The 143,664-nt window shown below is 35.6% G+C and overlaps 13 protein-coding genes and 1 long non-coding RNA gene across 21 annotated transcripts; 8 read left to right on the forward strand and 6 right to left on the reverse strand.

The window, feature by feature from the left end:
• Nucleotides 1–5,465: 5,465 nt before the first annotated feature.
• On the reverse strand, nt 5,466–20,909 carry LOC113494834 (wolframin). Of its 4 annotated transcripts, none has more exons than XM_026873321.1 (9): nt 20,389–20,909; nt 19,199–19,300; nt 16,094–16,193; nt 14,840–14,959; nt 14,126–14,247; nt 13,612–13,722; nt 8,301–9,490; nt 7,721–8,229; nt 5,466–6,614 (listed from the first exon to the last, which is right to left on the reverse strand). In XM_026873321.1, the coding sequence occupies exons 1-9, from the start codon at nt 20,420–20,422 to the stop codon at nt 6,245–6,247; spliced, it is 2,658 nt and encodes an 885-aa protein (XP_026729122.1). In that variant the 5' UTR covers nt 20,423–20,909; the 3' UTR covers nt 5,466–6,244. The 4 variants fall into 4 exon arrangements, with proteins under 4 accessions (XP_026729122.1, XP_026729121.1, XP_026729125.1 ...); XM_026873320.1 differs by having other exon boundaries at nt 19,199–19,303; nt 20,389–20,908; XM_026873324.1 differs by lacking the exons at nt 16,094–16,193; nt 19,199–19,300; nt 20,389–20,909 and adding an exon at nt 15,701–15,880.
• Nucleotides 20,910–21,471: 562 nt separating this feature from the next.
• LOC113495037 (protein SHQ1 homolog) lies at nt 21,472–24,323 on the forward strand. Its single transcript, XM_026873605.1, has one exon. It carries the CDS (start codon nt 21,770–21,772, stop codon nt 23,177–23,179), a length of 1,410 nt encoding a protein of 469 aa, XP_026729406.1. The 5' UTR covers nt 21,472–21,769; the 3' UTR covers nt 23,180–24,323.
• Nucleotides 24,324–26,558: 2,235 nt separating this feature from the next.
• Nucleotides 26,559–29,394, reverse strand: LOC113495449. Its single transcript, XM_026874173.1, has 4 exons — nt 28,290–29,394; nt 27,878–28,020; nt 27,642–27,786; nt 26,559–27,494 (listed from the first exon to the last, which is right to left on the reverse strand). The coding sequence occupies exons 1-4, from the start codon at nt 28,566–28,568 to the stop codon at nt 27,129–27,131; spliced, it is 933 nt and encodes a 310-aa protein (XP_026729974.1). The 5' UTR covers nt 28,569–29,394; the 3' UTR covers nt 26,559–27,128.
• Nucleotides 29,395–33,728: 4,334 nt separating this feature from the next.
• On the forward strand, nt 33,729–36,080 carry LOC113495456 (cytochrome P450 4g15-like). The gene is made up of 3 exons (XM_026874181.1): nt 33,729–34,588; nt 35,152–35,262; nt 35,721–36,080. Exons 1-3 carry the CDS (start codon nt 34,555–34,557, stop codon nt 35,951–35,953), a joined length of 378 nt encoding a protein of 125 aa, XP_026729982.1. The 5' UTR covers nt 33,729–34,554; the 3' UTR covers nt 35,954–36,080.
• Nucleotides 36,081–36,180: 100 nt separating this feature from the next.
• On the forward strand, nt 36,181–39,037 carry LOC113495457 (cytochrome P450 4C1-like). Its single transcript, XM_026874182.1, has 3 exons — nt 36,181–36,698; nt 37,427–37,478; nt 38,381–39,037. The coding sequence occupies exons 1-3, from the start codon at nt 36,585–36,587 to the stop codon at nt 38,572–38,574; spliced, it is 360 nt and encodes a 119-aa protein (XP_026729983.1). The 5' UTR covers nt 36,181–36,584; the 3' UTR covers nt 38,575–39,037.
• A 50-nt stretch (nt 39,038–39,087) lies between these two features.
• On the forward strand, nt 39,088–41,808 carry LOC113495104 (cytochrome P450 4V2-like). Its single transcript, XM_026873700.1, has 5 exons — nt 39,088–39,098; nt 39,234–39,385; nt 40,270–40,540; nt 40,664–40,683; nt 41,475–41,808. The coding sequence occupies exons 1-5, from the start codon at nt 39,088–39,090 to the stop codon at nt 41,627–41,629; spliced, it is 609 nt and encodes a 202-aa protein (XP_026729501.1). The 3' UTR covers nt 41,630–41,808.
• A 4,386-nt stretch (nt 41,809–46,194) lies between these two features.
• LOC113495413 lies at nt 46,195–53,546 on the forward strand. Of its 2 annotated transcripts, XM_026874118.1 has the most exons (7): nt 46,195–46,231; nt 47,327–47,493; nt 48,570–48,729; nt 49,208–49,316; nt 50,139–50,270; nt 51,469–51,691; nt 53,238–53,546. In XM_026874118.1, the coding sequence occupies exons 2-7, from the start codon at nt 47,337–47,339 to the stop codon at nt 53,384–53,386; spliced, it is 930 nt and encodes a 309-aa protein (XP_026729919.1). In that variant the 5' UTR covers nt 46,195–46,231; nt 47,327–47,336; the 3' UTR covers nt 53,387–53,546. The 2 variants fall into 2 exon arrangements, with proteins under 2 accessions (XP_026729919.1, XP_026729918.1); XM_026874117.1 differs by lacking the exon at nt 46,195–46,231 and having other exon boundaries at nt 46,566–47,493.
• A 711-nt stretch (nt 53,547–54,257) lies between these two features.
• On the reverse strand, nt 54,258–68,987 carry LOC113494707 (MICOS complex subunit Mic60-like). The gene is made up of 18 exons (XM_026873138.1): nt 68,014–68,987; nt 67,051–67,247; nt 64,754–64,956; nt 64,400–64,447; nt 63,751–63,893; nt 63,344–63,470; nt 62,754–62,917; nt 62,266–62,391; nt 61,775–61,847; nt 61,210–61,310; nt 60,356–60,466; nt 57,987–58,104; nt 57,595–57,732; nt 57,142–57,245; nt 56,838–56,939; nt 55,711–55,799; nt 55,198–55,376; nt 54,258–54,389 (listed from the first exon to the last, which is right to left on the reverse strand). The coding sequence occupies exons 1-17, from the start codon at nt 68,056–68,058 to the stop codon at nt 55,199–55,201; spliced, it is 2,067 nt and encodes a 688-aa protein (XP_026728939.1). The 5' UTR covers nt 68,059–68,987; the 3' UTR covers nt 54,258–54,389; nt 55,198.
• Nucleotides 65,713–66,517, reverse strand: LOC113494709. The gene is made up of 2 exons (XR_003400675.1): nt 66,194–66,517; nt 65,713–66,029 (listed from the first exon to the last, which is right to left on the reverse strand). It is a non-coding gene; the product is annotated as an uncharacterized LOC113494709 (long non-coding RNA).
• A 465-nt stretch (nt 68,988–69,452) lies between the features above and the next one.
• LOC113494706 (MICOS complex subunit Mic60-like) lies at nt 69,453–83,474 on the reverse strand. Of its 3 annotated transcripts, none has more exons than XM_026873135.1 (19): nt 83,404–83,474; nt 83,006–83,195; nt 82,176–82,369; nt 81,622–81,778; nt 81,010–81,100; nt 80,512–80,583; nt 79,651–79,820; nt 78,815–78,941; nt 78,191–78,354; nt 77,324–77,449; nt 76,626–76,698; nt 75,483–75,571; nt 75,063–75,173; nt 74,278–74,395; nt 73,200–73,334; nt 72,328–72,431; nt 71,552–71,653; nt 71,195–71,280; nt 69,453–70,665 (listed from the first exon to the last, which is right to left on the reverse strand). In XM_026873135.1, the coding sequence occupies exons 2-19, from the start codon at nt 83,048–83,050 to the stop codon at nt 70,488–70,490; spliced, it is 2,142 nt and encodes a 713-aa protein (XP_026728936.1). In that variant the 5' UTR covers nt 83,051–83,195; nt 83,404–83,474; the 3' UTR covers nt 69,453–70,487. The 3 variants fall into 3 exon arrangements, with proteins under 3 accessions (XP_026728936.1, XP_026728937.1, XP_026728938.1); XM_026873136.1 differs by lacking the exon at nt 83,404–83,474 and adding an exon at nt 83,258–83,328; XM_026873137.1 differs by lacking the exon at nt 80,512–80,583.
• Nucleotides 83,372–84,192, forward strand: LOC113494708 (39S ribosomal protein L35, mitochondrial). The gene is made up of 2 exons (XM_026873139.1): nt 83,372–83,464; nt 83,624–84,192. Exons 1-2 carry the CDS (start codon nt 83,443–83,445, stop codon nt 84,127–84,129), a joined length of 528 nt encoding a protein of 175 aa, XP_026728940.1. The 5' UTR covers nt 83,372–83,442; the 3' UTR covers nt 84,130–84,192.
• A 6,067-nt stretch (nt 84,193–90,259) lies between these two features.
• On the forward strand, nt 90,260–94,619 carry LOC113494896 (myrosinase 1-like). The gene is made up of 7 exons (XM_026873412.1): nt 90,260–90,363; nt 91,068–91,222; nt 91,638–92,210; nt 92,492–92,734; nt 93,125–93,282; nt 93,697–93,938; nt 94,415–94,619. Exons 1-7 carry the CDS (start codon nt 90,359–90,361, stop codon nt 94,560–94,562), a joined length of 1,524 nt encoding a protein of 507 aa, XP_026729213.1. The 5' UTR covers nt 90,260–90,358; the 3' UTR covers nt 94,563–94,619.
• A 2,073-nt stretch (nt 94,620–96,692) lies between these two features.
• LOC113494817 (myrosinase 1-like) lies at nt 96,693–100,852 on the forward strand. 2 transcript variants are annotated; one of them, XM_026873302.1, is made up of 7 exons: nt 96,693–96,984; nt 97,418–97,574; nt 97,765–98,337; nt 98,416–98,658; nt 98,984–99,141; nt 99,687–99,928; nt 100,229–100,852. In XM_026873302.1, the coding sequence occupies exons 1-7, from the start codon at nt 96,973–96,975 to the stop codon at nt 100,374–100,376; spliced, it is 1,533 nt and encodes a 510-aa protein (XP_026729103.1). In that variant the 5' UTR covers nt 96,693–96,972; the 3' UTR covers nt 100,377–100,852. The 2 variants fall into 2 exon arrangements, with proteins under 2 accessions (XP_026729103.1, XP_026729102.1); XM_026873301.1 differs by lacking the exon at nt 96,693–96,984 and adding an exon at nt 97,231–97,314.
• A 570-nt stretch (nt 100,853–101,422) lies between these two features.
• Nucleotides 101,423–113,932, reverse strand: LOC113494818 (serine/threonine-protein kinase pelle). The gene is made up of 10 exons (XM_026873303.1): nt 113,724–113,932; nt 113,024–113,255; nt 112,601–112,680; nt 106,494–106,577; nt 105,024–105,183; nt 104,238–104,375; nt 103,706–103,832; nt 103,032–103,196; nt 102,356–102,549; nt 101,423–101,806 (listed from the first exon to the last, which is right to left on the reverse strand). The coding sequence occupies exons 1-10, from the start codon at nt 113,841–113,843 to the stop codon at nt 101,628–101,630; spliced, it is 1,479 nt and encodes a 492-aa protein (XP_026729104.1). The 5' UTR covers nt 113,844–113,932; the 3' UTR covers nt 101,423–101,627.
• Nucleotides 113,933–143,664: the final 29,732 nt, after the last annotated feature.

The raw sequence follows: 143,664 nt of genomic DNA on the forward strand, positions 1-143,664 counted from the left end.
TTATTCTTAACTCTTGCACATGGCTTCCGCCGCTCAAAACCTGGTTCACTTAGTCCGTTTTGTGATTTTCGCGGCTCCAACAGCGGTGTCTGGCAAGTATGGCAAACTTAAAACCTGGGATGCACAACGGAACGTAGTTCTAAAGCAGTATTGACATTTTGTCAGGAATCTTACCATCGCCACAAGCCAAACTGTTTGATTCTAAAGCTGGTACACCAGCAGCGACGTGAGCACAGATTAATTTAATAAATATACATTCATCAAAATAGTCTTAGTCTAAATAGTCTAAGCAACACATACTATTTCAGATTGTTGATTCATTTGAAAATTTCTTACCAACTAGGTTATACCTTTTAGGATTCAATAAAGAATTGAATTGTACATATTGGTTGATTGTAAAAAACATATCGAAAATCTTTGGTTAGTAACATTTAGTATCCCGTTTCAATTTTATGATTAAAAATTATTTGATAAAAAGGCGTCAAAATTGTAATAAAACATTCCTCACCTTCCTGTTGATTCGTCCAAATTCGTCCAATATCGAAATATGGTGCCTTTACCTTAGTAAATTAAATTTATTATTTTTTGCCTTTTCCGCATTTTTTTCGAATTTTCTCACCGTTGAAACCTTCCCTGGACTTCTACGAATATTTCAAGACTAAAAAAAGCCAAATCGGTTGAGCCGTTTTCGTGTTTTAGTGAGACTAACGACCAGCATTTCATTTTTATACATATAGATTAAGATTATGAAAAGAACCGAAAAAAAAATGTCAAGATAAGCATTATGTTAAAATAATAAAAAAAAAACATTAAGGATTTAATATGAAAACGCATTGTAAAATTGTATAGGTATGTGTTGCTTCGACTTTTTTGATCACAACACATCATATAAAATAGACATTATAGCATGAGATATAGAATATTTTTATAATCTTTTTTTTTGTAGTTCGAAAACCTGTACATTTACTATCATACACCAGAGGACGCTATAACATACTATAGCATATCCAGTAATAAAACTCTTAAAGATAGTAGAAGAAGGATCGGTCCTGGACCGTGTCAGGTAATAAACCTTTACTTTGTTTGTTCGATATTTGCGTAAAGAATTGGTGAACTTAAATCGAACAAAACGGCTAAAGGAACTGTAAATAATTTAGGAATATGCCGTGAATATATTTTTTTTAGAATTTACGTGCGTATCGCAGAGTCGATATCGATTTTTTAAGTGTGCGAAGCTTCGTCTAAGTTGTTAGTTGTACAATAACCACATGAAATGTAGAATGATGATAACGGCGAGATTAGTTAGCGAGCCCTCGAGTTGGTCGTGGTTTCATGGATAAACAGGGTGCTCCCCAAATGCGACATGACTAATCTAATTGGACATCATTAACTCATGAAGTGGTACTATTTGAGTGTTGATTAAAGAGAGTTGTAGATGAAAGACATTTCTCTACACCTTTATATTTATCCAAACCAGTTCTCTTCTCGATAATTCGCTCACGTAGCTTCAGCAGTCAGCACACCCGTGGGCTGTGGGCCTACCACCATCATCAACATTAAGCCTATTGGGCAGACCACATGTGCCTTGCGAATAGTATAAAACTATTTTTAGGGTGATCACGGCGGGCCACTTTTAGTGTGGTATGGAGGACGAGAGTATCTTGCGGGAGTCGCGTCGGCCTTCTTGGTGAACGACAAGATGGAGTGTATGGGACCTTATCTCTACACAAGCCTTAGATGTTCAGCTTTCCTTCTCAACTGTACTTTGTCACAAGACTTGTAAGTTACCTTGTATAATTTGTCATAGCCGAATTTGATATTTTAGTTAATAGAACATTTGCAAAGCCTGTCAATAAACTTCTTGAGTCACACATTATTGACTTGTTGATTAAGTTGAATGCGGAGAGTATCAAGGCTAACGCAAAATCCAACGGCGTCGGTTTTCAGTGCCTTGTATACCGCCTAAATCTAACAATATAATTTTGGTTAATAATTCAGTCTCCTTCTCACTTAATTCGTTGATCATTATTAAAATGTGATCTGGATATGAATTAACGTAAAAGATTGACCTTCATCATTGGCCCAGCCTTTTCCCAACTATTTTGGGAGCAGTTTCTACGAGTGACCTTGTGTTAGTTTTATTAAATAAATTTCTTTAAAGTCATGTGACAGTAATGAAAAATGTATATTTAGCCGGAGACAATATAATTCTGACTGCAGTTCTAAATTAGAAGATCTCTCGAATTTGGACGAATCAACAGGAAGGTGAGGAATGTTTTATTACAATTTTGACGCCATTTAAACCTTTCTTTTCAAAGTTTCATATATGTAAATCTGTGCAAATTCCATATCCTACCACTACTGTTTTGTATGTATAAAAGAGAACTGTGTGTATCTGTCAAAGTGTATTTTAATTTTTTTTCAGAAAATTGGATAGAAATTCCAAATATGAATTTAAGCGACCTAGGTGCCCTTTGAATACATAGGAATGCCTATGTAACGCGGTTAATGTATACAACAAACCAAATTTATAGCGTATAAATAAGCGGACCGTTACTGAGTTACATTGCGGTAGCGAGGGATTATTATGCCTGTCCTTATCACTGGTACGCGCGTATATGGCGTGAGTTGGTCGATGACAGCTGTCGTTATGTGTTTCGTGTTACAAGAAAGCAGTCAGTACGGCAGACGACATTTGATCCGCCATATTGTGAACAAGTTCATTCCTTCATTTTTTGTCAAAATTCGAACTTTATAATAGTTTTTTCGAATAAAAATGTCATGAACCACACGTAACCTCATTTCTTGAGAATTAATGATTTGAATTTGCACTAGGCACTGGTTTTGTTCTTATGGTCCCATTTATGAGTACCTAGTAGTCTTATTGACTTGATTCATTGTATTACTTTCCACTGTAGTTACTTAGAGATCTATGAAAACGCGTCTCGAAGACGATAAACAGAAAAATACGGTTTTTTTTTAAATTTCTATTGCTCTTTGATTTTTAATTTGGAACCTATTCCTTGCAGAAGGATAAGAAAAATATTAATCACATTGGTAATTTATCACGACGCGCGGAGACAAATTTCAATAGCTTCTTATTGAGAGACCGATCGTTTCGCTAGTTGAGTACCTGTATTTCATGTTAATCTTGATGGTCTTCGGTAGCAGATTCAGTGTGGCTTTTTAACGGCAAAGAAACATATTAGTTTTGCCACAAAAAACCATAAATACGGTACTTGACAAAAAAAAACTTTGTTTAGTCCATCAGACAGAAGTCAAAAGAATATTGTATGCCTATTTTTTTTTTCTCGTTACACGTCACTCACCAGTAATCATTTCAATCGTAACTGCGAGAAGGTAAGACTGATCTCATAAACTTTGGTAATTATTTGATTGCAGACCAAATCAAACGCAGGACTATTTTTTGTACAGCGACTAGAAGGCGTCGCAAGTGGCTTATGACGTAATGTGCGTCAAAGAACCTGAAAGTTATCTGAAGAATATTTGTTAAACAATGTATTTCAATTAAATATAGAATCTGCAGTTTTATTTATCTAGTTTGTTTGTTTGCATTGGACATGGCAACAAAACTGCCTGTAGCATCGGATAAGAAAAGTTCACATTTTTTAAGATTTAGGTCAAATTCAATTCCCTATACATTCATTCATAATTTAGCTGCCGAATCATTGGGTGAAACCAAAACTTAATATCACCGGCCCAAGAGGATCACCTTGCTGACAGCCAATAGCGGATTCCATTAAGTTGTCCCAATACAATAATTTTGAAGTATGTCTGAGACATTACCGCAAGAAACTTTAAGTTTAAATTAATTACTTTTTAAAATAAAATAAAATATTTGCCTGCCAGAATTTAGGAAGTTCGACAACGCGTGTTTTCAATTTAAACATTTTTAACTCTACTTTTTGTGTTATTGTATATTTTGTTTTATATATATTTTGGTTTCCTTTTTAAGTGTAATGCCTAATGTAAGCAGTGGTGTGGAAAATGGTGCCAGTCGGCTAAGATTTACTGGTTGTAACCTCTACCCATTTTATCCTAATATGATATGGAATAAAACAAGCGTGTACAATACAGAAGTTTATTTAGGACGCAGATAGCTCAAAAGGCTTGCAAGTGTGTTGGTCTTGGGTTCACGGCTGGTTCGTTGTCACACCTGCAATGTTAAGCGCTTCCGAAATTCTCGCAGAAGATACCCATAATTAGATCGTTCGGTAAAAAAGAAACTAAGAAAATACATTGATTCATGCCGATAGGTAGGCAAAATTGAGTGCAAAATGTAAATTAACTACAACAAGAATAACAAAGTGAGTAGAAGAGAACACATTAGGGGGAATTTGCGTCACACCCACGTGACACAGCCCTCGCTTAACGTAATGCTGAGGATCTATGAGGGTCAGAGCATCAGCGCTGTTCTTCGAAACCCGAAGCTGACGTGATGACCTCCGTCGGAGTATTCAATAAATGTAAAGTAAACAAGTAATTTTGATAAAAAAAAAATACTGTTTAAACTAAAATCGACTGCAAATAAATATAATATTTTGGCCCCACCTGGCATAGCCGTTCGCGCAGTTCGGACGCGGGGTAAATACGGACTAGCCAGTATCTAGTAATTCTTTGTACCACGGGGGCGTGGTAGTTCGGTGCTGTCATATATTTCTTTCCGCTTATTTTAGTCCCACGCAAAAACTTACGACAGCCAGCTGCTCACTGTTTGAAAGGTATATAAAATTAAAAAAAAGTGTCAGATGATCCAATTTTTTGTGTTTTTTTAATTTGAAGGACAGGTCTGTATACTAAGTAATGGTAAAAACTGATATTTTCTATGGATAGCTTTGTATATGAAGTTTGAATCGCCAACGTTTGTTTTTATGGGATTTAGAAATACCCAGTTGGGTTAATTGCGGACAAGCTTTGTGGGGTAAATACGGACATCCGTAACCACCTAATTCGATAAACTATTATGAAATTAATCAATAACTACTCATTTTTAAGTGCCTCGGGAATATATAAGAGAAAAAGAACATACAGTCATTCACCATTGATACATTACAAAAAGCTATGCCATAAATAAAAGACCAGAATATAACTTTTCGGCATACCGAAAAAAAAAAATTAGAGAAAAAGAAAACGACGCACGACTGCTTGGATGGCCGTGTGGTTAAAAAAAACGAAAGAAATTAGAAAAGAAAAGCTCAAGAAAAAGAAAATGAAACTACATCTAATTTTTACAGAAAAATGATCAAGAGAATTGAAAATGACGGAAAAGTTTATAACTTTTGCATTTATTGTCCTCTCCAAGTGCCGGACAATGCGATCAGCAATGACGCACTCAAGGAGCTTGCCCGCCTCGTAAAGCAGGACGATCGGCCTGTAATCCGAAGGCAAGTCTGCCTGCCTGGATGCTTCTAAGGGATAAAGTGAACGATAAATTAATAAAGGCAGAAAATTCATACTTTTTTTATTAACAACATACATTCCAAATATAGGTTCTATGATCAAACAAAACATCCTGTACCTACCTACCACTAAACATATATGTAGTCAATACAACTTTCTTGGAGCGGTGCCTTGTGAGGATAACCTGTGCATATACAGTGACGTTGTTTACTGATAGTTTTTGTGAGTAACTGTGAAATAAATTAAACTTCCATAGCAATCGCACAGATGGCGCCGCACACAAGAATGAGTCGTACTATTTTTTTTCCTTATAAACTTTTATTTTCCATACCTATTTCACATATCCAATTCAATGCAGTTAGTTAGTCGTTAAAACCTTTTGAAATGCAAAATATGTAAGCAAACTCAAGATTACTATAACGTAGTCTTACAACAATTAGTATTAATAATTAAAACCGAAATTATTGTCATCAAAATATTTAATGACAAACCCGCAACTGTTGACAGACCAATAAGTGTTAATTAATTTTAAGGACTTGCCTACTTCATTTTAACTAATGGAAAATAATTATATTCAAAAAGCGAGTTAGATGATTTTTGAACCCGTCTTAAGAGATTCTTAGTTCAAATATTGTTAAAAGCTAAAGGGGACAGACAACGACATTAAATGAGTTTTATAAATTACATTATTACTTACACAGCTATTTCAAAAAATATATGACACTAAAATCACTGAAAAACATCACGTATGGATAAGATTTTTTTATACAGACAAACACACAAACGACAAACGCAAAAATCTTTTAAAACATACATAAACCATTTATTTAAAAACAACCACTGGATTTAACAAGAAATTCAAAATATATTTTGTAGACACAACACAATCATTTATAAGCGTTTTACATAGTTCTGAAAATTTTGAAACGGATGGCGGTTTTGACCTCACTATGCCCCTGGCCTCCTTGCATTCCAAGCAGTTGATTTCGTATCCTTTTACATTTAGATCCTTAGTTCCGATATTATAAGGTACGTTTTCATTTGACAGCACCCCCTTGAAGCGTATCTTGTCGTCAGAGCGTAGCAAGCGAGTAAAATTACTGAAGTGATTTTCGAAAATTATTGCAATTTCTGCATGACGTTTTAGCAGACCGCCGCTCGCTTCCATTATGAGTTTTATTTCATACGTGTATCTGAAAATAATACATGAGTGCGATTACAATTGGCGCGACATTTTTTGCATGTCGTAATAATCCTTACATCCAGATAACAGAAAAAAATATGAAAAGGCTTGAAAATTACTAGTCAAGCTTTTTACAAAGCTAAATTTAAACATTGTATTAATTTGAACCGTTCAAACACCACAATTTTATGCGCGTTTATGATGACGTCATTGGTTATGTCCTGTTTGTTTTAAAGGTAAATACGTAAAGAAAATTGTTCATATACCTAAAATTAAATCAGAATACATCTACCATTTATCTAATATTCACAAAACGTATATATTTCAGTACGTATAATACTTGAGCGAGTTTTGGTAATATAAATTTTATTAAATATATTTATATTAAAACAGGTATAATGATAAAGACGTAAATTGAGATTTTACGAACAATTTAAAAGACAATCTATGTTTATAAAAAAAAACTATAATTAATCTATAATTTTGTATTTTTCACATTTTGTAGTACTAGCTGTTGCCCGCGACTCCATCCGCGTGGGCTTCAGCAGCTCGCTTGCAGCAAGTAGTTCATGTACCTTGTCCATGATTGGATATTGAAGTGACCGTCAGTAAAACGGAGCAACGGTATTTCAGCACTCAGGGTTGGAATTTCATTGCTGAACCGATGATAAGAAATAAGAAAATACCTTTTAAATTAATGTAAAGATAATAAAGAATCCAGAAAAAAACATTGTCTTGCGGCTTGCGTTTCAGCCCTAGACGAGCTTGATTGCAGGTCATATTTTTTACATAAAAATAAGCAGAAAATAATTTATATGGCAAAGCATCGGTTGCCAGGAAGTCTAATAAAAGCGAAGATGTATAACATGAAATAATATTTTCGGTGACTCACGTGTCATTGCCTTGCTATTTCAATACATTTTGAAGTATCTACCTACCAGGCACCTGTCTAGGTGGACTGTCGTCGCTATGGAAGAAACACTCTTCATGCTCGCATTAGTCTCTACATTTACTTGCGAGTGCCAGAAACAACATAACAATTAACCCAGCGACTGTGGTTGGCTAATTAACAGGCTTCTATCATGTGTATAAAACATATCGATACGTATTACTTACTCATTCAAATTATTTAAATGGCAGCTTTTCCCAGTTTGGCGCGCGACGCTTCTAACATATTCACACTCTTTAACCGACTGTAGACTCTCTTCTCTTTGGCATAAGGTTGAATATTCTTGTCCATAGTAGCACCTAAAGTATTCTTGAAGGAAAGCCGGTAGCCATGCCGCAAAATCCCTCCATCTATTTTGAACATTCCTCAACTGGACATCTTTGACGTAACCCTCCCAATTTACGTTGGCCCCATCAAGTACCGAACATTTAATTTGTGTAGCGGCTGTATTATAATCCGACCAAGACGGGGAGTTACATTGATTGTAGTAATCATCCCAGCTGATATGATAGGTGTTGTCATCGTAGTCCGAGATGAACTCGTTTTTAAGAAGGTTCTTTATACTGGACTTTTCGTCGCCTATCAGCTCTATCAGGCCGGAGGGCAAGCCGTCGTCTTGCAAGTTCACCACGAACTGGTTGCCAAAGTAAACCAGAGTTATTAGGCCAACCACTAACTGCAAACAAGTAAATAAATGTTAATATTTCATCATCTATTAGAAAAATAAAAATATGTTTAATTTATTACCTGGAACGGAGTAACAAATTTCTTAGTGGCTTCAGACTTTGCCAGGAAACATGTTATACCTAAACTCAGCCCAAAACCGACCACTACAGAGACTGTGTAAAATACACGAGACATCGTAATGTATTGAAGAAATGCGAAAATAGGCAATGTCACTGTTACTACGCCTATTAAAGGCAAGAACAGGAAAGAGCAGACTAGAGCCAGAGTACCTCTAATTAAACCGTACGTAGTACAACCATGGGAACATGTTATGAACATCTGTAGCCAACTCAGGGTCACGCAGTGCGGCAACGCAAACCTGAACACACCTTGCCAGCCACTCCGCCGCGCCATCGCCATTAATATAACAGGGATCAGTAACGAAAAGAACACTCGAGCGTTCAAGCAAAATTCGATGCTATTCCCTAATATATAAGATGGATAGTTCGATACATGCAAGTCTAAGAACCTCCAACCTTGATGAACGACTGTGTCTTTCTCATATGGATATTTGGCTAACACATTTATACCAAACGATACAAGAGCTAGGATATCGGGGTAGGGATTTCCATTCGTACCAAAGGATAGCAACGTCAAGAACATGAGAAAGAAAGACAGCACGCAAAACTCTGAAAACGGAACCCATTGAGTAGCTATAAACGGGTACAAAAACAAATTTATAAAGAGAGCGGAGAAGAATTGTATGAAGGGCCCAAGGTTGTTGCGAACAAAGAGATTTTCTGATTCATCAGGCTGCAGATTCCCATCGCTATACCTCAGAAACAAACCAGACCACTTCCTAAAATCTATAAACTGTCGTTTCGCATGCAACATTTTGAACGTACAAATGACCATCGCGACAAAACTCGCGTAATACATTGCTAGAGGGACTAAATGATACAAACTGTCAGCGCTGACCGAGAGATACGCTAATAGTAGCCATGATAGTTCCACATTGGACAACCTAAACGTAAAAGTGCCAAAATAATAGAGTAGTTTTAAGTATAGCACTTGGAGGAAAACGATTGGGTGTAAAAACGCTTGGTGTAATAACGGTATATGATCTAGGGCCTTAAGACTAGGGTCTGTGAGCGTCAGTTCGTGGCTAACTAGAGGCAGTTCTCCTTGGCAGTAGTCGACCGCAGCCGAAACCAGATTATCGACCGTTAGATTCCTTATCTCTTCGCTTGGACCACATCTTTCTGGGCATTCTGTAAAAAATATATGATATAATATATTAAGCTCAACACTTAAAATTTGCTTTTTACCTATTTTCAACACTTTTTAAAGTATTATATACCCAATATTGTAATGTTTTCCATTAAAAGTAAAAAAAGTGATTATCTTGTTTCTTTGACTAAGGACCACGTCTATCTCTAATAAAAGGGAAACATTAGCTAACCCATAAAATATTGTTTGTAATAAAAGAATTCAAGTATATACAATTATACGTATTCACGCAGAATCAATAAGAACTTTGAACATATAATATATGTTATGGACCAGGTGATTAATGCCCGCGCATTATAAATAATGCCCGCAATTGACGACCTCCGTGGTCGAGTGGCGTACGCACCGGTTTCAAGGTGTCGCTAGCTCTGAGGTCCCGGGTTCGATCCCCGGTCGGGTCAATGTAAAAATTCACATTTCTACATTGTCTCGGGTCTGGGTGTTTGTGGTACCTTCGTTGTATCTGAATTCCATAACACAAGTGCTTTAGCAACTTACTTTGGGTTCAGAACAATGTATGTGATGTTGTTGTGTTGATTTATTATTTATTATGAATAATGTCTAGCTTTATCGGGCTAAGTGATGAATTACTCTATCTTAACTTCATTATTTATCATACTGCACGGTCATTATTATATTGCTACATGACAGTTGGGAAATTTGATACTAGTGTTTTACTTATATTTTTATTTGTTTTAAAAGATGATTAGGAACTTTAAGAGAAGATGTTTATTATACGTTGGTAGTAATGACGTAATGAGTCTGAATGCTTAAACTGCAGTTCATTTCATGTTTTATAATAATAAGTTACTTCCATAAAACAAAGATATATTGTGAATTTTTTGCTTTAATTTTAATTATATTTTATGTTATATTTTTAATATGACTTTAAGTGGTTCAACATTTAGTTAACAATAAAAAAAGAGAATTATAAAAAGAGCGATTAAAAAAAGCTTCATGACTGATGATGACATACTGTTTTAATAATTTGAGCAGTATGAATTTGATTAAGGGGCAAATTAAATAAACTAATGACGAATATTAATCTATACTTATAATAAATCTGTAGAGGGACCAATTCTGTACATGACATTTATATCAAAAATAACTTTTGAGGGGTGATAAGTGATCGATACTGATGATAAAAATACAATCAGTAAAATTTTTGTCTGCATGTCTGTCTGTATGTTCGTTATAGAAACAAAAACTACTCGACGGCATTTCTGGGCAGATTGAATTTGATTTGTTTCATAGGCTGTCTTTACCTTTCTTAACACTTTCCGGGACACTTGACTATTTGCAAAATATCCTAATATGACACTTAAAAATCCCATACATTTCATCATACCGCCTAAAGCCGTAGTTCTGCAATACACATATTTTTAATATTTAGATACGACGAATACGGTCACAGCCGTTGACGCCTATAGACGGAAGCTAATTTCTTAAGTTTAGAAGCCATCTATAAAACAATATTGATAAATTCCATAAATACCACATAAATATACAAATATATCTACAAACCCAAAACAATAATACCTATAGTAAAAAAGTTTGCAAGGAGCGAAAACAGTAAGCAAATAGCATTTCAATTATTCATTTAATGTTTTGTATTATCCAACCTTTTTACACCTACAAGTAAAAAAAAAAGCGTGTAAAAACGGCACTTCTGTATAGTATAAGACTCATAATAATCAAATTAAATTAGTTTATACGTATAAATAACCTTTATTCATCTTGTTTTTCACACGCCGTGACACTAAATATCAACATGATAGTACTTGTATGGCGTAGTTTACGCCCGTCGGCGGTGCGTAAGTGTTAGTTCGGTGCATAGAGACTGCGTATGTGTGCTTTGAAAAATGGCTCGAAAAGATTTTACTGTGACAGCTACGAACGAATAATGTCGCGTGTTATGACACCAAATCATATGCTTCCTAATAATGTTATGGGTAAGTAACGGCTATCGGCGGTTCGCCAAATTACATTAAACAAATTTCACCGACCATAGCCGTACTGTCACGTAAAGGTATATCAAAATAACGGCGAGAGGCGGTTTGTCCCGGAAAGTGTTAATATAGTGTTACAGTAATTTCTATAGCGAGTATAACTAATTTTTAAGCATTCGTTTCCCGGTGAAGATTTACACTTTTTATGCAATTTATCTCTGTTTCTCATGCATCTAATTAGCCCCTGTGTGCTCCAAGGTTTTATATTTTTTTTTCGTTTGGAGAGTTATCGTTTTGGTATTTTTGTTAATAACGTTTTGTAGGCAATTTATGAAATTATTGAGCGCGACATTTGGATATTCACATTGACTTATTGTTTTAAAATCAATTTCCTGGAGATCTTTTACTAATTCTCTTTGTTTACCTTATTTATAGTAGTAGTTGCAAACTGGCGTATTTTTTTTAAACTTAAGCTTATTAAGACCGGGTAATGGTCAGTTAGTGTTGTACAAGGGACAATAGCATGTATAGGATAACAAAGTACATAGTAATTATATAACTCTAATTTACAAATTATGACACTTGAACTTGTAATTTACAGCTACTCGTTTTATTGCTATGATAAAAAATAGTAATTAAATATGTATGTATTACTTAGCCCAAAAGGTGATGTGCAATATATACAGTGCCCGGTCAATTTGATTATTTGAATAATTATTATCATATTGCACTCTCATATTGGGAATTTTTCATATGACCTATGACCGGGCAGTATGTATACTGCTCATCTGCTCAATTAATCACTTGGTCCATAACATATCCATTGATGAGCAAAATGACGCAGTTAAAGTAATTTTCAAAAAGCGAAAAAAAGATAGGTAGTTACCCGACATGTCACAGAGTTCTTGAATTTGTGTCTATTCTTTATATTCAAATATTATAAATATCATCACTACATTATTATAAAATGAAGTCGCCCGCGCTGTCTATCTTGTCTATCCCTTGTATATCCCAATATTTAAACCTTCAAACCTATGCAGCTGATTTTCATGCGGTTTTTAATAGATGAAGTGATTCAAGAGTAAGGTTTAAAAGCTATAGTCAATTCCACAAACAGAAAAATCATTTAAAAGTCACAGAAGTCGTTGTATCAGAGCTACGTTTGGGTTAAAAGTTACAGACAGCTGCAAACCGTTTTTCATTGAACACAAAATATTGACTCTGCCATCTCTTTTTATATTCGAAGTAGCAAATTTTGTTCGGAATAATCCACACATTTTTAAAACACAAGCTGACACTTTAATCCCTAACCGTAAGAAAAACGACTGCCTCAGTATAGCAAGTTCAAAAACTACCTTAAAGAATAAAAGTGTTTTCTGTTTGGCGCCGAAAATATATAACAAATTACCCAAAGCAGTAAAACAAATGCCATATGCCTTATTTAAAGCCCATTTTAAAAGGTATTTAATAGATAAATGCTACTATAGCATACATGAATTTTTAAGTGAGTATTGCACATGTAGTTTACATTCGCTTTTATTGGTGGCATTGATCTTGTTCTATTGTAACTACTGAACGTTATTAATATTTTTTCTTTTCTTTTATATAGTCAGTGTATTATATCTTAAGCTAGCTTAAGTATTTAGATTTACCATTTAAATTTTGTACGCCATAATGTGGCAGAACATGAGTTGATAATACCTATTCTAAGACCTATGCTTGTACCATGTTATTACAAAATATCTTTATCTTATCTTGATCATTCCCCTTTCGTTTGAGTATTATATATTAATAATCACTTGCCAAAAACCAGCCGGTGAGGAAAACTCTGTCATCATTGGCCCAGCCTTTTCCCAACTATGTTGGGGTCGGCTTCCAGTCTAACCGGATTCGGCTAAGTACCAGTGTTTTAAAAGGAGCTACTGTCTATCTGCCCTCCACAACCCGGTTACCTGGGCAACACGATACCCCTCGGTTAGGCTGGTTGTCAGATCTTCAAGCTTCTGACTTCCTACAACGACTGTCAATGATGTAGGTATAACAGCCTTCTTGTTTTCCAGAGGAAAACTCTGACAATAGGTTATACATTGACCCCAAGAACAAGACAGACTCAGTCAAAGCAGTCAGTCTAATTCCTTTTTGTTGTTATTTACCTTCATCAGTCGTGTCTGCGGTTCGTATGGTACCATTGCTGTGAACTTGGTCGCCTGCTTGTAGCTGTGACGGCTCTAACGCTTGGTTCTCGTCAAGCGCACACGCCTCTTCTGTAAATCATAAAAAAACGAATAGTAATATTATTAAGCTTTTTTCATTACGTAAAAAATAAATATAATTAGGTATTAAATAATATTAAGTAAGAATACGCTGTAAATGTTATGTGCTTTCGACATGTAAAAATCATTTTAAGCTTTTTTAACACGCTTTTATTAGCTCACTTGAAACTATGTAAGAAAATCTGTGCCTGACAGCAACCTTCTCAAATCGCGAAATTATGTCGTAAAATGACCTGTCGTGTCGTATGCCGTGAAATTTACTTACCTACATAACTATGTTTAACAAATGCTTATTAAGATCCAACAGACAAACTATGTCGACAGTTTGTTGGACATTGCACCAGATTTAATGTTTTTACCTTTTTAATAAATGAATAAATAAGATTTCACTTACCCGGGGAGTCATCGTCGGGTGAATCACTATCTTCCGTCTCTTTCCTGAGCGTCGTGTTGCATATCTCACGAATACGTCGCTCCAGCTGCGCCGTAGTAATGTATTGCTCACCGTTTGACAGGCTACAGAATAACAAGGCATATCGTAAGATCTCCTAATCTATTGATGGCCGACCAGCGCTTCTTGCAGTCTTGCAGATTAGAAAATGGAATCGATATACGGCATATAGAAGTCATAAGCGATGGTAGCCTTTCCGTACTTCACAGCCATTACAATTAGAACCTTTTGTACCATCCAGAGTTATATTGTACAATAGCCATTATATGGCTGAATTTTATAGCATTGCAATCTGCACGGATAGCTGAGTGGTAGGTCACCTCACTAAACCCACTTAACTAGGCATGTCTTAGGTGCGATTCCAGAGACAAGCGTTTGTGTGATCCAAGAAATCCGTCATTCCAATTTTTATATCAAAATCACTCATAATATAAGCAATGACTCAATACAAATTGCTAAGCTGTACAATCTATTTCACTTATAGCTTTCTGAATGGCCAGTAAATTAAAACTATAAAAGCCTCTTTTAGTGACACTTTCAAAAAACTAATTTTACTAATCTAGCTGTACCATTTCATTGGTCATTCATACGGAAACGAACCGGCAAGGGAATCCAGACTAAGAACGACTGACGACCTGAACGATGTATACGATTTACCTGGCAAATAAGTCTCTGGCAGCTTTCCTGGCAACTGTCTCCTGGCGACTGGCAGCAAGGCACGACTTGGCACGAACTATTGCTGCACTATCTTCGTCAATGACGCCACTTCGAATACACCTAAAAAAATAACCAGGAGATACTCATTGACTGCACATATAGTTGAGTGGATGAGTTTACTACGTCAAACCCCATGAGCGTAACGAGTGGCGGGTTCGATCCCCACTTGGGCCAAGCATTTGTGTGAGCCAAAAATGCTTGTCCTGAATCTGTGTTGCATTGTGCAAGTGACTTCAATGTTTGTGAAACTTCAACTGTCACAATTTTTTTTGTATGCTTCTTTATTATACTTATGATCATTTTAATAAAGACACAGAAAGTTAAACTAATTAAACTTTCATAAAAGCCTTAGCACATTTCGAGCTAGAAAATAAAGTAAAAAAATTGTTAACTGAGTCATTAAGTTCTGAGGGTCTTCCATTACTGACAAAAAAAATATGTTGTATCCAACTTTAATATTAATCTAACATTCACTTTGCTGGATACTTAGGCAATTGGCGAACACAATCACTGGCCAGGTAAAAATGAACAACATTGAAATTTTCGGCGCGAAATAATGAAAACACTTTACATCGTAAGCCGCAACTCATCGCGCACTCTATCCCATTTGATCTTCCAAAGCGCGAAATCATTTAAATTTCCATTCATTGATAAACATTTATAATTTAAATTTTGGAAAGAAACGTCGAAACGCAAAGGGCTGTCGCGATGGGCGTCCCCCGACATAATGCGGGTCAGTCTGAACGCATGTTTATGTTTACGTTGTTACGGAATGCCGGTAATGCATCACAATACTATTACCTCATATCATTATCAGGAATGCGTTGCTTTTGCTTCATGGAATATTGTGTGAATGGCACAATTGAAGCTATTGGGACCGGGACGATTTTCATTAGACACGATTGGTTTTGTTATTGTTCCATGTCAGAGTGACGTTTATCACCTATGACATATCGCTGTTTTAAAAAGATGTGTGATTTTAATTGAATGATGAATGGAGGTTTATTATTAATTGAAAAACTTTTTTATGCCGATTTCCGCAATTTTTTTAAATAGTCCTGTCCTTGACCCTGTCCTTGGTGAACCCACGATCGCCGGTTTGGCAGTCAGCGACATTTCTGTATGAAGAACCGGCTTCTTTCCTTAAAGCTATCTCGTAAACGAAAAGTGAATAATAAAATAAGTTTTAAATACCGTCGCAACATTCTTCTAGCCTCAGGATGGGCCTGTTCAGTAGCACATATTAACCATTCCAAAGCTTGCTTGAAATTTGATATTTTGTCAGCTTCTAACTCTGTAACAAAGAAAAAAAAATAAGTTCATTGTAAACAATTTCGTCGTTTTGACATACCCGTTACTCGAACGTTTTCACGCGAAACTTAGACAAATGACAATGAATGAATGTTTGATAGCACATAATAAAAAACTGAAAATCCACTGTCAAATATAATTATGTGTGTTCACTCCCATACCGGAGTGATTCACCGTTTTCTTGTACCAGGGACCGGTATAAATTAAGTTTTATTTCTCTGTTTAGAGAATCGCGAAGCTCTGCGGGTGCCGTCTTTGACCTTAGGTTTAAGGCAGTAGTCTTCTACACGTTTGCCTCCGAAGGAGATTGACGTCCGCCGATTTACGCTATTATCAGCTGTCCTTCCCTTATGCATAGAGTATGAATTGAAAGGTCAGTTGCAGTGAGCTCACGTTCCCTGTCTGTGCCATATTTGAGTAAAATCACTGACAAGAACTTCCGAGTGTTATATCAACATTAAATTTTAAAATTCGTAACGTAGTAAAGTCTTAAAATAGTTTTCGAGGATAAATTTAAGTGTGTTTTGAAAATCATTGTTCAAAAATGATTGAAAAATATATAAAATATCTGTATATTTTTATTTTTTTTAATCTATTGTGGACGAGGCTTCAGTACACTCAAGGTGACTATGCCAGCCCCATGGGTGCTTGCATTTTAATTACTTCACTTATGCATAGTTCCCCGTTCTTTCACTCCTCTCTCTCAGGCAAATGTTCATAAAGCCATACATAACCTTACATTCTTCAGATACTGTTTGCTTCAAAAGTACATTGACACCCCCATTAAATAATCGAATGCTTGGAATCAACATACTCCTCAGGCGGCGGTATTGTGCACATTCCATCAACACATGTATCCTCCGTGTAGCCATCCTTGGGCTTACTACAATTGTCACATAAAGGTGATGGTTTCACGCCCACCATATGATAAAATGTGTTCAATGGAACGTGTCCTGAAAGGCTGGCACCCTAAAACCATGGCACTAATGCCGGTGAGACCTGGATGGTGTAGTACCAAGCCCCTTTAGTTTTAGACTGCTCTTGAAATTCCTCCTTCCACAACTCCCAGCACAACTTTCGAACCCAAGGAACCACTTCACATCCATAAAGCCTAGTTTGCATCTCCACACCACCAATCACCGCATTCCGAGCCAATTGGTCCACTATTTCGTTCTCCCGAATCCCAACATGTGAAGGAATCCATTGAAACTGGACATTAATATTTCTGGCTTGCAATTTCTGAATGATACCTAAGGCTACATAGGCTATCGGAGTACCTCGGAAAGCCGAGACACACCGAGCCAAATGTTGTAAAGCAGTTCTGGAGTCTGTTAATAAGACTATGTTTTTTTCTCCCAACGTCAATGCGTGTGATAATGCCTCTGTAATCGCCACCATTTCGGCTCTCATTATAGAGGCATCACCATGTAACACAAACTGCATATTAATGTTGCTTTGTGGATCAACTGCTCCCACACCCCATTGCCCCTTTGAACCATCAGTGAAAATTTTATAGAAATTATTATACTTCGTATTAATCTTAGAGATAACCTCCTGTTGGAGATTCGGAACACTAAAATGACGCTTAGTCCCAACCACACTCTCACATGACTCTACATGAGTCATGTGAGAGTGTGGTTGGGGGGTTAAAGGTTTGATATTTATGTTAGTTACCCAGGTATCTAACACAAACATATCCAATAACTGGCTTTGATATATATCCTTGCTTTTCAAGACCTCATGAACCTGTATCAGAACAGGCAAATAAAAATATTGTAAAAAGGGTTGATGACGACCGTCGTCATCATATCCTATTAAACTGACGAAAGAATCTCGAAGTACCCAGTAACAGGCTATGTTTCATAGATGGGATGGGGTCCTAATACATATCCCAGTGCAACCCCGTGAAAAATTTGGGTTGACACAAGTCCAATACATGTTGCTTAGAACACAACTGAAAATCTCCTTGATAGGCCACTAATATTTATTTAAAACTTAAAAGCTTGGTTGAGATAGTAAAATTTCGTTATGTATTTTTAAGTATTGACGATTTCATCTTTTAGGGGTAAATTTACGAAAAATACTCAATACTCTGTCACTGATTTATCAGTGCCCAACCTACACGCTGGATGTAAAAGAATGTTGTATGGAAATCCCACACTAGCTTCTGACCCCCAGTGTCACGTACCTTCCGAAACATGGACGAACTCGTTATGTCATAGACGGTCACTCATCCAAGGACATATTAACATCTACCCTGTGATCGATCAACTTGTGTAGTAGTAGATTAGCCACGAGCACCTCAATATATTAATAATCCTAAACTGGTGTATTAGTTTTAATTTCATCTTGTATCACTTTCGATAAAAAGATAACTTTCATAATTAAATACAATTCAGGTATGTACACGGAACTGGCTCACTGTGACGCTAACATACATTGCATAAATGACATAAATATATCTTTAGCTACATATGTGGTACATCACACTCTCTTTTATTACATAAACAAGGCCACACATGTGCAAACAATCTTTAGATTTAAATTTGGTACTTAACAAATATGTATTTATACTTTTTAATTAAATGCGTAACTGGGACAGTTCTGACCTATTACACTAATATTATAAAAGCGAAATCATATGAGTGTGTGCTTGTTACCTCTTCACACCCAAACAGATGAAACGTTTTGATGAAATTTACTATGGAGGTACAGCTAGTATCACATTATTTTAACATGAAATGCCCCAGTAGTTCAATTTAGTAGCTGAGAACCGGCCCAGCACGGGAGGTCTTGCGACCGGATTAATGGGCTTAATGAAAAAAAATGTTGCATAACCTTAGTTTCTATTTCTATTATTTATAATTATAGCAACAGCATAAATACACTGTCTGTTATAATTTCAATGGTTCATGAGACATAACCCTATGATAGATGGTTAGTCAGTTATGTTTATATTATAGGGACAACAGCTATAATGATAATTACCACACTTTTCTTCCAGGAGTTGTTTTGCAAGGACCACCTGTGATTCAGCACAGCCATCCTCCGCCAACTGGTTGCGTAATCGCCTTAACGAGCCTTGTGGTCCATCTGAAGAAAGAAGAACCTTCGAAAGTATACTATAGCTATACCATACTGTGACATAGTATGATATATACAGGACTATATAAATATACCACATTTTTAAGAAACTGTGATGTTTAAAAAGTTCCTTTATTTAAAGTACAGGTTTTAAATGCTGTACCAGACTTTATGAGCTGAAGTTAGTTTACTAACATTAAAAGACAGTTAATTCTAATTATCTACAGCATTATCAATGTAGGCTTTTATGTAGAGGTTTATATAATGATGGTTAATAAATGAAACTCTAAAGTAAAAGTTTGATTTTTGGTCTAAATATTTTTTTTAAGTTGATCTGAAAAAGAGTCAGGTCTTTCTGCCAGTGTTTTTAAATAAAGGCCTCGGCCTACTGACGCAACAGTATTATTTAGTCATGATGCTGATGCAGACTGCTGGTTATATGTTAAGTGATAGTTTCTTGATACACCATCCATAATCCAAACTTAGTTCTAACTTTTTTTAATCTATTACCCAGCTATTGACAATATAATAACAATTATTCATCTTCTCTATTTCAGAAAACTAATAAATATTTAAAGTTCTAAATATATCATGATGCAATTTTGAATTTCAAAATTGAATCACATTAACAAGATTTACTTTATTCTAAAATAGAAATTTGCTTTTTACTATTGTGAGTTTATATCCTACTTTAATTAGTGTTAGTTTTAAGAAAAATAATTTAAGCCCGTTCATCATTCTTTAATTTTGGATCGCTTAACATAGCAAGGTAGATATATCTTTACACACTATTAGATTAAACCCTAAATTACATTAAACCAGTTTGACATCCTGGTTTTTAAGAATTAATTAATATTTATTTGACAAATATTCCTTATTTTTCTATTAGAAACTGACCGGGAAATAGCAATTCAAGTTAAAGAACCAAAAGTTGCACAGGCTCAAGCAATCTCCAAACTGCTAAGTTCATCGGACGTTACGTCAAAATAATTAATATAAAAAAAACGGTACTAACTTAATTAGGAAAAAGTACGTCAGTACACTAGAGTTCTGACAAAAATAAATAAAACTTGACGATTTATTTTTATGCTTACCATGTAAATTCCAACGTTTTCGACCGATTGGCATCACTTACAAAATTTAAAACCAGTATACATAAAATATATTTTTGGATTATCGTAAAACGTTATGAAAATATCTTTGTTATGTAGGAACCACTTTTTTTTTGTTTTATTTATTTACAATAATAGCGATACGCGACCTTTTCCCTTTAGGTTTGTCAATATGTCAAAGTCAATATGTGACAGCGAGTTTAGTGCATAAATTTGCAATTTTGCACACAAACAACATTGGAAAATACTGATCGCTATTATTTAAAACAAAATGAATTCTTCACAAAAATAATTAGAAACACCACAAGGCACACAGTGAATATTTTACAACAGCACAAACAATTAGATCAACGTAGGGAGTGCTAGAGTATATATCCGCCTACACAAGCCACCCACTACAAAAATCAAGCTTGTTTCAAACTTGTAAATAGACATCTACTATTTAAAGGATATCCGGTGCTTGCTTAAAATACAAGAAGTTATATATAGTGAATCTCGGCCCTAATCTAAAAATAAAGTCGGACGTTTCCTTAAAAAAGTATTTACATTCGGATGACTTACATTCACAAAAGATGCTTTCATTCAAATAGCTTGAACAAAACGCATACGTCAAACTGATTGAATATGAAGACTAAAACAATGTGACCCGATGAGGCACAAGAGTGTACACACGTCACAACATATAAGAAGTGGAACTTTTATGACCTTATTTTCCTTTGGTTAATAAAGTTAAATTGGATGAAGTTTAACAAAAGGCTTTTACTATCTTAGATATGAATACAAATAATTTTACTGAATTTTATCTTAAACTACTGAGATTTGATTGATTTCAAATATTTTAGAAAAATAAATACAACAATCACACCCAAGTAGAAAAAGAAAGAATTTTAATTGTTAGTAAAAAATATTTTAGCCTTAAACTATATAAGAATCTGACATTTTAAAACATTATAATTTCAAAAATAAACAAATAATGTTTCATTTTAAACGATGCAAAATGAAGTTTTCTTAAATTTACTTGGTACTGAGGTGTGTAGTTAAGGGTCGCCATATTCATTTACCCAATAGGAAATAAAGTCCAAAATGAATAAGCGCGAATCAGCGCGATCAACCCACTTTTGGTCGTATAGTTGTTTAAAAATTAGTCGATTTACAAAAGTTGAAAAATATAGGCACTGCACTATGGCTATTGATCAGGGGAAGGTGAAGTTTACCAGTACAGTACAAGCATGCAAACTGCACGATAAAAAAATGTGCTTATGTGACAGCGCGAGAAGCCGCTTGTTTGGTTGTTGATTTGGTTCAATTCAAAATAACTTTTTAATTATAACACAATCTGCCTTAGTGTAGATGCTTTATCAAAATGTTAACTCCACGTTTTAAGTTAACTCAAGATAGTAATCACATCTACATAAATGTGCATGCACCATACACCAATATTGGTGACACTGAAATAGATGTCGATGGTGAAAATTTTCTATTTGTGTCTAGTCCGTACTTCTTGCGACTGCGCCTGCCTGGTAGAATTGTCGATAATGACAGTTCAAAAGGTTCATACATTTGCGATTCGGGAGATTTTAATTTAACTTTCGACAAGGAGACCCCTGGAGAACATTTTGAGAATCTTGACATGATAACGAGTTTACTGGCTCCAAGAGATATTCCTGATCTAAATCCAAATCTTGTGGAAATGCTCGAGGAAGACGGAATAACATTAGAAAACGAAAAGGAAGCAGATGATGATTACAGTAACAATTTCTCTTATGGTTTCGCGAACAAGATAACGACGGAGTTTTCAAATATTGGCGTCGAATTTCCTCAAATTTTCGAGTTAAAGGTACCAGAAAATGTATCTATTGATGACCGTCATATTAAAAGAATGCAGCATGAGGATGACAAATTCTCTTCTGACCACTACCTAGCAGATTTCTATGATGAAGAGCTTCTAGCCCCATACCTTACTGCAGTAGCCTCTTGGGATAATCAAAGCTTTAACAAAGAAATAGACTTCTCAGAAGATGAAGTTGGGGTCCTCAAGGAATTGCCCAACAAGCACTACTTGCTTAGCAAAAGTGAATACAAGCAAGTGCTTTATGGACTTGTTGACATCCTGTATGCATATTGCTATGATAAGAGGACAACATTAAATGAAAGCACTGTGGAGTCTAGTTGGACTATAAACAAACTATCATCAACATTGAGTTGGTTCTGTACATTTCATGATATGCAACAGGTTTTGATTGCAAGCTATAGGAGGGCTTTAATTCATCCTATATTCAGAAATTTCGATCTCTGCAATAAAGTAAAGAACGATCTTATAAGTTTATTTAAGAAGGGGAAAAAGTTTGTTATAAAATGCATGATTGAAATACATCAAATGTTCAACACTAGCAATGATGCACGATACATTCTAAACCAATTGTACATCAAGGATTATTTAGTTTTTCTACAGAAATGCAGGAATGAGGAATTGGTTGAACTGTATAACAATATAGCCAATATTGAAATAGCCAAGAAAGACCTTGAACTAGATATAGTTGAGTTAGAGGAAGCCGCAGAACTAGTTAAACAGGAAGAAGTCGATAGTGTTATGGAGAATGAGATGGCTGTTAAAATGGCTTCAATGTCGCTACTGACGGGTCTAAGGAAACCTAATCCAGCTTTAATTAATGATGAATCAGACTCATCATTTGATAGCAGCGACTCATCATCTGATAGCAGTGACTCATCCGACTCCTCAGATGATCTGGACTCTGATGATGACCCATCCTGACAGGCGGGTGATTTCTAGGAGTCAACCAAAGGCTTGTAAATAATCTGTCGTGCCTGACAGTGAGAACTACTGAAAAGGAAGTGGGTTCATCCCTGATAATTCAAGTCTAGAATGGATGTGTCTATTTAAGACAGTGAATTAACAGAACAAAGCCCCTAGGTAAAGGACGAGTATAAAAAAGTGAAGTGTTTTGCAAGCCTTTAAGACATAAAAAGACAATTAAAATAAACAGACATTAAACAAAAAGAAATTATTTAGTAATTGTGATTTTAAGATGTAATCTGTAATCTCTGTTAGCTTAGACATTTATTGAAGTCAATGTAGGATCAGATTTTGTTAGTTTCACACTACATAGAAATTTTTAACATAATATTAGGACACATATAAAGTATATATGTATGGTAAATAAAAAAAAACTATATACTGCACTACTATTTCATCTGCATAAATGTATATTATTAATGTTAGAAATAGTATCATGGGGTTAGAAATATGGCAGTTGCCATGGTTTAAAAGAGGCTTGATGAACATAACTATTCAATCAAGTCAAAACACATACTTGCGAAAGTGACAGTTCCTAACAGAGGCTATAAATAGTCACCCCTCTATTTAAAAAAAAAACCTTACCAGAAACATTTTCAATCAGGAGCTCTCTATAGGCATTCTCTTGCAATCAGTTTTATAAACTTCTTAATGTTCCAATATATGAACAAAACCATTCATTTGATATTAGGAGATAATAATTACTAGACCTCGGTTTATTTATTTTTATCAAGTCCTGTATTCTGTTGTGCAAACCCATAATACTGTTGGTGGAGCAAAAAATGAACACTCAATATTAAGATTTCTATTAACTTTCGTGAAGATAATTTATTCTTAAAGTTTAGTGATCCTGAGAGAATATGCATGAGTAAACTGTTGAATCATTAAAATACATAATATTTTTGTATTTTATAGGATAGGCGTCACAATATTATTGCCCTGGATGTCAGCGACACTAATCAAGGCACGACTCAGCCAGATTAATTTTAGAAAGTGGATTTAGTGTACATTACTTAATAGATACGTAAAATTTATGCATATACATTAAAAAATTGTAAAAATGTTGTAATTATTAATCGAATAAAGTGATTATGTAGTTTAATTTTTGCTTTTTATTTACTATTTGTCACTGGCTACGCCGCTTTAGCATACGACTGAGTATTCAAAAAAAGTAGTTTTTTACACTTTAGAAACAGTTGTCAAAAAGAGTAACAGCTTTGCCGTGAAAGTGTATCAGGCGACTTTAATTTTAAACTTTTGGTCTTACTGTTCTATGACCTAGTTAATGTGAGTTCGAATTTAAACTACAACTATTTGAAGAAACGATTAGTTAACCTAAATAAAATGTTTAAACATCGAAGCCATATACAGACAATATTTGCCCTTTTGTTTTATTGATCGTCAGCGATTGCCAATCTTATTGGCAATAGAGCGTGTTTGAATTAAATCGGCTTGCTCGCAAGCTTGAATGGCAACGAGTTTCATTATTTTTTAATGTCTAATCGTGTGCCATTAAATAGCCGTGGGGGGGGTTTCAGTTACAAAGCAGAATAATTCAGCAGAACCATCAGTTACAAATGATGTGGTGACATGGCTGGCAATTTCAATGAATTCAAAAACTCAATCAAGGCTCGTTGTATCCCCAGGCAGTAGATTCCGATGTTGACTGTTGTTAGTCACCTACATCCTTTAATTTAACCCATTGATGTCACACTTAAACTGCCAAGATCGCTCTTACAGCTTATGATTATGCACTAAGAACTTATGATTAGCATATTGTGTGGCTACGACGTGAAATATGTGATCGATAAGAGTATTATGCGAGCCGAAATTGTGCAGAGGCCCGTCTGTAATTAGATGAATCCAGTATTTTCATGTATACAAATATGTGGCAGTTGTTTTGAGCTCTGTGGCTAGCTATTGACCTATTATATTGTTGTTTTTTTACGTTGCAGACTGCATCTGGATTTTATTTTGAATGTTCAAAAATTTTTGTTCACCATTTTATAGTGGAACGTTGTGACTAACAATGCTTGCCATTTTTACAGTATCGTACTCTGTTTACTATTTGAGTTAAGTAAGTCAAATGCATTACGATTCGGTGAGCTCCTACTTTTATCATTTCAAAGTAAATGGTAGTTATGTAGTAAGTAGCTTCATTACTGTGGGTTTTACAAAGATTCTATATTTCTAACCGTAGGTACTTAATAAACTATAGCATCAAAATTGGTTTCAGGCGTCCAGGAGAATAATACAGCAGTAAAAATTTGATATTTTCATTTATTTTTGTTTTGGTTACAATATATCCCGTGCCTTTATATCACACATTTAGTGGTGTTGCTATACACCACTACGGTACAAAATTCATAGGCCACTAGGAGTCTGGGAGGAGAGCTCATTTGTTTCTGTTTTCATAGTAATAAGCAAAAATGTAGGCTGATAGATAACATTAAGAGGCTGATAGAGGCAAATAGTCACATTAAGTAGATACTTCCACGTGTTACCATTTATCATATATCTACAATTATAAGACACATATTTATTTAATAACGGTTTACTTACGCCTATTCATCGGAATAGCCCGACTAGTTTCGAACCTAACTAGAGTCCTCAATAAGGTATTTGACAAAAAAATCTGTTTAGTCGTTTAGTTGATTAGTATTTTTATCTCGTAAACAAAAAAATATCAGTAGTTATACAATGTTTTAAAAACTGTGACGTCACTTACAAGCACGCCTTTTACAAGCAACTGAAAGCACAATACAAGCAAAATGAAAATGATAAATACGTTTTTAATATATTTGATATCTGTCTGACGGACTAAATAGATTTATGTAATTATATTTAGTCAAATACTGTACGAATCGAACTGAATTCAATAATATTGGATAGTCTTAGTATAAAAAACACACTTGATTCAATTTGCAAGTTGTACCTAAGTATTAACTCCACGTATTTTTAAGGTTACATTTAAAATTAAATTTGGTTCTTAGCCTACACACTACCACCATAGCTACCTCTTGAACATACAAATATTATTTTTTGTAAACAACCAGGGCCGGATTTAGGGGCCCAGAGGCCTCGGGACAACAAAGGAGTGGAGGCCCCTTTCTTGCCAAATGATTTAATTAATTGACTTTTTATTAGATGCCTGCTTTGGGCACAGTTATTAAGACAGACACTGTCACTCTTATAGTGTCAATAATATGGGCTTTTACCTTGGTTTCATATAACCACACAATCCCGTTTTTTTATCTTGAGTGCTGGGCCTCTGGGCCTCTGGGCACTGGCCTAAAGTGCCTTATGGATAATACGGCACTGTACACAACTTTTACCAAGTTTCCTTATTGTTTGAAGAGCGGGGCCTCCTAACACAGTTATATGCTTAATTAAAAGGAGGTCTCTACGTAAGATTGAATGTAAAAGATAATTGTTAAAGAATAACCATTTATTTTATTCTTTATTTGATACAATAATTTTGTCCTTATAATAATATCCTGGACCATTCTAACAGTCAGGTAGGCAGGTTCATTAACTACTCATTTTGAGGTCCCTCGGAAAAATATAAGGAAATTAACTCAGGGCCAGTCCAAATTTACCCCAAGCGGGTAATAACGGACAGACGAGGTTTTTCTTTTACTAAAAATGTTGATTGATTTTGTTTAATAAGTATTTATTATTCATTATCAGTTGTTTTTGTAGACAAATAATTAATAAAGACGGACTTATTATTTCTGACACATTTTGTGCGTTATTTCCCTTCAGCGTCCGCAATTACCCCACTCTCCCCTACGTATTATGTTATATGGTTAATATTAGCTATAAATAGTTGCTACTTGCAAGTAGCACAAAACAATGACCCACTAGTCATTACACTTATATGCAGGAAAAAGTTTCCGTATAAAGCCTACCAGTATGGTAGAGGATTTTGGTAATATTCCCAACCGAAATAGTAATTATGTGGAATATGTTCCCCCCACCACGCTATAGGGGAAGCCCATTTGGTGTCTTGGTACCTATAATCAAGCCACCTGTATTTCTGAAGTCCCAAATACGCGTCATAAAAGAAATCCAATACAGGATGAGTATCTACTACTGTAAAATAATGCGTAGTTTGTTTCGATCTGAGTTTTAGTGAAAAGGCGCACATCCCGACGAATCCGTCTACACGGTTGGATTTTCCTTCCATCATCAGATGTAAAGAGCCACCGGAATCAAAACCAAACCTTCCCCAATATTCCCCCATCACGCAGTGAAACCAGTGCCAGTCGCTCTGAAACAGATGAAGGTGGTTTTAGTAGAACTATGTTGTTAAGAATGAGTAGTAGTGACTACTTTCCTGAGGCGGGTCTATAATTATTTGTTTTAAATTGTAAATAATTATTGGATAAACTCATTTTTAAGAGTAGACATCAGGTACCTTAGGACATGGCCAAACGTATGACTTTGTCTTCACTCCATATTTGTACCACGGTAAAGGTCTACGTTTGAGGGCCTTCATAAATTGAAATCCGATCACCATGCCTAGATCAAGAGCTCGTGGAATACTCGAAGAGTATTCACCCCTGGAGAAGATTGGATAATTACTAATAAGAAATATCTTTAATAATTTTATTAATAACTTACTTTTATTTTTCAGAATATTCCATGACTTACCAACCAGACACAGCCCGATAACACATAACCGCACCCGAATACGAAAATTGTGATCCATAAAATCGATACGTGGCGGCCCAAATAGATAGGTCGTACAAGCATGGTATAGGATGTGAAGCATTCATTTCATAGTCATATTTATACTGAAACAAATTCTAAACTGGTTATCCAGACCATGTCTACATTCCCATAATTAGGTAATCTTGGTGCACAAATAAAACAATTTGTCGTGTTGAAGAGACAAACATTCATTGTTTGTGGCAGACCTGTGCTGATATTTCAGTCTTTGGGATAAAATATTATACATATTTTCTTGATTTATCATTTTATAAACCACTGACGGACTATTGGACTAAACAGACTTTTTGTCAAATACTCTATTAAAATGAGCATATAAATAAATGGAGCTTACCAATGGATGATAATGAATGCGTGACGGTGACATATATAAAGAACTGTTCCATACATTTGCGTCCACATCGTACCAACCCCCTAGAATTTTCTCCAAGTGTTTTTCATTCTCATATGTTCTGAGAACCAGTTCTGTGGGCGTGGCAGTGGTGAGGATATGTCGAGTTGTCAACACTGCGCATCCTGCTAGCAAAACGTATCTTCTGTAAACTGTGCAACAGTAGCAACCAAGTTGCCAGGCTTTTTCCTGCAGGAAAATGTCTTGATCAGGGTAGTTCATCAAATCACTAGCCAAGTAAATTTTCAACAATCGTTTTCGTTGATTGTAAAAGCTCTAACCTTTATTGATTATATTATATTTAATTAATATTATAATTATAAATATAAATGATTATATATATTTGTATCTCTATTAATATGGATACTTCATGGGAAAAGACTCAGTACTTTATTTCAGGCATGCACGGGGACAATGGAGATAGAACTAATTCTGACTATTGGTATTTTTATGTTAAAAGTAGCTTTTCATTGTAGCATAAAAATGAAAGAAAATTGGCAGATGGCGACTCGCTGGCCCAAAAATAGGTCCCTCATTATACCGCTATGATAGGCAGTAGGCATTCCGGTTCCGTTGTGTGCCACTACTCTGCAACAGCAGCCCAGACAGAGAGGAAATTCACCCGAACCTTATTAGATTCTAACTGAGTATGATGATGTGCCTAAGCAACAATAAGCACTGGGGGTCTTCCTTTGAAGTAGTAGGATAACACATCTTAAAAGAAACAAACAAACTACTCGTACGAGACGTCATGTCTCCTACAATAAACAGTTTTATTAAGAAATACATCTCTAAGCTATTTGATTCACACGCATCAGCTAGTAACAATAACAATTAGTTTCCCCCTGCATGCCAAAGGCCTTCCTTCCCTCCTTCCATTTATCTCGGTCGAGATTCGCGAGAGAAGACGCCCTGAGGACTTTTGAATCTATGATTATTACACATCTAAGTTACCTGGCGAAATTTATTACGAAATGTTATTTCCACTTAATTATTTAAATAATTAAGCGTTTTTTTTTATTAATTCTAACGATTGTAGAAAATTCACTTGAGTAGAATGGCTGGCGCCGATTTCTGTCTTATTTTTGTTTTAGAGATACTCGTACTCACTATAGTAGGAAAATTATAAGTCTGTTTATAATTTGGAGAAAGACGGTAGGGTCTCTCTCGTTCCTTAAAAAACCACGTATATGGCACATACATCTTTTCTTCTACTCTATAGTCAGGTGTTTTATAGGTGCTGACTATCTCTGTGTCGGTACCATTGACGTATATGGTCTTTGCAGTAGTAAAAAACCCAGGGTAGTGGTACCTCTCCAGCCATGGTGTATAGTATGTGTACGTCTCTTGTATGTAGCTCAATAAAACAGTGAACCTGAAAAAGTTCTCGGATTTATTATTCACAAATAAGCTAACTAAAGCTGTGAACAGTGCACATAATTATGTTTGCGTTCACGATCTCACATAATAATATGTATGTCCTTGGTGTCTTGCAATACTAAACATTATTAAAAACTAGGACCTGAAGAAGAGAGACGTTATTCGTGCGCAGTTTTCTTCCATAAATTGTTAGATGACGGTTTTTTCGGATACCAAAACAGAAATATAAAACAAACACACTCCATCATTTAATAATGAATCAGTCTCACGATATTTAAGTACTATTAGAGTAAGAGCCTGTGGACGCCAGACCTACGTTATTTTATAAAAGCTGAAAGTTTGTCAGCGGATGCTCCCAACATATGTAGGTAAGAAAAATTGTTAAATGTTTTTATTTGATCTAAGAGCCCGTGAACGCTGGGGTTCACGGGCTCTTAGATCAAATAAAAATAATAGATTAAAAAAATCTAGATAATCATGTTCATAAATGTCAAATTTTAGCAAATTTTGTCAGTTTTTATAGTTGTAAATTGTATTCTCATCGGGTTTGAAGCTACCCAGAAAATTTGCAATGCAACGCACAAAACACCCACATGTAAAACGCGGAGATCGTACAATGGGTATGGCGTAGTGAGAAAGTCGTTTGAAACATTCCGCAATCCATGCGTTTGCTCTGCACGTTCCGTGTTGTGGGTTCGATCCCCGCATAAGACAGGCAATTGTGTGAACCACATATATTATATTACCTGTGCTTGAGTGCTCTTTGTGCATGCAATTTAGATATTTTGCTTGCAAAACCCTCAAATTAAATCTAGATCTCAACAAGTCTAAAAAATATCTTTAAACTAAGCCATTTTTTTAAAATTAGGTTATCTAGTATGTACTTACCACAATAGTTGCATCTTGTCAAGTGACTCGACTCTTGAAATAACATCACAATGACAGAAACAGGAATTCCAATCTCCTTTATAGTCTGATAAGAGAAAAGGGGATGCCAGAGTAAGAAAGGTGACTAAAAATGGGTAAAATACTAAATTGTCCGGTTAAGTAGTGTAGAAAGAGGTTTCTAATTTTATAAAATTAGTAAATAAAAGCCGTCTGTGTAAGCCGTCGCGTGATGACAGATGCCACTATAATATATTATAAAATGATTGAAAGAAATGATAAGATGTCGTTCCCGCTGTTTGTAACTAAATGAAATTATTTATGCATTTTGATCCTCGATCCATAGATCAAAATAACCGTATTCTGTCGTTTACAGTTTACTCACTATAACCATATCTATGTTAAAATCTGTTCTAAAACAACGCTCAGTTGTTTTAGTTAAAATGGTATTAATGGCTTTTGTGCTTAGCTTTTAGAATATTGTCTATGATATGAGCGTAGTGACTTAAGTTAAATATACAAGAAACAAGTGGGAGTTTTGGTCTTTGATGTCGCAGCACAATTTCCTTCATTCCTAACATCTGTCAATAATGAAGGTGAAATGTTTGTTACATCTCAAAAAATGCACTTCGATTGTTACAATGAACTCTTTTAACGCCTATATGTCGATAAATCAGATTTCTTGGACATGGATTTTTCAGGAATGTTAGAAATTCAGACCACTTAGTATATTCTCAGTTTGAAATAAATTAATGATATTTAAAATAAGAAAAAATAATAATATATGGACTGCACGGATAGCCGAGTGGTTGAGGTCATCACGACAAACCCACTATGAGCGATTTGTCGCGATTTCGAGCCCCGCGTAGGACAAACATTTGTGTGACCTACGAATGCTTGTTCTGACTCTGGGTGTCTTTGTGTATGTGATTTGTATGTTTGTAAAGCCCCCCGCGACACAAAGATTAAATTCCTTACTGCGGGAGTAGTTTTTTTTTGTAAGAATATAGACGTACCGGTAAAGTAAGTGCTGTTGTTGCATGGCATGGCTTATACCAGGGCCCCGACTCTGCTATCTACAATCGCCGATGAATTAATGGTAATTGGATTAAATTTAAAACTATTCCAATTCTCATTTGGCATTATTCAAACAATATAATTGGAAATTAATGGTATTGACCGTGAGTGTTCCGAACCGTACTGGACTTCCAATAATTGTGTCGGGAAAATGCTTACAATAATGGAAATAGTGTCGATTTAATACAATTTGCAGTAATTCAGCGGCCATTGTAAATAGCAGAATTTAGGCCTAGGAGGCTGTTACTCATGAACCTGATACCTGTTTTTTTTTTCACAGATGATGTATCACTCCACACAAATCCATACTAATATAATAAATGCAAATGTACTCTGTCTGTCTCGATTTCACCCCAAAACTACTGATTGTAATCAAATTTGTTACACAGATAGTCTAGCTAGACTCTAGAGCCTGAGAAAAGACTAGGTTACTTTTTAACCGGAAAAAGGGATGTAATGGTAATGTTGGTAATGGTTCGATATGTAGCGGGCGGGCCTGTACGCATCATGGTTTAAGCCAGAAATAAGCAAAAATTGTAACCATAGCAACTGTCAGAATGCCGTTGTTATTGTCATTACTTTTTGAAGTTACGACTAGAATAGTTTGTGGAGAAATTTTGTCTGTAGGTATTGTTGTATTATCATTGATTATATGAAGTTCCAAGTTTAAACACGGGTAACACCGCAGGGGCACAGCTAATCTTCTATTAAAGGGTTATTTATAATAATCATATTCTATGGAGAAAGCTTGTTCATTCAATTTTAAGCTTTGGGACGGAAGCATTAGGTTCCTAATAAAATTCAATAGTAGAATTTCATCACGGTAAACAAAGTTTTATTTGATCCGTAATTTATACTGTCAAATGGATTTTAAATTGTCTTCAATTTGTCAACTAGCGGTTTCCTGTACATCTTCTTAAAGTTATGTTTAAGCCGCGGTTTCACTCGGACAAAATTTATTAAAATAACCATTTATCCTAATGTTTTGTTATTAATAAGTTCTTTTTCATTAAAATTTGGATTGGTCCGCATTATGAAAAATGAAACACTATTAAACCGCCGTCTGCCAGTCTATCCGTTTGTCTCTCAACAGGCTGTATCTCGTGAAATTCAACGTGATAGATAGAAATTTGGAATTTTTATCCGAATTTTTGCTGCCGAAAAAACAAGAATAATAAAGATTGAGGTTCAGCAAATTTTTTAAGGTCTTACATTTGTTGGGTGACTAGAATATAAGGACGTCCATCTTATACCTATTGAAACCGCCACACTATACTATATTTTAACAAATAAATTTATCTTAATCTTTATCTTTATTTCGGTAGCTAATTTAATTAACAGAAAAAAGAATTTTATTTTATTGCAGTAATCACAGCCAATTTAAGGTATTCCCAAAGGTAGAACAATGAAAAAACTGAGACCTTGTGAATTTTTTACTCCAACCATACATCTACCTGTACATCTTATTAAAGTTATGTTTAAGTTACCTGTACACTGTACATAAATTTGTCCATTTGTGTTGTTATTACTAGGTTTTTTGAAATAACAAGTAACACTATTAAAATTTGGGCTGGTGCGCAATATGAAAAACGAAACATTATTACCGCTGTCTGCAAGTCTATCCGTTTGTCTAACAACAGGCTGTATCTCGTGAAACGTGATAGCAAGGGATTTGGTATTTTTATCGGAATTTTAGCTGCCGCAAAAACAAGGAAAATAAAGATTGAGATTTAGGATTTTTTTTGCGGTCATACTTTGTCGCACTCACAATTTGTCGATCCTTTTTTTTTAATTTTAATTTTACCTTTAATTTTTTTGACACCCAGCCAAACTATTTTCTTCAGTCTATTTGTACGGAACCTTTTTTTTGGCGGTTCTCTGTTAGTGCAGGCTTATTTTCAGCAATGAAAACAACTCTTAAAAGATGAAGAAAAACATGATAGATAGAAATTTGTGCTGCCGAAAAAACAAGAAAATAAAGATTGTGGTTCAGCAAATTTGTTAAGGTCTTACATTTGTTGGGTGACGAATAGGCAAATATATGGATCGCCAAACCAAATTATTCTCTGCAGTCTATTTGTACGGAACCTTTGTTATAGAACCGGCTCTCTGTTAGAGCAGGGTTATTTTTAGCAATGAAAATGGTTAGAGGGTAAAGCGTAACCTTGACAAAACAACATCTTAATTCACCATTCCCTATAAAAAATATAAGATAAATGAACTCTATACAGATGAAGAAAAACATTAATGATTAGCGTTAGGGTTAAGCGACAGATAAACATACATTTACATTTAAAATTCATTCTGTCATTGGCCGAAACTGCACGTTAAAAAAAAAACATCTGTTCTTGAAATTACCTCAGGCGGTTACAAATAATTACCCTTGGTATAAAGTGTACGTATTCAGAATTTGAAGTCAGTTTCAGCTTGTGTATTGCAATGTTTCCATTGTTGGTGATTCTAGTTTTTGTGTTGGTATGGATGTCTTGTCGGGCTAGCTCTGTCACAGGGCTGCCAACATTCCAAGGCTGGTTACCAGTCATTGGGCATCTGCATAAAATAGTGGTGTGCGACCAGAAAAGTGAGTGTTGTACAAAGTCTGGTTAATCATTGAGTTTCATTGTTTATTAGAACTTTTGCTTTTATTTGGATTTGTAATAGTTTTCATCTTATCTCACAGAAGGACAGAATTCCTTAAGTAGCCATTATTATTTCTATAAGGTCTGTATGTAGGTTGTAATTTAAAAAAAATGATTTTACGAGAGTCACAAATTAAGTACCGTTTTTAAAAAAAATTACTTCCATTACAGGAATTTGGGACCTTTATAAAAAAATATCTGAAGAGACCACAAAAAATAGCGGTGTTATGGCAATTTACTTAGGACCAAGAGCATATACGAGTAAGTTTAATTTGATAAGAATGAATATGCCTTATCATCGGCCTTGCCTTTTTACAAGTATGTTGGGGTCGGCTTCCTTGAATAATGAATTGATGAACTAGCCTATGATTTGAAAATACGGCTGCTGCGGCTTTACGAGCTAATTACGGGATATATTTCTTTAATTCTTTAATGGAACCGAATCGAAAGGAAGGACCGAGTGTTGTGGTGCAACACTTGGTCCTTCCTTTCGTAGTCAGTTCGAGACAGCAAAACTTTTTACGTCACGGTCCATCAAGCTGCAGGGCTTCATTTGACTAACTTTAATTCTCTCCTTGTTTTTAATTTCTACCTTATCTTACTAATATTATAAACGCGAAAGTTTGTTTGTATGGAAGTTTGTTCCTATTTCTCTCAAAAAACACTTAACGGATTAAGACGAAACTTGGTACACAGATAGTTTATAACCAGGATTCACACGAGATAATTTTTATGCTAAGTTCCCGATGGGATCATTTTCGATTTTTAGCAAACAAACCAGAGGACAACAGTTAGTATATTCATAAGTATATTTTCCCTTTCAGTTATATCAGACCCGGATGCCGCTCAAATCGTTTCTCGTCACTGTCTGGAGAAGCATTATATTTATGAAATTGCCAAGCCTTGGCTTGGTAACGGTCTACTCACTGCCGACAGTAAGTAAGAATAGTTGTAATTCTGTAAATTATCTATACTGTCAAAAGTGGGTTAGGCCTTTTTAGCATTGATCACCATCCGTGTATATTCAAGCTTCTAATCAGCCTCTGAAAACGTTGTAAATTTCTCCAAATCCATGAAAAGCTAATCCTTTGCTTGGCTAATGAAATATGCATAATAATAAATCAAAATTATATATTTTCATAGTAACTATCGTGAGTATGATTCATTATCAAATGATGAAACGGTTTAGTCACGCGTTCTAATCTCCATTGCTGAAACTAGTCCGTTTCAGACCCAACCGGAGTCCTTAATCATGAGCTAACGCGGCGGCGCTGAGTCGCGACCCGAATTGGGCGAAAAATCCTGATGAATACCCGTAATTCAACCGTCGCATCATTAAAAAGTTATTTATTGTTTGAAAAATAGTGTGAATTCATTAATTCAATGTCACCAGTTCCAACATGGAAGAGGAATCGAAAAATTATGAATCTAGCTTTCACACAGCAAGTGCTAAACGGATTTATCTCTGTGTTCAACACCCAATCACGAAGACTCGCAAAACAGTTTGAGGATAACCCTGAACGAACCTTTGAGCCACATACGATGCTCTTGACAAACAACCTGGAGACCATTTGCAGTGAGTCGTGTTTTGTACATTTCCTGACACGTTTACCTCTCTACATATGAGAAAAACGAAGAAAATTTGTGTGTGCAAAGTTTCAACCTTCAAATTTATTCGTTACCAAAAAGATTTGCTTTTCTTGAGCTTATTTCTAAGAAACCAGTGTCGTCAGTCCAACTAGCACTCGACCAGATTATTTTCTACCTAGTATTAGACTTAAGATTGTCCAGCCCTAGGCCCGCGGGCCACAATGTTATAAGTCAACGCATTCAAATTTCTCCGTCACGATTCGACCGGTATTTTATATTTAAGATTCTAGTGGATAGCCGTAGATGGCCGTGGATGAAAAAAATGTACCTGGATAGCTTAATTTGAATGATTGTCTTTTGGTTCGATTTAGATTCTGATATTGCCGTGAAAGATCGCTAATGGTAATGGATAAAATATGAATCTGTTCCTTTTTTTTAAGTTTCCTTAAAAAAACAACAGCTGTTAAAAACGTGCTTTTAAAAAGATTTCCTATATTTAAACACTAAATATTTCGAGGACTGAATAGAAATGTATTAAGGAAGTTAAATAAGTACAGTTTATAATTATAACTCTCCATTTTCAGTGACATCTGTGGCATTCGACCCTCAGAAACACCAGGAGTTGTTCGAGAGGTACACAGTGGCCCTCAAAAATATTTTTGCGTTGATGGTCGAAAGATTTCTTAAAACCTGGCTCCTAAGTCCGTTTTTATTTAAAGTCTCAGATCTCAAAACAAGAACGGACAATACCGTCAAAGATCTACATAACCTTTCTAATACTGTAAGTACCTAAACATTTTTTTTAAATCTAGCCCAATATGTACTACTGCTGGGCAAAGGCCTCCCCAAATCCTTCCAAAATTCTCTGTACTGGGCCACATGGAACTAGCCCACGTGGTAAGCGTTAAGACCGTCTCGCCACCGCTTTCTGGGCCGCCCACGACGCAAATTGGTCACTGTCCATGCGGTTGGCACACCCACCCAATCGCATTTTAGCCTGGCAACCTTTTCCCTGTTTTGTTACGCAACGTAGTATTCTAAATTCAGTCTTACAACTTACACCAAGAATGCTACGTTCCATAGCTCTTTGGCTTTCTCATGTATAGTTTCTTTAGCTTTCGTGTACAGTAGATGATTTACATTGCCCGTAATAATTGGGACCCTGCAGGAGTTCTCAATCACCTATCTAATTGTCTTTTCTGATTATTTTTCGTCGCGACGTTTCTATAAGATGTGTTCTGTATACAATTTAATTGACACTATGAAAATCGTTAAAGTCAACATTCAACGCTGAAATGTAGGGAAATAACGTTTTTTTTTCATATGTTACATGCCTTTGACCTGTCATTTCCATGCCTAGAGTGTTTTTTACTTCTTTCTATTTTCACGGCAAAAGCGTTGACGTTTGGCTCTCGACTATAGAGAACGGAGAAGCGTTCCAGTGGGTTTGGCTCCCCAGGACGAGTTCTTAGTTTATATCATAGTTACATTAAAGTACTTTTATTTCAGGTTCTTCAAAAAAGAAAGGCGGTAATAGAGTCCAAAGAATATCCTACAACAGGTAATTGTTATTAGAATTGTATAGTATCAATCAAAACATGTAAAGCATATTTTAATATTTATCAAGTCCCATACTTAGAATATGGCATAAGGCTGTTCTAAGCTATTAGAATATTGTGTCCTCGCTCATCAAAGAGGTTCTCCTTAAATGGGGATGGAAGTAGTTTCCAAAATAATTTCATCTAGTTTAGGGTAGGGGGGAAAGCCGTCGCATTCCGGTAGCTTGAGTCTATAAGAGTCCCACCTTCAGCACCGCCTCCACCTATGTCCAGAGCGACGGAAGTCAATAAAGACATCTATCTTATGCATACTGGGTTCGGTGCCGTCTTCTACCATATATTTTGTTCTACTTAAAAAATATATACTTAAAACACCATCCAATTTCAACCCATCAAAATGATAAAGTTCTTAACAATTTTGCGCGTTACCAAGCCTTTTCCGTCGCATTCGTCTGTACCTTACATTTATAACTAGGCATTAAAAAGATAATAGATAATAATTAACCTCTGCAATTTTTAGTAATTTTTCAATCTTTTTTTAAGGCAAAAAAAGTTACTTGATAGTTTTAAGAACATTATTTTCATGACAAAAAAATTGTTTCGTCATTATATAATTTTGTTTTTAGAGACATATAAAGAGGTTATTAGGTATTTACGCGACTGTGTCAAACGGAGGTTTAAAGTTTTATGAGCATAAATGCATTGTGCTTTGTTGTACAGTTTTATTAAAGTAGGCAGCCAGGGCCAGCCACCTCCTCTTAAACCATAGCAGTTGGTAGAAGCAAGACGGCGTTGGTTTTTTCTCCCGTCTTGTCTTAGCAAATTGTCTGAAACATACGCTTAAACAAATACCAAACTTTTTTCTTTTTTCTCCTTCTTGACATAAAGCTTTATAAACTTACAGATCAATTCAAACCCCTGATGGATACAATTCTGGAATTATCGATAGATAAGGGACTATTAACTGACAGACAGATGAGGGAGGAATTAGACACGATTTTATTTGGCGGCCATGACACTTCAGCCAATACTTTGACCTTTACGCTGATGCTGCTGGGCTCAGACCTCGACAGGCAGGAGAAGGTATACAAGGAGTAAGTAACTAATTTTTCATTTTATACCATTTTTTATCAAGTGATGTTGTGATCCCTATTTTATTGTTGCGCTCTTGCTTTTTTTGGGAATTCTTGACAAACCAATGGCCTTCTTGTCAAAAAATGGGATAAGTGCAGGAGAAAGAAAATAAAACATTTCTATTCCTTCTCCTGCACTTATCCCATTTTTATTTGGGGTAGGCGCAACCTGATTTTTTCTTATATACCTTTCCATCTGACGTCATCTCACAAGAAAACTATTTGCAGTCATATGGTATTTAACACGATCCATCCATCGTTTCCTTTTACGACTACTTTTTAAACCTTTTCCCCTACATTCCGTCCATATCTATGTTCATCACCTTCCTCGCCACATGAATCTCTTTCCAAAGCATAACATGTTCATACTATACAGCAGTAATTCACTGTTACCGGTACCTCGTTCAAACATTCTATTACATACTCATTTCTTACTCTTATAACACCAAACATTCTTCTTTATATTCACATCCCTGACATGGGAGTGACGTCTCATAGGACGAAAGATCTTAAGGACCTAAGACTCACATCACAAGATAACTCTAAAATTTTACTTAAAGAAACCATTCTCTATAACATTTCACTTCATCTACTTTTTAAATTAAAATCTTGATAAATTTTCAGGATAATAGAAGTACTGGGTCCTTCTGACAAGGATGTGGAAAAGGATGACTTAATAAAGCTAGTTTATCTAGAAAAAGTGATAAAGGAGAGTCTTCGCCTGTACCCAATAGCGCCTGCTTTTCCACGAGTGTCACACGCGGAATTGAAAATCAGTGCGTTCTGTTTTATTTTTATACTTGTTTTTTAACAGGTTAAGTTTAGCCGTTATGAGTGTGTATCAGGGGCACTTAAATAGGTGAACCGATTTGGATGCCGTTTTCTTTATTCCTGTCTTTTCTTCAGTAAAAACAACTGTATGATGATAACTGTCCTCACATTTAAAAAACCTCACTTCTGCAGTCTTTATCTGTAAAATTATTTTTTCTGCTTAATATAATATTCAGCGCTATAAAAATCAAAACGTATGATGCGGATTAGAAACAACATAAAAGCAATATTGCGGATAATCCACTTTAGAATAGAATAGAATAGAATAGATTGTCATTTATTTGTAAAAATATTGTTACAATAGTTGCTCCTTAAAATGAAGTTCACAAATTGTACTGTCTCCACAGTACAAATGTTTTATAGTCTAGTATGTGAAAAGGAAGCAATCATACTGCAAACAGCGTTGAAATAACAATACAAAATTGATAATAAAAAGTCTATTGCGTGTTTATACGTGTGAGTAATTCGTATTACTTACCTAAATAAAGAAACAATCCCACTAATATTATAAACGCGAAAGTTTGCGTGTTTGGATGTATTGATGCTTGTTCCTCTTTCACGCAAAAACCACTGAATGGGCTTAGACGAAACTTGGTGCATGGATACTTTAGGTATAACAAAGATTAACACATAAAATAGTTTTTATCCCGGTTTTAGGTTCCCGTGGATCATTTTCTTTCTAGGTATTATTGAAACCGTATTCATAATTAAGTCCATGTCAAACGTAGGGTAAGGAAAGTCAAAATTTCTCGTAGGTAGTCCTCTATTGAATGATAACATTTAACATTTGACTGTCTTATTTAATTATTGGTTACCCTAATGATTACAGATAACTACACGTTTCCATCTGGAACTACATTTGTGATTGACGTCTTCGGCCTTCATCGGCATCCAATATGGGGACCTGATGCCACCATCTTCAGACCCGAGAGATGGGATAACCTGGACTCGTTGCCGAAGGAGTTCAGTCCATTTGGAGTGGGCAGACGGACTTGTATCGGTATATTATTATCCTTTATTTTCCTTTTAACCAATGTTTTGCGATGTGAAAAACATATTAATCCCGGCGAACCGAACTCGTCCCGGGCAGCCGAAGATAGGTAGATCTCGATGGCGTGTAATTGGAGAGGCCTATGATCAGCTGTGAACGAATATGGGCTGATGATGATGAGGTGAGTTGAGGCGAACATATTAGAGGGCTATTTATTATAAATGTGTTATAGAGTGTTCAGTATCCAAAAGGGTAAAAAAGAAAATCTATAACTGACGCTTTGTTGTCCTTCCGTCAGTAAGCCAAAAGGCTATATCTCTGGAACCGTGATAGCTAATTAGGAGAAATATTCATAGATCATGTATTGAAGTCATAAATTTGTTGGTGGGTGACCACTGATTCTTAATTATGTCTGCTGACCCCAATAATGTAATTTGTAGCAGAGTCTTATAGATGATAGATTATTAAAGCAACGTGATGAAATTCACACCTGGTTGTAAATTGCTAGCTACAATATCAATGGAAAGTGAAAAGAACAACAAACAAAATCGTTTCAAACAAAAAAAAAACAGAGACAAATTGAAGAGCTTGTCTTTTTTTAAGCAACCATTTCGATATAACTTATATAAAATGATTTAAAGAAGGTTAACTTCTGGACGACGTAAACGCTTATCACGTGGCCTGGTTTCATGTAGCTCAGGATAGAGAATCGTGGAAGGGTTTGGGAGATGTTTGCCCAGCAGTAGAACACAGTGGGCAAGATGAAAAAAAACTTCCATTATTCGTCTTATTACGAAACTAGCTATTGCCCGCAACTTCGTCCATGTGGTTAGGAGATCTTGAACCGTTTTCGCAGCTCACGTAATCGAAGCCCTCAAAGTCGCAGCGTGATGTTATATAGCCTTCCTTGATAAATGGTCTATTCAACACAATAATATTTTTTCATAACGAACCAGTAGTTTCTGAGATTAGCGCGTTCAAACAAACAAACTCTTCAGCTTTATATATTAGTATAGATTAAAGTAAACTTTGATATTTTCCAGGAAAAGTGTACGCGATGATGTCAATGAAAATATTATTAGCGCATCTTCTAAGGCGATTCAAAGTGATTTCGGATATTACCAAATTGGATCTCAAGTTGGACTCGCTGTTAAGACCTGAATCCGGTTACGAAATCAAAATAGAGCTGAGACAATAACGTTTGATTGATCCTTAAATAAATATCTATTAATTTGTTAAGTGTGATTTTTCATTAGATACAACCAGGGCCCTGATTCTGCTAATTACAATGGCCGATGAATGAATGGCAATTGGATTATTATTCCATTAACTCATAACCATCATCCTAGCCTTTTCCCGACAACTTTGGGGTCGGCTTCCAGTCTAATCGGATGCAGCTAAGAACCAGTATTTCACAAGGAGCGACGGCCAATCTGGCCTCCATAACCTAGTCACCTGGGCAACAGGATACCCCTTAGTCAGACTGATATTCAGATCTGCTGATGATTTGAAAGATGTGTTTTACGTGCCTTCCGAAACACGGAGGACGAGTTCGTCCGTGTCCGGTTTCCTGCCAAAAGGGTCACCCATCTAAGGCCCAACACTGTCAAGCGTAGCTCAACTTAACATCAATCAATTTATGCAGTTATAGCTTAGCTACGAGCTCCATTATTCCTTTTCGTTGTCATGTATTTCAAAGCCACTTTAAAATACACAGATAAATAGAATATAAGGGTGAATTTCAACAGGTCCAATAAAATCTTCATTTCCATGGATTTTTTATTCTTTAACTTTAGAACAAGAAAAAATAGTGTTTACTCAAGTTTTTGATCAGATATGCAGTTTTGCTTAATATCTAGCAGATAGCTTAAAAAACTTACGAGATATACAAGACTGAAAGTTGCGTGCCACGGCAATGAAACATGCCTCTATGGCAATGAAATGTTATTATATTTAAATGATAAGGTTAACAATTGAAACAGAAATAAATACTATTAATTTATACGTAATAATAATAGAATATAATATGTAAAAATCCAGTAACACATGATATTATTTTTATAATATAACTATGTATAAATAGATGCATCCCTGTCCAATAGCGATGAAAACATAAGTCACGGAAATGAAACACGTGTCCACGGCAATGAAAGGAAACTGTTTTACAAGGCACGGCGATGATGTTTTTTTCATTCCCGTGTATTTTTTTTTTCATTACTATAGCAAATTTTGTCCACGGAAACCACGGCAATGAAAGCACTGCGATGAAAATCAAGGGTATAATTTAATTTACTAAAAAACTGGTAATAATTCACAGTAATGAACACTTTACAAATAAACTTAATATAAATGGCATTGTATTGAATGCTCAATCGAGATTAAAAACTTATTGAAATAGAAATTAGACCTATCCACGGCGATGAAAGAAAAAATGTCCAGTACCGAAAAATCGAATTCTTTTAATTATGGCTCGAAAACGCAGGCACGTACACACGTCGTTCCTTGTCAAGCCTTTCGACGTTACTTATATGCAACGTTTAACGCACAACGGGAGCGACGCAAAACGTTAGAATATGCAATATTCTCAAATATGCTAAGAACATGGCGATGAAAGGTAGTTCTGGGACAAACGGTTTTTTATTAACCATACGTTGTATTGTTTAAATATTTGAATAAATGTATTCCGAGACAATACTTTAACTATTCACGAATCAAATAAAACTAAGTTTTAATATAAATAACGATACATTTTTGATCAATGATGTATTTAATACATCAAGGTGACGTGCGGACAAACACGGGGATGAAAGATTATGTGGTTTAACTTTTTTTTTTGGAAATCCTATTAATTCTATTAATAAAATATTTAGTGCTACAGATAGATTTTTATGCCATCTACCTAAAAAAAAATGTTAGAACAATATAACAATGCTTTTTAGTACCGATTTCATCGAAGCCACACAATTTTTGGGTCCGGGAAATTCACCCAAGGACGTCATCTTATATTGAAACAGTCACACTATACCATATTTTAACAAATAAATTTATCTTAATCTTTATCTTTATTTCGGTAGCTAATTTAATTAACAGAAATAAGTATTTTATTTTATTTTAGTAATCACTGCCAAGGTATTCCCATAGATAGAACAATGAAAAAAATTAGACATTGTTATTTTTTACTCCAACCATACAACTTAAAATAAACTGATTTTAATGCCATTTGTACTCGAGGCAACGCAAATTCCTGATTTCTTATACGATTACACGGTATAGATACCAGAAATCACCAAATTAAATTAATGACTGTGCTATTCCTAGGGAATAAAGCTATTTATTTTAATCGTTAATATATAAATGTTATAAAATAAATATACACATGTGATAATAAAAATACTGCCAAAAATAAACAATAAAAACAACTGAAATGCATAAGGCTATTATCATATACGTGACAAATTGAACACATTAATATCAATAGAGTTTACATGCATACCTAACAAGTTGAATAAGAATTACGATAGTCATCTCCTAAACCTCGCTGTGCCCGACAGGGTCCATACTGTTCTCTGGTAACATGTATGTGTACTGTGGAAGCAATAAAGTATTGTGTATTTTGTACCAATGACAGCACTGTAAACGAATAAATCATAAAAACGAAAACTATACAATCTAAACTTATCATTTCCCAAAATTAAGAGTTTTTGTCGTTAATGCTGTGCCAAAGAAACATATAATGTGTGTGGAAAGACGTGAAACTTCTTTACGCATGCTTGACTTGTGGAATAAGCTGACGCGTGACGTAAGCGTTACGACAAGTGTGATCGGACGAGGCAAACCGGAGTTGACTGGGGATATAAGAGAGAGAAAACAGTGCGCGCATATTACTTTCTCTCTCCCTCTTATAACCTGTCATAACTAAGAACAGTGCAGTCTAGTAAAAATAATAGATTAGCTAACACTTTTTCCTACACGGAGCGAAAGAAGTGTCACTTCAGTCTTGCGGTCATAGGTACTTTTTTAGTCTAGCCAGTCACCTACATGTCCTTCAAGGATCGGACAGAGTTTTTCATACCTTCACACTGTGGACAATAATATTGTGAGTCGCGGAAGAATAGATATAAATTATATTATTTGCTGGAAGCCAAATGAGTAGTGGATTTGACGAATACAGTTACATGGCATCAGCGTTGCCAGACGTCCCGATTTTGGCGGGACGTCCCGATTTTTTAATGAAATTTAAATGTCCCGCGCGGGACAGGCTCAGTCCCGATTTTCGGAGGGAACTTGACCGTACGCCTTTCGTAGGATTTACACAGACTATTGTTTGAAACTAGTGGCGCAGCGTGGTGGTCGCCCGGGGCGGATCCACACCAAGTACCTACGACTCTAAAAAAAAAGCTCGATATATTTTTCGCAAGTCAAATAAAAAGATAAAAACTTGAAGACCTTTGATTATAAGTAGGTACGTGTTTTTTACTATGTCCCGCTTTTTACGGAAGAATCCTGCTATTTCACTCAAAAAGTACCTAAGTCCCGACTTATCAGAAAAAAAAACTGGCAACGCTGCATGGACGGTCTTTTTGAGAAAACCTTTGGATGGAATTGATTTAAAAGGTGCAAGAACAACATTGTGCAGAGAGTCCGCAGTGCCAAGCTAAGAATAAAATAAATGAAAAACTGACATTAACTATAATAAATGTATATACTAATATCTATAAAAAAAATGTATATTACTAAGTGTGTTTAATAGGGTTGATGACTGGGTATAAAAAGAAAAAATCTCATTAGTCCCTCAGTTAGATAATTGAAAAGTATGAGACACGTATTTTTTACTTTTTCAGAAAAACTAGAATTGACAAAGATTAACTGTTTTAAAGTTTAGGAGAGGGGGCTTGTGACGTAACGATATGGTAAAATTTATACTCAATCGTGACGTCACGCGTAAGTTTCATTCACTGTAATTTGGTCAATTTATGTTTGCGGGACATATAAAAAATACGTATCCACTATTATACAAAAAACTACAAGACGGACACTGCAAAAAAAATGTCATCATCCCTATTATATCCATAACGCAATGTAGAAGCCCAAATTTCATGAAACTAGCTCAAACTGTTATAAAGATATGAAGGTCGAAGTGTATCAAACTGACGGACCGACAGACATCATATATACATAGAACCTACACCTGATCTACTTCCAGATGACTTAGAAATACTAAAAGGCTCGGTAATTGTGTGTAAGCATAGGAAAACTTCGAAAAAAATAGGCGACAGATTCAAATACGTTACTAATGAACTAGAATAGAGTTCCAAAATACTGATTGTTTGACAAGTATAATTTCTAATAATGTTAGATGGATTCATAGAAAGCTTGCTTACAACCTAGCTTCTGTTATTAACATAACTAGCAAGGTCGTAGAGATATACAACCTTTTCGTTTGCGCTCTTTTTATATATAAGTTCCTTGTATGGCTTAGAACTTTTAATAAATCCCTCCAAAACATTCTGTAAAAAACTAGCCAAGTCTCGATTGTCACCAAAAATTAATAAGAAGTACACAAAGACGTCGCTCCGTGTGCGAGGGACCAAATTAAAAAAAAATATTCCAATATTTATACATATATTCAAGTTTCTTAATTTAAATTCTTGTCGTATACGAGTAGTATTCAATTGCCGCCCGAAGCGGTTGGCCGTTAAAGATATATGAAAAAAAAAGAATTATATAATTTTAAATATTTACATTTATTTTTTAAATTAATTGAAAAGTTTCTCTGATACTTCGGTTTGTTTATATTTCTGTAAGTATTTTTTGTGTCCACTTGCCTTATTCATTTGTTTGCATACAGCACGCTTTTGGTAAGTACACTTACTCTAGGCCGGTCAATGAATACTTAGTTTAGTTATTTGATTGTGTGTCAGCCTTCAGGTCAGGAACTCATTAAACTACTATAAAATTGACTCATGACTAGATGTCAAATTTCATTGAAATTGATTTTGCTATTTGATGCAGGTTTTGCTAATTAACGCTGTTGTTTCTTGCCGGTTCTTCACCATAAGAATGACACTTTGGAAAAGTGCAACTTGCCATTATTGTAACGTTTTAAAAGTACCTGGAAAACGGCCTATCTGAAATAAAAAACTTTCGATTTCGAGTTTGAGAATTAAGATTTTTTTAGTGGGTGTAAGTGGTATGTACTAGAGTACTCGTGCAACGAGAGAGGGAATCGCTTGACTTTCTAATAAATAATACCAGCTTATAAATTTACTGCTGGTATCATACCTACTCATATATAGCGATCATTTGAACATTAGTGACCAAGCTATATTGCAGATTCTAATATTTTAAATCTAACCTAGATTTAAAATAGAATCTGCACTCCTCACTTTCCTTCAGGGTTTATCAGTATCTAGACTCTTAGGCAAGTAAATTTTAAAATGTCACATTGTTACTTGCCTACGTTTAGATCGAACCTTCAAATCGAAGAGAAGCAAGGTCACCGCGACATTATTTCCAACTAAAACCATTTAATTGTAATTTATAAACTTTCATTGAATTATAATTACTTTTCGAGTCTTTTCATAACTAAGTGTATATACATCCTTATAACAGAGTTCATTCTTGTTCTTAATTTCAATTAATCAATGTCAGCTTATCGCTTGCTACTACTTCATAGAACTTAGTCGGGCCACTACACTTGATCCTTCCCCTTATGCATACAATACAAGCCAGCTGTCTTAAGTAGGATGATCGGACTATTATTACATTACCATTTGAATAAACTAACAATTTTCGAAAAAAAAATATCTTGGCATGGAAATTACCCGCGCAAAGCCGCAAACATAATACACCCCAAAACATACGTGCAGATTTTCAGTCAATTTTTATTTTGCAGATCCAAAAACATGGGTAAGGACGAGTGCTCGCTGTTTCACTGCACAGAAAAGGAGAAAGCTGAGATCCGAAAAGAAGTCGGTGTAACTGAAGCTGCCATCAACGATGGCGTGGACGCTATTTTTGAGTGGTTCAATAAACAACCACACTTAGCCGAGGCTGGACTCAGTACGTACTATTAAACATTATTCATCCAATTTCTTTTCTGCTTTAGGGGCCCAGACCCTTTGACCAAGTAACATTAAAGATAACGTTAAATTTTATGGTAATGACAGCTCGCATTAATTCACTTGACTTATATCAGTCGTTTTCATACATTGGCATAAAGCGTTTTCTATCAAGGCTAGGAAGGCTGTTGAACTTAGACACTTGGAGCTAAAGAGAGTTATCAAAAGTAGTCGCCTCTGCCACAGCTGTATGCCTCTCCTATAAGAGGTGGCAGGTTTCTGCTAATGTCCTGCGGGTGGCGGTTAGGCCAAGAAGAAGACGGACGCGCCGCGATGCGCGAATTTTCTTTCTTACACATATATTTTATCTTTTATCTTTATCAGGCTTAGCAATTTTGTGATAGACAGAACATGCCTTATACAAAATTGGTATGATTCCTGAAACTCATTTTATAATTTACTTTTTTCCTGTAAATTCTCTCGTCTCGAAAATTTGTAGCAGCAAAAACATTCCCTTCTCACGCAGTCGGGTAAAAAGCTAATGTGGCAATCCAGGATTTGAGCTTCATGATTACCAATTTTTTTCGATTTTACGTAGCAATTTCAGCAATTTTACCAATGTTTTATTTATATACACGAAACTGTTTTTGTTTACATTATTAACTAAACGACATTCACGACTTCGTTGAGTGTCAAAACACTGAGCTATAAATAGAACACATTTTATACGACAAAATGATTAATTGATTTGGAACCGGTTTTGTATCATATAAGCAAAGCCGGTTTTTTCTTGTTTTTTTATTAAACCGTAAATATCTTCCAAAACCCGGGTTAGAATCATAAATAACGAAAGTTCAAATTATATACATTTCTCCGAGAGCTTACACAAACGAATCGCTCAAATGTGAGGTCGTGGGTTCGATTCCCACCCGGGGTAATGTGTGATGACCACGATATTTTTTCTAGTTTAGACTAGATGACGTTTTACTATTTTGCTCTTCACACATATATTTAAACCATGCCGAGAAATTCTCAGGCAATCACTAGTTTATTAAAATATATTCTTTTTTTTTGCAGCAAGGGTTCATGCTGAGATGATGATAATCATATCCAAAGGCTCTATAGAGCGAGCGAAAGAAAAGATAGATAATCTATACAAATACCGCGCTTTGATGCCTGAGATTTTACAGACACGAAAAGAATTGTTATGTAGCCCGGAGAAAATATGGGACACATAGTAAGTAATACTGTCTTCTGTTTTTTTTTTGCATTCCACGTTCACGTAATAAACAGTAGCCATGTATGAAAAACCATGTCCAATGTTAGAATTATTTAAATGCAAGTTCGAAATGTATACTTAAGTGAGTAGTGATGAGTAAACTATAAGTGGTTTTCCAGTCACACTTAAAAAAATATTAAGGTAAAACCTAGGTCTTTATATAACATCAAAATAAACTTTTCTGTACAGCAGAGCACAAATATTAACACAAATTTCGGGAAATATAGCTTAAGTAAGAAAAATATATTTTGGGTAGTTTTAATCTGTATTGAATCGGGGGAAATTTGTGTCAGTCTAGAGTGCCAAACCAGTGAGGGCTTTTCTGGGTCCTCAAGAGGACAAATAAGACCTTGCATCCATGGTTCCTAAGGAAACTGTTACTTGAACCGCAGACAGGTGCACTGAGAGTACTAATTTTTTTTTGGTTTCTTTTCAGCACTGCTTTGCCCATGCAGAAATTATACGAAAACCGGAGAATATTTTTCCTTTTTATAAAAGACTCGACCGATTTAAATAACCTGGAACTGTACAGGAGGACACTTATGGTAAATGAAATCAAAATATAGGAGGGATGACAATGTATCACGATCATTGATAGAAAGATTTTTGTTTGTATGGTGCGGTTTTTTTGTCTCGCAAACATGAATTCGTCATATTAAAGTGAACGGAACTTAAGCGTGACGTCACTTCTGTGTATAAATTTTGCGACGTCGTTATGTTGTATTTTTTTCTTTATTTCGTCACCATTTAAACTTTCCCTGCACTTCCCTTTATTTATCAAGACTAAAATAAACCAAATCAGTTCAGCCGTTCTCGAGGAGCAGATCATTTTTATATACACCGTGATTTTTTAGTCGTCTTACAAAAGCAGCCCAGTTCATCTATTCAATGACTAGAACACGTTCATGATTAAAAAAAATAGGTATTTAAGAGATTTGAATAAATTTAAAATGCAATTTTTATTCAATATTATAATGCAATTCGTAGTTTTTTATAAACACAGCTCTGTTGCGAGCGCTGTCCGAGCCTTTAACAATGGTGAGGGGCGCGGGCGGCGGCGTTTTTATCATTTTTAAGAGTATTTTCATATTTCTCTTGTTTAATTTTTCTTCGTACTTATTATCTGTTGATGATAAAAAAATCGCGCCTAGGGGTATTTTACGTCGGATACATGAACTGGGCTCCTATTGTAAGACGACTAAAAAATCACCGTGTATATATAAAAGACGAAGATAAAAGCTAGATTAAAAAAATATTGACTCATTAAAGTTCAAAATTAAATGAGATCGTAAAAGAAATCGTATGCAAAACCCAAATTCTTTTTCACGATACGATCTATAATACTAAATGTTTGTTTTTTGTTTCAGCTTATAGATTTAAGAATGAAGTACGACTATATGCGTGGTGATATATGGATATTAGACTTGAGCAACGTTTCTCTGATGCAGGTTATGACTCAAAACCTTATGATATACAAGAAGATTGCACTGTTTTTCATGGTGAGAAATACAAATAAATTGAGATTGATAATTTTAGGATCAATCAGACTGCCACATCTCAATATAAGCTTAGCGAAGAGCTCGTAGCTAACCTACTGCTGTACAAGTTGGTCGACCACAGGTTAAGCTTCCCTTGATACGGTCTGTTCGTGGATGAGAGACCATCTCTGTCACAACGTGTTCCTTCGTGTTTCGGAACGCATTGAAAATGACGGGCCAAAATTATTTCACGGGAACATAAAATCGGGGTAAAAACTATCATATATGTTATCCTGGTTATAAACTATCCGTGTACCAAGTAACGTCTAAATCTGCTCAGTGTCTTTTGCGTGAAAGACGAACAAACATCCATACATGCGAACTTTGGGGTTTTTATATATTAGTGGGATTTGTAATTCTCTAAAGGTAATTTAAACGCTAATTAAATATAATAATAATAATAAACTTACATATTGTTTCCGTGGGAGCATGTTCACATTCTTACAGACCGGTTTAATTTGCAGAGTTGTTCTCTCGTTTTCAATGGTATTAGATAATTAAATAATTCCGCGATTCATATTATATTATAATAATAAATTAATCAAAGGTCTGTATTACCTATTCTCTTATTACATAAAAAAATAGAGTAATTTTATGCCGCACAAAACCGTTTAAATGGTTTGACTGTGGGAACGAGTGTCACTTGTATTTATAAATTTAGTAGTATTTTGTAGTTTATTTTTATATCTATTCTACCCCTACAATAATGATTCATATACGATTTATTCCGTATATTTGACTGACTGGACTGTTGGTCTAGTTAGTGGCCCTAACTGCTATTCCGGAGGTCGTGGGTTCGATTCCCACCCATGACAAATGGTTGTGTGATATGCACGATCATTAAGTCTGTGGGTGTGAATGTATTTAGAAATACATAAGTATGTTTATCAGTTGTCTAGTACTCATAGCACAAGTTTTGCTAAGTTTGAGACTAGGTGGCGTTGTTAGCGGATAGCCGAGTGGTCGAGGTCACCACGCCAAACCCACTGTTCGCGTACCCACTATGCGCGTTGTCGCGGGTCCGATCCCCGCGTTGGGCAAGCATAGTGTAATCCACGAATGCTTGCCCTTTGTCTTAGTCCATGTGAAGAAATGAAAAATTCTTGAAATTATTAATGCAGGAGTCGTTTTTTTATTGTAGTATTATTATTATTTGCAGAAGGGCTTGAACTGGCGAATTCATGCTGTACACTGCATCAACAACTCAGCACCGGTTGGTTTGGTCCAAAGGCTGATTGACTTCGTCGGATCATTCATATCTCCACTGATTTTGAGCCGAATAATCATCCACGACAGTATTGAAGACCTTTATAAGCACGTGCCCAAAGATTGTTTGCCTGAAAACTATGGCGGCAAGGAACCTCATACCGACATACTAAGAGGTAAGCAATGTGGAATTAATGCTCATGCCTTTATCACCACGCTACACCTAATAATAATAATAAAAATAAACCGACGTGTCTCGGGTTGGATCCCCGCGTAGGACAAGCATTTGTATAAATCACGAATGCTTGTTCTGAGTTTGGGTATCTTGTACGCGGACCAAGGATTGAATCCATGCAAGTGTCATTTTTCTTTTTTTAAATTATACTTTAAGTAAATTAACTGCATAAATGCGAAATATTTTTGTCGGTCTGTCACTTTTTCACAGTCTAGACTCTAGAGTCTGAATATATAGGCTATTTTTTAACTGGAAAAGGGGTTGTAGTCAATGTTTATATGACACGTTTTTTGGAAAGACTACTAGGCTTTCAAATTTGTTATAAATTTTTATACATTTAATATCATGAAATATTTGCGCATGGTTCTTTGGGAAATATAAATTCGGATGTTTGTTGCTCATGCAAAAACTACAGGATGGATTTTGAAGAAATTTTGCGGTAATGTAGCTTACATTTTATCTCGGCATTCCCACGGAAATTGACGAAACAGATTACACCACACGCTGTAAACAGAAGTCTACGCGGACGGAGTCGCGGGCAACAACCAGTAATTTTTAAAGCAAACAAGCATACACAATTATGGGCACTTGCCTGAAATAAAAAACAAATGATTCACGAAAATTCTGCCACTCTGCCACACATTCACGTTAAATTTGTCAAAATAACATAATTATTAATAATGTTAATAAATGTGCGTAAAATAAAACAAAAATTGCTTGCAACGTGCCATAATTGTTTTTTGTGTTGAAAAAACAGATTATACTTACATTTAATAGGCACATTAGTATAAAAAAAACTATTTCAATAATCACTATAATTATTTTAACTGTAGGCTAATCTAGAAATTAAATAATCATATATTTAAAAACTAGATGTTGCCCGCGGGCTCGCTCGCTACAAATCGAAACTGGTCGATCGAGAATCGGGATAAAAAATATTATTCTACGTGTTAACCCTAAAAAAAAATGCGGACAACATCACATACATTGTTCTAAACCCAAAGTAAGTTGCTAAAGTACCTGTGTTATGGAATTCAGATACAACGAAGGTACCACAAACACCCAGATCCGAGACAATTTAGAAATGTGATTATTTTTTTAAATTGACGCGACCGGGGATCGAACCCGGGACCTAAGAGCTAGCGACACCTTGAAACCGGTGCGTACGCCACTCGACCACGGAGGCCGTCTAATACGTACACTGATAGTTTATAATCCTGGTTGTAAACTATCAGTGTACCAAGTTTCTTCGAAATCCGTTCAGGGGTTATTGCGTGAAGGAGGAACAAACATCCATAGAATTTTCGCATTAATGCCATGTGCATTATCCAATTCACATTTTACTATAAGTAATTAAATATTGAACAGGTATAAAAAAAATCATAAGCGGTCGAGTCGTTTCGGAGGAGTTCAATTTCGTACACCGTGACACGAGAATTCAATATATGAGACGTAGATGTTAACATGAAGATTTTGTTTGTTTGCAGAAAGAATGGAAAATGAAATGAGAAGGCCGGAGATTACCAAATACCTAATGGACTGTACTAAAATGGTGTCTAACGAGAGTTTGAGGCCAAGAGACGATCATTCAGAGGAATACCTAAGCGGGTCCTTCAAAAAGCTAGAGTTTGACTAAAGACCCACTACATTTTTTCACAAATTACCTTGTGAACAACGAACAATTGAATAATAAGAACTAATGGCCGCGGTTTCCTTTCCTTTTTAATACCACACAGAATAGGGATTATGAGAATTTTTTTTTTGCAGTGTTCGTCTTTTAGTTTTTTGCATACTTAATAATATAATGGATACATATTTTTTAATTTGTCCCGCAAACATAAATTGACCAAATTACAGTGAATGAAACTAACGCTTGCCGTCACGATTGAGTATACATTTTACCATATCGTTACGTCACAAGCCCCGTCTCCTAAACTTTAAAGCAGTTAATCTTTGTCAATTCTAGTTTTTCTGAACAAGGAAAAATACGTGTCTCATACTTTTCAATTATCTAACTGAGGGACTAATGAGATTTTTTCTTTTTATACCCAGTCATCCCTAAATCCTCCCAGAATTTAATCTTGTGGCGCGGGGTTTCGCAAAAATTCCAGTCGCACGCATAAAGTCGCCTCGACTTAGGCCAAGCGTTCGTGGATCACACAAACGCTAGTCCTACGTGGGGTTGGACCCGCGACACGTCGCGCTCAGTGGGTTTGCCTTGATGCCTCAACCAATCTGCTTCCCGTGCAATCATAATAATTATATATCTTCATGCTAGCAATTTTTTAAAGTAGGTTTTATTTATTCGAAGGAACATAGTAAACTCCTAAGGAAGAAGATCAATGTATCGCGACTTTCGCAACTCTAACGTGCGAGTTGCGAAAGTCGCGATAAGTCGCTAAGGGTATATGAAAGACAATGTGATGAAAAGTGATAAAAGTAAAAAAAAAGCAATAAAAATGGTCAGGTTTATTTATTCATATAATTGGTGAAATAAAACTTGAAAATATTTACAATTTTTTTAATAAACCATAACAATTTAAAGTGTAAAATTCTAATAAACAACTATAATGATTAGCCGCAATATCACATTAATTTCCCTCTCGACAACAACATCCACAGGTTTTGATTCCATTTACCTAATAAAAAAAAACAACATTTTGAATTTTTATAATAACTATCGTGAGACTGATTCATTATTAAATGATGTAACGGTTTCGAGAGTCGAACTCGCGATCCCGCCGCGTCTGCTCATGATTAAGGACTCCGGTTGGGTCCGAAACTAGTCGGGCTACCCCGATAAATACGCGTGAGTAAACCGTTACATCATTGAATAACATTTTGAATAATCAGGGTGGTGAATTGCTACGTATTACGGCGCACCGACTAAATGCGGGAGACATAGCACGGCGGTCCAGGTTTAGTCAGTAAGAGTCTGACACTACCCGCTACCTCCCCAAAGAGATTGGTGTCCGTTAGCAATACCCTGCCTAACGAAAAAAAGGATACAAAGCTTAAGTCCGTTGTGCAGAGCTTCCCACTTTTACAACTATGATGCGTTGGTAGGACATTACCAAACAAGAAAAACTTTATGTGGGAGTTCAGATTCAGTCAGCAAGAGCCTGACACTACAGACTTCCATCCCCTCAAATTTCATATTTCATGAGGAATCCCCGGCAATACCAAAAACTGGCTACTTTCTAGCACTTTTTGAAAGAATGATTCATTCCTAAATAAGGTATTTACAAAAAAAAAACTGTTTTGTCCATCAGACAGGATTTCATAAAAACATTTTTTCAGCAAGTAGTTTCATTAATTCTAAATAGTCAACAAGAACCCTGCATATGTGTCCCCGTGTACGTTATTTAAAAAAGTACCAGGTTACTTGCAGTGAAATTATCCCGTAATAGAAAATATGAGAAGAAATAAATAAAAAATAAGACTTGCTTCAAATATACTGCAGTCCCATGGCAGCGGCATGTGCTAGAACTGCCTCAGCTGCTTGCCGCACTTCCAAATGCGCGCTGGCCGCCTCGTACCACTTCTGAGCGGCGGCCCGCGACGCGCCCCGCAGCGAACTGATGTGGCGAACTGCGTTGGCCAAGTTACCTTGGTCCATCCAGAATCTGTTCATACAAAAATAGCTTTAAATCAAGGCTCTCCGAGAATTAATAAACTAGGGCACTTAAGACCATGGGGAAATTTAACTTTACAATTGGAAAAGCGGTTGAGGTCACCACGCCAAACCCATTGAGCGCGACGTTTCGCGGGCTCGATCCCCGCGTAGGACACGCATAACAAAGCACACAAATGTGTGATCAACGAATGCTTGTCCTGAGTGTGGATGTCTTTGTGACTTGCATATTTGCGAAACTCACCGAGGAACAAGAATTAATTCCTTAATGCGGGAGACCAAGTTCTACGATTGGTGGATGGTAAATAAAGTAATACGATTCTTACTTTGCACGTTGCAACAAATCAAACGTATCTAAATGTTTTGGGGGCTCTTCGGGCGGTTTGTCGAACTCTTGTTGTGGTATTCCCGATACCTGCAAAATACAGATTCAACTTTTCAGCCAGATGCCTAAATAAGCTCTGATTGGCTGATTAAATATTCTGTTTTATATCCTATCATTCGGGTTTTTACACACTGGAAAGTGCTTTGAGCAAAAACGCTTTGAAGTAATATGGGGAATACCAACATCCTTTGGACAATGGCACTCATTTTGCTTTCAAGAGTCAATAGTAAGCACGCAAGATATTTATAAATACATAAGGCCCTTGATCAAGTTGGCTTGGTAAAAAACAGTTACAAAACAAAAAACGGCAGCTTAGCTAAAAACAGACAAATTGCCTTTTCCATACGATAGGGATGTCAAATTTTTTGATCGTCGTTTAGTTTAATGCATAATCAGTCTTTGTCCTCCCACCTCGGGCATAGGCCTTCCGTTTCTCATGCCAATTTCTACGGTCATTAGCCAGCCTCATTCGGACTCGACCTGAGACCTACACTATATCGTCGACCCCTCTTACTCCCATTAATGAATAGTAATTGTTGGATATTCCATTTTGTCCCGCAAGTACAAAAGTGAATGGAACTTACGCGTGACGTCACTTCTGAGCATAAATTTATAGGTATCATAGGTATTTTTTTAAATTGCCTTTCATATGAACTGAGAAGATTTTTACTATTTATGCTCAGTCATCATCCCTATTGAACGTTATAAATTCAATTGACGAAAGGGGGCTGTGTCGACTTGCTCTTAATATTTAAGACTAGCTGTTGCCCGCGACTTCGTCCGCGTGGTTAGAAGATATAAGTTATAATTTATACCTGCCTTCTATCTATCTTGTAGGATTCAGTCAGCGTTTGCAATGTAAGCGCAAAAAACGTGTTTTTTTACGACCTCACATTAGAAACCTCAAAAATTGTAGCCTATGTGTTATTCTGATGTATAAGCTATATCGTGGTAAAGTTTCATTCAAATCCATTCAGTAGTTTTTACGTGAAACAGTAACAAACATCCATACATCCATACTTACAAACTTTCGCCTTTATAATATTAGTAGGATTTCATTAAAGTTACCTTCATGAATAACAGCAGGCCCTGTAGCCATGACAGTATGTAGACCGGCATCCGAGCACCATCCTGCTCGACCAGCGCCACACTCCGGGCAACCTTTTCCATCTACACACATATATATGTCATAATTATCGCCGGCTTTTCGTTCAGCTCCCAGCCTAACAGTTTGCTGCTAAGCACAGCTGCGACTGCCAATTTAAGACCTCATCAACCCAATTACCTGAGCAACGTGACACCTCTAAAGTTAGACTGGTTGTCGGACTTTCAAGCTTCTGACTGCCCACAACAGTTGTATAAATGCACTTACTGAGATGAATCCTTCGCGTAGCACGCTCTCCGGGACGACGCCGCTCTCGCGCACATGGGGGGGTATAGACTTCAGGACAGTTGTTACCAACTTGTCCTTACCACCTGTGGTTAAAAATATATTAATAAATAAAATGTATTTTGCGTCTGCAGGGATAGCCGAGTAGTTGAGGTCATCAAGCCAAATCCACTGTGCGCGACGTGTCGCGGGTTCGATCCCCACTTGTTCTTGCTGCCGCCCCGCTTGATGCTTGTTCTGAGTCTGGGTGTCTATGTGCTTGTGATTTGTATGTTTGTGAAACCCCTGCGATACAAGGATGAAATTCCTTGCTGAGGGTGTCGTTAAAAATAAAAGAAAAAAAATCCTTTTAAAACTACGCGGTTTCCTTAAAAAAGTATTAAAATATAAAAAGGGAATAATTATTTTTAATAGGAATTCAGAAATAAATCATACCCGATGCCTTCTCAATAGCTTTCAGTTCTTTATCAACTTTGACTATCGGATCTCCCTTCTTGGTTGCCTCCAGCAGGGAAGCGCCGGCTGTCCACAGCTCTTGCGAACGTCGAGTCTCGCGTTCCGCTTTCATGCGAGCTGGACAAAATGTTCATTTTAATGGATGCTCATACAATAGTCTCAATGCAAGCTTAAAACTTGTAGGGCCTAATAAAGGTTGAAATTAATACTTCAAGTTTTGCCTTTAATAAGCCAACCGGGAATCACTTCTGGGTATATCCGACCTCATACTGACTTTGATTGATACCACGTTTAAATCAAATAAATTCAAACCTTAACGTTTAAGATATTAGTGTATTTTTAGAACGTAATAAGATGTTATAAACAAGTACCGTCTAATTTTGCCTCAAGTTTTGATAGTTTTAGAGCCATTTCTTCTAATTGTACCGCGAACATCCTCTTCTCAGCATCCACTTTGTCTGCTACCATTCCGTCGAATTTGGCCGAAATCTGTATAATAATAACAAAAAGATTGGCAGTAATTAAACAGAGACAGGGCTATTTTTTTAATGTAACAAATACTTGTCTGAAAACCGCATCCAAATTGCTTCAGCCAAACGCGAGATAATCGCGGAAACATACATACAAATAATCGAACTGAGAACCTCCTTTGTTTGGAAACGCTTAAAAATTAAACAAAGCATGATGATTTGTGGCGGTAATGTCATGAAACACTAAATCGTTTTTGAAATGTCTTACAAAAATTACGATAATCGATTTGAAAACAAACATTGTTCCCATTAACTTTAATTCCTTACAACCGATTTTAAAAAATAGGAGGTCCTCAATTCGCCTATATTTAGTTTTTTTTTGTCTGTTACCTCAGAACTTCGGACTGGATGAATACCGATTTTATTCATTCTTATTTCATTTAACACGTTAAAAAGCTATAATTTTTTTCTAACTTCATAATATTTGGCTATTTATTTTTTCATTTAAAGGCGGTTGTAACATTGTTGAAACTAGCGTTTCTTTATTACACCAACTGTTATATTCATAATAACATTCAGCCTTCACGTCGAGCTTAGAATATGGAGCTATAGCTAAATTATTCATCGATTAGTGGCAGGAGGACAAAAATAGCGATTCGATCAATACTTGAGAGCGCAACAGGCAACGGCACTAAGGAGTCCTAGGGACATCGTTTGCATTTAACAAGAGTAAAAATTCATGTTTATTGCCCAACATTTTTATTCTATTTGTTTTTCTTATATCTAAATGATCAAAAGCTAAGACTGCAAAGAAGCGAAATACTTATAGGTACTTAAAATTGTACTTTAGTTGTTGCGTCGTATGCTGATATGCGTGATAGTTCACGTAAAGATACAGGTACATGTAAAGAAAATAAGCAAACGAATTAAATCATTTTTGATTGACAAAACTATGAATTTTCCATAATTATAAATGAAATAAGGTTGGCACGTATTAATTTATTTACAATTTTATTATTTATTTTTATTGCCACAAAAAATGATTAAATAGTTTTTAACAGTTTATCTGTGGACTCGGTCGAGTCTCATATTAGTTTCATTTACGACCAAGCGAGACTAACGAACAGCAATTCATTTTTATATTCAGATCGTTATTTGTCACATCAACTATAGCAAACGTTTGTACGTATAGTTTGAATGCAGACTCTACTGCGTTATTTCAAAGCCGTATTGATTGCATACGAAATAGGTCAGTTGGCTAGGGTCCGCTACATTATAAGGTAATATTATTATTGGTGGAAACGTGACAGCGCTAGCTGCGTAGAGCGATGTCTCTCTTTCACAATTTCTATAATAGGTACTACTTTGAAGCGGCTGGAAAGGAAGGGATAATATTGCACAGAACTTCGGTAATCCAAATATCGCATAGTAACGCGTCTGTCTGTCAATATTATTGCAGTATAAACGATTAGAGGAAAATATAATAAATATATATGTCGGAGATGAAAATGGCAATAAATTGGTTAATCTTAATTAAAACCTCATTTCTGATAAACAGTCCGCAACCTCATTAATGAAACCTTGTTAGTTACTATTCGCTCCAATGCTGGCAGGTTGCCAACTAGAAGACATATAAGAAGTATACATATACTGTAAAAATAATGGCGTATTATCGATAGTCGTAATTATAAATCGTAATCGATAAAATAAATAATTAATCAAAGTGATTTCGATTTTGTCATCGGTTTTGTTTGTGGTATCGTGTCATTCGCAACCAATGAATTAAGTGATTTTATTTGCATCAATTTATGACTGAGCTTTAGCTCCAGACCACGAAAACATATGTTACCCGTTCACAATTTTTTCCCACGATTCTATACACACACTTTCTTGTTAGTATGTTTGTCGTTCTGGTTGGATTTCAGCAAATCAATTTTGCGGCACTTCCGATAGGCTAGCAGGCTAAAATTTTCAGGGTAGCTTCAAACCCGATAACAATACAATTTACAACTTAAAAACGTCTTGACCGATATTGATAAAAGTAAAATGGATATTTAAAGACGTGGGATTTTGTCTTTTTAAATCTATTAATTTTCGATGGTGAATTTTGTGTATTAGCTAAAAATATGCAGGGATTTGTTGTACAATGCTGGCAATGATATATAACCTCGGCTACCAGAGCTGTGCAGCTCCTCAATGTATTGCTACACTCGTGAAATTTCACGCCTCATCTGAATGAGCATCTACAATAGTGTATCTGACGCACTGACCTCCTCTTCCATCTGTTCCAGTCGCGCATTGAGGGTATCCTCGTGTTTATCCATTTGCTTCTTAGTTAGGTTCTTCAATATTCTATCGTTATCTGCTTTCATATCGTCCTCCTATTTAAATTAAATCAACATTTCATCTCTGAAATATAATATCCTTAAGAATATAAAATAATCGTTCGAGTTTTTTGATGTCAATAGGTGGGCGATTCATGTAAATCAATAGTTTAATAGATCTTATAAAATTTAGGATGAAAGCCGACTTTAGCTTGAAAAGCGAAGTGCCAAGATTTTTGCCTCGTTTTATTGACTAAGTAGGTTCACCGACAAATGATTACAGCCACATAATTACAAAAAATACATGTGTATAAGTACCTATGCTACGCTCTAGTGCAACAATCATTTAAATGTAGGCACATCATGCTCAACAAGCGTGAATAAACAGTTACGTTTTTTCTTTAATTACGATACTAACAAAGGATTACGAGTCGACAACAAACTGCCTATGAAGGCAAAATTATCACAGAAAGACTTTGGAACCGAGCCTACCTAGAGTAGGCCAAGTCACTGGATGTTAACGTTACTAAAGCGAATATTATTCGGCCTTACTGATTTCTTTTGGTATTTGATTGAATGATACAACGGATACTCACACGTATTTGTCGCGATTGCCCGACTAGTTCCACGAGGTCGCGAGTCTAGCTGTTCGACTTTAGGCCTCGCTGCCGCATTAGTGCACAATCAAGGACTCTGTTGTTAGGCAATCGAGACAAATACGCGTGATTAAACCGTTACATCATTTTATTATGAATCAGCCTCATGAAAGTTGATATTTAGTATTGGTTTGATTTTCATACCCTCCTCTTGAACTCGGCATCTACTTCACCTCTCCTCCTTTTGATAGCTGCATCTAGAGCTGCGCCTCTAGCTTTTAAAGCATCCTCTTCTTTTGGCAACACTAAAAATATTTTTAATACGATTTATATGAAAATTTCCATTATTTTGATGACGATAATGTCCTTTTAGTGGATTTAAGCCGTGGTGGCATTACGGTTCTAAGGATGACTTTGTGTGCACGAGAAACAGGTTCTATCCGAACACAGGTAGAGTACCAACATAGATTTTTCAAAGTACTTTGCTACTTATAGGAAGTACTTGTGACTAACAGCGAAGAAACCTGAAATCCAAGTATTCGAATATCTACTTGAAAGCGCCAGCCTGCAATAAGGTAGCGAGGTGACCAATGTTGAAACCTGCCCTATAAGGGAAGAGGCCTGTGCCCAGCAGTGGCAGCAGTGGGACTTATATAAGCTGGTAATATAACAGGCTGACAGGCTAATCCGAGAAATACTCTCGGATTAGCCTGTTAAGTTAGCTTTTTGTCAAAGTGCTATTTGAATCGATGGATGAAAAACTACTTACTATCGAGTGCACGGTTGATACGTTCGGTCATTGCTTCAGCGGTATCCTGCAACTCGCCATTCAGCTGATGTATCTAAAAATGTAAAAGAAAATATTCCGTACCTCGAAGGAGTAAAAAAAAAATATTTGTTACGTATACCTAACTTGAGTTAATCGGAATACTATCAGGATGTCTTTGAGCACGTGATTTTGTGTGTTTGCTAAGCCTCCGCAACACTTGACTGCACGGATAGCCGAGTGGTTGAGGTCACCACGCCAAACCCACAGTGAGGGACGTGTCGCGGTTTTGATCCCCGCGTAGGTCAAGCATTTGTGTGATCCACGAATGCTTGTTCCGAGTCTGGGTGTCTTGTGCATGTGATTCGTATGTTTGTAAAGCCCCCCGCGACACAAGGATTAAATTCTTTAATGGGCGAGTCGTTTAAAAAGAAAAAAAACACAAGGAAACTCCTTACTTCGGGAGTCGTTTTCTGTTTAGATTTAATACTTACATATCTGTAACTGTTATACAATAAGACATCGAGGTCTCCGTTGATAACCGGCTTCTTGGCACTATACTTCAGTCCCGGGAACATGCCTTCATTTTCTGATGTGTATTTGTCAACAACTTCTTCCACCTATGTGAAAATGTAAACATTTGTACGTGCTTTAATAGGTACCCTATATGAAGCTATCGAATGCACAAAAAATATTACAATACAATACAACAGCAATACTTATTTTTCAAAACCCCAACAACCCCTCATTACAAAACATCAAATTAGTCAAACCCTTGGTTCCAGTCAAACCCAAGATTTTGATTGAATTTGAATCCAGTAACATTAAAAAACGTGGATTTTTAATAGATATCAATTAGTACTATATATTTTTAAACTGTTCTTTTAGATAAAAAGCCACACCAAGATTGTTTACCTCTATTTAAGTATCTTCCTAAACAAATGGAAAATAGGTACTCCGTACTTGATAATATGGATCTTACGGTCTGCCATTGCGCATCCAATACGATGGATCGATCGTTCTCCCATTGGTACTCCATGAAGGCCACCTTGAATCTGTCGTGGAAATCCCTGTTGATGGCCTTGGAGTTCTCTATCTGATCCTTAGAGGCCTGTACCCCGCAGTCAAGATAACGCACCATCTCATCTATAAGAAATATGGGATGAGAATCGAATAACAAACAAAAGAATTTATGTCTTTCTGATATATGAAAATTTCAGCATGGAGGTTCTTGTAACGATCAGAAAAGGAATAAAAGTCCAATATTCCCAAGTAGAAAATTAAAAATTAAAATTAAAAAGAAAGAAATTAATAAATGATGTAACGGTTTGCTCACGCGTATTTATCGGGCATGCCCGACTAGTTTCGGACCCAACCGGAGTCCTTAATCATGAGCTGACACGGCGGGATCGCGAGTCGGTTCGACTGTTTTATCTCTTTTCTGAATCGCCAAGTTACATCGGCCACACTGCGCTTAGAATATACGTACTGTACCTAGTGCCTACCTACCTACTTACTAAACACATATACACAACATGCTAAGGAAACAGACATACATAAAGTCTTATTTACCGAGTTTACTCGTGGCGCATGAGGCGTTGGCCAGAGACACTTCAATGAGCTTCTTTCTCTCTTCCATCGCATTACGTAAAGCCTTCATTCCAGCAAACGAAAACTTTTGCATCGTTTCTTCGACCAACTGGATTTAAAACAATTTAATTGTTGAAGTAATTTTTGCAAGGATAATTCATTATTAAATTAGCTGCCCGCGAACCCACTCGCTATAAATCGAAAATGATCAGACGAGAATATACAACCGGTATACGTATATATATATATATAATCCAGGTTATTGACTACATAAATGTGTACTCTAAAACCGTCCAATGGTTTTTACGTGAAAGATTAAAAAAAACCATCCACACTTTCGCGTTTATAAAATTAGTAGGATAATTTAAATATCCTATATCAATATTTACCGCATTGTAATAAGCGCACGCATCTCTAGCAGTGTTGTAATTATTGAGAACTTCTTCGCCGTAGTCATTTATACATTTATCGATTTCGCAAATGTCTTGGGTGACCACCGGAGGAGGCGAGGGTTCGCACGTCAACGCATTTTCTGGAAAGTAGTAAGAGAAAGTACTGTTTAATTTATGTTCAAACAGATAATAACAAAAATGATATTGTGAAAAATGGGATGATAGCTTTGTTTTTAATTGGAAGCGGATTTTTGGAATCGTTGCCGTGACGAAGGCTGCGGTGGTGACCGTTAAATCATTGCGTGGAGCCGGCCTATCCGAGCAGAAATATTTCTTGCTGCACTACACGCAAGCAAGCATTCAATCAAAACAGTGGTATATGTCAGTGTCGGCCATCGCAGAAAATCAGCGATGCCAGACTGTCCCGTATAGGGTCGCTGTATATGCTGAGCGAGAGCTATTTCACAAGCTTGTGACGCTTATTATTCTCCTACTTTGTTCTTTTAATTATATTTGCTTGTCTGTTTTGTGTCCTATATATGAGTCATAACTGCGAATAAATGCTTTCTTTCTTTCTATATGCTCTGATACATTGCTACATATTATTTTGCTCATATTATTTCTTCGTGAGAAATGAAAAAGTTACCTTCCTCTTCCTCTTCTTTTGGTGCGACTTCAGATTCATTGGGCACATCTGAGTAGGAACACAAAAAATGCTTTATCAGCTACTTATTAGCTAGGGAGTAGTAGAGAGATTGTAAACAATATTGACAGCCCTTTCAAAATGTTTCTTGTAAGAAGACGTCAAACTGAAAGGTTTGGAAGAGGACATGTTGCGCCGACCCCGAGTCAAATAATTGGCATAAGGGCAGAGGATCGATGATGAAGATGATGATGGTGCAACCGAAAAAAATTGTGTCGAAAATTTTGAGAGTCTGACACACCAATTCGATTTTCTACATTCGAAGTCTACATTCAATTGAAATAAGGTTGAATGTACCGTAGTTAAGTATTGGTGTCCCATCGAGGGAGCACTTCTTCGGCTTCTCATCGGCAGTCAGACTGGCGATGAATTTCTTCGTGTCCTCGATGCAGGTGATGGCGAACTCGCCATAAGTCATGTTTTCTTGGAACAATACAGCTATAAGGTCGTCGAACCATGGTGCGTTTATTGTTAACCAATCACGAATTTCTGGTGAGCCCCTGGAATAATTTTTGAGTTTCGGCTACTGGACCATGGAGTAATGTTTGTAGAGTTCTTTACCCAAAAGTTTAAGCCTTAAAGACCCTATCACTAAGGCATCGCTGTGCGTAAGGTGCAGAGCAGACGGAACACTTCTTGTGCGATCGAGTCTGCGGCGCTCAAAAAATCAAAAGCAAACGTTCAAGGTGACGCTTCGTAGCCGTGCGGTCCAAACAGCTGTCAAATTGCACAGTCGTGTAGATACTGAATTTAAATTATTGAAATTCTATTGCAATTTGAAGTGTTATTGATTTTATTATAGATTACAGCCAAAGAAAGGCCGCCGAACTAAAGATTGAGCTCAAAAACAGGGGCTCTGAATTCACTTTTACTAAAGAAAATCTCGTAGTAGTAGAGAAGTAGTTACAATGTAATTGAATTTGTTTTTTCTTTAACTACTTAATTGCAGGTATTTGTATTTCAGCGAGTTGTAGTTGATTCATGTATATTATACATTTCAGGCTGAAATACTATGACAGAGATCTTTTTCTTTGTATGAGTATAGTGCGTTTCATCAAATAGTTCTTATGCTAACTATGCCGTTATGTTGGCAGCAACGTTTTTCAGTATTGCTGATTACATTAAAGGATCTACACCTCAGAATTGCGGAGATTTGATGCGTAAACGACTTTTATGACTTTCTTATTGTTTTTTCAATTAAATAAACCTCTCACGTTTTCATAAAATATGGGCAGGAGGGTAATAAATTGCAAAAATAATTTATGACTTTTTATTACATGAAATTCCAATAAAAAAAATACATTGATTTGTGTTTCAAGTAATTATGCTCATCTAATGGACTGAGACCGGCAATATTTTCTTCATCTTCTTCGGTAGCCGCCTGGGCCGTCGGCCCAATACTTAGGTACCTTCGATTTTCTTTACGAGCTCGCATTCTTTCATCCATTTTTCTTTGGTAAATGTAGCCGTAATTTCCAAAAAAAAATTGAACATTTGCGTGGTGTTGACACCTTCGTTGATGTGCTGGCCGCCACATCACCTTCTAAACCGTCACTTACACCTACGCTTACACCTAAAATATTAATTTAAATTTATTTAACTTTTCTCTTCATAAATAATCACACAATAAACAATGCGGCGCATTATATCGGCTTCGATCTTAATAATTATATTTTTTAGGAAAAAAAACATCAGGGATCAAATTTTACCCGCCTCTAGCCACCCTATTTTACTAACCTGTAATGGCGGTAATACGATTTTGAACACGACTAAAACGAATTGGCGCTTCATTTCGTTTTTCACGTTCACAAAATTCCTTGCCCTTTAACACAGTCACTCTTTCACCACTTTTCAACGTTTTGGGCATGATTCCAAGATTCTCATATAGAAAACTATGGAAAACTGATAAATTATGCAGGCACCTTTACGCGTATTTATATCTTATTTCGTATCTTGCCAGACAAGAGTGTCAACAAGACGTCAATAGAATTAGGTATTTTATGAAACGCACTATAGAACTGTTCATTCCATGAGAATCAACTTGGCACTGCATTATTTTCAACACAGGTCAACAATAACATTTTCGATGGAGTAAATTTATATCTGCGAACGGTTACAAGCCACTATTTGAATCGGCTTTTATTCCGCGTAGGAAACCTATCCTGTCCTGTTTTATCTGCACAACACTGTCTCATTATAGAAAACAATATACCAAAAGTATTGATTTAAAGAATAAATAAACCAATAAAAATACATACGCGACTAGTAATTGTATGTATACTTTATTCTTTAAATGACAATTCATTGGACCACACGCTACAGAGCTTCCATCTCGCGTTGAGAGTTTTAGAAAACCCTCATCACACGGATTTTATGTGTGCCGGACTTTTTGCGCATAAAATTGCATAGATTCTATTTTCACAAACTAAAAAGTCACGGATAGTCTATCGTCTACGCTGCTCCTAAATATCCACACAAATTCGTCATTTGCAATTTTTCTCATTCGGCTGGTTTTGTAACCTTTTGATTGCTCGCAGGCTTTTGTTTTCACCGGATTATTTGATCTAAGGAGGGACATGAGTCACGGTACTCACCTGGCATAAACACAAAGCCCCCCAGCTAAGAACAATATAGTCACTGCCCCCCAGAAGAGGGAATCGTCTTTCGGCGGCGGTGGTGGCGGGGGCGGGGGCAAGGGACATGGTTCCCGCTCTCTGGGGTTCTTGTACTTGAAGCTAGTTGGGAAACGAGAGATCGACGCTATTTGGAAGTCTGAAGGATGGCGGCGGTACTGAGAAAATACAACATAATTTACGCAACTAATTAGGTACAGTGTAATGTAACTTGGCGGTTAGGTAAAAAGGTAAGTCTGTTGGAGTGAGACCAAAGTATACTGGCAAGTCGTATTAGACAGAGACGGGGATATTTTGCAGCACTTTCCCATCGCGTCGACGTGCTGAGCTACCCCGGCTGTAGACTCGAACCAGCCAATAAATAAGGACCGTGTCAAACCACAAGAGTATGACTATACTTTTGTATCTGCCGAATTTGAACTAACTGAACCTAAAACTCAGCTTACTTATTATTAGAACCCATAATTAAATTAGTTACGTGTGAACCAAAAAATTAGTATTTACGGAAATATAATAAACTGCGTACCGCTCGTTCATGGTCGACGGTTTGCTTATAACAAGGCGTATGACGACACAATCTTAATGTTCTAATTTAAATAAATAAATAATTATACTATTAAATAAATAATAATTACGCTAAACCGGTACGGTTTCCGTGCCTTTTCCAAGGTTATATGAGTAATTTTAGCTTCAATTCATGGTGTCTCCTTTAGACAAAAACCCCTAAATAAGTGGACTGCCATTTTAAATGTAAGGTACTCAGCTTTTCAAAGACGTATCTACTGCTTTATTTCGAAAACTAAAGTTTTCTCATGGCAAGCTGACTTTCTTCCCTACTTACTCTGCACCCAAAATGATTCAACCACTTAACTTTTACCCCACATGTACCTAGGGTTATCATATAAAAAGAACGAAGGTACTTACAAAAAGTGTCCTCACAGTCAAAATGTAGGACGTTGCTCTAAACATTATTTATCTAACGATTTGTTATGGTTTGATGTCGAAAGAAATTTTGATTTCAATGATGTTGTGATATTATTTTAATTTCTTTTGACAGTTCTCATTATGACTCTAAACTTTTGTCGTATAATGTGTGTTGAAGTCTCGACTTTATTTTTCTAGATCTGCCAGTTTTATCATAAAATTAAAGAAGAACAAAGAGAATCTAAATAAAACTCTTTCTGAAGACATTAAACCTTTAGAGATTGTAGTCTAGAAAGTTGAGGTCTTGTTAGATAAGGCGAGTGTAGTCATGGATGTTGGGTGTAGATACTGATAGAGTAGAACAGATGCAAAAGGATAAAAATCCACCCCATAAATGTTTAAATCCTCGATAATAAACCACATGACAAATCATGTTTAACAGAATTGCGAAAACAGACATGTAAATAACACTGATACTCTCACTTGAGAAATGGATTTATCCCATATGGAGATGTGATGCCACAATTAGACACGTCAAACTTATAACGGGGTGTTATAAGTTTGACGTGTCTCTCTATTTTATTCGCAGAGGTTTAAAAGGGATGCCTCCTGCCGCCACTGTAATGTCGTTTTCACGTTTTCAAAGATGTTGAGTTGAATTTTGGGTCCGTTAGTGGCAAAGCCCAGAACAGTTCGAAGAACGTTGTATGGCACTCGAAAATGTACTTTAAAACTATCGATGTTGGTTGTTTCAACTCTTTTTTTGGCAATTATAATTTACACCCTACAAAAATCGACAATTTTGCACGTCGTTTGAAATATGTTTCAGGAATCTCTCACGAAAACTTTCCTTATCTCATTACAGAACAAATTCTGATGCTTAAATTCAGAATTTCTTGCTCATGAGTTATAATAGATATACTAGCCTGGAATGTCTAATAGCTGGGCAAAGGCCTCCCCACTCTTCTTCCACTTGTCTCTCTCATGAGCCGCGAGTGACCAGTTCGGTAAGAACCAATCCAGGTCATACCACCATCTCCGTCTGGGTCTGGCTCCAGACGTGTGTTTTATATGAGGATGGCACTTTTTGCACATTATGTGCGTAAGATTAATTTGTTTCTTCCTTAATGCTTTTCATGAGATACTCATAAAGCAATCATAATATCTTACAAAATAGGACAGGATCTATCAAGTATACAATAAAAAACAAATAGACATAAAAATCATCTTTTAATTTATTACATACAATATTTTTTTATATTTACATAAATTACTAAAATTAAAGAAAACCTCATGTCCAGTTGCTGGCACCAAAATTTACGGAAACTAAACATTCTGATCGGTTTGACAATAAATGCAGACATTTTTGAGCATAACAAAACCAAAATCTAGGGATTATCGTTTTTCAAGGTACTTTACAAAATTAAAACTTTTTGACGAATACAATTTTTCAATTTTTTGTTACGTTCATCTATACCTCACTATAAAAAAACAGACTTTATACTAAATTGAATTAAATAAATAATCGACTAAACAGCTGTTTAAAATAAATTCACATGTTTTGCTACAAATAGACTTTTATAATAACAACAATATTTTATGGGGGTTAAGTAGCAGTTAAGTTCTTGACTAAGGACAGTTATATTTTTCATTTAATTTATTTAAAAATAAAATATTCCAGCCGGTTTCGGCTGAATGGTCAAAGCGCCCTAGTTGCGACATTATCACCTACAAATCTAAGTAAGTTGACTGATAGTACTAAAGAGTTCTTATTGTACCAGTTACAACACTAGCAGCATTGCGATAAGTTTGCGTTTTTTTTAGTATTTTTATTTCTTTAATACATTATTAATGCAGGACACAATTTCAATTGAGCTATTGGTTACTAAGTTACTAATGCACGATATTTTTTTAACAACTAATCAATTTATTTATTTTCATGCATTAGTAATGATAATGAAGTTCTAAAAATTACTATAGCAATCTATCGCTAATTTAGATGCGATTGTTTTGCTCGGTAATGTGCTAGAGGTGTAACATCGTCGTCGACAATCGATCGCATATATAATTGAAATCGATAAATTCGTAAGTGAATTTTGTTCATCACAATCACGGCGTAAACGTAACGGATGGAATTATCCATAAATAAGACAATATTATATTATTGGTAGTAATTCGAACATTACTCCAAAATAAAATAAAAAATTACGACACCCGTTACAACACACGTCACAGATAAGGTATAATCTTTACACTTACAAAAAGTACAGTAAAGCAAAACAGTTTCGATAAAGATTAACATTGGGTACCATTACCACAGAGGCAGACAAAGAAGATTGTTTAAACTTCATATCTAATTGATGGGGAAATTAAACAATACAAGTTGACGACAAATTGTACCTGGCCTCGGGCGAACAAGATATAAAGTTGATAGTGGTCAGTCCCGAGGCTGCAGTCGGGTAGTCGCTGGCGAGCTACAGGTAGAGCAGGCCGGAGACGGAGGCGTGCGCCATGACGGCCTCGGCGGCCTGGCGGATCTCCAGGTGGCGCCGCGCCGCGTCCGCCCAGGGCTTGGCGGCGGCGCGCGGCGCGCCCTGCAGCAGGTTCACGTAGCGCAGCGCCGCCGGCAGGTTGTTGTGGTCCATGTGGTACCTGCGCGCCGCGGACCATGTGCTATACTACAGGGCTGACCTTACCCGGCTTTGTTCAAGGAAGAAAGCCACCATTATCGTAGTCTACTAAATTTCCAGCGGACCAGGTACGTTTAAAATTGCACCTTACGACAGAGCAAATCTCCTGCCCGCGATACATTCAACGCGGTGAATTTGGCTTGGTGATCTCAACCAATCAGATATATATACAGTTATTAAAAAAAACCATTGTGCGAATAAGACTTACACAAAGAACAATTTTATAAAAAGAGGCTTTTTGCATCGAACTTAACTTTAAAAACTATAAATTACAGATCTAGGAACACTAGATGTGCTTCTATGCTGAAACACACACCCTGTGATGTAACTCTGTGTTCGGCACGCCTGACTATGCCGATGTCAGCAAAAAATTATAGTGCGATATTTAATAGTCATTAAAAGTTACATAATACGCCCAATAAGATAGATTACAGAGTAAAATAACGTATAAATTAGCCTAATTCCAATCAAATATTACAATAATTGTTTACCTCGCCCTCTGGATAATGTCAAAAGTGTCCAATTTCGTGAAATCAATCGGATTGTTCTCCAACTCTTCTTTAGGGATTTCCGAGAACTGAAACAAATTAAACATACTTATAATGTATAAATACTATATACGTAAACTTGAGAAATAAAATCAAACTACTAAAATAACATAGCTTTTATCTTGTTAACGAAGACTTTTTTCCGGAATGGACTATAAAGCACTTTAAGAGAAAGATTAATCTATTATTATTTTTGTAGAGCGTTGTCTCGCTTCCACACCTTCAATGATATTACTCATCGAGTGGGTGGTAGGTCACACGAAACGTAACACCACGTAAACAAGATCATTAACAACTCACTTTCTGGAACAGCAGTTTGGACTGCAACCATGACATGAAGTAGACAGGCAGCGTGGCGCCCTCGCGCCCGATCAGAGCGACCTTTATCGCGGTCTTCTCCAACTGAAACGTTAATAGAGCATTGAAAATATGATAGAAAATCGTTCTACTGTCCTTAAATGTTAACTTATTTAACTAAGGCTCGATTTTTCAATCGTCTTTTATCGGAGGAATAAATATGGTCGTTTAACATATTTTACAAAAACTGTGAATGAATGTTGATAAGCGCTTAACGCGAGAATGGCCCTAACCGATTCGGTAAATTTAGTTTTATAAAGGCTCCTTAAGGTTCACGGAAGGTTTTAATTTATACTAATATTTTAAAGCTAAAGAGTTTGTTTGTTTGTACGCGCTAATCTCAGGAACTACTGGTTTAAATAAAAAAAATATTTAATTTTGTGTTCAATAGAACATTCATCGATCCAGGTTTTAGGCTATATAACATCACGCTACAACTAATAGGAGCGAAGATATAATGGAAAATGTGGCAAAAACGAGGAAAAATATTCATCTCCGAGGGCTTCCGTTCAAAAATTCCTAACTTATATCTTCTAATTACGCGGACGATGTCGCTGCAACAGCTAGTACCTAATAGAAAGGGAGGGTAATGGAGGGGTGGTCAAGGCCATATTTAATCCCAGCATTTCCGCGGAAACTGGAACCAACGCGCGTTGTAAACTGAAGTCCACGCGGACGGAGTCGCCGGCAACAGCTTGTATAGAATGTTATGTGTTTACCTTTTCAAACCTGTCTCGAAGTGACTTCTCAGTGGCGATTCCCTTCTCACGGACCTCGTTGGGGATGCCCTTCAGTACCGTCTCCACAAGCTTGTCGTCCTTTCCTAAAACGAAAATGTTGTCAATTGCGAAAAGCGACCGTCGGCGGACAGTATATGGAATAGTAGTTCAGTGGTAAATATAACGATTGATAATATTGAATTATATAATAATAATTTTTCATACAATTTAAATACAATAGGAGTACAATTTAATGACAAATATTTATTCATCTATCTGAATTAGATAAAAGCAAATCTGTATTTGGAACATTAGCGCTAAATTAAAAATAATCTTATTCATAGAGGTATTGTATTGTTTAGAAAGTAAGTTGGTGAAAGACAACGTTGAGGGTTTTAAAATTGTTATTTTGATGAGTCTTGGCTATGATATGGATAAAACAATACAAGGATAGCTATAGCTACTTCTTCTTCTTCTTCTTATATATAAAAATGAATTGTTGTTCGTTAGTCTCGCTAAAACTCGAGACTGGACTTGGATCGCTTTGGCTAATTTAGTTTTGAAATATTCCTACCAGTGTAGGGAAGGTTTAAATGGTGAGAAAATATGGAAAAATTGTGACAAAGAAAAAAAAAATACTAGGCGGTTAAAACCGCGGGAAACGGCTAGTAGGTACATAAAAATGAATTGTAGTTCGTCTTTTTAAAATTCAAGAACACCTAAACCGATTCGGCTTATTTTAGTTTTGATATAAGCGTAGCAGTACTGGGAAGGTTGAAACAGTTTCATCATTGAACTATGAGGCGGGACGTAGTTCGCTGACAGGGACAGCTAGTATCGGACGGCGTGTGGGAGCTAAGGCCAGTGCGTACCGGCCTTCTCGAGCGCCTTGAGCTCGTTGTCGACCTTGGTGTCGGCGGCGGCGCGGCGCGTGGCGGCCAGCAGCGCCTCGCCGGCCGCCCACAGCGACTGCGAGCGCCGCGCCTCCGCCTCCGCCGCCGCGCGCTCTGCACAACACACACAGCTAGCATTAAACGAAACAAAACTTATGTAACGGCGGTGTATAATTCTTTTGTAATGAGTAGGAACTGTTAAACTCGCGTCAGGACACGTGACCTGATCGAAAATTCGTAAGACGAAAACTTCTTTAGCACAATACTGTATAGATAGCGAAATAAATAAGTATTGTATTCCACCACATAAATGATAGTAATTTAATAGTGATAATTAAAACAATTTGTGCAAAATTATTCAATAACAATGTTAATATTTTATAAGTTTTCACTTCTGCCGGCACTCCCGAAATACAACAAGAAGCTTTTTTTTTGTATCTCTTTTCTGTCACGGAATAACTACATGGGAAGAGACCCTGTGCACGGGGACACTGGTCCAACATGTAGAGGCCTTATTGAGAACTTTAATCTAAAATTATTATTTCTTATTCTTTATTTTATACTTTACTGCACCTAAATAGACACTTGGATCAATATGCTCTTGAAAAAAGGTACATGCTAAACACATTAAATCTAATGCAATGTCCAACAAAACTATCGACATATTTTGTGTATTGAATCTTGTTAAACATAGATAATTATGTAGGAGTGTAAATAAATAAGCATAGTATAATATTAAGGTAAAGTGTCGATAAATTATTTATCTTTTCTTAAACTTATTTTGAATGCAATCTTGCTGCCTGCTAAATTCGATGCAGAAGACTTGAGAGTCATAGTAAAGTGAAATCATAGGACACACAAGTAAACATAGGATCACATACCGATCTTACAGCCTACTTTACATCATCAGTGTTATTAGTTTACAAGTCGCACTAAGCGGCGAATACAAGCTATTTAACTGACTACCACTAATAATCTATCTTTTCACTCAATTTGCACTTATTATACTTAATAACACACCATAACATTTTTCCTGTTTACGTTTAACCAAACTCACGTTTCAAAGTGTGTTCGATAGCCTGCAGCTTGCCGGCCATAGCTGCCAACTCCTTCTTGAATAGCACCCTCTCGGCTTCCACTCTCTCCGAGACAGCGCGGTTGAAGTTAGCCATTAACTACAAAAATGATTGAAATAAATAAATAAATAATAAATTCGGACAACATCACATACATTGTTCCGAACCCAAAGTAAGTTGCTAAAGCACTTGTGTTATGGAATTCAGATACAACGAAGGTACCACAAACACCCAGACCCGCGAAAATGTAGAAATGTGAATTTTTACATTGACCCGACCGGGGATCAAACCCGGGACCTCAGAGCTAGCGACACCTTGAAACCGGTGCGTACGCCACTCGACCACGAAGCAACTAAAAGCAACTCTAAAACAAAGTAATAAGATTGAAATTACAAAAACGAAGTTTGGAATTCGGTTATTTTAGAAACATTTATAAATCATACAATTAATACAGAAATAATGGCCGTTTGCTGGAATAGCTTTTGTTAAAGTTCGTAGTGAAGCGATAATTTCTGGATAATTCATATCATTTATTTGCATTTTATAACTTGGTTAACACAGTATACTACTTTATTACTGTTTTACAGTTTAATTGATTGATAAAGTATCCTGTATTGTTGTTAGAAAGTTTGATAACAAATCAGTGTTTTTTTACCACATCCCATGTAATTTTAAATGTATTTAATTGAACACCAATTATAATTGATCCGAAAAATGCACGGATTAAGAAGACTGTTCTCAAATAAAACGATGTTTATAATAATACCTCCTTTTCTTTCTTGGCGAGACGATCCTGTAATATTTCCTGTTGGAGCTCGCACTGCTTTTTGAGTTGATCCATCGTTTGCCTGTTGGCAGCCGCTTGGATTTGTAGAGCCTAAAAAACAAGAGTGCATTTGTAACCGTCGAACAAGATTGAAGTAAAACTATCCTTTTTATTTCTTAAAAAATAAGACTGTACAAATCCGCGCTAAGGAATTTAATCCTTGTGTGATTGTGTCACGAAGAATTGCACAAACATTCAAGTCACATGCACAAAGACACCCATACTCATGACAAGCATTCATGAATAACAAAAAATACTTGTACAACGTGGGGATCGAACCTACGAAACGTCGAGCACAACACTCGAAACAGCCTTTCAACGAATCTTTGAAAACGCAGTCTAATATGACAGTTATGGTACCTTCTTCATGAACTCGGCTTCCCTCGCTTGCCTCTCAGTCTTGATAACGTCTTCCGCTTTAGCTTCAATTATAGCCTTCTCGTCGTGGCCTAGAACAAGTTATTTATGATAATCTATACTAATATATAAAGCTGAAGAGTTTGTTTCTTTGAACGCTCTAATCTCAGGAACTACTGGTTCAAATTGGATTTATTTTTTTGTGTTGAATAGACCATTCATCGAGGAAGGTTTTAGGCTACAAATCAAGCGAAGATACAATGTAAAATGTGGAAAAAACAGGGTAGATATAACTTATATTTTCTAACCACACGGACGAAGTCGCGGGCAACAGCTAGTAACTGTATATAAACACAACTTCTTATCAGAGTTTACGTAATAAAAACGGTGAAGTACGAGTCAGACTTGAGCCACTGAGTGTTTCGTACAAATATTTACACTGAACTCTATTTTCATTTGTATTATTGTATATGAAAACTTGAACTACCAAGCTATGATGGTTCTAGAGATACAACCTAGCTATAGTACAGATAACGTTAGGGTCTAAGCAGACGGACCCCATTTCATCCGCAATCCAACCGTTACAGCAAGTGTCACACGACCGCACGCCGACTGCAATTGGACCGTACGGTTGGTTTGCAGTTCTATTGCAGTCGTGTCAACTGCATTTAAACTGCATCCGAACTGCAAATTTGCAGTTAGATTGCAGTTGAAATGCAGTCTGTCTGTCTTGAGCATTAGAGTAAGAGGTTAGATAGTTAGAACGTGATCGCAGTATGCATAGACTCTTTTTGCGACTGAGACGGCAATATTTTGCAGCTCTTTCACGACGTGTTAAGTTACATCAGCTGCATTGTAACTTACCTTTAGATTGGAAAAACAAATAACGTCTTGGTTTCGAGAAAACCGTACGATCCTTTAGTACTGGACTCTACCCATAGCTAGACAAGTAAATGTGTAGTTGATATTTTAACACAGATGTTGTACTTCCACTGCCATTATAACAATAATTGATGTAGTAAGAAATTTTAATGGGTGACTATGATATTACCTGCATTTGTTGTGCCATAAGTCCAACACGCAATTGACCGTTTTCTTTGCAACAAAAAATCATTCTTTCGCAATTATTATATGGTGATGACTTACATTCAATAGCCCTGTTGATCTTAAGCTCCCTGATTGTCTGAAGCTCAGCAATTTCGTTCTGCAGGAATTGAATCTGAAAAGGAATAGTAAAACGTGAATATTGTCACCTCTTTAAAAAAAAAGATCTACAGAAACAAGCAAGATTATTTTTTCATAGTGGAATAGGTGTCATTCAATAAACGATTGATTGTGTGAAAGATAATATGGCTGCACAGTTTCTTGTAAGATGATGTCAGATAAAAAAGTATGGAGGTGATATAGAAGACATGCTTTACCAAATCCAAATGAAAATTTGGTATGTATAAGGGAAGGGGAATAACGATGAGTGGTCCGTAGATGGGTGACCATCTTTGTCATAACGAGATGCTCCGTGTATCGGAAGGCACGTTAAATTGTAGGTCCTGGCTGTTATTGATACATCTTTAAAAGTCGTTACAGGTAGTCAGAAGCTTGAAAGTCTGACAACCAGTCTCACCAAGAGATATCGTGTTGCAGAGGTAACTGGGTTGAAGAGGTCAGATAGGCAGTCGCTCCTTGTAAAACACTGGTACTTAGCTGAATCCGACTGGAGGCCGACCATGACATAGTTGGGAAAAGGCTAGGCCGATGATGGGTTTCTTGTAAGATGACGTAAGATAGAAAGGTATGGAGGTTAGATGACTCCAAAGTGCAGGGTTAAGTTGATGAGTGTGACATACCCTCTTGAGCGTGTAGACTAGAAGCAGGTCGGTGTCGCCCTTGATGTCCAGCTTGCGCGCGCACAGGTCGATGCCCGGGAACAGGGACTCCAACTCCTCCTTGAACATGGTGCGGGCTGCCTCCACCTGCGGGAGTTAGCGTATGAGGGGACTGAACAGCTATGTACGAAAGGGTGGCAATGTAACCGCAGTCATTTGAATTCGGGGTACTTGCATCACATGTATATTTCGAGATTTTTTCCACTTTTCTATTTACGTGGTTAATTGAATCGATCACAAGTCAAGTTGTTTTTCTTTTTAAAAGCGACTCCCGCATTAAGGAATTTTTTCCTTGTGTCGCGGGGGATTTTACTAACATTCAATTCACATGCACAAAGACACCCAGACTCAGAACAAGCATTCGTGGATCCCACAAAATCTTGCCCTACGCGGAGATCGAACCCGCGACACGACGCGCTCCGTGGTTTAGCGTGGTGACTTCAACCACTCAGCTATCCGTGCAGTCTAAGTTGTGGGTCCTGGTTGTTAATAATACATCTTTGACAGTCGTTACGGCTAATCAGAAGCCAGAAAGTCTGACAACCAATCGTACTAAGGGGCCCAAATAACTGAGTTGAGGAGGTCAAATATTCACTTGCTCTTTGTAAAACTTAGCTACATCCGGTAAGAAGGAAAGCCAACTTAGCCAAACCCAATATATATTATGTAGTTGGGGAAAAGCTAGGATTATGAGATATAATTTTGAAAGTTATAAAAAGGTATGTCAACCATTAGCAAGACACCAAATTATTCGGTTGCACGATGCGTACTGTTTACAAGTTGTATGTATGGGGTGCTATAGTCCCAAGACGTGAAGTACATCCTCACCTTGCTCCAGTACCTGTCGCTGAGCTGCGACTTCTCCTGCTCCCGCTTGAAGGTGTCCTCTGCGGCGCCGATGTCCGCGCGGAACTGCTTGATGTAGCGCTTGGTGGCCGCCACGGTCTCCGGCGGGGCCTGCACGCCCGCGTTGATCATGCGGTCTAAGGTCTCTGACGGGATACGCGTGTATGTATTACATTATTTGTAATAATGCGGCATTCAGTCCGCCTAATGTATTATGTTTAAATAAATTATTACAATAATTAATTATTTCTTTACTTTTTATAAAAAAAACGTCTCCCGCATAACGGAACTTAATTCATGTGTCGCGGAGGTGTTACAAACATACAATTCACAAGCACAAAGACAACCAGACTCAGGACAAGCATTCGTGGATCATACAAATGCTTGTCCTATGCGGGGATCGAACCGTCGCGCACAGTGAGATTGGTGTGGTGAACTCAACCACTCGGCTATCCGTGCAATAATATCTGCTATTATGTACCTTAACTAGCACTTATGATAAATTTATTTCGGTAAACTGTTGTATGTCGACTTCCCAGAGGTCGGCGTTGATTTAAGTATCGTCAAAAGACCATTAAAATACTCCCGATTAAGATTAAATCTTACCAATAGCGCACTTAGCCTTAGTCGCAGAGTCTTTAGCTTTCTTCGCGACCAGGTCGCGCTGTGACAGCGCACTCTTCATGGTAGAAAAGCAGTTCTTATCTAAATCCGCTAGAGATGATTCTATGACCTGAAATATAATAATAACGATGGTTTGAATCACACTAACGGATCATGAAGCTGTGATAGTCGAGTGGTAAGACTGCAATACGACCAATTCCAATTTTTAAAATTGTGTGCGTTCGCGAAAAGCTCTTGGCGTGCGGAAGGCTATGCTACAACTGCACAAGTTGATCGATCACAGGTTAAGCTACCAGCTACTACTTAATACGGTCGGTCCATGGATGGGTGGCCATATGCGTAAGTCGTAACGGGTTTCTGAGTGTTTCGGAAGGCACGTTAAATTGTGGGTTTCGGACTCCCAGCTGTAATTAACACGTCTTTGAGCGCCGTAACGGGTAGACAGAAGCTATAAAGTCTGATAACCAGTCTGATTAAGGGGTATCGTGTTGCCCAGGTAACTAAGAAAAAAATCTTTCTGCGATTGCGACCACAATGGGCTATGAGTGTAAGGGAAACAAAGAGTGCACCTGTGATTGTGTACCTTGAACAATATGCCTTGACAAGACTGTAGCGTGGTCGAAGTTAAGAAAAATATTATTACTATACTATAACTAAATTGGTGCAATGATCCACGCGGTGAATGTTAAATGATAATCCGTCAAATAGAGCCTTGATTTCGATTAAACCTTTTCTTAAAAACATTGCGTCACGTCGCGTACGACGCCAATAACAAGATAAAGGAATATAAAATAATTATATTTTTTTTGTATACATACCCTGAATAAAGCCTTGTTATAATCTTCGCAGTACTTGATCGCCAGTTTGTAGTTGTCGACGGCGATTTTGGTGTGTTCGTGCATGTCGTGCTCAAGTTCAACTAAATCTTTCGTGATCCGAACAGGCGGCGTCACTTGTGGCTCACACTTGTCCGTTTGTACCACTGTCGCTGGAAAGTTTAATAATAATTTTAGAACTATTGCTAATCCCGGAAGCTCCTGGAATCCTTGAAGGCAAACCATGCTGAGGTCGCAACATAGTTAGAAGAAGGCTATACCGATGATGAATTTCTATTCACAATCGGGTGTCGGTTATGGCTGCAAAGACATTTCTCTCCTTTAATGCAGTCGGATAAAAGTAGCCTATGTGTTAATCCAATTAACCAAATATCTGCATAATAAGTTTGATCAAAAATGGTTCAGCTGTTTGAGAGTGAAAAGGTAACAAACTTACACATATACAAAAAGACGCAACTACTTTCGCGTTGATAATATGAATTTTATAATATAAACCTGCACAAAAAACGACCTAGTGCTTTGGTTATGCCTAACCCAATGATATGGCCATTGGCTTAGCCTACATTGGGGCTAAGGAAGTATAACATCGAACATCGACTCAAATAGAAGAAGGTTTGCATTCTTGTTGAAGGGATATTTTTTGCAAAAGTTTCTAAAAGATTGAATAGCACCATCTTGTGTTTAAAACTAATAGTAAATTGATACTTGAAATACAAATAGATGGCGACACTGGCACAACAATAATTTCTTAAGATAAACAAAAATTAAAAAAATCAAAACATGCAATGGATAGTTTAAAATATAGAAAAATGAGGTAAAACAGCTGTGTTATGTCAAACTTACCTTTCGCATCCACCGATGGTTTTTCAATAGGTTTCTCTTCAACGTAAAGTGGTTCAAACGTGGGAGGCGGTACTGTTAATTAAACACATATTCCAAACATATTAATATGGATTCATTAGTAGGGAAATAATTATGACATGTATTAGTTTTAGGATATTAAAACGAGTGTACTGAAACAAGTCAGGTGGTTTCTATATCTACAATGGGTTTTGGAGTGAATCATTACAAAAACAATGTGTGTATCAGTGATAACCAATTAATATATGATTGTATGACGTCATTTGTCATGCTTGAATTCAGACAACGAAAAAAACAGTCAATTAAATTAGTTACATTCTATATTGTTTCTCTACTTCATGAAATACCCTGTTAATCAATTATGATAAATAATAGTCTAGATAGCAGCGAAAAATAAAATCTATTAGCATTTTAAATCCCAAACGTTATTATATTTCCATATTTTGTTACGACACTGTTGTTGTGTTGATGAATACTTACGCTGATAGTCCTTCTTTGAGAATTTTAATTCAGCATCTTTCTCGATGTCTTGTTCCGAACGGGGGGTCAATTTTTGGGGAGTAACACCCTCCTGAAAACATTATTTTTACATTAACACTGATTTTTCAGGGTAAAATAGTGTTATTTATGTTAGATAAAGTGTGTGATGCAAGACTGAATTAATGTTGTATTAGTTGTTTAGAAACTCTTAAGCTGATAGCGGTTTGGTCTTTGTTTGTTTCTTAAGCCGAGATTGGTTTATGTCAGCTTAAAAGCACATTTGGTTTAAAAGTATTTTAATTACATTCGAGTATTACACAATGCAATTTGGGGGAGATACGGGGTTTTTAAGATGTTACGGCGCGTTACAAGGGCAGCAGGGGGTATTAAACATCGCTTTACGTAACTTTTTTTATTCAAATATAACTAGTAATTTAGAATCTTGCAAAACCACAACCTTTTTCGTCTATGTTTTACAGAGAAAATGTAAAAATTTTACGTCACTTTTAGGGTGAGGGGGACAGAAAAAAGGCCAAAAATCTTCAAAAAATGCGTTATATAATACCTGAACGCTCTTATTAATACTTTTACAAAATAGCAAAGCATAATTACCTTTCCAAACGCAAGGTGACTTAAGTACGTAGTTGTTCTGTTGAACTGATTGACAGCAGCCTTCCAATAAGTGGTGTTCTCCTGGTAAACTAGAGCCACAAAGTCGTTAGCCAAAGGGACATTTGACTCTAGCCAGTTACGAGCGTCGGGACTGTTCCTGTAAATATATTTTAGGTTTATAATAACAAATAATTGATAAATAATTTTCTGAGTTTCTGTTTCACAACAGAAACTCAGACTTAAGGATTTAGTTTCTTAATGCAGGAGTCAGTTTTGTAAAAAAAAATGCATAAATATTTTTGTACCACAAAATAATAAATAAAAATAGTACACTGATTTTAATGTCACTATAATACTACATACTTTAAACACTTATAAAAAATACATTGCTGAATTCCAAAGATTGTGTTATTATGTATTAGTTTCAGGATATTTAACATGAGTGTAAACAATGCAATGGAACAATTTAAGGTGGCTCGTAGATCTTTAATAGGTTCTCGAGTGAATAAGTTGTATGTGTTTTGTTATACCATAATAGTATACACATCACTTACTTAGCGTAAACCACAGCGGCACCAGTAAGTACCGTAGCTCCAATAGCTCCCCAAAACAGCTTGTGACTTTTGGGTTTTGGCGGGGGAGCCTTGCATGGGTCAGATAAGGGTTTCTCCTGTGTGGCGTACTGACGCCGTGGAGAGCGCATCACTATCATGGCGGCACAGGTCCCATCGCTCATGTGCCGCCGTACCTAAAAAAGAAATTTAAAATGATTATTATGTCTGTTTTGAATACCTTTAATTTAAGTTTTGAAAGTGAGTCACTTAATCATCTAGGCTGGAATGAATTTCAATACAATTTTTTCTGCAACTATTGTAGATGCATATCTACAATAGTTTAGGTAAATCTTAAAAATATTGCAGAATTTACTCGATGTATTTACATTCTGTACTTAGAAAATATTCTAATTTATTTTTTGGAGTACTTATTTAGTCTATTAAGTTTTTACAGGCAAAAATTAATGCAGTAACAAGTAAACAAAATCAGGCCAAAGTTCATCTTTTTTTATATTTATTAATTATCTGTCGCATATCTGAACACAGCCTTAGGAAAAGTTTGTAGGTTATTTATGAAAATGACGTTAAGATTGTTATGTAAGGGACAACAATATCAAGGTCTATGTTTATGTTATTGATAACAAAAATAAACTTTAATATCAATAGAAAAAACTAATAGAACCTCCATTATTATGTAAAACATTAGAAAACATAATCAAAACAATCAATTTAATAGGGTCACTGCAGCCTGACGAAACACTTGTAATACTACAATATAGGGCAAAAATCTACAAAATCACAGGTAGCGTAAATATATAATTTGTACATACCAATACTAATTTAGCATTAGTTATGTGGTTCGTAAATTTATACATTTTTCGGCACAAATCTCTTTCCACTTAGGCTGTCAAAATTCAGAGACTAAAGAAGAGCGACCACGGAGCATATAATGTTTTTCGTAGGTCTGTTTCATAGTCAGGTTCATTTCCACTAATTTAGACACATTAGTCGAATATGATTCTGAAACAACAACACGTATTGCATGGATATCGTAACGAACACTGTATGAATTCCTTACTTACTCGTAACTCCATAATCAGGAATAAATTATTTGGCAACGTAAAGAAGTGAATTTGTTTGAATGTGTTTCGATTGATTATAAAATAAACTGTCACAGTTTGACAACTCGAACATCACGAAGTGACTAAATGCAACCAACATCACTAACCAAAATATAATTTCCGTGGATGGGTTTTGTTTTCTGAAAATGTTTCGTTTTGCGATTTCTGGTAATACTATTTTTATATTAAACAAACACTATGGATTATAAATCAGTATTAACTTTAACTATTAAAAATATATAATTTATTGCCTTCTATTTTGTTGTGTAACAATTTTACCAACTTGTTTGTGACGGCTTTTTTTGAGGTTATTTTTTTATTTTTCAGCTGTTCGCACTATACGGCCTTTTACGGTCCCTTTCAATGCTGCCAAGATTATTTGTCACAACTCAAGGAGTTATGCGACTATCAAGAATGTACCCATTTTACCCAACACAGTTTTACAACCGAACTCCTTGCTGAAAAACAAACAGATCTTGGATATATCAAAGAACTTGAATGCTGTACCTGTTAGAACTGTGACTAAATTCAGTTTGAAAAGTGGTAAACGGAAGACTGTGAAGGCAGTTGTGAGGAGGTTCTTAAGATTGAACTGGGGATGTTGGATAAGAACCAAGGTTGGTAAACAAAAAAGGATGTGGAAAAAGAATCCGGCACAGAAAAGGCGCCTAAAGCAACATGTCTTTTGTAATGCCACTCAAAGCACATTATTAGATAAGATGGTAACCAAATTCTGGAAGAAGCCCAAATATTATGTTGAGGATCCTTACGCTCCTTACCACACTAGAGAAGAATTCAGTATCACGAGGAAGAAGCCTTTTGTTAGACAATAGTATTCTCATTAGAAAAGTTAGAATAAATATTATTTAGCAATAAAATAAATTATTCATTGTTTATTTTATGTATCACTCAATATACCTACTTGAAATAGTTTGATTTCCTATTATACAACAGTTCCGAGCCTGTCCGGGATTACCAGACAAAAGTAATCACTGATTAACTTAAAAACTTTTACACAATCCTAAGTAAAAGGAAAATGATTTATATACTGATGATGACTACTGATGATTCTGAATGCGCTTAGTTAAATGCCAATTGCAGAATTTGTAAAAGGCATTGAAAAGCTTATTATAATTTTAGGGGCGCCGGCAGATGGTTCTCATTGGCGAATAATCCTCCGATAAGCTCGATATTCTCCTGTTGACCTTAATATGGGTGTACCCCAAGGTCTCTGGCTAAAGCAGTAGAAGGGGCCCGGGGTGTTTTTATTCGGTGGAAGTCCGACAGCCCACGCCGTGCCCTCGACGTGGGTTGAAGTCATTAGCGTTTCACCCCGAAAAAAAAAAGGTCGCATTCTTTCTTTACTTTTCCTGTTTTTCACAATGGCATAACTTCAACAAACATCACTATGCCTACGGCTTATAGGTAGCTTAACTTCCAAGTCAGTATCGAAACATCTTTGGTGGTGGATGCTATCAACACAGATTCTGATTACCTACATGGACAGAGAACGGAAGGGTTTGGTTTAACCTTGACCATCAATTACCAATCAAGCCGGCACAGCCTGAAAAAAGGGTTGGGATGACCTGGATTTATTTTTTGAGAGAGACAAGTGGAAGAATAGTATTGAGGCCTTTGCCCAGCAGTTGGACATGTATCTCTTGTGTCAGGATTGAACAAGCAACGGCAACCGACATACATAATGCAGAAAGTAAGCATGGCACAAAACAGAACAATTCTGCTATTTACAATGGTCGATGAATGAAAGGCAGTTGGATTAAATTTAACGCTATTTGTATTCTCCCAAGAATTTTAGCAATACAATAATTGGAAATTCATCGTATTGACCGTGAGTGTTCCGCCCCGTACTTTGTATTATGATTAACAGAATACGAAGTATCATTTTAGTCCAATTTCCATTCATTCATCGGCCATTATAAATAGCAGACTGTTGACAACTTAAAAGTCTAATGAGAATGATCTCTTTTATCTTACATATATGCTTAGTTTTAAAGTGCCTATAAGCCACCTTTCATGGAAATGTACATGTGATATGTTTATTTTACACTCACCTCTGGTAGAGTGGCACTCGACTTACCCATAAGGTTTAAGGCACATGTTGCGAGAAATGTCGCGCAAATTACGATACATTGATAGTTTTGGTATTTATATTTCATGATTATCGATACATCGGACTAGCCTATTGATCTGGCCCTGACTGTTAACCGGAGGCCGTGGGTTCAACTCCCATCCAGGACAAATGTTTCTGTAATGAGCATGATATTTTGTTTTGCGCACAGAGTACATTCTAGTTTTGTATCTGGTCATATTATTTATGTAAGTCTATCAGTTGTGTAGTATTTACAATACAAGCTGTGCTTAGTTTGAGACTAGATGGCGTTAAGAAAAAGTTCTAGGATAGAATATACCTAAACACCCATACCAAAAATGTAAACTCGGGAAAATAGAGTAGAGCGCCACCGAAAAGCAAACAAAATAACATACATGGCGCTTAAGTTATCTGGAAAGCCCGACTTAGTCCAAACACTTCGTAGGGGATATTTTAAGCAAAATATGTTATTTTGATAAGATACATTATATCAGTTATACGTATGCGGTATGATTGAATGTTTACCGTAAATACAAATCGGTCAGTAAGAGACGGAATTACAATGCTGAGGGTTGCGTACAAATACCTATTTATATTTGCAAAAAGGCTACCCCGCATTAAGCATTCGTCGATAACACAAAGGCTTGTCTTAGGGTGACAAATCAACATTGAGCTATGCTGCGCTGTGGCATGTTTGGTTAACTCGCTCATCTAATATTTTAATGAGGGTACAAACAAATCAAGAGGCTTCGCTGTTTAAAAACGAAGCATTCTCGAGCGAGCTTACGCGGGGATCGAACCCGCGGCACGTTGCGCTCACCGCTCGGCTACCTGTGCAATCAAATCATTAAGTATTTATTTATAGTATTTCTTATAGCGGCGACAGTAAAATAACATCTTTGAAAATACAAACTGTCTAGCTACCAACATTTATAGAACACCTCCATGCATACCAAGACCCTCTAGCTAGACTGAAGGACGGACAGACAGCGGAACCTGTAATAGTACGAGTATAATAGGGTTCCTTATTTACTCTCACTGATCCCTAACAATAAGATAGATCTCTGATATCTTGAGATTAGTTGAGGAGTAGTTAAGCTTATCTATTCTTTATCCGTAGTATGTATGTATTTATGTGACGCAGTTATAGAACTACGTCAATAGTTAACCGAAGGATTAATTTCGTCAATTTTAATTAACCTATCAGGGCCCCAATTCTGCTATTTACAATGGCCGATGAATGAATGAAAATTGGCTCAAAACGTCACTTTTCGTATCTCTTAAGCATTTTTCCAACATAAAAATTGGAAATTTAGTAAGGGACGGTACAATCAAGGTACCTAATGAATGTTCAAATATTGTGTTCGCAAAATGCTTAAGAGAATAGAAATAATTTCAAATTTAATCCAATTGCCATTCATTCAACGGCCATTGTAAATTAGCAGAATCGGGGCCCGGGTATTTAGTTATTCACCAAATTTTAATGCAACTTTTACCTTCGTCTAGAAAAAGAACGATTACTTGCATATTTATATTTTTCAGTTTCGTTTTTTGGAATACTGGCTTAAAATATAAAAGGAGCGAGGGAGGGCGGAGATTTTAAAAACACTTTTTGTATTATTACTCACAAATATCACACTTATCTAAGAACTATATTACAATGAGCTAGTTTATTTGCACCGGTGTCTAAAACAGACCTATCAAACGAAAATTTAAATAAGTCTGGTGGATGTATAAATAAATTTACATTTTTTACATACATCAATTACGATTAGGGGAAGGTGGGGTAAGACGGGGACCTTAAGGTATTTCATAAATAAAACCCATCTTTTTTAATTGCACAACGTAGGAACTTTTATTAATTAAATAATCAGTCTTTCTTCTTTTAATAACAATCAGTCAAAACAAAAAAAAATAAGTTCTTCTCATAAAAATATAAACTTTTAAAAAATAACTGAATCACCCCATCTTACCCCACCTATAGGGTAAGATGGGGTATACCCCTGGGGTAAGATGGGGTATAGACTATTTAAGCGCCGTCATCTTCACAAACCGGGCAGATATGTTCAGCTTCGTCATCGCTGTCTTCCACTCCTGCACAGACACAATGCGCTCACTTGCCTCAAGTACGATAAGTGATACAAGTATGATAATCGGAATACAAGCCGCGACAGTATAGACATTCTGTATCTTCTTCTTCTGTGCCTTTTCGCTTTTTCGGTTTTTCAAGTTCTCTTTATTGTTATTTTTGTCATTTACTTTTTGTTTGTTACATGTGGTTTTAGTTTCTACCTATTTTAGTTTTCCTCTCATTCTTTTTTATATAGAAAAGCAGTAATAATAGCTGCTTTTCCCCTTCTTCGAACTTGTCTTGGTCTTTTTTCGGCGAATCGCGAATAAGGCATTAACTTTTTCGGGCTAACCAGATGGAATGCATCATTATCTATATAATCATTTACTGTTGCCTGCTTGAGACATGAGGTTGAAGCAGTTGGTGGAGGTGGAGAGTTTGCTAAATGATTTACGGCGGTGTAGCCATTTAAGCATCAGGAAATGACAACATTACTGTTTTTGGAACTGTACTATAAAAAAATAGTTAATGTTGAATGCAATCTCAATACAAACTGAATAACAACTCAGCGGATAAGATCGGGTACCTACCCCGTCTTGCCCCACATAAGTGTCCCATCTTTCCCAAACTGGACTTAAAAGTTGTATTGAATTTTTAGAGGTTATAAATCAAAAGAAACCGGCATGAATTATTGAGTTTACAATAGTAAAATAAATACAAATTAACAAAAAAAATATGTCACACATTATGTTTATCATACATTATAACAGTCATGCACTTTATATGCTTCAATAATTAGATAAAACCACTTCAAATTTTAAAAATGTACTTACCATGAAGAATCGTGCGCTCCTTCGAACAAACTTTTTGCGACTCTAACAAGTACTGATAAATACGACTAGATGGCGTCAAAATAACTTTTCAATTAATACTGTATTATATATTTTTGGAGGGTCCCCATCTTACCTCGCTACCCCGTCTTACCCCACCTTCCCATACTTACCTACATATAAGTATAGTACCTAATAGTAATTTAAAAATAATAATCTAAACGTGACCTAGAACTTTGTATTTATGTGTGGTAAGCATTAAATTACTAGATACTTACATATTCTGTGTGCTTGCTTTATTTGTACTCGAAAAACCTCTTCTTAAATGCTTAGTAAGAAAAGAGTCGAGTTTGAAGCAGCAAACATACGTTTTTAATATGATTGTGGGTTAAAACTAAATATAAAGCGACGTAGGTATTAAACCACATTAAGATATGACTACTTATTTACTTACCTATTCTTGTCGAATGTCGATAAATTCCTCCTAAACTGCTAGACCGATTTCAATGAAAAGAACAATCAAATCGGTCCAGCAATGCCTGATAAATTGGAATTGTAATCCAATTTCCATTCATTCATCAACCAGCGCCAATAGCTGAATTGGGGCCCCCGACTGATTTGAATGTTTTTCAGCGCCCTTTTTGGTTTGGATTCTGGAATCAGCCAGGCAGAACTCAGCTAGTCGGAACTTTTAGTATTTCATAAACCTAATCCTAGCCGTATTAGGTATATGAATAGCTAATACTTACCTATGGTTTTTTGGATGGCTTTTGTCATAGGTAAGTAGGTACACCCGGTAAGTATATTATGTAAAATTTCACATCAATTTCTCCGCAAGAACAATAGAAAATAAAAAGCCTCAATTCTGAAAATAGAACCGAATAAATTCAAGATTTTTTTGTAAGTTACCGTTAGTAATATTTTGGTAAATACAAAGCATTTTATCATTATCTCATCAATTGTCAAATGATATGCTCTTCTTAATGTTACGTTCTCTAGGTGATATGATTATCGCGATCACAATAATGTCTGTGTATGTTACAGTAATTTACCTATTTATTTATTTACACCAAATTGTTGGACGGTACATATGAGTAGGGAGCCCCTAGCTCGCTGGACTGATGACCTTAATATGGTTGCTGGCTCAGACTGTGGAAGGCAGAGAAACTGGGCCCCGATTTTGCTATTTTACGATGCCCGATGAATGAATGGCAATTGGATAAAATTTGAAATTATTCCTATTCTTTAAAGCATTTTGTCAATACAATCATTGGAAGTTAATTGTATTGACCTTTAATGTACGATCTCGCACTGAATTTCCAATTATTGTGTAGAAAAATGCTTAAGAGAATACGAAATAAATTGGAATTTTAAGCCAAATTTCATTCATTCATCGGCATTTGTGAATAGCAGAATTGGGGCCCTGGTGTTGTGGCGCAACTTGGGAGACGCCTATGCCCAGCTATGGGCCTTGATAGGCCGAATTGATTCTTTGAACGGTTATATTACAATGATTATATATTGTAGGAGAAATAAATAAATAAAAACAAATAAATACTGCTATTAATTCAAAAACAATGACAAAGGTCTACAAACTATAAAATATACAAAATAAACAACAAATTCACCTTTCGTTCATCAACTCATTGTAATTAAATAAACATTATTTTTTAATGGTGTGGTTGTATTGTGATGAAGTTTAAGGGAACGTTCGATCTCGACTCGAAGAACCCCTTTTGAACCCTAAAAAACGTTTCAAATAAATTTATAAACTATTTTAATTTAGTTTCCTTATTGTTAAAATCGCAGCTAAGTCGTTGTTTGACAGAAAAGATTAGGTAAAGATCCATCAGTATCAACCTTATCTATCTCAAAATACCTACTTTGGTAAGTTTATATTTTGCCCAATTGTTAAATATATACCTGTAACGTTCTTATAATATTGCTTTAAATAAGTCGGTATCGAATTTGTTCCTTGACTTGTCGTGCGAATTTAATGTAGTTATGTAAAGTTGATAAAGCACGCGTATTAACTAACAAATAAATACGAAATGTGGTGAGTGTTTTTGTTTTTAATTTGTATATGCTAAATGGTATTCTCAATTTTTTTTATTAAGCTATTTTATCTTCTTCGACAAAGATACTTTTTTTTTTAAACGAGTAACATTGAAGTCACATGCACAAAGACACCCAGACTCAGGCCAAGCATTCGAGGGTCACACAATCGCTCGTCCGCGGTGTAAGCGTGTCCGTGCAGTCAATATTTCCGTCAGATTGCCACTAGGCGGTTCTGCCCTCGATTGAGTTTGATGCAAAAATGTTGTTAAAAGAATCAAAAATAAAACCAGAAAAACTGGATTGCAGTTGTACTTTTTACACTCTATCTAAAAGTCAGCGAATTAATTCCACAATATACCGCTCGTTCTTCAGTCATACAACTTTCATCTCAATCAATGAACGATTCTAATTTAGCTAGCAAGATTTGATGATAGAAAACGGGACAGGTAAAACAAAAGCTTATTTAAACCGTCGTACTAACATATTCATTGATATTAATAATAATTTTAGCTATTTTCGCACAGACAAACTGTGTAAATAATTTTGTGGGGCTCTTCAATAAGTTACCTAGTAGTTGTCATAACAATATAATAAAAACGTCAATAGATAAAGAGTGCGGTTTAAAAATAACAGTCTGAAAGGGGTTTCTGAGGGGAATTTACGGTTCTTTTTTAATTACCCAGATCACATGTTTTATTTCAGGTCCTTTCACCTAGTGACTGCTATTTTGGCAGTTTCCTTGGTATCTGCTAAGGAGTTGCGAAACTTGGGAACAGAGGAGAGAGAAATACCAGAAGGATTAAAGTTGGGTGTGGCTACAGCATCATTCCAAATTGAAGGCGGTTGGGATGCTGCGGGTATGCTTACTTTTCCGTCTATACGTCATCATTAGATTTTAATATTCCACTGATGGGCGCAAATCTCACTTTTTTATGCCATTCCTCCGAGTACCTTTCCATTCGCAGTTATTCTACTAAATCTATCTTTTTTATATCGCATATCCATCTCATCCTCGGCCTACTGTCACAAGTCACAGTGTCCGGGACAGGTTCACAGTTGAAATTTTCCCAGTTCCCATGAATCCTACTTGCAGTGTTTTTATTCAGATCCTACCAATTGCGTATATAATATATTAGGAAATAAGATGTGTGTATCGAGGCTATACTTAAATTTGGAAGGTCTATTAAATTTGAAGACAGCTTGAGTGATACTAGGTACTGACGAAAAAAACATAAATGCCAATCTAATGTGCTACTTATTTCTTATTCTCAGACAAATCTCCAAGCATTTGGGACGTTCACTCCCATATCCCAGGAAAAATAGAAGATGGTACAGATGGAAACGACACGTGCAAATCGTACGAGTACTATCAACGAGACATTAATATGTTAAAGTTCTTGGGGGTTGACTTCTACAGATTTTCCATTTCATGGCCAAGAGTCTTGCCACACGGATATGCCAATAAAATTAGCAAAGAAGGAATTGGTTATTACAGTGACTTAGTTGATGGATTGCTGGCCAATGGGATCCAGCCAATTGTGACCATGTTCCACTGGGATTTGCCACAAGTTTTGCAAGATTTGGGAGGATGGGCCAACCCCGAGATCGCGGTATGGTTCGAAGACTATGCTCGAGTTTTATACGAAGCGTTGGGTGACCGAGTCAAAATTTGGATAACTATGAACGAACCAAAGCAATTCCTTATATTTGGATATGGAACTACGAGATTTGCCCCGGACATCATTTCAGCTGGAACTGGTGATTATTTGGCAGTCAAGAACATGCTGATAGCTCATGCAAGAGCTTGGCACTTGTACGATAAGGAATTTAGGGAAACTCAGAAAGGTATGATTCTTTATTTGTTTTAATAAAAAAAAAATAGACTTTTGGTTTATCTGAATAACAAACATTGACGATGATAAACTGCTTTAGGTTTAACAGAACTTTAGACGAAACGAAAGTTTGTAAATAGACTTTACTTTAAATGAATGAATTATAATTAATGTTAAAAAAAATAAGTTATTCAGTTATAGAAAAACCAGATTGGATAATATCCTCTTAATTTCATAACTTCTCAGTGTTATGACGGCTCTATTGTAAATATAATGACGTAATTAATGTTGCAGGTATTTGCGGCATAACAATTGCTACAGACTTCCGTGAAGGAGCAACTAACTCTCCAGATGACATTGAACTCGGTAATCTGGTTATGGACTTTGAGGTTGGATTCTACAGTCACCCTATATTTTCAAAGACTGGTGGTTTCCCAGAGAGAATGATTAAGCGTATCGCTGAAAAGAGTGCTGAGCAAGGATTCCCAAGGAGCAGACTGCCGGAGCTGTCGCAAGATGAAATCAATTTTATCAGAGGTAAAGATTACTAGAAAAAGAGAAAAATGGCTTTTAGTTTTTTGGAATATTATATTAGTACTAGCTGACCCAGCAGACGTTGTTTTGCCTAATAAATTATTTCTAGTTATAAAACAATAAAAACAAAAAATTTCGTCCAAAAAATAAAATATATTTCTTTATTGTGAGCAGCCCTTAACATTTAGGGGTATGAAAAATAGATGTTAGTTGATTCTCAGACCTACTGAATACGCATATAAAATTTGGTAAAAATCGGTTAAGCCGTTTCGGAGGAGTACGGTAACTAACATGGGAATTTTATATATTAGAAGATTAGTATTAGAGTATTACATATTCCGATTTTGTCCAAGCGAAACTGTTAATGAAGTGAATGTTTTCTTAATGTTTCAGGAACGAGTGATTTCTACGGCTTTAACCACTATTCGACAAGATTCTACACGACTAAAGGCTACGAACGGGGAATGTATCCAATTCCATCCTATGATGATGATATTGGAGCAGTCAGTGACTACGGCATTTACAAAGAGGCACCTATCCGTCATACTACTGTAAGTAACAAAGTCAATATTTAAATTCCGTCAGAGTGCATCACTGGCAACATAGAACCTAAAACCTCACTGACCTTGCTTGAACGAACTCATGTCTTAGGCCCCGGAAAGAGAAAGGGCCTTAGGAGTTCTCTGGCGCGAGGCCAATTTATCCTTAAATCAGGAGGGCACGGAATTCCGTGCCCTCCTGATTTAAGGAAACACTCCAATTTAAGGGTACACAATCCAATTGGATTGTGTACCCTTAAATTGGAGTGTTTCCTGTTGAGGTGAACGATTGTAGAAGTGTCTTAAGAGGTTAGAGGGGAAGGTTTACGGGTCTTAAACTCTAGCCAATTGGTCCTTGAAGACATAACAATAGACCAAGTGAGTATATCAGCTTTAAGTGATAAAAAACCGTATGTTCCTTTTCAGAAAATACCCAACGGCATGCGAAAAGCCCTTAACTGGGTGAAAGACAACTACGACAACCCAGAAGTATTTATAACGGAGAATGGATACGGAACGCTTGGCGGGAAAAATGACGTGGACCGAATTGATTATTACAAAGACTACATAAATTCAGTTTTGGATGCTATTGAAGTGGATGGGTGTAATATAACTTACTATACCGCTTGGAGTCTTATGGACAACTTTGAGTGGGATTCTGGACTCAGGTATTTATATAAATAAAATGTTGTGTCTCTAAATTTTACGAAATCTTCTTAAATGCAAGGATTGGTATACTGACCCACTTTACATGGCGTAATGGATCATGCAAGATGAGTATTCGTGCAGTAAGTACGCGTCATTCAGGGCTACCATTCGTGGATCAAACAAAATAATGTTTGTCCCCGGTTTGACGCGGTGATCCTTATTACTCGGCCATCTGTGCAGAGTTAGCAAAAAGTATGTTTCATTCATCTTTGTACCTTCCACCACGACTATTTAAAGTAATATTATTGCTGAGGTGAAAGCGAGATGCCAGTCTACGCTGTGTATGTCTCAGTTTCGTTTCCACAACCCCTAGCCTTGGCGACAGATCCCTAGTACCTACTTATCATTAAGTCAGTAAAGTAAAATTTATATTATAACTATTTTCACTTACGACATAATAGTTATTAAAAAAAAACCTGATTGTTTTTTGTTTTAGTGCAAAGTTTGGATTGTTTGAAGTGGATTTCGACGATGAAATGAGGACCCGCAGACCACGGCATTCAGCCATTTGGTACAGGAACTTGATCGCTACGAGAAAACTTGCATTTACCGACGAAACCCATGTCGAAGAAATCTGGTTTTAATGAAATCTATTTATTGACAACGGAATAAAGTTTTATAATTTTTAATTTGCTATTTAGTAATCGAGTTTTACTGTCAAGATTCAGGCTTCAATAATGAACATCAAAGAAATACTTTATGGTATTATAAGGATATGGAATTTACGTATTATTATATAGAATTTAAATATTTTAGTGGGTTTACTTACCACTCACAACATTGTGAAAAGTTGACTATAGGTACCGAATGTGCCAAACCATAATAAAACATAAATAATCACATACCAACATATATAACACGGAAACTCTGAACAAACATTTCTAAGTCGCTTGAGCAAGGAATGTAATTCATCTCGTAGTGGCCAGTGGTCACTATACAAAATCTAAGTCCAAGATCATGCATACAAAAAAATTGATTGATTGTCTATCTAGGGGGTTAGCGCCATTGTTAATATGTTATATAAATCACGCAGTTAAAACCAAAGCTGTACATCATCATGACCAAAAATGACGCATTTATGATTAAAAGATTTACGAGATTATACAACGAAACTGCACGCCAAGCATATCTCGGCATATTTATTTATCAGTTACATAATGTGAATAGATTTAACTATAAATTTATCTCTCACGTTTGCGACAACATCTCGGGTAATTTCCATGCATGTATTACATATTGTTTGAAAAGGCTAGATCTACTATACTATTGAACCGAAATTTTGTGAAATTACAGCACTCACCAATAGTATTTTTGAATAGATTTGCGTATAATCGAATGGCCACCTGTTATTATCAGGAAGGATAACATAATGAGAAAAAGTTAAACCTGAAAAACGGCAAGGTTCCGTAGAGCCACGTTAGAGGCCTAAACGGCTTAATCTCTGACATCCACCAAAATCGGGGGAGAAAGCGGATAGTTTCAGACTCTTACTTACTAAACCTATCGAACCGCCGAACCGCCGTGCTATGAGTCCCGCATATAGGCGGTGCGCAGCAATACATAGGAATTTATCACGCACAAGGTTCGACATCCACAAGGATCAACCTTAATGTATGTATGGTTACCTTTATGGTATGAAGAAGTAGACATTAGGTACAAGAGAAATCCCAAAACAGTGCTATGAGATAATCACACCACAAAACCTCATCTTTCCACTGCTACTAATTCACACACAGCTTTCAAATTATAAAATACAATACTGCAAACCAGTGATCCAATATTTTGTAAATTTTATTTGTCACAATCAACCATTATACACCGTGATTTTTTAGTCGTCTTTCAAAAGCAGCCCAGTTCATGTATCCAATGACTAGATAAAAAAATTGGTATTTATGAGATTTGAATAAACTTAAAATATTTTTATTCAATATTATGATGCAATTCGTAGTTTTAGAAACACAGCTCTGTTGCGAGCGCGGTGTGAGCCTTGTAACAATGGTGAGGGGCGCGGGCAGCGGCGTTTTTATCAGAGTATGTTTCAGATTTCTCTTGTTTCATTTTTCTTCATACCTATTGTCTTAGTTGATGATAAAAAAATAATCACGCCTAGGGGTATTTTACGTTGGATACATGAACTGGGCTGCTTTTGTAAGACGACTAAAAAATCACCGTGTAACTCCTCATCTTCAAAATTACTCCAAGGAAGCCTGTGTGGCTCTATTTCTAGCCGGTTATGCGAAATTTCCGGACCATCACAGCTTTAACAACGGCTGAATTTGCTGGATTTGCCAAATGGTTCGAGACCAAGCCGTCGTGAGAGAAGATAAGGGAGTGCACTCGATGACCCTTTAGCCATATCTTATATTAAGACTGATGCATGTCTACGCCATATGCACCGTCTCATACTTTAAGACGATTTGAGCTAACCAATATATTCTACTAATAATAATATTATAAATGCGAAACTTTTTACGTATGGATTAATCCTCTTTTCGCAAAAACCACTGAACGGATTTAGACCGGGATTAACACATAGGGTTGTTTTTACCCCGATTTTATGTTCCCGTGTGTTCATTATCGATTTATAGCGGGCGGGCCCGCGGGTCCAGCACTAAAACTAGCTGATTAGTTTTGTATAAGGATGGAATCAAGAAACAAACATAAAGAAGTAAAACAAAGTTCTAAAATCAAGACATCTATATTATTTATGTGTTGGTGACTCATAAGAACGGACATCAAATCGGACGATATAGTTAACTACTCAGCTTATATAATAAAATCTACGAACTAAATGTCAAGCTACCCACACATAACATTATTCGATTACGTCATACCTACAAACAACTTAAAATATCAATATACTAAATATGTTTTCGTATTCATAGAGTATTCTTATCAATAGTGGTTGTATTACATAATGTTTGAGAAGTAGAGAGCTTTTAAATCTCCGAACGTTTCTTTTCCGTTTCCGCAACTGGCTTAAAGGAAGATATAATGTTGTTACATGTAAGTAATCGAAAAAAAATCGTATCGTTCCTTTGAACGTCTGATAGCAGTGAATTTTTTTTTTCAAATAAAATGATAAACAAGGGCTTATGCCCCACCGGCATAGTTACAAGAGCAGAAACTGCGCACGTTAATTTAATCAAGAAATCATAACAATGTTATGTAATAAGAAGTAATTATGCCGTTTGTAATCAAGAAACAAATTATTACATCACTATCTAATCTCTGCTATCAGTTCCTAAATAAATATATTAAATTGTCACACCATCGTAGTAGCTTTGTGGCATCGGTTTCAATAGACTTTTGAACTGTTTATTCATGTATTTTCTAGTACGTGCCTAGTATTATTTGCTTCAAAAGCAACGTACTAGTTAATTAATTTCCTACTTTTATATAATTACATAAATAAGTGAACCCGAGTGTACATTTTTAGGTGAATCCGTTTGTTCTGCTCGCCACCAGCTCATTCTTCTTGGGAACTTCGCACACTGAGGAGGTGCAGCAAGCGAAAATGCGAAAAATACCGGAAGGGTTAAAGTTGGGAGTGGCTACAGCGGCTTTCCAAATCGAAGGCGGTTGGAATGCCTCGGGTTTGTAATACATAATTATATCAAATATTTAAATAAGAATTTTTCTTATAGGCTAATGTTAATAATTTAAATAACGATTATAGCTTGTTATAGAAATATTATAGAACTTAAGCAACTAAAGTTTTGGTACCTACCAATTCCAATATTTATTATAGGTGGCCGTTATATGTACCTTTTCTTAAATTTTCAGATAAGGCTCCGAGTATTTGGGATAACTATTGCCATATCCCCGGAAAAGTATCAGATGGAACAGATGGGAACGACACGTGCAAGTCCTACGAGTTCTACCAACGAGACATAAAAATGTTGAAATTCTTAGGGGTCGACTTCTACAGATTTTCCATATCGTGGCCAAGAGTTTTGCCAAACGGATTTGCCAACAAAATCAGCAAAGACGGAATTGGTTACTACAATAAGTTAGTTGACGAATTGTTAGCCAATGGTATTGAACCCGTTGTCACCATTTACCATTGGGACTTACCTCAGAACTTACAAGATTTAGGAGGTTGGGCCAACCCTCTCATAGCTGAATGGTTTGAAGATTTCGCCCGAGTTTTATACACCGCTTTGGGCGATCGTGTCAAGACTTGGATAACTTTAAATGAACCAAAGCAACTTGGTATATATGGATATGGAACAGAAAGATTCGCTCCTAACATTTGTTCCGCGGGTTTAGGTGAATATATGGTGGTGAAGAATATGCTGCTAGCTCATGCTAGAGCCTGGCATGTGTATGATAAGGAATTCAGGGACACTCAAAAGGGTAAGTACAAACCTCACTTAAAATGTTAGACGCAATCCAAATTTATAATGAGTTTTCAAATTGAGTGATTGCTTTCAGGCATATGTGGTATCACAATTGCATCAGATTTCCGCGAAGGTTTAACAGATTCTCCAGCTGATGTGGAGGTCGGTAAATTGGCTTTAGACTTTGAGATTGGCTTATACAGTCACCCGATATTCTCAAAGACTGGTGGTTTCCCTGAGAGAGTAGTGAAGCGCATCGCAGAAAAGAGTGCTGAGCAAGGATACCCTAGAAGCCGATTACCGGAGTTGACAAAGGCAGAAATTGATTTAATAAAAGGTACAGTTTTATACATGACTTGCTCTTTGAGTCACTGTGAGTTGCTTTCATGCCATTTCGCTTAGTAACTCTGATATGTTGAAACATTTTTGCTGTATACTATTTCGTTAACGTGAAATAATAGGTATCTGAGTTGTGGATGTCAGGCAGGCAAACGCTTCATATAAAATCAGGTGCTCAGGCATATTTCTGGGACCAGTTGTTAACCCTAACATGGCCCGGCAAATAGACTGCGGGAGTAAAATATTATTAGAAGTACAGCTAGATAGCCGAGTTAAGTAAGTAATACATTCACACAGTTCTGTATTTGATATTTCGTTTTCAGGTACTAGTGATTTTTACGGCTTCAATCACTATTCCTCTAAATTCTTCACGACTGAAACTTACAAGCGAGGGATGTTCCCGATACCTTCCTATAGTGACGACATTGGTGCGGTTGGCACGTACGGCGGCTATGTCGAGGCTCCCGTTATTCATACAACTGTAAGTCGAGGCATTGTATTTTTTTCTCACAATTAATTACCTCTTTGTTGCTGTTTCATAAAGCAGTCATCAAATCTGTTCATTGAAGCTAAGGCAGGGCCATTCAGAGATTACAGATTACTTTTCTGATCATAGCTGGCTCACCGTGGTTTTGAAGAACTAAAAAGAGTAAAATTATCGGCTGGCTTCCATGCCCTCGCAGAACAAGTGTTTGTTTGATCCTTGTCAAATGCTTGTCCTGTGTGTCTTAGTGCTTGTGACATATTTGTGATATCCTTGCGTCCTTGGGATTAAATTCATTAGAGCGAGAGTCGAATGTTTTTTTTAAGAAATGGACATAAACTATTAACTTTAGGTGTACCTTCAGGTGGACATTTGAAACATCGCTTAGCCAAGTACCGCTATTCATTGTATGGAATATTTCTATTTTCTGTAATTGATTGATAGATACTATATTATTTGAACAAAAGTAGGGATAACAAAGCAAGTTCTCGCTGGTTTTATGACGTATAATGTAAGTGTAAAACCTTAACCTCATATTACAGAAAATACCCGACGGCATTCGAAAAGCTCTCAACTGGGTGAAGGACGAATACGACAACCCAGAGGTCTTTATAACTGAGAATGGGTACGGGACCTTCGGCGGGAATAACGATGTCGAACGAATTGAGTATTACAAGGAGTATTTAAATGCAGTTTTGGATGCTATTGAATTGGACGGGTGTAGAGTTCGCACTTACACCGCTTGGAGTCTCATGGATAACATGGAATGGAGCTCGGGGATCAGGTATACTTATTTTGTTTTATTTTGATATTAGTTATAGCTAAATCCTCCCACTGCTAGGCATAGGCCTCCCCTTTCTCGTGCCAATTTCTACGGTCCTGTGCTAGCCTCATCCAGACTCGACCCAAAACCACTCTCGCTCCCCGACGACCGACGCTTCTTTTGCCTTGGCCACCATTCTGTCACCGACTTATTCCACCTGCCGTAAATGAGTATAAGAACATAAAATCGGGATAAATCTATCCTATAAATTAATCCAGGTTATAAACTGTCTAAATCTTTAAAATTTACATTTAATTACAGTGCCAAATTCGGTCTTTTCGATGTTGATTTCAATGATGATCGAAGGACCAGAAGACCACGAGCCTCGGCCTTCTGGTACAAGGATGTTATAGCAAAGAGGACGTTAGATCTCGAAGCGAAACCACACGCAGAAGAAATCTCGTTCTAGTCAGGAGGCGGAATAAAAAAGTTTTCATGCAAAAATACACAATTTATTATAAATTGCTAACAAATATTAAAGTATGTACTTATATCAAATGAAAATTTCTTACTCAATGTGAAAAAGAAGAAAAATTCATTTGTTTGTCTATGTCAGTAGTACAACATTGGAAAGTCAACTTTACCACGTTGATATAAAAGTCATTTGGAATTGTTACTGTATTTGTAATACTACTACAAAACTCTATATTAAAAGTTATTCAGTTTTAAAATGCCCTTATTTACATTATTTCAGTCATTTTATTTCGATTTTAACAATAAAATAAAAAATTCGTCAAATATTCTTCTTATTATAACCTTAAAATTATTTATAAATATTAGTATACTTAACTTAACTATTGTTGAGAAATGTCTCCGGCTAAGAAAAGGCTTTGTTTTAACCTAGATGACGTCATAGTCTAAAATTAAACGTTGATAATTACTCTATAGATTGTTTTTCCTATCAGAAATAGTACCTCATCGTTTATGACAGAATTATAAAACATACAACAACAAATATTCTTTAACAATAGATACATTGAATAACCATTAATAAATTTGAAATTAAGTTGTCACTAACTTGATTTTTTTTGTTATTAAACATATATTGATTACACTTTTGAACAATTTATATAAGAATTTATAGAAACGACGTAATTTTAATATAGGTCTGTTTCTTAAACCCAATATTTATCAATTTAAAATATTTACACAAATAAAAGCGACACAAAAACTTATTTATATTACATAAGGCACTTACATACATTGTGACATGGTTTAACCTTTAAACTATTTTAACAATCAATCCAATATTAAAATCAAAAATTTTGACGTCACAATTATTTACTTTGAAATGCATTAGTACCAAAGAATAGTAAATTAATGGAAGACTTGTACTTCAGTAAGCATATCAACATTACACATTAATGTACTAGAACAAAGTTATTTAATTTTGTATAAATTTATACATTTTTAGTATATTTTGTAACATACACAACAACTAACTAATTCAAGTTTATTTTTCGAGTGATATAAAATGTTTTTCTGGCCGTTAGCTCAAAATGTTGACATTAATTAATGTAGTTTGATTATTAGGCGAAAAATCTGAGGGTCTTCTAACACCTTAAATAATATTTTTGCAGTCAAATCACGCTTTGCAATACAACTGCAATCATATTACTTTTAAATAGTACTAACACTCCATTCGTTGTTTAATCTGTGTCTACATCATGAAATTCTTCCCCGGTACATTAATTTCGTCTAGTTTCTTGTATACCTCCAACATGGTGGGTCGCTCGTGCCTCTGGAACTTGGTGCAGTGCAGTCCTATACCGACGAATGTTCGACACATGGCTGGGTACGAGTGGGCTGTGCCGCGGAGGACTGGGTCTTCTAATGATGCTGTAACGAATTAAAAGGTGTAAACAATTATTTCTTAAAGTTGCTTTGATTTGGAAATTATTTTTGAATAGACTTTAAAAAGAAGAACGTTTCAATTCAATCTATATAATAATATATTTTTGTTTGTCATCTCAACTTTGATCTGAATTAACAGATTTTACCCATAGCTTCAATTTAAAGTCGTTGTACGTTTTTTGTTCTTAAAAAGAATGTATTAATAAATTCATAGAATATTCTTTACTGCACACATCAGCGCATCATTTAATGAAGAAGGATAGACTTTATACAGAGGTCATTAAGCTGACATTCATGCTACTAGACCGCGTTGGAATAAACATACTTATGTATTTCTAACTAAATACATACCAAAAATATAATCATGCTCATCACACAAACATTTATCTTGGGTGGATATCGAACCGACGACTTACGATATAGCAATTAGGGCCAATAACCATTAGACCAACAGGCAAGCCAAAGTCGCGCTCAGTGGGTTTGGCTTGGTGGCCTCAACCACCCGGCTTTCCGTGCAGTCTACTCAGTACTCACCCATATCGATGGCCAGTCTATTCTGATGGTGTATATAAGCGCTGAGCAGCGGCTCGGGCCGGGCGCGGTCTATAGCCACGAGCGCTGTGGCCATCTCCACCATGACCACGCCGTAGCTGTACACGTCCACGGCGGGCGACAGGCAACGGGAGCGGAGGTACTCGTCAGGGAGGTATGGCTTGGTTCCGTATACTCTGGAAATGTAAAGGACAGTTCGGTTAGTACAGTTTTTAGGGTCCCGTACTTAAAAATATTGAAGCGATAGCGTATTGCTGAAAATGGCTGTCCGCCTTTACGTCTCATCTCATAAACCGTGATTGAGATACAGTAACAGAACAGGAACATTATTTATTTAAACTTTTGAGTAGAATTGTGGTACATAAGGCGGACTTAATGCCGCAAGGCATCATCTATCAGTCAAACTATGGGTCAAATGAAAAAGCAGTTTAGTACAAATATGTCTTTTTAATAGTTCAGCAGATTTATACTATTCCAATAAAGCAAAAATACGAAAAATGCTAATAAAAAATCAATAGATTTTTTTTGTTCCCAGTCATAAACCTATTACGCAAAATTGACATTTATTGCTAATAAATACAAAAAAACACAATGAAAAAATCAACCCTCAGATGGTACTCGAACTGGCTATACTAAAATTAACTTCTGAAATACATACCGTGACACTTTAACATGCGTTCGGTCCTCGCCGTAGGGGCCTTTCCTCGCGAGCCCAAAGTCTCCGATCTTGGGCATGAGGCAGGTATCCAACAGAATGTTCGCCGGCTTTATATCGCCGTGAATCAACGGCGTTCCTGCCATATTGTGAAGGAATTGTAGACCTCTGAAATATAAGGGAACGTTATTAGAATATTTCATGCATATATAGGCATGTAGGTTAGATCCTAACGCTGGCAAAGTACTAACGTGACTTTTCCAAAGTGACTGCACAGATGGCCGACTGTTTAGAAAAGCGGTTGTGTGATCGTGACTACTGGTCCTGTGTCTGCGTGAATTTGTGTATGTGATTTGAATGTTTGTGAAACTACCGCGATATAGGGGCTAAATGCTTTATGCAGTTGTTTAATTCATATATGCTTGTTCAATTAAGTTTGCAGCGGACTCAATTCATTAAATATATTAGAAAAAAAGCATACCCCTTAAACTTTCTACTGTAATCTTCCCTTTAACTTGCAGTAGGACAGTTTAGGCTCAAAAGCTTTTTGAACGTAAATGAGCGACATTTATGGGTCGCAACACCGATTTATTTTATCTCAAACACAAAACTAAACTTTAACACGTTTCATTTAAGGCACAAAATGAACTGGCAAGTAATTACACGGTAACACTGACCTAGCAACGCCATGGGCAATAAGGTACCGCTGCGACCACGTTAGCGGAGGATGGTGTGTCTTCACCCTTAGCCGCTGCTCCAATGACCCGCCTGACATCAGCTGGTACACCAAACATGCTTCGGGACCTGCAATATATCGATTCATATTTGTTATTACAAGATAGGCGGTGATAGTTTACATTGCATTGAATATTAATTATATATTTATAACAAGAATATCCCTACTTTGCTATGAACGATCCATATTTGACTAAAGACATCGAATTAGTAGTAGTAGTATTAGTAGGTTAAGCTACACTCGATATTGGGGATGGGATGTCTATGTCATAACGACGAATTCAATATTTGTGTTGCGGGGACTTCCAAAAACATTCAAATCGCACCAGGACACACAGACTCAGAACAAGCATTAGTGGATCACAGAAAAGCTTGTAGTACGCGGGGATCGAACCCGCGATACGTCACACACAGCGGGTATGGCGTGGTGACCTCAACCACTCGACTAAAAGTACATATTGTAATATATCTTACCTCCTAGCGAGTATCCGTAGAGCGGCAGTATATTGTCATGTCTGTATTGATTGAGACACATCTCTCTGATCAGTTCCTTGTTCCTGTCATTATTGTCTCGTAAACGCTTCACCGCTACCGGCAGATGTTTCCATTCACCTGTAAAGCAGTAAAATGGACCTTATTGAATATAAAATAAAAATTGTTTTGCTACGAAAAATATTAAAAAAGACAAAAACAAATGTTTTTCTAATACAGAACTGTAATCATTTTATAAAAGATATATTTCAATAATTATGTATATAATAATACTAGCTGACCCAGCAAACATTGTTTTGCCGAATATTTTTTTTTTCTAGTGGTATGTCTTTTTAATGCCACATTATAAAAACAAAAAAAAATCCTCCAAAAACCAATTTTTTTTTTTTAGTTTGAGCATTTCTCAGACCTACTGAATACGCATATAAAATTTGGTAAAAATCGGTTAAGCCGTTTCGGAGGAGTACGGTAACTAACATCGTGACACGGGAATTTTATATATTAGAAGATAGAAGAAGATTCCACAACTTAAACACATCGCTAAGCAAACCTTGTATCATGAGTACTAGACAACTGATAAATATACATGGAATAGCATCAAGTATAATAGAATAGGCTATAACTTTCTTGGTGAAAGTTTCTTGGAAAAAAATGTATCTTGGATTGCAATGCACTGCTTTTTAGATCATAATTCATATTTAGTGTTGTTTATTAAAGAAAAGGTGTTATTTAGTTTTGAAAAAAAATACCTATAACAATGACACAAACCTTTGAAGACCTGCCCGAAGCCGCCCCTCCCCAACAGGTTCCTGTCAGCCCAGTTGTCAGTAGCCTCTCTCAGCTCATCATAACTCATGCGCGGTATCGCTGACACATTCCTCATGATCTCATCATCTTCATTGCCTTTGTCGCCGTGTGTTGATGATGACTGAGAAGTCGAGAATACCACGTAAATAATTTATAGATTAAAAAAATCCCCACGTCTTTACTAAATAGCCACGTTTTTAAATGTCAAATTTGGCATTTTTATAGATGTAAATTGCATTATCCTCGGGTTTGAAGCTACTCTGAAAATTTCAGCCTGCTAGCTTATCGGGAAGTGCCTCAAAATTGAGTTGCAACAATCCAACCGGAACGCCAAACAAAAAAGAAAAGCGAGTGTATAAAAACGTGGGAAAATAGGTTTTAATGCTATAACCCGTCTATGTAGAAGAAGGATTTAAGGAAGATAAATTTAAAAATAAATACCCTAATAACTTTTAAATGACTGGACCGATTTTATCAAACATGGCTAAGTGCACTCTCCGGAATTTAGTTATATTACAAAACAACCTAAATTGTAATCGCTCAATCCGTTCGGGAGCTATGATACCACACATCACAAACTCATAACGCCCCTCTTTTCGCGTCGGGGGTCTTTACCCTAAACATTTTTACTTTTATGAATGGTTACCATCTCCCATAGCCGATGTGATCAGAATAGTGTGAGTATAGTGAATCACTATGACCTGTATGCATAGTGGCTTACAGTTCTTATGCATGTATTCAGTTCCTAGAAGTACAGCGTAACTGGTACGTGTGGCGATATTCCAAGAAATTGTTGGTCATGTCAATATGATTACACGAGCATTGTTTTTCCGCAACGAAAATCGTAGAGTATATCGTATTTACCGTTTGATATTTATTGGATTAACTAAACTTAGGGTGTTTTGCTGTATAAATGACTGTCGAAGTTGATCCCTGACAGGAAAGGGCACAAACAAAACTCTTTTGGACATATTAATTTAGTAATAAAGATGTAGACATTTTCAGCACCATTATCATATTGGCTTTACCTGAATTATTTTTGTACGCATTTTGTGGCATATCATGTATCATAGCTCCCGAACTGATTGAGCGATTTCAATTTAGTTTGTTTTGTATTAAAGGTGAATTATGCGCATGTGTTGTTAGACACGTATGTTGAAAGTTGGTTGAGTTGTGGGGGGAGAGTGGGGAAAAATAACTAAAAAGAAAAAGTGTTATGTTAGACAAACATCAGGCTGAGGCTGAGAAATAATATAATTTCAGTTGTGGAAAAGAGGTGCCAATAGGAGACCGCGGTAAGCAGTAGAGACGCGATGCTACTTGACTTATAGTCAGTTAACCTATCAAAATGTTTTATTTAATGCCTAAAAAACCTGTATGAATCATTTTCGAAACAAAAGTATTAGAATTTGACCGCAAAGGTTGGCATACCTTACTAATATCCGTGCTTGTCTCGTAGTTGGGTGACGGCGAATTATTGTCCTGGATACCACTAGACGCGGGAAGGTGGGCGCCCTGAAAAACAAAAGAATTAATGTATTATACCGGAACAAATGTTTGTATAAAGATTCAAGCAATTAAGATTTTAGCGCCGATAGCCGACTGGTTGAGGACTCTCCGCCAAAACCACTGAGTGTGACGTGTCGCGGGTTCGATATCCGTGTAGGACAAGCATTAATACATAAAATTCCTAGTCCTATACTCGTCACATTGCAAGCATTGATCATAAGCATGGTGACCCTTGTCACACACTTATCTCGGCACACTAGTATTGAATGATTTACACTTTAATTATCTAACTAATATCTAATCATAAATTATCAATATTTAAAAATAATCCATATCAAACAATCGTTGACTTGCAATCAGTAACTCGTTTTGTGACACCTTCTGATTTGTCAATAACGGTTTACTCTCACGTATTTCTTGAGATTATCCGACTAGTTTCGGACTAAACCCGAGTAGATTATCATGAGCTGACGCGGCGGACTCGCAAATCAAACTGAACTAGTCAGACATAACAATTAATACGCGAAATTAAATCATATTTCAACGACTATGAATACGCCCCGAAAGTTAGTGTAATAGGTAATGCAATATTCTATACTAGCTGTTGCCCGCGACTTTGTCCCCGTGGATAGAAGATATAAGTTATGATTTATACCTGCCCTGTTATTTTCACAATTTCGATTGTATCTTAGCTCCTATTAGTCGCAGCGTGATGTTTTATAGCCTAAAGCCTTCCTCGATGAATGGTTTATTCAACACAAAAATAATTTTTCAATTTGCACCAGCAGTTCCTGAGATTAGCGCGTTCAAACAAACAAACTCTTCAGCTTTATATATTAAGCATAGAGTATAGATATATAGATTATGTTTACCCCGTACCAATAAAACTAAAATACATTATTGTTAATGTTTTTTAAGTTAAAGTTTGTTTGCGTTGAGTTAAATATTAAACATTTGGCCCAATTATGTTGTAGACTACCGCGGTTTTACCAGCATAATTTAGGTACGTTCCTACGGGACTACAGGGAAAAAAAACCTATACTCGTATTACGGCCTGACAATGAAGCTTTGCATTGGTACAAGGATTATAAAAATCGGAGCAGCAGATCAGGTGTAAAAGCGTAACAAACTAATTCAAATTCACATTTGTGATATTATTTCGGATTAAAATACACATTTACAACATATCGGATGATAACTTAAAATAAATAATGTGTGAGGTTATCATAAAATGTTATTAACTGTTTGGGAAATCTTGTAGTTGTGATTTTATTATCATTATTTCGTTTAGATAAATATTCTTATTTGTTTTCGTATCCGTATACAAAATAACGCCCTTGTATCCAAATCAAATGTAGGAAATAAATTTTTGGTATGTCTTTCTTACATAACTAGCTCGTGGGTGCGGCTTCACCCGCGTGGATGTATTTTCAAACGTTTTTATACACTCACTTTCTTGATTGTTTGTTTGTCGTTCCGGTTAGACTTTTGAAACTCAATTTTGAGGCACTTCCCAATAAGCTATCATTTTCAGGGTAGCTTTACACCCGATAACAACGCAACGTACAACTAGGCTGGACCGGTTTCGATAAAATTTGAATGGAGTGACATTTTAGTGGAGTGACGTAGGTATTTAGGTTTTTAAATCTATTAATTTCTTCTATGCACACAAAACAGCTATAAATATTTCATAAAGCTTTTCCTCTTAATAAACCATATTGTTCGTTAATGGAATCCACACTAAACAGATAAATATATTTACGGGGAATCGAACAAACGTCACGCGTCACTCCGTAACGTAACATCGAGGGATGAGTCACTGAACCGATACGTACATTCGCATACATAACAAGATTATAAATTATAATGCAGTAAAACAACTCTCTTAATAGCTTAGCCAATGCTAATAGAAACAGGAAAACACAACAAAATCTTATAAAAGTAATAGATAGCTTTTAGTAAGTGGAATAACTAAAAAATAAAGATAAATGGACGAGTTGAACCAAGCCGCGTCAGCTCATGATTAAGGATTCCGGTTGGTTCCGAAACTATTCGGGCAATACAGATAAATAAGCGTGAGTAAACCGGTGCATCATTTAATAATTAATCATTCTCATGATAGTTACTATCAAAACAAAAGCATTTCTAAATTCGAATGTGAAGTAGTCGTTTAAGAAGTAAACAATCAAACGTAGGACAAACATTTGTGTGATCCACGAATGCATGTCCTGAGTCTGGGTGTGCAATGTGTGCATGTGACATGAATGTTCGTGAAACCCTGCCACACAAGAATTAAATTCTTTAATGTGGGAGTAGTTTAGAAAAAAACAATGGGTATTAAATTCTAGTAATTGATGTTTGGCTCGGACTGGAAGGACGGAAGGCGGAGGACCGGGTGATGTAGCACAACTTGTGAGAGGCGTATGTGAGTGTCCAGCAGTGGACATTGACCGGCTAAATTGAAACGAAGTTCATTCAGAATGCTGGAGAGTTTGTTGCTCTGTTTCTTCTCTCACAGAAAAAGCACTTAGGAAGCGGTGAAGGGTGGGCGAAACGGGGTGCTCTCCAATGTAATCTGACCTTTAAAAAGTGCTAAAAAACATTGAATTACAACTGAAAATTAATTCAATACGAAGTTATTCAACTTAACACGTGGATGCATTTAAATCGACTATAGATATAAAACAACGCAAGTTACTCGTAATATCTTCATAATAATAAAGCCCGTATGACTTGGTCCTAAGATTCATTTTACATTGAGAACTTGCCACAACCTGCGGTTTACACAAATCATACAATTGTGTGATTGATGAGTCATTACCGACGTGTTTTGGGAGCGACCTTAAGTATTTTTGGCAACCCTATTAGCTTTCTTCATGACTGGTTTGCAATTTTTACCGTAAGAAACTTAAAACCAGTGTTCTGACCGACTTTCGGTAAAGTTGGTCCTCAAGTTTGGTCTAGTATATGATGTGGTTTGAGATGCAGGGATAGACATTCAGAAAAAAATAGGTTTCGACCGACGAGCTGTATATGACACTTATATGAATAAAAAACCCTGTCCGATCATTGTAAGGCGTAGAAGTGACTTGCTAGTTGTGCTAAAAAAATATTGAAACATATCTAGGTTTTCATATAAAATGAAAATATATTTCTTTAGCATAGCTTTAATGACACATATTACCCTGACTTTTTGGAGATTTCCCTAAACCTACACAAATGTTAAGTAACTCTAAAGTAAAACATTTAAAGTTTTGTTGTAGTATTGTTATATCTGTATCTTTCATTTCGATGCGAGCGTTTGGACTCCTTTAAAATGTAATTTTAATGCTTTTGCACTCTACTCTTGCCTCAATATCTCGGTTTGGTAACCTTTAATTTTAGGTTTCTGCAAGTTCAACGACCGTTACATGACACATAAAAAGTATTTATGCATTCTCATTCACATACGTTTAGCGACCGGGAGATTCCCAGATATTATAATAAACCCGCGGGGTTTTCCTCACACCAAAAAAATCTGCAATCTGATTCTGAATGCAGTAAATTTAAAATCCTACTAATATATATACGCAAAAGTTTATCTGATTTCATGCAAAAACCACTTAACGGATTTGGACGAAACTTGGTACACAGAATTAAGTTTAAGAGTTTATAATCAGGGCCCCGATTCTGATATTTTACAATGGCCGATGAATGAATGGCAATTGGATTAAGTTTTAAAATATTCCTATTCTCCTAAGCATTTTGCCAATACAATAATTGGAAGTCAATTGTATTGACTTTGAGTATACCGTCCTGCACTGAATTTCCAATTATTTTGTAGAAAAATGCTTAAGAAAAGACAAAAACTGTCATTGTAAGCCAAATTTCATTCATTCATAGGCCGTTGTAAATAGCAGAATTGGGGATACTGGGATCATTCTCGACTTGTAGCGGGCGGGCCAGCAGGCAACAACTAATCTATACTCTATACTAATATATAAAGCTGAAGAGTTTGTTTGTTTCTTTGAACGCGCTAATCTCAGGAACTACTGGTCCAAATTGAAAAAATATTTTTGAGTTGAATAGAACATTCATCGATTAAGGCTTTAGGCTATAAATCATCACGCTGCGACTAATAGGAGCGTAGATACAATGGAAAATGTGAAAAATCAGGGCAGGTATAAATCATAACTTATACCTTCTACCCACGGGGAGTCGCGGGCAACAGCTAGTTAACTAATAATGATTAAGTACCTTACTTTGTAACATATCCTGTGTACATTACAACACAATGTATTTAAATTATACCCACAATTATTGACGTCAAACAGGTAGCCACGTAAATAAACTTCTTATCCTATTGCAGGAAATCCGGGCGAGTTTAATAAAAGAAGAATTAAAATTTGAATAGATTTTTTATTCCACGCAATGGAGACTATAATAAATAAGAAGAAAAAGAAAGAATCTATAGAATGCCTCTGTTATATAAATAAAAAATATTACCCACGTATATTTTCTAAACATAAAAATTTACAAGGATAAGCTGCTTTAAAGTTTAGGAGAAGGGGCTAGGGCGTAACGATTTCTTAAAATTTATACCTTGTAAAGACACTTAGGAAGTTCCATTCAGAGTATTTTGATAGATTCATATTTTCGGGACATAAGAAAAAACACTTCTCCATTATTTTGCATCAATCAAAAACGATACACCGAAAAAAAAACAACATCCCCGTTGAGAATTGCGGATAAGCGACACCAAGTTTAGATTTGTATGTTGGTCGTATTGGTGCAAGCTTTTCTGAGCCGTAACGTTAAATATTATACTTTATTTTAGTACATTTTTGATTTTGCTACAACACTTTATCAGACTTATTCATCACAAGAAAAATAGCGCGCAATAAAAACACCCCTATCGTAATACTCATAGGTTTCATTTTTGGTTTATTATCTAAGGTGGACTCTACCAATAGGTTAGGAAAAAAAGGACAAAACACACTGCGCTTTGTACCACGGGAAGTCCAATAACCTACTCCGACAGATTCGCGGGAAAAAGTTCAATAAAACCTCTTTAAACAATGGTATTATTCGATATTTTCTAGGGTTCCGTACCTAAAGGATAAAAACGTAACCCTTTTACTTAGGTTCCGCGGTCTGTCGGTGTGGCAACAGGTTGTGTCTCATGAACCAAAACAGAAACTTAGGTATTTGGAATTCGCATAGGCAATTTATTTCTATTGCAGTAAAAACTTAATTAAAATCGAGATGAAACAACGAGTGGTAACATCATAAATTTGACGGATGACCAATCGTTTTTTGTCTACTTGTACGGAACTCGCATACCAGCGCATCCGAATCTCACTTGACCGTTATTGTCTAATTCGGTGCGATACAGAAGCTTGTTTAACAGGTTTATTCATTAAATATGGCATGTTTTATGGGCTTTCCGACCTTGATAAGTACCTGTTAAGGAAATCAAGAGTAATGATTACGTCATTGGAGAAATGACATTGAACTTGGATGTTCGAAGTTTAATGGCTTTGATTCCCACGTCACACGTGATAAAAAAATAGTACCATGAGATAAAATACAATGTATTCGGATCTCTTTGGCGTTAGTCAAGCCTCGAATAAGGGATATGGGTGCCCAAAGGCCCCTGGGAAAAGGATGATGATTTCAGTTTATTATTACTTTAAACTCTGTTTTTATATATTTGCACACCATGCACTGACCAGTACCAAAGAGAAAGTTAATGTATATAACTATATAATATTCACAACTTTCACACAACGCCATCTAGTTTCAAACTGAGCGAAGCTTGTATTATGAGTACTAGACAAATGACATACATACTTATTTATTTTTTATTGACTCCCGCATTAAGGTTCTAAATCCAAGACTCAGGACAAGCATTCGTGGATCACACAAATGCTTGTTTTACGCAGGGCACGTCGCGCATAGTGGGTATGGCGTCGTGACCTCAACCACTTGGCTAAATATGTAGTGAAACCTTCATGTTGAAAGTGAGCAAACTTATATATTGTACATACCTTCTCAATCAACATGACAGGCAAAGGTATGGACCCGAAGTTGCCATCGGACTTCTGAGAACTTTTCTTATATGAATTATCTGAAATAGACAGTAGAGATTGGTTTTATTGAATTCACTGACTTATATACAATAAATATAAAGTCCAAAGTTGATGTTGATAATTTCACTTGATAAATGAGTAATTTGGGACATATTTTATTTGTGTTTATTACACATGATAAGAATGAATTTTAACTTCAAGTAAATAGTTAAAAATAATAAAAAGTCAAGTGGTTGTCACTCTCTTATTGAAGTGTTAAGTTGAGACAGATTTGCCAAAAAGTAATTAAGACTGCAGAAAACTTTAGTCACTTAATTTTAGTAGGAAAAACAAAGGAAGGAACATCTATTTGCAAAGAAAGAAATTACTTTGTATATCTACCTTTAACAATTGCAGTATTCTTATCCTTAACACTGCTTGAACTTCTATGTTTACTTAATAGTTTATGGAAATCTGTGTTGACAACTGGTTTCAGGCAGTCTAGTGCTGGCATGTGCTTCATCCGGTACAATAAAATAAAAAGTTCTTCTACTCTATGGTTCAATTGCCCCCATCTTGTGAACAGCTGATTGGTTGGTGACACTGCTAGACGACGGGCTGTTTGTTCCATATCCTGCAATTATTTTTATCTAAGAATATTGTATCCAGGAATATGAGAACTTACGAAACCCATGATAATTTTAGAGGTTGGATAGATACAGGCTGATATCGATTTTTAGTATCTACTTTTATAGATAGTTTAATGGCTATTATCATAGACAGTCTAATTGTTACATTAAAGCTCCCATTATGTGATTATAAGTAACTCAAATACAGACATCCAAACAAATCAGAAACGTCACACGATTAGAAAACGACGACGAAAATTCGTATCAATGTTATTGTTACTATGACATAGAAACCCCAAATGCAACTTTAGATATATTAATACTTGTTTTAAGAATCTTTAAAACAGTCACATGACGTCAAAAACGACTTCAATGGTCGGAAAATCCAAGAAAGCCAGCAAAGAAATGTTGTGTGGCGAGGAAATACCCAAACTTTGATATTAACTACGTCAAAACATTGATGATATACTCACAGTTACGTCAAATGCTGAATATTTCATTTGATTCCCGGCTAACTCCTTCCAATAGTCTTCTATATCGAGAAGCCTGCATAACTCCTTGTTTATCTCAAACGGTAGCTCGTAAATATACATTTTTGGATAACATATAATTACGTTTTAGTACTATCGGTCAGTCACACATCTATTCCACATTGCCACTTGTTGAACACTGATGACATTTCTCGAATGAATCTGACATTAAAGACATTTGTATGTCAGCTGTCAAGTAGAAGTTTTATATTTCGTTTAAGAACACACTTAGTAACTTCAACTTGAATCATTTTGTTATAATGTACATGAGTTAATTGATTAATAAGAAGGAAATAAGCTTGGATATAATTTCTATACTTTTTTATTTCGAGCCGTTTTTTTTTTTTAGAAAAGTGTATTGATAAGTCGTTACTAATGAGAAACATTTTTATTTGAGACGTTTTGAGAAACACGTTTCGGTCAGCCTTCAATATTAATTAAATACGTGTTCATGATATATTTAAGGTATACAATTCATCAGATTAGCGACGATACATCATATTTTTAAAGTTACTTTCACAGCTAAATTAGTGAAAGCCAGTATCAAAAGTTTAGTTAATGTAAAAACATTTTCATCGCCAACTTATAGGCAATAAATATTAATAAAAACAGCAATGCTCTGGATAGTCAATCGCTAATATATATTCAATGATATTTATGTTACTTGGGTAGTAATTCATATCTAGTTGCGGTCGCTCAGTGAAACCGCGTAACGCTAGAAGTAGCCATGTGCTAATTCGTTGCACCTACTTAGATTATTATAATGGTAACGATACAGGCTCTTGTTATAAAATGATCTGTAGAAACCTACGTAGTAGTAGGTAAGTCAGACAAGGGTAAGTTACAAAAACAGAAAAGATTCCAAGTCTCAACTTATCCAAACTTAGTTGCTAATAGCATTTACTGCATAAAAGATGAAAAGGTAAGGCCGGTAGGTAATAAGGTCGTTATTTGTGCACTACACGGTACAGAGTAGTGACTGACAGTGATAACATTGGATCGCTACATGATCTTCGTTTGAACCGATGATACTTTTTCAGGACCAAATAAAAATCAAACCGGATACAGGAGTAAACCTGCTGCAAGAATTCTTGAAGGGAACCAGAGTACTGTAGTAGGTACATCATCATTATTATCACGTCTTGGTCCACTAATGGGCATATGTCTCTCCCATGACAGACAACTAAGCTCTAACTTAAGCTCTCGTCCTCCAATTCCTGTCTGCTGCCTTACGTACCTACGTACCTTTATATGCCGATATCAAACAATAATAAATTAGAAACTATTGTATGAAGTTACATTTGTAATATCGATACTTAAGTGAACCTTGTTGGGAAGGGGGGCAGGTTATGCGTAAACATAGTGAAATATTTGTACAAATGTATTCTGCATAGTAATGACCAACTGATGGGGTTGAAGCCAGAAGGTTAATTCGCCTTCAGGTTTTTTCATCTTGAACGTTGCTTAGGTATGTATTTTTTTGTGCTTTGGGACTATTCTATGTGTGACGCTGAAAATTAATATCAGAGAAGTAAGACTAAAGACATTGAGGTTTCCATATAAATAGGCTAAAGAAAAACGTTGCTAAACCTCGATGTGTAGGTATTTTCGTTTGTGTTGTCATAGCGGGAACAGAAATACACCGTCTGTAAAAATGTCAACTTTCCAAGTATCGTGGTTCATGAGTTACGATTTGGTGACGCAAGGACAGACAGCGGATTCTTAGTAGAAGTATTTTCCGATGTATAGCTGCAAAAAAAGCACCAAGTATCTCGTACTAGAACACGGCTAAGAAACAAACGTTAGTTCGAAGTGAATTTTCTGTTTATTTTTTTTTCTTACGACATTTGTTAGTATTACGAAATGAATTATTTGTGTTTTCACTAATGAGTGACCCAAAAATACCGACTTTTTTGACAAATTATTTGTTTGATTGCATTATGTGGAAAATGGTTTTCGCAATGGAGGTTGAAAAGAAACGGAAGCCTGGAAAGGTGATGGATGTTTAGGGGAGATCTCTGGAGAGACAAATAAACAGAGCTTAAATCGCTAAGGAATAATTAAAACAATGTAGTATGCAATGATCCTTACATATTATAAAACAAAGTCCCTCGCCGCGTCTGTCTGTCTGTCTGTTCGCGATAAACTAGAAAAGTACTGAACGGATTTTTATGCGGTTTTCAACGATAGATAGAGCAATTCTTGAGGAAGGTTTTAGTGTATAATAAGTTTAGGTTTTGTGTAAACTGACGATATTACAGCGATATTAGTTAAACATGTCGGAAAAAATTAAGCCATTCGAGAGCTTTCATCGAGAAGGCTGCCAAAACCTTTCGAGTTACAACAAAACAATGTATGGCAAGTTTGTACCTCTTTAATAGATCTACAAAAAAGTCCGCGGTGGTATATGTCTATCTTCCAAGGATAACCCACAATAACCATTTTTATGTGTTTTCTTAATACAGTAAAATTATTGGTTACTTACGAACCTCTTTTTAACAATACAGTAGTAATCCTTATCCAAATAAATAATTTAGATATATTATGCATGTAATATAGAACAAATTGCCTTTTACACTACGCCAAAAACGTAAATAGGTAATGAGTTATCGTAATATTAAAATCTCCGCGCGAGAAATTAAAAATCGATGAAACGTAGCGAAGATATCGTTGGCATCTATATACTAATTGTACTATATATATTAATTACTATGTATGTACTATGTATATACTAATTGTTTGTTTGATTGTTTGTTTGAACGCGCTAATCTCAGAAACTACTGGTTCAAATTGAAAAAATATTTTTGTGTTGAATATACCATTAATCGAGGGAGGTTTAAGGCTATATGTATATCATCACGCTGCGACAAATAGGAGCGAAGAAAAAGTCATAACTTATATCTTCTAACCACGCAGACGAAGTCGCGGGCAACAGCTAGTCTTAACTATTACTAAAATATTAACCATGAAATCTGATGTAAGTATATGATACACTACGAGCAATGTTCTAAAATCTGAGTCTATAATTATATATAGATACGTTTAGGTACAATTAGACGAAGTTAGATCTCGATGGCGTGCAATTCGGAAGGCCTATATCATAGAGGACGATGATGATGATGATGATGAAAAAGAATTTGAACAAGAGGTGTCTAAAACTGGGCCCCGATTCTGCTATTTTACAATGTCCGATGAATTAATGACAATTGGATTAAATTTGAAATATCATCATCGGCCTAGCCTTTTCCCAACCATGTTGGGGTCGGCTTCCAGTCCAACCAGTTTCAGCTAAGTACCAGTGTTTTACAAGGAGCGACTGCCTATCTGACCTCCTCAACCCAGTTACCTGGGCGACACGATACCCCTTGGTTAGACTGGTTGTCAGACTTTTCAAGCTTCTGACTACCTGTAACGACTGTCAAAGATGTAGGAATAACAGCCGGGACCCACAATTTAACGTGCCTTCCGAAACACGGAGAAACTCGTTATGACAAAGATAGTCACCCATCTACGGACCAACCGCGTCAAGCACAGCTTAACCTGAGATCGACTCACTTATGCGGTTAAAGCTTAGCCACGAGCTCCTCTTAAATATTTTCTCTTTTGAAATATCAATACAATAATTGAAAGTTAAATGTAAACTTGAATTGACTTGTAGTTTACCGTACTGAATTTACAATTATTGTATAGAAAAACGCTTAAGAATATACGAAAATTGTCATTTTAAGCCAGATTTCATTCATTTATCGGCCGTTGTATATTAATAGCAGCATTAGGGCCAGGGCCCTAATGCTGCCTTTACGCCAAATGTATTTTGGTCTGCAATACCAGCCATTAACTTTCTTAAATAGCAGTTGCTAAGTTGTACATTTTTCAGTAATAAAATATCTTCGGATGTCAAAAAAAGTGTTACATTTGACTTAGATTAAATTTTACAAAACTCTTTGTGAATGATGGATGCTCTATCTAAAATTATTCGCGTCATCAGTTAAAGAAGTAGTTCTTGTCTAGTTAAATATTTATACATTTAAAATATTTATTCGCAATACATGTGCTAGGTATGTATCTACCTATACCTATCTAAAACTACTTTTTTCTGAAGTACAATGTGAGTAAATTGAGTACTATTAAAGTCAGTTGGTGAAGACAGAAATTATGTGACATTAAGTTACTCTTACGCAGGAATTAGAACAAATATAGGAGACACTTGAACACACATGAAACCACACGGCACAGGGCTGGACTTACACATTAATTTAATATATAATAATTTATATCAATAATATTATGTAAATATTTTGAAGTAAGTCGTAAATAAATTTTGTAGCTTAAAAATCCGAGTTAATGAATAAATAAAATCAAACATAATAATCATTTATTATAATTAAAAGTTCTTATATTTAGGCATCAAGTTTACACGCAAAGCCAAGTAATAAAGTGCATTTAATTTATTTATTTATTATTTTCAAGATTTCATACCAGTTTCCACATTAGACTGAAAGTCATATTCAATTTTACATGTTGCTTAAGAAAAATAAGGAAGATAGAACTCGCTTTTAAGTTAATCATTCTTTTAAATGAAAATCTTGGGCCTTGTTAAGCGTAACAGCGTTATTTTTATTTTGATAGGTTTTATTTGTTTCTACAGTTTAGGATTTTGAGTTTTTGAGAAACGGACAACAAGCGTCACATAATTCCTTTAGAAAAATGTGATCAATCTTACTTTTCAACAGGAGCTAAGAACAGTAATATCTACTTGGAGTATTATGATCAAGTTCACATAGATCATCTTCAACATATAAATGCACCCACACAAACATCGTCGTATGAGACAAAACACCTGCACACAACCGCAGACATATAAAAAGATATACATTTTATTCATCGTTCAATTCTAACTCCAGCCCTGGACCACAAAGGCTGTATGGTATACCTCGCGAGACCTACATTGTTGAACCGCAGCCGATATCCTACTCAGTCCATACCCGATCACTCTCTGAATCAGATCTCTCTTTATATTTCAATTCAAATATAAATAAAATTAATCAGTGTCTACTCTTGGAAGGAAAATTCAGTTTTCAGGTGAGATTTTATCGTTCTTTATTACGTCTGCGTACGGTTTGTTTTCCTTAGTTTTTACTTGTTATACCACGTGTTTTTATTTACAGACCAAGGAAAAGATAGGACACATAGCTCTATACAAAAGTAGAGCAATTTGAATCTTATAAATCTCGTTTTTATTTCAAAAAATGACAAAAGTATATCATAGCTGAAAGTTCCGATCTACGAATGACGAAAACACGTGCTTTGTATAGTTTTTAACCATGTGCTTATCACAAAATACTCAAATTCCTGCTTGGAAACATAGGTATAGAAGTGTGATAGTTTTATTGCTGTTGTTTATTTACTATCTGCATAAAAATTAACTAAAAAATTTCTTTCATGGCAATGGTCAGTTTATTAGGAATCAAAGTACAAATTTATTTACGACCTTTGATTCTAGACTTTATCTAAATAGTAACCTTACCCCGAGGTGACAATCAATTAGGTTTTGAATCAAATAGGACATTGACTCAATAAACTCGGGTACAGTTAAAAAAAATATAACTGTAAGTTTCTTTGTTACGCTTTCGAGCGAAAATACTTAACTGATCATCATGACATTTTGTAGACATGTTACAAAGGTCATCAACAAAAAACACACAGGATTCTGCCTTACATCCTATATACCACGCTAGCAGAGCGGCGGCCGACCGTTAGTAAATTAATACTTTTATGTCCACTACAAATTTTAACTGTAAACACGTGGAATCATTGGGAAAATGAGGAAAGGCCGGTACAAACTTAAACACAACTCTTGCAAGACTTGCAGACTTGCTGACTACTGCAAAAATTATACAATCATTCCACCCATTTCGATACAAGATAGTTAAAAGGTATAATTTACTTAAATTTTTTCGTTGCCTCTCTTTGCCCGAATTGTCGAGGTAAGACTGATATTATTTATTCAAGTGCGACACCAATATTGTTTTGTAACATCGTCTGGGTAAACTCTGTGTGTTTAGTAGACGATTATCACGCTGATAGGATATTTAAAACGTTTTGTGTGTCATTTAAAATATCGTATAAGTTGCCTTGTCTGATGTGAGGCAGGTTTTAACAATAATCCTATTACATTATAAATGCGAAAGATTTTGTGGATGTTTGTTCCTCATTCGCGCAAAAATCACTATACGGATTTAGACGAAACTTGGTACACAGATAGTTTATAACCATGATAAACACATGGGATAGTTTTTATCCGGATTTTATGTTCCCGTGGGATTTCGCGATTTGTAGCGGGCCTGCGGGCAATAGGCAAGTCTTTGTTAGTATTTGCATTTGGGCAGATAGTCTACGACATTAAAAGTTTAGTAACACCAATTAAAAAGTGACTATTTACAATCTTATATATGTCCATATAGTATTAGTTAGTTAATACGAAGAAATTAAAAACATAATTCATGAAATAAATAACTTCCAAATATATCTATAGGCTGGCCTGTTGGTCTAGTGGTGAGTGACCCTGACTGCTATACCGGATTCTGTGTCTGGGTGTAATTTATCTATATTATGTATGTATTTAGAAATATATAAGTAAGTTTATCAGTTGTCTGGTTACCATAACACAAGCTCTGCTTAGCTTGGGATCAGATAACCGTGTGTGAGTTGTCCCAGGATATATTATTATATATTATTATTATTATCTATATCCAAAAATCAAAACCAAGAAAGTAAACATATTTTGTTTATATTATTTCTCAATATAATTTACTGCATTAAGAATAGAGCTTCAATTACTTAATTACTTTGTTTATTCCATAAGTATGCTATCGAACTTAATGATTCATTAATAAATTACAATCAAACAATGTGTTAGTAGATAATCCTAAGAAATATTTAATGAATAGTAAACAAATAAGATATTAATACACTACTCAATTATAAATACACTTTAGGAGCATTGAGATAAGGTATCAATTCTTTTAACCCAAAAAGTAGATCTTTACTTGTGACTACCATGATTTGAAAGCCTTTTAAAATTACTTTTAACTAATTGGTCCTTTTGTTTCAGGTTCACGAAGAATTGACTACACTATCTTCCAAAATATTATAAATAATGACTAGTATGGCTCAGCTTAAATTAACAAAATCATAAGTAAAAAGTTTTTATTTCAAATATACCGTTTTACAGGCTCTTTCTAAACGTTATAACAAAAACAGTAGTTGCGCGATTCCAAATTTTCATTCCTATGAAGAAGAACCGGCGTACAATTTACATTTGTTAATTAAAATAAGCGAACTACTCATATAATTTTCTTATAATGTGACAGAATACTTATCAACATTTTATGCTACAGGTACTAACTCACTTCACATCCAACAACATTATTGACTAAGGACGAAGGACCAAAACGACAATTCCGCCAAATACATCTTCAGACGATGCGAAGACATTAAAACACATAATATTTCTTGGACTTCAACTTATCTTGTTAAGCGAAGTTGGTTTGTGACCGTCACTAACGGGCAGTGATGTATAAGTTTGCTCGTTTTGACGATCGCAAAATGAACTCGCTTGACTATATCCTACGGTCATCGGGATTGGAGATGAAGCCATCAAGGATTACGGATCAGAAGACCAGAAATTTTAAACTTATTTTGATGATTTTTTTGGTAGCCTACCAGGTCCCTGATTCCGTTATTTACAACAGTCAATGAATGAATGGCAATTGGATGAAATTTTAAACCGTACCTATTCTCTTAAGCATTTTGCCAACACAAAAAAATCATTGCATTGACCGTGATTGTTCCGCCATGCCGAAAAATACGATTAATGCCAATTAAACCACTTTCCATCAATTCATCGGTCATTGTAAATGGCAGAATTTTAGCCCCGGGCCTCTGCTATTTACAATAGTTTTTCTCTTAAGCATTGCTTACGAGACTGCGATAGTTCATTTTAATGATGTTTCCATTCATTTGTCGGACTTTGTAAGTCATATCCTTGCAGTTGTACAAGCATGATGGCTTACTACATGGTGTAGAACAGCGGCTTCCTTCCACCACTGCAATAATATTATTTTAAGAGGTGATTGTAGGGCTTCTGTTCTGTACGTAAAAAGTTTGAGTTTAGTCGTGTTCTTTTACCATCTTACCTTGATTCTAGCCACAATAGATTTTGCTGAATGCTGCACTAAAATAATATTTTGTTGTAAACGTACAATTGTGTGTTTTGACTGATGAAAAATGTGTACTGCTCGAATGTTGTCAGATTCTATGCTTATTATAAAAAAGCAAATTATGTATGAAATGTTTTTCGGTATTTTCTACAGTCCTGGTTTGACCATTTTTTAGAGTATCGAGAGTAGGGCCTGGAACTAGTCATTAATTTTGTATATAATTAATATTTGTGTTTTATTGTTTTGATAATTGTGTACCTTGAAAAACAGCGTGTAAAATAAACCTCTCTTTTATAAAATAAAATTAAATACTGATTACTGGTTTTTCATTCACAAACCTACAACAGGACAGGATCAGTAGAAGTTTTTGAATGATTAAATGTGATAAATAACGTATAGTTTGAAAGCGGATCTGAAATAAATAACCTTGGCTAGCCTTGTTTTTTTTTTATTTTTGAGTAAAAAGCTGACAATCGCGAGATATCTGGTGGGTTCGATTCTCACATAAAAATATATATAGAAAAGAAAATCTCAGTCAGGATGTACAGAGAAACAAAAAACAAACAAAAAAATACAAAGAAAATTTACATCGAATTACTTAAGCTTGGGACACACCCAAAGATATGGTTGACTGTTTTCGATCCTAAAACTTAATTAATAGGAAAGAAAATATGCTCTCTTTGCAAACTTTAAATTAGAGACTAACAAAAACACAGAACAGCTAGTGGGAGCCAAGAAAAAAAAAACTGAGTAAGGTCGATAAAAACAAATAACAAATGAAAAATTTAAAGCTACTGATATAAGATTAGGGTCTACTAATACTCAATACTCAATACGTTTATTGCATTCCACAATGTGAACTTAGGTGGTAGGTACCACAATGTGAACTTAGGTAATATTATATAGTATGGTAGAAGCGTTTGAAAGAACGAAAGCTTGCTTACTTTGCTCTGCACTCTGGAGCAGAAGTCTCATAGCTTAGACCTTTATAAGGTTTAAATGGTTAAATTTTCTACTTTCATGAGAATAAATCAAAGTTTCTGAAATGCCTCTTGATCTGACTCATTAATGCAAGCCTAGATCCAGACCTTCGAATATTTTAATTATTAAACAAATAGGCCATGAAATAAAATATAGAAGATATTTAAAAAAGAGCAACAAATTGAGATACAATGAATTCAGAAGTACATGTTCATTACCATTTCCTGCAGATTAAAACAAATGGCACATGCCTATGTTATGAGTTCGAGAGAGCAGAAATAATCTTGGAACAGAGCTGGATTGAGGAGTTTGATAGTAAACTACACACGCAATGATACGGTCTATATCATGAGTAAGTAGGTATTACTTCTTCAGCTTGCATTTTATTGAAGAAATTTTATTATTCGATTAGGCAAATAAATCAACCAGTCTAGTGCGAGTCGCAGTCTAGTAGAGGTTTCTCACAACAATGAAAACATTTATGAGCGTAACACCATTGCTTTGTCTCGATGTTTTTTTAGGTTCCATTTTGACCCTTTCTGTACGAATCCCAAAAATAGATAAATTAAGAAGTAGGCTACCTTAGATGGTAAGTATGAGGTAACGAAGTAAAGGAAGATTTAAGAAAGCAGTGTTTGCTCTATATGACTTTTTTTATCATATTCTTCATGTAGCCACAATTTAGTGTCAGAATTTAAGCCTGTAAGTATCTGACGTGGCTCCATAGATGTCAAACTTTTGAAGAATTCAGAGATGTGCCGATTTCCTCATGTCGTTTTTCACTACCATTTAACAATTGGTCTGCAAATTACCTTGTAATACGCACATGAATAACTTACTCGTAGTTAAGTTATTGATGTGAGCCAGGATTAATTCTTTGACTTTCCTGAAATCAAAGTGAAGATTTCAATTCTATATCAAAGTTAGGGCTTATGAGTTATCAAAGGAAAAAACCGGTCAAGTGCAGGTCAGTCTCGCAACACGGAGGATTCCGTACTAATAAACTAAAGGAACGTGACCTAACAAATTGATTTTTATTACCACCTTTATAAACACTCACTTTCTTGCTTGTTTGTCGTTGTGGTTGGATTTATGTAATTCATTCTGATAAGCTGACGATGCAATTTACTACTATAAAAACGGCTGAACCGATTTTCATAAAATTTGAATGAATAACATTTAAAAACATTGATTTTTAGATTTTGTTAATCCATTAATTATATTGATAGAGCCTTTTTTCAATAAACCATTAGGGTAGCAAAACAACAAACTCATTACAATTAAGGGAACGTCGCTTGTTTTGCAAGAATCAAAACAGCTTCTAATCACTGCTTACTAATGATATTTATTTTAGTATAAATACATTGGCATAGTTCAAATATGTATCAGTCATATACATACTCCTGTAGAGTAAACTTGGAAATATTAGTTGAATATTTTAAAGTGAATCGTGTTAAAACTTTTAAGAGTGGTAGTTAAAAGTTTAGATCAAGTTGCGTTTCGTCTTTTTGGTTCTGGTCTTTATGACCAATATTTTAAAATGTTTTTAACTAAATTATTTTTTATATGACTGCACGGATAGCCAAGTGGTTGTGGTCACGGATTCGAACCCCGTGTACGACAAGTGTTTGTGTGTTCCACGAATGCTTGTCCTGAGTCTGGGTGTCTTTGTGCATGTGATACTTAGTGTGGGAGTTTTTTCTTTGTGGGAGAATATACGTGTATATATTTTCTTTAAATATTTGTTTTTAGCTTAAGTAGGTTCTGTTTGGCTTGTTTTATATTAAGCTCAACAATTCCTACTTCAGTTAAATTCAAAACGTGCATCGGAAAATATCAAGAAACCCCTTTCTGTTACCTGTTTAAACATGTTGTGTTCTTTTTTATTTAGGAAATGGAATATTAAGCTATTGTTTGTTTTGATTTTAAGTAGGTTCTTTCCGACTTCTACTTTAATTAAAGTCGCAATTTTTCTACTTATAATTATGACAAATATTCTACAAAGAAGAATCAGTGAAGATTACTTATCTGCCTCGTCTTTTCAGATATTTTTAGGTATATTTCCTAACCCTACCAAGACTTTTTCCAGGATCATATTATTCTGGATATAAGTAGATCCTGTACGGATTTTTTAAAACATCAAACCCGAACATTGTCTACTTACTTTCCATTATAAGTAACGCAACAAGTGCAAAGGACCAAGCTCTCCACACTAGCATATTTCTACATCAGGAATATGTCGTAAATGTAAGTAGATTTTGTCAGGCTTTTTTCTAATTAAAGCTTGATAAACTCTACTTTAATTTAAGGCATTGTATTTCTACAAGAATTTAAATTGGATTTTTAATTGGTCCTTCGGTACAAAAATACGAAACGAAAAAAGTTGACTGACGACGAATTGATTGAGATAAAAATAAATGTGTTTTGAAAATTTGTAAATTAATTTTGTCATTATTGATGTTAATTTTAATTCTCAGTTATTTCTCGAAACAAGTAATTTTGATGTGAATATAAGTAGGTTTTGTTCGGCTAGTTTTGATTGTATCTAGTCGTTCAAATCCTATTTACACTTACGTCAAATCTGACAGCGAGATCTTCTGTTATAAGTACTAGAATATATATTTTATTTATTAAGCATTTTGTGTTACCTATGTATTTTATATAACTATGCGCTAATTTCTGTGTGTATTTTTGTACCTCTTTAATTCTTGGTAGATATTATATGGAGCTTTTATTTTAAGTTAGTCTAAATACCAATGTTATTACAAAGATAGAAATTAAAGTTACTGCAACGAGAAGTGTACAGCAAAAATTATGGATAGATAACCCAAATTGAAAGCGAATTTACAATCATAGGAAAATGCAATGTGACTGTAGAAGAAATGAAGAAAATTGGATCCAGAAATATGAAATAAATTGAATGTAACCATAAGTAGATATTGTCTGACTTGTTCATACCTAAGTCTGACAAAATCTATTTACATTTACGTTCAGTTGAATCATCAGTTTATTAATTTTGTTCTACATAAAAAAATTCTTTATACGTTTCGTTGGTTCGTCACAGTTATCATTTTAAGTACGTTTCGATTGGCTGTATTTACATATATTTTAGCCCTTCGATACATACTTTAATTGATATCTGGTTATGAATTGACATTTTCAAGATGAATTTTAATGTCCATATTTATTGCTATAGATTGGTGGAAGTCAATACTTGTGCTCAGGTTAGCTGCGTCTAATATCTCTGAGTGAAAACTTTTCATATTGTGAGACCTTCATAAAATTGTGGCAAAACTATATGAGTCATAACTGCTTGAATAAACTAATGCCTATTGTAATATATTATATACTATGTCTGTTAAGCTCTTCTGAGTAATAATTTCTTACAGAAGAATATTTGCATGTGTTAATAAAACGAGATCAAACAATCGTTTGTTTTTTTATCCACTCCTGATTATAATAACACTTTCAGCATTTAAAATGTGGAAAATAATCTAGTTATTTTCATTATTACCGTTATATAACAATGTGTAAAATACCAATTATTATTTAGCTAAAAGATTAGCCTATAAAGGCAAATGGCTAAACAAATTAAAGTATGTAGAAAAGAGGTTCTTATTCTTCCTGTTTCCACTCGCCCCGCTCATACTGCAGGGTGGAAAGTTACAACCCAACATAATATGCAACATATACATCCGCCGAGAATATTCCGCTCACATTGTGCGACTGCATCAAATCACAAAGACCGCGACGATCCCCAATAAGGAAGTTATCACTTAGTGTGCACCAACCCTAATGGATTTAAATCGGTGCTCGGTGTGAATCTCACAGTCGATGCTACGTATAACTGTATTTTTAAATCGAGTGATGGATTTAGAGATGTGAAATAAATTGATTTATTTTTTGCTTTAAATATTTTTGTTTTTCTCTATCTTTTAATTTGGACAGTCGTTTGAAAGTCAGAATACCAAGGTTCAAATTTGTGCACTGTTTAGCAATGTTCTGGTTATTCATAAAAGAGTAATTTCTTGAGTAAATAAATAAGCTGGATAATCTTTATTCATGACTAGCAGTTGCCCGCGACTCCGTCTGCGTGGACTTCAGTTTACCGCGTTCGGTGGTAGCTGTTTCTATGGAAATACATCCCCTTAGTGATCTTATAGCTTTACACACCTATTCAATTTTCCCTCGGGAACTATTTCAAAAATCGGGATAAATGGTAGCCCATATTCTTTTCCATGTCAATGGCTATATGCATGCTAAATTTCATCCAAATTCGTTCAGCCCTCTTTGCGTAATTGAGTAACAAACATCTAAACATCCACACTTTCACATTAAAATATTAGTAAGGATTTCACATGACTTACGAAGTGGTCAATAAAATAAAGAAAAGAGAAATGTAATCAATACCAGCCAATTGCTCCACTTATGCAGATTAAGGTAATAACCAACCATTTAAGTTCTAATTAAAACTCTCCGACACATTTATAACGACTTAATAAGGCAATACATTAAGAGGTTAAATGTCCAGATGACAATCTTAAACCGCATTAAGAGAATTACTTTCGCCAATGAGGACCGAAAAAATGCCCGTATGCATCAGGACCAAATTAAACAAATTGTTTGCCTGATTGGTTTATCCTACTACTATTATAAAGGCGAAAGTTTGTAAGTATGGATGTTTGTTACTCTTTCACGTAAAAACTACTGAATGGATTTGAATGAAACTTTACCACAATATAGCTTATACATCAAACAATTTTTGAGGTTTCTAATGTGAGGTCGTAAAATAACACATTTTTTGCGCTTACATTGCAAACGCTGACTGAATCCTACAAGATAGATAGAAGGCAGGTATAAATTATAACCACGATATATCTTCTAACCACGCGGACGAAGTCGCGGGCAACAGCTAGTAGGTCTATAAATGACATAAGCTCAAAGCTTCTATTAGAATTAGATAAGTATAGTTTTCAAGTTGTTTCTGATTATTTTTCTTCGAACTTTTAGGGTTAATAGTAGTTAGCTTATAATCATTAATTTCTGTATCTAAAGTCAGCTAACTTACTATTTTCTATTGCTCGAGATATTTAAGGATTCAAGGATTCTATCATGTTATTATAAAAATAAGAAAGTCTCTAACAAAATAAACCGTTACACCAATCTACAGTGACAGTTAATTGAGGCAAATTCAATTATGTAAGAATAAGCGCGTGGCTTCCGCCGGATATGACATTATAAGTAGGATGTTTCGTTTTAATCAAATTGTACATTATTTGTTTAGAAAATGTATTGATATCGATGTAGATAAAGAAGCTTGCACAAGTTTAAGTTACTTTTTACTTATCTACGTAAACTACAATGAACGCAAGACATCTAGCCGATGGCTAAAGATCTGAACTTATTTCTATGGCATAGTAAATCTCTTAGTAAATCGCCTTAAATATCACGAAGCGACCAAGTTTAATCCTGCACACGTTTAAATTTGGAAATAACGTCACTATTTCTTCTTTGTTACTATTTCGCTAGTCTTTTAGTATGGCCAAACCTTTAGAGTAACTGTTCGCCATCACATCTAATTCGTACTTGTTAAATTTGTTCTTTATTCTTTATGGTTTATTGTTTATTGTTTAATTTAAATATTTATTGTTTAATAGTAAGGATACCGTTGTTGTTTTGTTCTTATCAGCTGTTAGACTCACTTAATGCGACTTTTAATCCTGTTTTCATTTGTTCTCTAGACCCAATACAGATTTTTGCATATATTCTACCGGATCAGCATCGATCAGATTCCCTCCCTGTATTTTATGCACAGCAATCTTTCAATTCATAGATAACCGCTTGTCAGTCTCAATTGCAAAATGCCCATGTGATAATACAGGCTGACCTAAATAAGAAAATCGATTCTGCGTTGCACAAAGCGAATTTTATTGCATTGTCAAATCAGAAAAAGATTTATTTATCTTGATTTAAATTTGAAAAAAAATATCATTAATATCTCACATTTCAATGATTCGCTGAAGCTTTAAGCCAACGTTGAGTTACTTTACTCTATAGAATGATGTTTTAAAGTAAATGTGTGTACCTAATTGTATAATTAAATGTGTGTACCTACAGCTTAGCATTGTAGTAGTAGTAAATAAAGTTACGATATTGATAGCATGATTACAAGTATAACTAGGCCTTAGGGTTACAATTTGATAAAACTTATGTTTCTGCCTAACGACCTAGGTTTATTAAAAAAAAAAACCTTATTAGCCTATTCAAATCTTTAGGTACGAAAAATTCTATCAAAACCAAATATGGAAAGCTCTAACAAATTAAATCAATTTTATAAATAAAAGCTAAGCTTTGATTCACAATATCACAAAAGTGAATTTATCTTGAAATTTGACATTGATCTAATAGAGATGGAAATAATAATGTCATCCGTTTCTGCTTGTAATTATATAAAGTGGTTGATTCGTAGGAAGCACGCTACTAGATACGTTTCTGTTGTATATTCTTCTTTTGATGTTTATTTGATTCTTTATTAAAAATAATTTACTACTTTTTCTCTACTTATTTATCATATAAGAAAGTTTCCAAAGTTCCCTCGCCGATATAAAAAAATTGAAAACATGAAAGGAAAAAGTCAATCAGAAATAAAATTAAAAACCGACAGCAATTTAATTATTTGTTTTTAGAAAATTCTTGGACAAATACACATGAAAAGCTTATTTATTTAAAATTATGGTTTTCAAAAAAAACTTATACCGTAGCTTATAACAACGCATTGTTTAAAACGCCTGTTAAAAGAGATCGGGTTTCGTAAAAGCAACAGTTTTGCTGGTCTTTTAAAGGTAGGGTAAAATTTTTAGAAACATTGAATTCTATTAAAAATTGTGTAAAATGTACACAATTTGCAATCACGATACCAATAGCAACTGCAAAAGATAAGTTTAACAAATTTAGCCATTGTTATTAGGGGACAAGATTGTTTTCCATGATTTAATTTTGTTTGCGTTTTTTGTACCAAATTTTACCTTAAAGAACCTAAAGGACCCGGTTTGAAGTAGTCAACTTACAGTACTCGTACCAATCCTCGAAATAAAGGGAGTCCCACACCTCCCCGCGGCTATTCAATGGAATAAGTAGATAATGTGGGCATCACTATTTAAAGCTAATCAAACTTAGTTAAGGAGTAGTCAGCGGTTGTGCGCAGGCGACGCGCCTCGTCCGCGCGCCGCCATATTGCCTTACATGCAGTTTTATTTCAAATACCGAACGTGGCGGTCGTTCTAAATTCAAGTGTTCAGTTTGACGTTAAGCAGTGACAGTTAGAAATGGATACCCTTTTATGCATCGTTCTTTTTTCGGGATGGTGAGTAAGCTTGTATAGGCTTTGGTTGCGGATGTAAGGACAAAATGCATAAATTGTTTTATGTAGAATTTTAAGTATACATTTTTATTTTCTGTTTATTTCTTAACATTATTTATTATCATATTTACGAAGATTTATTACTGTACTGCAGGAATTTTCCCTCGTATTCACGTTCATATGCTCCAAATGCGTTTGTTTATAAAAAATAATCAGACGTCGATGACAACGGTGGTAAACAAAAGGAAGTTTTAAATTATATTTATATCGTTTAAGAACTTTCCTATGTAAGTAGACGTTATTATTCTGAGAGATAAATGTCATACTGATAGGTCAATACGTCACTTGTAGAAACAACAAACGACTTTAGTAAATCAATAAACGTCAAAATTTAAGATAAAGACTACAATAACGAACCTTGAGACATTAACATTGACGCATTTTAAATTAACAACAGTATACGCGGGAAAATGTAATCAGCCGTACAAAAATCTTTAAAACTTCATTTTAGACGAACTCTATGTAAGCTAGAATTAAATTATCAAGAAGCTCCAAGCTCTAAAACAATTTTCAGTGTTCAAGTGTGTCTTCACGACATCTCATGCGAAATATCAACGGACAAGGAAAAATATTTTGAGGATAAATTAATGAACGTCCATTCAACTTCATCCACAATGCTCTGTATGTGTGTATGACGTGATCGCACTATTTAGAACGTTATAATGACTGTAACATAGTGAATCATTCATCAATCATCTCTGCGTGTCGTCTGAATGTTTAATACACTTCTAAATACAATGGATGCGGTACTACAGTACAGTTCAAGTCATTTTGGGAGAATTGAAGCAAAAATCGTTTCCAGATAAATCAAAAGAGACTGGACGCTGATTTTAACATTTCTTGAGGATAGATTAGACTGTTAAATTAAAACATTAATGATTTCCATTTTTTTCGATCTCGTACTTATAAAATTTTATACTGTTTTCGAACATTCAATTAAGGATGAGTTAATGTCTCAAATCAGTTTGGCACTTATCACTTCTTCACCTAAGTAATAAGGTCTAAATTCCCGTGAACTGTTTAATTAGAAATGCTAACTAGATGTACACGTTTCATGAGTGTACAGCGTCGTTTGAATCAGCTCAACCGTTAAAATTTGTTTTCAGCATGTGGGAGATGAAGTTTAATACTTACTTACTATTACTTTCGCTTACAAAAGCGCAGACATATGTCAGTTATAGCAAAAAAAGAAAACAAAAAAAGAATATTGAACCTTAAATGAAGAAGCAATTGATTTGTAATGAGTAATTTTTTTTTAATATTTTGGTCCTTCATCCGAAATGAATAACCGATTACGCTCAGTTTCTTGAGTTAATTGAAAAAAAAACCATTATTGAATACATCTTTTATTCAAAACAGTACAAAGTAACAATAAAACACATGCATTATGCACAAACGTGAGATTAATAATGCCTTATCAGTTTAAACTAAATGCCTCACAAAGACCGTGTTATTGGAACTATATAGTCGCGACCTCAATAGACCACTATACTTGCATAAAAAGCATGAATGAACCGTGTTCTATTTTCAAAAATAAATTGGCTCATTGTGGAACTGTCAATGAACAAATAAGTCGAAGACTGTTTGTAGGGCGTTACGTGATAAAGCGGGGTGGCAACTCGACCGGCAGATAGTAAGTTCAAGTGTCAAAGATGAGCATTTTAAAGATAACACTAACGCGACAGTGTGATGAACTTGTACGAAGTAAACAGCGCTTTATTATTTATTTATAGTTCACGACTGGCATTGTTTAGACTCCGCCTTAAGAGTCTGTTAACTCCATCGGAATATTTTTTAAACATGTGTTTGTGTATGCGGTGTTTTTTAATCTATTTTTATGTGCGCCCTACGTTGCGTTGACTTTGAAGCATTCTTTAAAATATCTACTCATTTTAATCGTAATTTTAAACCAATTAATTAAGTTATACATATTTTTTAACCCTTGCACTTTTGCAATTTAATTTAATTAGATTCATTCAAATCGAATTACGTTTTACAAAAGGCTATCAATGTGAGATAAAAAAACAAATGTGCCTTTACAATTGGGTCAGTATTTCGCATAAGATAACGAAGCCTTCTTCGTAGCAAATGAAGAATTAAAGGAATAATAGTGATCTTTATTTGAATACTAGCTGACCCAGCAAACGTTGTTTTGCCGAATAAATTTTTTCTAGTTGTATGTATTTTTAATGATGAATTATAAAAAAAATAAAATCAAACAATTTCGTCCAAAAAATAAACATTTTTTTTTGTGTGAGCAACCCTTATCGCTTAGGGGTATGAAAAATAGATGTTGTTCTATTCTCAGACCTACCCAATATGTATACAAAATTTCATAAAAATCGTTCGAACCGTTTCGGAGGAGTACGGTAACTAACATCGTGACACGGGAATTTTATATATTAGAAGAAGAAGAAGAAGATAATTAAAACTGCGAATGTCAGTTTGTTACTTTAGCTTTCACTACATAACCGCTCACCCAATTTGAGTAAAATTTGACACAGAGGTACTTTGCATTTTAAGAAACAACAACCGACATTATCACCGGCAAAGCTTATAAAAATAGTAACTCACAAGCGCCTGTGTTACATTTCATCATTAATACGCAACGGTATAGCAATTAAAACTTTTTAAACAATTTTTTTAATTGCCGTCGTTTGGCTACCGAATTCGTTGGTCATTCATCCCGCAGACATATGGGCTAGCACGTTGCTGGCTTGCCTTATAATGTGTTAGAGCAGACACGTGCATTATTAGCATAAAAATGTGTAATACTGAAATATGTGTCTATGAATATTATTTGTGTAATTAATATTGATGTGTTGTACTTGTTTTTAGCTGGCGTTTTTCATCTCATGAAAGATCCTTACGCTTCTGTATAATTATTATCATAATATTCTTCTTAATCGGGATTAATGAGCTTGAATAAGTACTACGTATGCGTGCTTAACGGCCAGATTCTTAATTCACTCTTTTTTTTAGTGCCTTCCACGATATTTGTTGAATGTCTTATAGTGTCCAATATTTTATTGAAGAAATGCCTAACATGAAGTACGATATCACACAAATCAACTAAATCTTCAAATGAAATACTATATTTTAATAGTGGGAAAATGAATACCTCCTAGAAATTTTAACTTTTTTAGATTTTCAAAATTAAAATCAAGTGTTTATTTCAAGTAGGCCATTTTTCAGGCACTTTTAAAAGGTTACATTAAATTGACTCTACATGTACGATTATGTTTAAAATCTGTCTAAAGAAATGAAATAGTTGATTTTGCAAATAAGATAGACGTCATTACTTCTACCTGTCACGAAAGGGTTAAGGGCGGGTACCATTTAAATCTCAATAAACGACTGATCGGATTAGTCTTATTAACACTAGCCGAGTTAAATGTTTAAGTGATTGTACGTGGGTGGGACCAGTTCTAATAGATTCTTCAGCCGCTCTCGCGCGGATGCGACCAATTGAGCAATAAAATTGAAGATCAGAGAACCTGCTACCAACGAGTAACGTATAACATGTTACTTTTGAAGAAGCGAGACGCGTGAGAAGAGCTCTACGTTGTAGCACGCTATCTCTTTCTTACAAATACAAAAGTCTTATTAAAACAGCTAGTGGTCGGTTCCCCGTATGAAGTTGGCCTGCATGTGCTCGCCTCGGTTTTGCTCACTTTTTTATTTGAGAGATGTAGCATTCAGTTTGGTTATGTTTATTTCGTTTCATGGAGAGTGCCTTCTTGGTAGTAAAACATTTGACGGTTGAAATTGTGGGTCAAAATCATTTGTGACGGTGATATTATCTAATTGTTATGGGTATGACGGGTATAGTTGTAAGAACTGCGATTATATAGCGTTTTATGTGTCGTGTGTATCTTAGTTCATGAGTTTAAAACATATAGTTAATTCTTCTACTGTATTCGTTTCATTTATGTAATACTTATCTACAAACCAATCTCCATTACTACAACTACTATTATACAAGACTAGAAGGACCAAAAACAAATGCAATATAAAGTCTTAAGTTCACCGAGACTGATTTAAAAGTATTCTTAAATTACGTTACTAACAAGAAACAGTACGAAGATAATACAAATGGTCCTTTGGTGCTAACATATCGGCATTTTCATCAGTAAAAAAAGAAACAGACATGGTGACATGTACACGAGGACCAATTAACTCCGTCTGCATTCACAATTATTTAGCACAGATGTTCGTGGCTGTAGACGAAATAAAGAGCACAGTATTATAAGTGTAAATGAAAGCTCAGCAAACGTTTATACGTAAACTTTCTGTAATTTAATTTGTAAAACTTGTCAAACGATGGTGTTGTTGAATTTGAATATTATCTTTAGTGGATTCGTTTTGAAGATGATTTGTAAGTTTATATTCGAACTAGCTGTCCCGGCGAATTACGTACCGCCTAATATTCGATGATAATAATGCAGCCAAAATTTTATTTTTTTGGCAACTTTTCCATAATTTATCGCCCTTTAAACCTTCCCTGAATTTCAGCGAATCTTTCAAGACTAAAATAAACCAAATCGGTTTAGCCGTTTTCGAGTTTTGGTGAGACTAATGTCTGGGATGTAGACTAATGAACTTTTTTGTTTTTTAGCTGAATTTTTATATTATAAGAAGATATTTTTATGTAATACATTACAAGATCATAAACTACTTAATTTGCGACCTATTTCAATTTTACGTCACACATTTAAATTTCTTCGCCAGTATTCTTCGAACAATTAATGTGATGTACTTTCCTCTAACTATTGTAATACAGAGTTTAGATCTACTAAAACCTAACTCATTTAAACATTAGCTTTAAAGGCGAGTCCATGAGTTTATTGACTTGGAAATTCAACACCCATTACAGATGAGACGTAATTAGCACCCATCTGCCTACTTACAAAGGGTCAGGTTACAAGTTTTGTTATATTGTAAACCGCTATAAAACTATTAAATAGTATATTTCGAGCGATGTGTGAATGAAAGATGCAGTATAGTCTAATGTATCACAACGTTCAAACAACGCCATCTAGTTCTAAACTAAGCAAAGCTTGTATTATGAAGACTAGACGACTGATAAACATGCTTATATATTTTTAGATACATACATAATATAGATATTTAAAAGTACACCCAGGCAAAGAGTAAATGATCGTCGTCATCTCAAAAACATTTGTCCTGAGGGGGAATCGAACCCACGACCTCCGACACAGCACTCCGGGTGACTTACCACTAGACCAACAGGCCAGTATATATTAATCAGCATCCTCATGGACACCCACCTCCTATTGGGGAGGAAGTGGGTAGTGTCAGACTCTTACTGACTAAACCTGAACCACCATCCAACGTATCAAAGTGTAGAAATTCATCACGCACCGATAGCGGATGAATCAGAAGGCCTGCAACCATCTCTTGAAGTAAGACTGTTGCAGTCGTGGAAGCGAGACGGCACTACACGGCTCACAGTGGCGTCTCTTTTGCACAACTGCAAAGGTTTTGCATGATGCATCATTTATGAAGTTGATATTTGACCGTAGTCTTATTTGCCGTTGTAATTGTCACCGGTAAGTTCTAAGAATAAAATGGAATTTGTATTTCTTAAATTTTCTGATGAGATGATTATTTTTAAAAGATGCAACGGTTTATTGACGCAAAGCTATTCGCTATTCTGCTGCTGGGATAGCTGATGACTTCGTTTGGGCCCGAAACTAGTCGGGCAATCCCGATAAATATGCGTATGTAACCGTTGCATATTTTAAGTAAGTACTCATTGTGAATTTAGTATGTAGACGAATGTATTTCGCCTTTTCTATTTCTGATTCATAAAAAAATATGTTGTGCCAATGAAAAATTTACCTTAACTTCTAGGGTTTCAAACACTTATTTTTTACTTAGCCATTTTGTGACCAATTTTACCTTTATAACACTTTAGTCATACTTTCTGGTTAAAACTGCGGGTTATTGCTAGTTCTGGAAGGCTGATTAACCCAAAACGCAATTAACTCAAACTGGGTATCACATTTCATATTAACAACAAGATATAAAATTGATCAGCCTTCTAGAAACTGTCCATGAACGAAAGAAAACATCAGAAGAAAGAAGAGCTAAGAAGATGACAGAAGAAAGAAGAATACTAAATCTTGTTCCTAAGTACTAGTGCCGCAGGAGTGTTTGATATTTCTCCTGCCGCTTCAGTGCTTATCAATGAGTACTTAGTGTTACACCGCATCTGTCAAGAGGAAAGAAAGAAAGAAGAATTTCAAGAATTGTTCAATATATGTTGCGTGTGATTTCGTTAAGGCATGTCCTTAACAAAATCACGCACAATAAATATTTAACATCATCAGAAAGCTGCCCACAATTTTGTTTTCGTGTATTTTTTGTTTTTAGAACGAAGTTCCTTATCACGCTTTGTGAACTATGTAGATGGAAAAAAAATAGTTGTAAGCCGAGCTGGTTGTGCGTGTTTCTCTGTCCCTCTCACTCTGTCATAGAAAGCAAGACAGTTATCTGACTTTATATTACGTTATATTTGTTAATACAAATAAAAAAAAATATCTAAATAAAATATTACAAGGAACTTCGTTTCATCCGGGTGTCACTTGACACCCCTTAATTTTTTTTCATTTTTTTTTGTCTATGTTTTTAATATTTGTATGACTAAGGCTCCAATGGCTGTTTTGGCTTTCGCCACATATTATGTCATGAACCATTTTATAGATAGTATGTGTGGCATAATTTTAATGGGTGCTAGTTTTTTTTCCTTAGTTCTTCTTTATACCATTCGTTTGATATTTTTTGTGCCTACGATTTTTTATTGTTTCTTTTTACATCATTTTTTAATTTTTATTCTTAAAGCATGCATATAAATACAAAGATGTGTAACATGTTCATTTTTATGTGCTCTCCAAAAAATAAAAAGAATATGATTCTTCTACCCTATGTATATTTTGTACATTACAGGCACATAACTCGCTCAGGCACGTCAAAATCAAAGCATTCATTAATTTACGACATATCAAAAAAAAAATAAGTTAACAAAAGTGAAAGAAGATACAATTTACATTTATTTTTGTATCGAATATTTTCATATCTATTTATTAATCTGATAACGTAATAAAGAAATAAAAACGTGTTGCGAGCTCGGTTAAGCCCGTTAAACAATGTCTCTTCTTAAGCAGGAAAATAAGAAATGTTTGGTGCGGTGTGCCTCCCATAAGATTGAGGCTACTTTATAGCAACGGCTCTACTTCGGTTCATTTCGGTAACACCATTTTTCATTTAAGTCGTTTATTTCAGGACAACTTATTTTCACCTATGTGACAAATTACGAAGTGTACAAAAATGGTAAAGATTTATAAATAGGTAATATAGGTATATCTCCCGTGGCATGATAGATCTATGTTATTTAACTCCAAGAACTTTTCTATAGATTATAACATGAGAATGCTACACAATATCTAAAACAAACGCTGTTATAAGAATTGATTGCAACTAACTACATTTACGTTCTCTCAAATACCTGCTACGACAGTCGAATGCTACGCCGTAGCAAAAGAATCAAGGCTGGTTATAAGGCTCTTTCAGGTTAACAAGTTTTTAAATGGATATAAATTCACGTAGGTTAAGCTTTATACGCACTTTTCATTTTTAAGTAGACGATAGATATGTCTTCAATAGTTAGCGCTTGACGAATAAATAAAGAAAATAATCTGACGATACCTTTTCGAGAGATGAGTGATTCCTTTGTTCATTTAGATGCTTTAGAGTAGGATGGTAAGCATATGATTATGATGGCTCAGATACAAGGAAAGGGTAGTTAGTTAGGTAGGTAATTGTAGTTTTAGCCCGCAAACACCCCAGGATAAGAAAAAGAATGGATGATGAGCCTGAGCTAGAAAAATATAATTTTACTTTTAATACACAGTCATCATTATTTCATAAAGAAATACAAGCCTCTAACTTTTAAAGTAATATCATTACAAAAAGTCGAAGAAACAACATGTATGCAGGGGGAAGGGCTCATGATAGTAGTGAGAATTTTAATTGACATTTTTATTTCACTCATGCGGGCGGGATTGTGTGTTTGAGGGGCGCTTACAGTTATAAACATAAGTATTGTGATTGCAATTGCGGCGACAAGCGTGAGAATTTAAATGTGGATAGTAAGTATGAAGAGAAAAGAACGGGACTTCCAATGTATTAGGGTGATTCTCCGGAAAAAGTAAAACAAGTTAACAACGTCATTATCCTCACCACACTTTTGATACTGCAGGTGCAGATAGATGTATTCTGTATTATTTTTATCCAAGTCTGTAAAGTACTCTGGCTATTAATAGATGAATTAATTTTTTTTAAAAATGACTACTACAGTTACTTAGACCAGTTGGTGAGAATGATGACGACGTTAACTTGTGTTATTTTTTTCTGGAGAATCACCCAATAACTAGTTTTAGATTGTGTCACTTTACATTTTAGCATTTTTCTTGTTTTTTTTTTCAAAAATGATAATAAACATCGAGATCAAGCGTCTGTTGGTACGGTTTTTAATTTGACGCGGGACCGATTTTTTTATTCTATTTACTCGGAACTCGTATGCGATACCGACTCGCAGTTGACCGATTTTTCAAATTCCCAAACGGTTCTCATATAGAACTGGTTTAGATACAGTATGTTCACTACTTAGAGCCTAAGTGACGCGCATAACTTTACCATTATCCATCAACGTCCTCTTATTTTTCTGCATTAAAGCTGAACATAATAGATTAGGCTCAGGAATGGTAAAAGACAGTGATACTACCTGGTAGTACTTGTTACCATTTTAGGGGCATATGGAATAGACAAAGATAAAGCGGAAAGTACCGATCGACGTCATCTTATTACTTATTGTTGTATCTGTAGGCCAATCCCTGAGGTACTTAGCACCTAACTACTAAAGGTGTTATCTGTTCATTGGATATCTCAAAAGTTTGCATTTTAGTCCAAAGAAATTAAAGTCGCTTTTACATTGCTGTATCTTTGGTGCTTATGAAGGTTTACAGGTTTAAACTCTGTTTCCAAGCTACTCCTATAATCGTGCCACTGGTGGGAACAAGCCTTATCCTATGAGGCCAGGTTTAAGCATTGATCACGTTACTCCCACTAGCCTTCTGCAGGTTGGTAATTTAAAGTGTTAATTGTTAACATCATTCTGCCAGACTCTTCGAACGCCATTAGTAAATAACTCTAAGAAAGAAATTAATTGCTATTTGGTATTTTACAACATGACAAAAATCTTTTCCATTTGAATTTGAAAAACAAAACCTACACAATAAGCGCTCCGTGCTGTTGGACCGGTCCGAGTTATTTAGTAACTACTTTTTTTCATTATTGTCACACGCACAAAAAGCGATTCCGTTAAAAAGTCTTGGGTTAAAAAAGGATGGAGTACAACGTCTAGTGTAAGACTCAAAATCATGCTAGAAAACTAAGTAACATAATAATCTGAATTTGTTTGTTTCCCCAAAATACATTTATTAAAGCACTAGCAGTTGCCCGCGACTTCGTCCGCGTGGTAAACAAACCTGTAGTAACAAAATGATGTACTACGGGTTTATTTAGCAGCGTACGCTGAAACAGGTTCCCGATTTTACACCTTTGGTTCCATTATCGCAATTTTCTTACGGAGCCCTAATATTTTTCAAAATAGATTACAGCCTATGTGCAGCGGGGATAATGTTTTTTTTTTATTTTATTGGTATAGAATAAGAAAGAGTTTCTCGATAGGTGCATGCTACATACCCCTAAACTGGTGTAGATGCCCATAAACATTTCTCCTGACGCTTACGAGAACCGAATCGAACTGACAAGTCAAAATCAATTCATTAGTCGAAATGGAATACTTCCTTTTTTAAACATTAGAAAAGAAGAGCTGAAATGACCAAACTCAACGATGTGTAGACTATAGTTAAATTTAATACTCCACTATGCAGTTGATGCCAAAGGTAGTTTTGGTAAATATAAGATAAGAAAGCCGACCAAATACCGTTCTTCCGACGTCAATTAATCCATCAACTCAACCCATTGTGGTCCACTGCTGGCCATAAAGCCCCCAACCTCAAATCAAGTCACAACACCAGGTGCATCCTGTCTGCGCAACCTACCTTCTTGAGGCCCAATTGGCTGGAGGACAGTCTATACTGCGTTTTCCGTTTTGAGATCTCTTCTCAAGGACTCCTCTGTTCCAACGGAAATAAGTCCTTCGACGGACATGAACACTAATGAACAGCCCGTTATAAGCACTTTGATAGCTTCTAAAGCAAAATTCTTTAGAGGCTAGTCTGTTGTCCTTACCGATAATACCTACCTAGGAAGGTTGCGGTTAATTTGACGGTGACGATTTCTTGATTCAAACTTAACAGCTGAAGGTTCGTATTGTGTTATCTAAAAAATAAACAATAAAAAGTACTTTGATAGTAGCTATCGTGGGGAGTATTCATACTTAAAAGATTATACGAAGTATTTTCACCGGGTTTAAGGACTTAACTGAATACAGTCTTTACGATGAAATGGCTCCATCACTGCGTTAATCATGTTACTTCTTAATCATCCTATTATAGGGAGTTGTGTTGCCTAGTAGTAGTAGATTTTAGGTTTTTGACTAGTTATCGTAATTGTAATGGACTAGCGATACACAAATTTTCTAAACTTGAATTCCTCGGTTGCTCTTGAAAATGCTAGAATTCTCTAGGAAAGATTTGGCGTTTGTTTTGGATAACGTAAATCTTGTAACTACTAGTTTAATTTTAATTCTCGTATTTAAGTTATGGAAATCACAATTTACACTAAATGTATGCAAGTTTCTCCGAACGAACATGAGATTCTTTATAATATAAACGACGGCAGCGTTAAAATATTAATTTCTTTAAAAGTTTCTGACACCCATGCAGTAGACTGCTCTAATCGCACGTTTACATACATGAAATAAATAAAAAATACATCGTGAAATAATACAATAAAAAATATCGTGACGTAGGTACGTTTAGCTGGCTATATCTAGCAATATCCATTAAAAGCTAAGTTCTGCAAGTCATGCACCTACAGATCATATTTGACAAATGGACATACATATGCCATAGGTTAATAAGTACTGCACTTTTGTGATGCCCCAATATAGTTTAAGACAGAGCAATCAGTCAACATCGACTATAAGCAGACTCGTTTTTCGTCCAGGGCCTATAGAGAAGTGATACCTATTTCTCAAAGTGTTACCTTATACTTATAAGTCAGTACCTCTACCATGAGTTTTTAGTGACGGAGCTCGCTAGCGTCTGCGTAAAAAATATCTATGACAAAATGTACAGCGCCCCTAGCGGTCACTTGAAAAACTAAAATCGGTAGTATGAGTTGACAAATAAAACCTATCGAAACATTCAAAACGTCTTCGACAGCGAGTAGCGAGCGCGTAACGTTTTGCGGTGGTTTCTCTAAGAATACGGTACCATGAGTCACAAATTTGACAGATGGTATCGACAAATACCACTACGATAGTAGTTAAGTAACTCACTTGTTAAACAAGGTGTGAAACGGCATTCGGTTTATAGTAATTGTTTAGTTTTGAGTATTTCTTGTGAGAATCATGTCGGCAAGAGAGTATTTAAAATCAAGTAGCACTAGTTAAAAGTCAATTTACATTGAATACACGCTGTCACTTTTTTACAATGAAACATATATAAATTCATTATTAAGGAAACGCTGGAAATAAGTCAGCGTTCACAGAGGGCTCCATCCCAACCAATAGTTCATTAAGTAATATTAAATTATATTAAAATATACTGAATATTTTACGCTCTATGAAGTTTAAAAAGTATTAGGATTATTCAAACACTAGCTGTAGCCCAGGACTCCGTCCACGTGGACTTCAGTTTATAGCGTTCGGTGGTCTCCGTTTCCATCAGGCTATCTGCCAAATTCAATACAATCGGTTCAGTAGGATTGGCGTGAAAGCGAGACAGACAGACAGATAATTTTTCGCATTTATAATATTAGTTTCAATAGATGCACAGTTTATCGGTATATGAAACAATTCTACAAAACTATCGCGATCGATCGGAAGACATAGGTACTCCCCAAAGTTGCGCCACATAACCATTCCTAGGTACCCACGACACCGCTTTCAATTTAATAATGAAAAATTACTAAAACCCAAAAGAGCAAGAAGAAAAGTGTCCATCTATTTGTGATATCAAAAGAGTTCGTATATCTACATCAATCGCATAATTAAAAAAAAAACTTTGCGAAACTTCAACGGTAAAGATGGCGACTTGAACGGTTTGTTTTTTGCCATCGGAATTTAACGAAATTCTCCATAATCCGAAATCTGCGGATATATGTTGTCGACTCAAAATCAATATATTTTTATGTTTTGTTATTCATATGAGGTTTCGATCGAGTTTACCGTAGTCCTGCATGAAATTATTAATGTAGATTTGAAGCTTTTTCGGGAATGTATATCTTACTCTGTCTTTTAAGCAACGTTAGAAAGAAACAACTACATTAGGCGTGAAGTTAGGCACGTTCGACAACATGACAAGTATGACAACACGAATACTACAATAACAATCGAGCTCTCGATAGCGAGCGCGTCAAGGTTTTTTAAACTCATGGTATGAGTCCAATCGAAAACTATTCGATTCGCGTTTATACGCTATCGACTGTAGTAAAGTCATTGGCGTTTTCGATAGCAACTCATGGTAGAGGTACAGGTCACTTTGTCAAATGTGTCATTCCCGTAGATTTTATCAATAACAACCGGGAACAACGATTTTTTGAACCCTTTATGATATACCCGTAATATATGGTCAGCCGTCCACGGACCGACCGTATTAATTGTTGCTTACCCTGTGATTAGTTTACGAACCACCTGTAAACGCAGAATAAATGTGACTAATGCTTTCTGAATGTCAAGCACATCATCGGATGTGCAACATCTTAGCGCTTTTTCGTGTTTGTAGCTCGGTAAAAGAGGGTTTTACTTTTTCAGGGAATATTGTCACAAGTCAACGCTTTAATTCTGACATTATTTTGTATCTCTTTCTTCATTTTTAAGTTACGTGTTAAACTATACCTACTGCTTTTTAATAAATTTGATTTCCAAAAAGGAATTTCGTCTTCATCGTTTATGAACCGACTTGAAAATTCTTTTTTTTTTAAATAAGTTTGATGACGGTAGGTCCGAGAAATCGAGAGGAACTTTCAAAAATCGTAGAAGCTA

The sequence above is a fragment of the Trichoplusia ni genome, chromosome 6 (assembly GCF_003590095.1).
Source record: "Trichoplusia ni isolate ovarian cell line Hi5 chromosome 6, tn1, whole genome shotgun sequence".
In the NCBI taxonomy this organism is placed as follows: Eukaryota; Metazoa; Arthropoda; class Insecta; order Lepidoptera; family Noctuidae; genus Trichoplusia; species Trichoplusia ni.

Excerpts from the sequence above, each read along its gene's own strand:
- LOC113495456 (XM_026874181.1), top strand. The coding sequence starts at position 34,555 with ATGGCAATTTACTTAGGACCAAGAGCATATACGA. Across the intron at positions 34,589-35,151 it reads AGGACCAAGAGCATATACGA|TTATATCAGACCCGGATGCC; the intron begins GTAAGTTTAATT and ends TTTCCCTTTCAG. Across the intron at positions 35,263-35,720 it reads CGGTCTACTCACTGCCGACA|TTCCAACATGGAAGAGGAAT; the intron begins GTAAGTAAGAAT and ends CAATGTCACCAG.
- LOC113494707 (XM_026873138.1), bottom strand. The coding sequence starts at position 68,058 with ATGTTTAGAGCAACGTCCTACATTTTGACTGTGAGGACACTTTTT. Across the intron at positions 60,467-61,209 it reads ATGCCGAGTTCAAGAGGAGG|GAGGACGATATGAAAGCAGA; the intron begins GTATGAAAATCA and ends TAATTTAAATAG. Across the intron at positions 58,105-60,355 it reads TGGAACAGATGGAAGAGGAG|ATTTCGGCCAAATTCGACGG; the intron begins GTCAGTGCGTCA and ends ATTATTATACAG.
- LOC113494706 (XM_026873135.1), bottom strand. The coding sequence starts at position 83,050 with ATGTATAAATTTACGAACCACATAACTAATGCTAAATTAGTATTG. Across the intron at positions 82,370-83,005 it reads CTAATGCTAAATTAGTATTG|GTACGGCGGCACATGAGCGA; the intron begins GTATGTACAAAT and ends TTTCTTTTTTAG. Across the intron at positions 71,281-71,551 it reads CCAAACTGCTGTTCCAGAAA|TTCTCGGAAATCCCTAAAGA; the intron begins GTGAGTTGTTAA and ends AATTTGTTTCAG.
- LOC113494818 (XM_026873303.1), bottom strand. The coding sequence starts at position 113,843 with ATGTATATTTACGAGCTACCGTTTGAGATAAACAAGGAGTTATGCAGG. Across the intron at positions 105,184-106,493 it reads CAAGCACGGATATTAGTAAG|TCATCATCAACACACGGCGA; the intron begins GTATGCCAACCT and ends TCGACTTCTCAG. Across the intron at positions 102,550-103,031 it reads ACGCATGTTAAAGTGTCACG|AGTATACGGAACCAAGCCAT; the intron begins GTATGTATTTCA and ends TTACATTTCCAG.
- LOC113495457 (XM_026874182.1), top strand. The coding sequence starts at position 36,585 with ATGGTCGAAAGATTTCTTAAAACCTGGCTCCTAAGTCCGTTTTTATTT. Across the intron at positions 36,699-37,426 it reads TACATAACCTTTCTAATACT|GTTCTTCAAAAAAGAAAGGC; the intron begins GTAAGTACCTAA and ends CTTTTATTTCAG. Across the intron at positions 37,479-38,380 it reads CAAAGAATATCCTACAACAG|ATCAATTCAAACCCCTGATG; the intron begins GTAATTGTTATT and ends ATAAACTTACAG.
- LOC113495449 (XM_026874173.1), bottom strand. The coding sequence starts at position 28,568 with ATGAACTACCCTGATCAAGACATTTTCCTGCAGGAAAAAGCCTGGCAA. Across the intron at positions 27,787-27,877 it reads TATCGGGCTGTGTCTGGTTG|GGGTGAATACTCTTCGAGTA; the intron begins GTAAGTCATGGA and ends AATCTTCTCCAG. Across the intron at positions 27,495-27,641 it reads ACGTTTGGCCATGTCCTAAG|AGCGACTGGCACTGGTTTCA; the intron begins GTACCTGATGTC and ends CATCTGTTTCAG.
- LOC113494817 (XM_026873302.1), top strand. Across the intron at positions 97,575-97,764 it reads AGGCGGTTGGAATGCCTCGG|ATAAGGCTCCGAGTATTTGG; the intron begins GTTTGTAATACA and ends TTAAATTTTCAG. Across the intron at positions 99,929-100,228 it reads GAATGGAGCTCGGGGATCAG|TGCCAAATTCGGTCTTTTCG; the intron begins GTATACTTATTT and ends ATTTAATTACAG.
- LOC113494896 (XM_026873412.1), top strand. Across the intron at positions 91,223-91,637 it reads AGGCGGTTGGGATGCTGCGG|ACAAATCTCCAAGCATTTGG; the intron begins GTATGCTTACTT and ends TCTTATTCTCAG. Across the intron at positions 93,283-93,696 it reads CACCTATCCGTCATACTACT|AAAATACCCAACGGCATGCG; the intron begins GTAAGTAACAAA and ends GTTCCTTTTCAG.
- LOC113495037 (XM_026873605.1), top strand. The coding sequence starts at position 21,770 with ATGTTAACTCCACGTTTTAAGTTAACTCAAGATAGTAATCACATCTAC.
- LOC113495104 (XM_026873700.1), top strand. Across the intron at positions 40,541-40,663 it reads TCCCGGGCAGCCGAAGATAG|AGTGTTCAGTATCCAAAAGG; the intron begins GTAGATCTCGAT and ends AATGTGTTATAG. Across the intron at positions 40,684-41,474 it reads AGTGTTCAGTATCCAAAAGG|GAAAAGTGTACGCGATGATG; the intron begins GTAAAAAAGAAA and ends GATATTTTCCAG.
- LOC113494708 (XM_026873139.1), top strand. The coding sequence starts at position 83,443 with ATGTTTCGTTTTGCGATTTCTG. Across the intron at positions 83,465-83,623 it reads GTTTCGTTTTGCGATTTCTG|CTGTTCGCACTATACGGCCT; the intron begins GTAATACTATTT and ends TTTATTTTTCAG.
- LOC113495413 (XM_026874117.1), top strand. The coding sequence starts at position 47,178 with ATGATCGGACTATTATTACATTACCATTTGAATAAACTAACAATTTTC. Across the intron at positions 50,271-51,468 it reads AGATTGCACTGTTTTTCATG|AAGGGCTTGAACTGGCGAAT; the intron begins GTGAGAAATACA and ends TATTATTTGCAG. Across the intron at positions 51,692-53,237 it reads TCATACCGACATACTAAGAG|AAAGAATGGAAAATGAAATG; the intron begins GTAAGCAATGTG and ends GTTTGTTTGCAG.
- LOC113494834 (XM_026873320.1), bottom strand. The coding sequence starts at position 20,422 with ATGCCAATCGGTCGAAAACGTTGGAATTTACATG. Across the intron at positions 14,960-16,093 it reads GCTAGAAGAATGTTGCGACG|GTGTATTCGAAGTGGCGTCA; the intron begins GTATTTAAAACT and ends TTATTTTTTTAG. Across the intron at positions 6,615-7,720 it reads CATTTAAATAATTTGAATGA|ATACACGTATGAAATAAAAC; the intron begins GTAAGTAATACG and ends TATTATTTTCAG.